Source organism: Elgaria multicarinata, chromosome 21, assembly GCF_023053635.1.
Source record: "Elgaria multicarinata webbii isolate HBS135686 ecotype San Diego chromosome 21, rElgMul1.1.pri, whole genome shotgun sequence".
NCBI lineage: Eukaryota > Metazoa > Chordata > Lepidosauria > Squamata > Anguidae > Elgaria > Elgaria multicarinata.
Window position 1 is genome coordinate 11,553,482 of NC_086191.1, and position 106,610 is coordinate 11,660,091.

At 46.4% G+C, this 106,610-nt stretch overlaps 6 protein-coding genes across 6 annotated transcripts; all 6 read right to left on the bottom strand.

Annotated features, from left to right (window-relative positions):
- Window positions 1-14,533: 14,533 nt before the first annotated feature.
- Window positions 14,534-43,115, bottom strand: LOC134412206 (zinc finger protein 721-like). Its single transcript, XM_063146047.1, has 6 exons — window positions 42,919-43,115; window positions 40,013-40,753; window positions 33,576-33,798; window position 33,468; window positions 23,886-26,152; window positions 14,534-16,154 (listed from the first exon to the last, which is right to left on the bottom strand). The coding sequence occupies exons 1-6, from the start codon at window positions 42,929-42,931 to the stop codon at window positions 14,534-14,536; spliced, it is 4,866 nt and encodes a 1,621-aa protein (XP_063002117.1). The 5' UTR covers window positions 42,932-43,115.
- A 1,349-nt stretch (window positions 43,116-44,464) lies between these two features.
- LOC134412213 (zinc finger protein 665-like) lies at window positions 44,465-50,414 on the bottom strand. Its single transcript, XM_063146059.1, has 2 exons — window positions 50,221-50,414; window positions 44,465-47,815 (listed from the first exon to the last, which is right to left on the bottom strand). Exon 2 carries the CDS (start codon window positions 47,779-47,781, stop codon window positions 46,348-46,350), a length of 1,434 nt encoding a protein of 477 aa, XP_063002129.1. The 5' UTR covers window positions 47,782-47,815; window positions 50,221-50,414; the 3' UTR covers window positions 44,465-46,347.
- Window positions 50,415-53,225: 2,811 nt separating this feature from the next.
- Window positions 53,226-57,550, bottom strand: LOC134412212 (zinc finger protein 665-like). The gene is made up of 2 exons (XM_063146057.1): window positions 57,468-57,550; window positions 53,226-55,638 (listed from the first exon to the last, which is right to left on the bottom strand). Exons 1-2 carry the CDS (start codon window positions 57,478-57,480, stop codon window positions 54,086-54,088), a joined length of 1,566 nt encoding a protein of 521 aa, XP_063002127.1. The 5' UTR covers window positions 57,481-57,550; the 3' UTR covers window positions 53,226-54,085.
- A 5,473-nt stretch (window positions 57,551-63,023) lies between these two features.
- LOC134412369 (zinc finger protein 420-like) lies at window positions 63,024-68,024 on the bottom strand. The gene is made up of 4 exons (XM_063146274.1): window positions 67,955-68,024; window positions 64,562-65,293; window positions 63,974-64,117; window positions 63,024-63,613 (listed from the first exon to the last, which is right to left on the bottom strand). The coding sequence occupies exons 1-4, from the start codon at window positions 68,022-68,024 to the stop codon at window positions 63,024-63,026; spliced, it is 1,536 nt and encodes a 511-aa protein (XP_063002344.1).
- Window positions 68,025-68,834: 810 nt separating this feature from the next.
- Window positions 68,835-89,270, bottom strand: DPP3 (dipeptidyl peptidase 3). Its single transcript, XM_063146051.1, has 18 exons — window positions 89,247-89,270; window positions 84,862-85,140; window positions 83,375-83,464; window positions 83,037-83,174; window positions 81,942-82,016; window positions 81,670-81,760; window positions 80,717-80,847; window positions 78,863-78,993; window positions 78,395-78,453; window positions 77,783-77,977; window positions 77,043-77,155; window positions 76,271-76,363; window positions 75,608-75,670; window positions 73,824-73,948; window positions 72,149-72,269; window positions 70,862-71,041; window positions 69,364-69,526; window positions 68,835-69,139 (listed from the first exon to the last, which is right to left on the bottom strand). Exons 2-18 carry the CDS (start codon window positions 85,132-85,134, stop codon window positions 68,994-68,996), a joined length of 2,187 nt encoding a protein of 728 aa, XP_063002121.1. The 5' UTR covers window positions 85,135-85,140; window positions 89,247-89,270; the 3' UTR covers window positions 68,835-68,993.
- Window positions 89,271-89,842: 572 nt separating this feature from the next.
- PELI3 (pellino E3 ubiquitin protein ligase family member 3) lies at window positions 89,843-103,483 on the bottom strand. The gene is made up of 7 exons (XM_063145698.1): window positions 103,406-103,483; window positions 96,594-96,796; window positions 96,231-96,360; window positions 93,850-93,951; window positions 92,845-93,042; window positions 91,268-91,456; window positions 89,843-90,409 (listed from the first exon to the last, which is right to left on the bottom strand). Exons 2-7 carry the CDS (start codon window positions 96,743-96,745, stop codon window positions 89,843-89,845), a joined length of 1,338 nt encoding a protein of 445 aa, XP_063001768.1. The 5' UTR covers window positions 96,746-96,796; window positions 103,406-103,483.
- Between the last annotated feature and the right edge of the window lie 3,127 nt (window positions 103,484-106,610).

The following is a 106,610-nucleotide window of genomic DNA, read 5'->3' on the forward strand; positions in this document are numbered from 1 at the left end:
GAACTTAGGGCCAGGATTTATATGTGCCAGACATGTCTTCCCTTCATGGGAATTTTAGAACTTAGTGCCAGTGGTTACACGTGCAAGGTCTGTGTTCCCTTTACGGGAATGGCAGAACTTAGGGCCAGGATTTATATGTGCCACACATGTCTTCCCTTTATGGGAATAGCAGATTTTAGAGCCAGGATTTACATGTGCAAGGCCTGTGTTCCCTTTACGGGAATGGCACACTTTAATTATAGAATTTACACGTGTTTTCCCTTCATGGGAATACAGAACTTAGTGCCAGGATTTATATGTGCCACACATGTCTTCCCTTCATGGGAATTGCAGAACTTAGTGCCAAGATTTACACAAGCCACACATGTCTTCCCTTTTTGGGAATAGCAGATTTTAGCGCCAGGATTTACATGTGCAAGGCCTTTGTTCCCTTTACAGGAATGGCACACTTTAATGATAGAATTTACATATGTCTTCCCTTCATTGGAATACAGAACGTAGTGCCAGGATTTACATTTGCCACACATGTCTTCCCTTTATCAGGAGGCTAGAGTCTAGTTCCTGCATTCAGAATGCCTGGCAAGTCTCCCATTCATGGGGAGAACGTTAAAGAACATGAACTGCAAGATGGGACCTGGACTCTACACACTGTCATGGCGTAGCCGTTCAGAGGAACTGTTCACATGATCTGTTCTAGCCAAGTGCCAAGGTTTTCAACTTATGGATGTATCTCAACTCTGACGTCTCGCAGCAAAATCTGTCTCTAACGTTTCTCTCTTGCAAGACAGCCACTTTGAGATCTCTTTCCGAATGACCTGGATGGTTGAAATGCTCCCCCACTGGTTTGTGGGTGTTATGTTTTTTAACGTGCAATTGGTGCCCATTTATTCTCCTGCGTAAATGGCTTCTGTCCATGGTAGAAAGGCTGGGTCCTAGTGTTCTTGTGTCTTTGAGGCGGTCCATTGTTGGACGTGAGCAGCTGTGTGAGATTGGCAGGTGAGGAGGAGTGGTCTCTGGAGCGTGTGCTCAGGAAGCGTGGCTCTAGGTCTGCCGTACATAGGTTGGCGAAATGTGGTGCCAGGGCGTATTGCGGTTCCTTTGAGATTACGCACGAGAATAAATGGGCACCATTTGGACAATTAAAAAACCCGTACTACCCACATACCTGTGGGGGAACATTTCAACCTTCCAGGTCTTCCGGTAAGGGACCCCAAATTGGCTGTCTTGCATGGGAGAAACATTAGAGACAGAAGTCAACGGGACACCTCAGAGTCGGCGTTCATCGTTAAGTTGAAAACCTTGGCACTTGGCTTGAGCAGATCGTGTGAAGAGATCCTCCAAATGGCTGAGTCATTACAGTGCGTGGAGTCCAGGTTCCATCTTGCTGGTCATACTCTTTAATATCGTAGGTGTCCCTATCAGTTTTGATATGACGTTTACTTCCTACCTGATTGCAACTGACTTTTAAGAGTAGCGCCAGGGTAGACAAATGCCCAGCAAGCCGGCCCTGCATGGGTTTGGCTGTGCTTACGCTGAGTTCCACACCTGCCAGGGGTCACTCAGAAGGAAGAGCCTGCTCATGGGGAGGAAGATTCTGTCCCACAGGAATCGTAATTTCTTCCCCTTTCTTTTTCCGGGGCTACGGAGCACCAAAGAAGACATGCTGCCTTGGAATGATAAAGGGGGACAAAGCTGGAAGGGTCTACTCATGAGGAGAAGGAACCAGCTGTGAGTATTCATGAGCCAGACTCAACCTGTGCCTACAGAACCACAGGCAGACTTTATATCCCTCTTACCAATACTTTCGCTGGATGGAGAGTTTCCATGGAGCTCTTTTCCTTCGCCTGAAGACACTACCCACATGGTCTGCAGGCTAAAGAAGAGATCTTTGGACACTTTTGCTTCCCCCTTCCCCCTCAAGCCAGGTTTCTTGAAGAACAACTGAGGAAACGAATTGTATTGAGACACAGCTTCAGTTTGGGGAAATTGGGGGAAAGTAAAGGGCCTGTCTGGATCTCACAGCTCTTATGGTTGACCTTGTATTCGTTCTAGTGTTTCCTTTTTCCGCCATTGTAATGATACCTTTTAACTCCTTTACTGCAGCTTCTGTGTGTCTCCAGCTATGGACTCAGGATGTTGCTTTGGCAGGAGGGCTGAAGAATTCCACGGCTGCTTCTTCCTCTCTTCATCCCCCGCTGGACAAGTTCAACGACAAGTGAAACGCAGCTTCTGTTCAAAGGACGCCTGGAAAGGTCGCTGATACCACGTTCCAGGCCAGTCCCCATTTCTGGGCATGAAGGAGATGAGAACTGAACATCACACATGCTAGGGATGTCTTCCCTTCATGGGAATGGCAGAACTTAGTGCCAGGATTTACACAAGCCACACATTTATGGGAATAGCAGCTTTTAGCGCCAGGATTTACATGTGCAAGGCCTATGTTCCCTTTACGGCAGAACTTAGTGCCAGGATTTACACGTGCAAGGCCTGTGTTCCCTTTACGGGAATGGCACACTTTAATGATAGAATTTACACGTATTTTCCCTTCATGGAAATGGCAGAACTTAGTGCCAGGATTTACACAAGCCACACATGTCTTCCCTTTATGGGAATTGCAGAACTTAGGGCCAGGATTTATATGTGCCAGATATGTCTTCACTTCGTGGGAATTGCAGAACTTAGGGCCAGGATTTATATGTGCCAGACATGTCTTCCCTTCGTGGGAATTGCAGAACTTAGGGCCAGGATTTATATGTGCCAGACATGTCTTCCCTTCATGGGAATTTTAGAACTTAGTGCCAGTGGTTACACGTGCAAGGTCTGTGTTCCCTTTACGGGAATGGCAGAACTTAGGGCCAGGATTTATATGTGCCACACATGTCTTCCCTTTATGGGAATAGCAGATTTTAGAGCCAGGATTTACATGTGCAAGGCCTGTGTTCCCTTTACGGGAATGGCACACTTTAATTATAGAATTTACACGTGTTTTCCCTTCATGGGAATACAGAACTTAGTGCCAGGATTTATATGTGCCACACATGTCTTCCCTTCATGGGAATTGCAGAACTTAGTGCCAAGATTTACACAAGCCACACATGTCTTCCCTTTTTGGGAATAGCAGATTTTAGCGCCAGGATTTACATGTGCAAGGCCTTTGTTCCCTTTACAGGAATGGCACACTTTAATGATAGAATTTACACATGTCTTCCCTTCATGGGAATACAGAACTTAGTGCCAGGATTTACATTTGCCACACACGTCTTCCCTTTATCAGGAGGCTAGAGTCTAGTTCCTGCATTCAGAAATGCCTGGCAAGTCTCCCATTCATGGGGAGAACGTTAAAGAACATGAACTGCAAGATGGGACCTGGACTCTACACACTGTCATGGCGTAGCCGTTCAGAGGAACTGTTCACATGATCTTTTCTAGCCAAGTGCCAAGGTTTTCAACTTATGGATGTATCTCAACTCTAACGTCTCGCAGCAAAATCTGTCTCTAACGTTTCTCTTTTGCAAGACAGCCACTTTGAGATCTCTTTCCGAATGACCTGGATGGTTGAAATGCTCCCCCACTGGTTTGTGGGTGTTATGTTTTTTAACGTGCAATTGGTGCCCATTTATTCTCCTGCGTAAATGGCTTCTGTCCATGGTAGAAAGGCCGGGTCCTAGTGTTCTTGTGTCTTTGAGGCGGTCCATTGTTGGACGTGAGCAGCTGTGTGAGATTGGCAGGTGAGGAGGAGTGGTCTCTGGAGCGTGTGCTCAGGAAGCGTGGCTCTAGGTCTGCCGTACATAGGTTGGCGAAATGTGGTGCCAGGGCGTATTGTGGTTCCTTTGAGATTACGCACGAGAATAAATGGGCACCATTTGGACAATTAAAAAACCCGTACTACCCACATACCTGTGGGGGAACATTTCAACCTTCCAGGTCTTCCGGTAAGGGACCCCAAATTGGCTGTCTTGCATGGGAGAAACATTAGAGACAGAAGTCAACGGGACACCTCAGAGTCGGCGTTCATCGTTAAGTTGAAAACCTTGGCACTTGGCTTGAGCAGATCGTGTGAACAGATCCTCCAAATGGCTGAGTCATTACAGTGCGTGGAGTCCAGGTTCCATCTTGCTGGTCATACTCTTTAATATCGTAGGTGTCCCTATCAGTTTTGATATGACGTTTACTTCCTACCTGATTGCAACTGACTTTTAAGAGTAGCGCCAGGGTAGACAAATGCCCAGCAAGCCGGCCCTGCATGGGTTTGGCTGTGCTTACGCTGAGTTCCACACCTGCCAGGGGTCACTCAGAAGGAAGAGCCTGCTCATGGGGAGGAAGATTCTGTCCCACAGGAATCGTAATTTCTTCCCCTTTCTTTTTCCGGGGCTACGGAGCACCAAAGAAGACATGCTGCCTTGGAATGATAAAGGGGGACAAAGCTGGAAGGGTCTACTCATGAGGAGAAGGAACCAGCTGTGAGTATTCATGAGCCAGACTCAACCTGTGCCTACAGAACCACAGGCAGACTTTATATCCCTCTTACCAATACTTTCGCTGGATGGAGAGTTTCCATGGAGCTCTTTTCCTTCGCCTGAAGACACTACCCACATGGTCTGCAGGCTAAAGAAGAGATCTTTGGGCACTTTTGCTTCCCCCTTCCCCCTCAAGCCAGGTTTCTTGAAGAACAACTGAGGAAACGAATTGTATTGAGACACAGCTTCAGTTTGGGGAAATTGGGGGAAAGTAAAGGGCCTGTCTGGATCTCACAGCTCTTATGGTTGACCTTGTATTCGTTCTAGTGTTTCCTTTTTCCGCCATTGTAATGATACCTTTTAACTCCTTTACTGCAGCTTCTGTGTGTCTCCAGCTATGGACTCAGGATGTTGCTTTGGCAGGAGGGCTGAAGAATTCCACGGCTGCTTCTTCCTCTCTTCATCCCCCGCTGGACAAGTTCAACGACAAGTGAAACGCAGCTTCTGTTCAAAGGACGCCTGGAAAGGTCGCTGATACCACGTTCCAGGCCAGTCCCCATTTCTGGGCATGAAGGAGATGAGAACTGAACATCACACATGCTAGGGATGTCTTCCCTTCATGGGAATGGCAGAACTTAGTGCCAGGATTTACACAAGCCACACATTTATGGGAATAGCAGCTTTTAGCGCCAGGATTTACATGTGCAAGGCCTATGTTCCCTTTACGGCAGAACTTAGTGCCAGGATTTACACGTGCAAGGCCTGTGTTCCCTTTACGGGAATGGCACACTTTAATGATAGAATTTACACGTATTTTCCCTTCATGGAAATGGCAGAACTTAGTGCCAGGATTTACACAAGCCACACATGTCTTCCCTTTATGGGAATTGCAGAACTTAGGGCCAGGATTTATATGTGCCAGATATGTCTTCACTTCGTGGGAATTGCAGAACTTAGGGCCAGGATTTATATGTGCCAGACATGTCTTCCCTTTGTGGGAATTGCAGAACTTAGGGCCAGGATTTATATGTGCCAGACATGTCTTCCCTTCATGGGAATTTTAGAACTTAGTGCCAGTGGTTACACGTGCAAGGTCTGTGTTCCCTTTACGGGAATGGCAGAACTTAGGGCCAGGATTTATATGTGCCACACATGTCTTCCCTTTATGGGAATAGCAGATTTTAGAGCCAGGATTTACATGTGCAAGGCCTGTGTTCCCTTTACGGGAATGGCACACTTTAATTATAGAATTTACACGTGTTTTCCCTTCATGGGAATACAGAACTTAGTGCCAGGATTTATATGTGCCACACATGTCTTCCCTTCATGGGAATTGCAGAACTTAGTGCCAAGATTTACACAAGCCACACATGTCTTCCCTTTTTGGGAATAGCAGATTTTAGCGCCAGGATTTACATGTGCAAGGCCTTTGTTCCCTTTACAGGAATGGCACACTTTAATGATAGAATTTACATATGTCTTCCCTTCATTGGAATACAGAACGTAGTGCCAGGATTTACATTTGCCACACATGTCTTCCCTTTATCAGGAGGCTAGAGTCTAGTTCCTGCATTCAGAATGCCTGGCAAGTCTCCCATTCATGGGGAGAACGTTAAAGAACATGAACTGCAAGATGGGACCTGGACTCTACACACTGTCATGGCGTAGCCGTTCAGAGGAACTGTTCACATGATCTGTTCTAGCCAAGTGCCAAGGTTTTCAACTTATGGATGTATCTCAACTCTGACGTCTCGCAGCAAAATCTGTCTCTAACGTTTCTCTCTTGCAAGACAGCCACTTTGAGATCTCTTTCCGAATGACCTGGATGGTTGAAATGCTCCCCCACTGGTTTGTGGGTGTTATGTTTTTTAACGTGCAATTGGTGCCCATTTATTCTCCTGCGTAAATGGCTTCTGTCCATGGTAGAAAGGCCGGGTCCTAGTGTTCTTGTGTCTTTGAGGCGGTCCATTGTTGGACGTGAGCAGCTGTGTGAGATTGGCAGGTGAGGAGGAGTGGTCTCTGGAGCGTGTGCTCAGGAAGCGTGGCTCTAGGTCTGCCGTACATAGGTTGGCGAAATGTGGTGCCAGGGCGTATTGCGGTTCCTTTGAGATTACGCACGAGAATAAATGGGCACCATTTGGACAATTAAAAAAAATGTACTACCCACATACCTGTGGGGGAACATTTCAACCTTCCAGGTCTTCCGGTAAGGGACCCCAAATTGGCTGTCTTGCATGGGAGAAACATTAGAGACAGAAGTCAACGGGACACCTCAGAGTCGGCGTTCATCGTTAAGTTGAAAACCTTGGCACTTGGCTTGAGCAGATCGTGTGAACAGATCCTCCAAATGGCTGAGTCATTACAGTGCGTGGAGTCCAGGTTCCATCTTGCTGGTCATACTCTTTAATATCGTAGGTGTCCCTTTCAGTTTTGATATGACGATTACTTCCTACCTGATTGCAACTGACTTTTAAGAGTAGCGCCAGGGTAGACAAACGCCCAGCAAGCCGGCCCTGCATGGGTTTGGCTGTGCTTAACGCTGAGTTCCACACCTGCCAGGGGTCACTCAGAAGGAAGAGCCTGCTCATGGGGAGGAAGATTCTGTCCCACAGGAATCGTAATTTCTTCCCCTTTCTTTTTCCGGGGCTACGGAGCACCAAAGAAGACATGCTGCCTTGGAATGATAAAGGGGGACAAAGCTGGAAGGGTCTACTCATGAGGAGAAGGAACCAGCTGTGAGTATTCATGAGCCAGACTCAACCTTTGCCTACAGAACCACAGGCAGACAAATTTCAAACTTTACAATGTATGTCACTTGTCAAGGCACACATGTGATTCAGTCTCTGATAGTTCTCTGTTATAGGACAGCCACATGGAGGCCTGTTTCCAAATGACTGGGAAGGATGAAGTGCTCCCCCACAGATTTGTCGGGGCTACCTTTATTCATGTCCAATTTTTCCATTTTATTCTCCTATGTAAGGGCTGTCCAGTTTGGCTTATGTACATGATAGAAGGGTGTTTCTGACATGTGATGGCGTGTACTATGTTTGAAGACGTGCAGTCGTATGATCTCCGGACCGTGTGTCTGCACCCGTTGGGTCCAGTGATTGTGTTATCTGGGTAGATGTGAGGACAGAGCTGGTAGCGGTGTTAGTTGCATGGCCGGCTTCTAGTGCTGTTTTGTCTTTGAGGTGATGTATTTTTGGTTATGAGCAGCTGTTTGAGATTGGCAGGTGTGGGAGCATGTGCTCAGGAAGCGTGGCAATAGGTCTGCCATACATATGTTGCCGTGTTGTGTGCCCATGATCTCACGCGGGAGAACAAAAGGGCCCAAATTGGACATGAAAAAGGGTAACACCAATGAAGCTGTGGGGGAGCATTTCAACCTTCCAGTCTGTTCCGTAACAGACCTCAAAGCGGTTGTCTTGCGACAGGGAAATGTTAGGTTAGAGAAAAGTCCTCTCGTTGGCCAGGGAAGTACCTCTCCCCTTGGACTGTTTAATGATGTTTATCTTTTTTAATGCTGCTTTCGGTGCTGCGGAGCATCAAAGAAGTGAAGCTGCTATGGAGTGTCAAAAGGATCAAGGCTGGAAGGGTCTACTCATGAGGAGTAAGAGCAAGCTGTGAGTATTCATGAGCAACAATCCACCTCTGCCACCCTTGTCCCCTCCCACCATTTGTCCTGTAAAATGAATGAGCAAACAATATTGAAATGCAGCCTGAGTTTTACGCCTCCTGAAATAAGGTTGCTCTCTAAATATCGCAGCTAGTAAGGTTTACATTGTGTCACTTCTGGCATTTTATTCCTTCTCATTTGTAATTATACATTTTCACTCCTTTTCTCCAGCTATGGACTGGGGACGCTGCCTTGGCTGGTCGGCCAAAGACTTACATGGCCTCTTCCTCTGCACGCTAGCTGCATTTGGAGGGAATCCCATTTGAATTGGGTGATGGAACTAGGAGTGGTGGGCATGACCATGTCCAAAACCTCAGACCAATTCAACAGTGATGATAAAGAGTGAGAGTTTGATCTTATTGCTCAGAGAGATCCTGGAAGAATGACAAACCTACCAAACTTGAATACCTAAGGTCTGCCAAACATGCCTGCTAGATATATGACTATATGATCTTAATGATGGCTGCTTTGTTGAAGAATTAAACTTAAATTTTATTAAGAAATTTATTAGCCACTATTTCTATTATGCTTGTGATCGTTCTAATTGCATTGCATGTAATGCGTTTTGCTCGTTTTATCATTACAAATGTTGTTATTCTTTAAAGCTGAGCAATAAATATATATGTTTTATGGTGCCACTTTGTGTTATTTGGCTTGAGGGGTGTTTCAGAGATCATACTATTAATTTTGGAAGCCCAGAACACTCAGCAGGGATTTACAGATCTGTGACTGAGTGGGGTCTGTCCATAGAGCTGCTTTTTTTCTCTTGTTCAGGTGAGTCAGAGATGCACTTGGTCAAAGAAGAGAAACAAGCTATTCTGATGCAGTGGGAATGGGGCAGACCGTGTCACACACACACACACATATCTCTGGCCTCTAACTCTCACTAGCTTCCCTCCTCATCATTCATTTGCTGGCTAATGTGGACTCCTCCCTCTGCCATATGATAGGGCCGGCCTTCACTGGCTGCTTCTATATGTGTTTTAGATGTATGGAAGGAAGTATTTTCCCCCCAAAGCCATGACAGAGGGGGTGGTGTATAGTTCTCAAACAGAAAACAAGGGCAAAGAGGAATGATTTTGATTTAGTTAGTGGAAATGTTTTCTACTTATGCCAGGAAAAGTGAGTGGCAGTGCTATCATGTACATGCCTACTTACGTATAAGTAATTTTATATTCTGTATAACAAGTGTGGTGGTGGTGCTGCAAACATAAAACCACAGCTAAATTTCTAGATGCAACACCTGGGAATTCCATTTTTGTAAGGTTACATTTCAGGCACTTTTTCTAGATACTGTTGTCTGCATCTCTTCCTCCCTAGTGCCTGAGTAGTGGAACTGGGCCCTGAGCTTTCCTCCTCACTTTGTCTACTAGATCGTAAGCCTCAGGACATGGGCTGCCATGATCTTTTTGGCAGCCATGGAATCCTTTTTGGCTAACAGGCATGGTAGTAAAATGGCTTCAAATTTAATTTTAAAATAGCAAAAGCAGATTAATGTTCCCAAAGAAAGACAACATTTTGCATGCACCTCTCAACAGGTTCCTCATGCAATTGTTGGTAACAGAAGAGATTGTTAAGAGGGATTATAGAATCATAGAATGGCAGAGTTGGAAGGGGCCTACAAGGCCATCGAGTCCAACCCCCTGCTCAGTGCAGGAATCCACCCTAAAGCACCCCTGACAGATGCTTGTCCAGCTGCCTCTTGAAGGCCTCTAGTGTGGGAGAGACCACAACCTCCCCAGGTAACTGGTTCCATTATCGTACTGCTCTAACAGCCAGGACGTTTTTCCTGATGTCCAGCCGGAATCTGGCTTCCTGTAACTTGAGCCTGTTATTCCATGTCCTGCACTCTGGGAGGATCGAGAAGAGATCCTGGCCCTCCACTGTGTGACAGCCTTTTAAGTATTTGAAGAGTGCTCTCATGTCATATACAGACCTCTAAATACCAAGACTCTAGGAATGTTAGGTGTGTGTGAAATCTAGAATCTGGGATGTCCTAAAGGGAACATTAGAAGCTGCCTTCTCCTGACCGGATTGTTGGTCCACCTAGCCCAGTATTGTCAACACTGACTGAGTGGTGGCAGCAGCAGCAGCGGCTCTCCAGGGTTTCAGGCTGGTGTTTTTCCACCCCTACCTGGAATTGCTGGGAGTTGAACCAGGGACTTCCTGCCTTCAGAGCTCTTACCACTGAGCTATGGCCCTTCCCTTCTGTCTTATACTAGCTTAGGCTCTTGGTCCATCTAGCCCAGTATTGTTGACACTGACTGGCAGCAAAGCTCCCCGGGACCTCCAGCAGAAGAAAGTCTTTCCCGTAACCTGGTACCTGAACTTTTTAAAATAGAGTTGGCAAGGATATGTTTACACAAATGTTGTTCTCCTGCTGCCATTGTACTCCGGCAAGGAGAAGTGTTGGGCTTCCTTCTGTTTTTCTGTGGGTTGGTTGCTACTGGAGTAGTCCTACTCACTCAGCTTGTTTGGCTGAACTCCCTGACCGACTCGGCAGCCGCTCAAAGAGGTCTTTCTGATCTTGACATGTGAGCGATTCTATGAACAGCTTATTCTCTCAGCTACCTGAGCAAAAAATTTAAATGTATCACATTAACATGTTTGGAATGAAATTTTGTGGCACTTTCTGGGGTTAAAAGTCCAGTAATTCAAGGAATTACACATTCTTAGTTAAGCCTACTTGTTTGAGAATTTGTAGGAAGTTGTGTTCATAACCAGTCGAAAGCACGTCCAAGCGACTCTCTGCATATGAAAACCCCCCCACAATGAACCACCAAACCTCTTCCCATATGAAGGTCCTTTTCCTTTCAGACCTATCATGACTTTGGATCATGGAAAAATAAATCCCCAACAGGGTTCTTTGTAGTGGTGGCTTACGATAGCAACAATAAACTCAGAAGAGGCCATCTATTTGCCTATGCAAATATATGTGTATAGAGGCAAATTGCGGAACAGTAGCTATAATGTAAATAGAAAATTAACACGTCTCGCCATAGCGGAGAACAATGTGACCAGGTGGCTTGTGGACTGTCAGGGGTGTGTGCTCACTGCCAAAAGAAGAATTTCAACAGTAAGGCTGCAAGAAGGAGGAGGAGGAGGTGGTGTAGGACGAGAACTAGGAGGAGCTATCGCCAATATACTGGTGGTAGTGTCTTGAAGGAGAGAGGAAGTGGAGGGTGGAGTCTGGGAGATGGGAGCCAGTGTTTGCTGGAGTCTCAGTTTTAATGTAGGGTGAGAACAAAGTAGCATTTCAGAAGCTGTCTCTGGTTTCTTAGGATGCTTGCAATGCAACAGTGCCTCGCATCCCCTCTTCCCCAAGGGCTCCTCCTCATCCCAGGGCTTGATCGGTCCCTCTGCTGAGTTCCTGTTTCAGCTCAAGCAGCCACGGGGAGAAGAAGCAACTCACAGAAGAGCCTCTGCTCACAACACCCCTGCAGAGGAGATGGGCAGGAATTTCAAATGGGGAATCAGTTTTGCATCATTCAGTATTTTTTTATTGTTGTTGTTATTATTATTACCATTATTGCAGGGCTACTACCTGGAATGACAGTGTTGAGCTACAAACTGGGGATTGGCCTGGGAATTAAAGGTAAAAAATCTACCAAAGAAGCTATATTTCAGAAGCTTCTTTTGTAGATTTCTGGCCTTTAATTCCCAGGGCAGTCCCCAGTTTGTAGATAAACACTATCGTTTGGACATAGAAGGACTCACTGTTGTATTCCTTTGTATTGGAGACTTGTGGCATGCTTGAAAAATTTAATGCTTATTAAGTGCATATTTGTTCAAGTTGTATCTTTGCAAGTTTTATTCTGATGAAGCCCCACAGGACCCACACGAGGAGAATTCAGCATATACTGAGGGCAGCGAAAAGCAACAAAAACCGATTTTTTTGCAGATTTGCAGAGATAGTCTTAAACGGTAGTTTGGTCCAAGGTTTGTTCTAACTTTCGTTGTCTATTTGGCACTGCAGATCCGTTCCCCAGACTGTCTATAAACTTTGCGCGTCACCCGTTGTGGCTTCCTAAAGTATGTTATAAATCATAGATAAAAGCCCTTTCATGTTTTCTGTGGTTTGAAGAGCAGGGGTTGGCCTAGATGGCCTTATTCTTCATTTTTTAATGTTTATTTTTGGACATAGTGGCCTGGTTTGCACATCACATGCAAATCTGCTAATATATATATGAAAAGGACTCTGGGTAACCCTGAGCATTCTGGGGTGTTAACAATCCCCCCCCCCCATCTTTTTCCTGTTGAGATGCCTGTGGAGCAGAGGCTGGTGACTCCAATTCCGGTGGGGTCAGCTCCCGACAAAAGCCAAGCTGCTGCCTTCTGCCCTGGCTCCAGTGTCTGGAGCAGCCTTAAGGGCTTCATGCCTGTGAGAATTCTTTCACGCAGCTTCCCATCAGCTCAATCCTGGGTTGACTCCAGTTAGGGGCGGGGCCAGGGCAAAAGAGCCACGCCCCTCAAAGCAAGCAGCTTGAAACGCAGTCTGGGGAAGCGCAAAATGCGTCCCCACCGGAGACAGAGGGAGAGGGTCTCTGGCTCCGTTTTTGGAAGGGGAAAGCCACGCTGGTGGAGAAGGGGAGCAGGAGGAAAGGAAGGAGGAATAAGTGCCTGGTTTTTCAGGTTGGCCGAAACAAAGCAGGCCAGGGTGTGATTTGGGCAGCGATCCCCCGATTTGCGCACAATTACCGGAGGGGGGGGGAATCAACCCCACAGGGCGCAGTGAGGGTGTGGGCTGGTGGCTCCCATTCTGGCACGGCTCCGAATCCATGCCAGGCGTCAGTCCGACAGAACACGAACAAGCTTCAAACTGCAATATAAAAGCTGAAAACTACAACCAAAATGGGCATTATCAAAGGAAAAGTCACAACATGAATCTCTATTATTCTATTTATTTGCAATATTAATCAGTAATAGATAAAAAATGGGGCAGCTCCGGAAATCAGTCGAGGGGGGGGGGAGGGGGGAGATCCCAGCTGGGAACAGGAAGAGCTTTGGGAGAAGGCAGAAAGGGACAAACCTAGGAGGAGTTAAAATGCAGTCATTGGCGCCTGGTAAAACTGGGTTCAAAAATCCCCATGCAAGACTCTCCTCATCACAAACCCAGGAAGGAATCTAGGATCCAAGAAAGAGAGACGTTCCTTCTCGCCCTTTGCTCTGTCCCAAACATCCAGAGCATCTGAAGCCCCTCCTGCCTATCGCAGCCCAAAACAGGGTCAGAAAAAAGAGGTCATTTTCACAATGCAGGTGAACTCCATGACACAGGGGAAACTGGGCATAGCATGGGGGGGGAGGGGGGAGCCAGGGGGTTCCTCCTACCCCATAGGTGCTCAGACTCAAAGCTTCCTCAGGATAACAAGGAGAGACAGGCAAAGAGGGCAGAGCTGTGCCCCACATCTTTGTTTTTTTCAAAGATCGGAGGAGGGGGTTAGGAACTTCAACTGCAAAGACTGCACAGGTCCCGGAGAAAAGACCTTTCCCCCTTGCTTGATTCTTTGAAAAGGAAGGGCTGTGCTCCATTTGACAATCCTCCCACTTTCCAGAAAATGCTTGGATTGAAAAGATTCCCCCATTTCTGTTCTTTGATGCGATTTCAGGCATTTGGAATGCTGGAAGCCCTCCCTATACTGTAAGCATTTAAAAGGCTACTTCCCAGTGTGGATCCTGTGATGGGCGTCAAGGTATGAGCTCCGACTGAAACTCTTCCCGCACTCTAGGCATGTATACGGCTTCTCTCCTGTGTGGATCCTGTGATGGGCGTCAAGGTATGAGCTCCGACTGAAACCCCACACTCTAGGCATTTATACGGCTTCTCTCCTGTGTGGGTCCTGTGATGGGCGTCAAGGTTTGAGCTGTGACTGAAACTCTTCCCGCACTCTAGGCATTTATACGGCTTCTCTTCTTTGTGGATCCTGTGATAGGTGTCAAGGGTTGAGCTGTGACTGAAACTCTTCCCTCACTCTAGGCATTTATACGGCTTCTCTCCTTTGTGGATCCTGTGATGGGTGTCAAGGTGTGAGCTCCGACTGAAACTCTTCCCGCACTCTAGGCATTTATACGGCTTCTCTCCTGTGTGGGTCCTGTGATGGGCGTCAAGGTTTGAGCTGTGACTGAAACTCTTCCCGCACTCTAGGCATTTATACGGCTTCTCTTCTTTGTGGATCCTGTGATAGGTGTCAAGGGTTGAGCTGTGACTGAAACTCTTCCCTCACTCTAGGCATTTATACGGCTTCTCTCCTTTGTGGATCCTGTGATGGGTGTCAAGGTGTGAGCTCCGACTGAAACTCTTCCCGCACTCTAGGCATTTATACGGCTTCTCTCCTGTGTGGGTCCTGTGATGTTTGTCAAGGCTTGAGCTCTGACTGAAACTCTTCCCGCACTCTAGGCATTTTTACGGCTTCTCTCCTGTGTGGGTCCTGTGATGGGTGTCAAGGCTTGAGCTCCGACTGAAACTCTTCCCGCACTCTAGGCATGTATACGGCTTCTCTCCTGTGTGGGTCCTGTGATGGTTGTCAAGGCTTGAGCTCCGACTGAAACTCTTCCCGCACTCTAGGCATTTATACGGCTTCTCTCCTGTGTGGGTCCTGTGATGGTTGTCAAGGCTTGAGCTCTGACTGAAACTCTTCCCGCACTCTAGGCATTTATAAGGCTTCTCGCCTGTGTGGATCCTGTGATGGGTGTTAACGTGTGAGCTCTGACTGAAACTCTTCCCGCACTCTAAGCATTCATAGGGCTTCTCTCCTGTGTGCATCTTATGATGGGAGACAAGGTGTGAGCTCCGACTGAAACTCTTCCCGCACTCTAGGCATTTATACGGCTTCTCTCCTGTGTGCATCTTATGATGGGAGACAAGGTGTGAGCTCCGACTGAAACTCTTCCCGCACTCTAGGCATTTATACGGCTTCTCTCCTGTGTGGGTCCTGTGATGGTTGTCAAGGCCTGAGCTCTGACTGAAATTCTTCCCGCACTCTAGGCATTTATACGGCTTCTCTCCTGTGTGGGTCCTGTGATGGGCGTGAAGGCTTGAACTCTCACTGAAACTCTTCCCGCACTCTAGGCATTTATACGGCTTCTCTCCTGTGTGCATCTTATGATGGGAGACAAGGTGTGAGCTCCGACTGAAACTCTTCCCGCACTCTAGGCATTTATACGGCTTCTCTCCTGTGTGGGTCCTGTGATGGGTGTCAAGGCTTGAGCTGTGACTGAAACTCTTCCCGCACTCTAGGCATTTATACGGCTTCTCACCAGTGTGGATCCTGCGATGGGTGTCAAGGTTTGAACTCTGACTGAAACTCTTCCCGCACTCTAGGCATGTATACGGCTTCTCTCCTGTGTGTATCCTGTGATGGGCGTCAAGGGTTGAGCTCTCACTGAAACTCTTCCCGCACTCTAGGCATTTATACGGCTTCTCTCCTGTGTGGGTCCTGTGATGGGTGTGAAGCTGTGAGTTCTGACTGAAACTCTTCCCGCACTCTAGGCATGTATACGGCTTCTCTCCTGTGTGGGTCCTGTGATGGGCGACAAGGTGTGATCTGTGACTGAAACTCTTCCCGCACTCTAGGCATGTATACGGCTTCTCTCCTGTGTGGATCCTGTGATGGGCGTCAAGGGTTGAGCTCCGACTGAAACTCTTCCCGCACTCTAGGCATTTATACGGCTTCTCTCCTGTGTGGGTCCTGTGATGTTTGTCAAGGCTTGAGCTCTGACTGAAACTCTTCCCGCACTCTAGGCATTTATACGGCTTCTCTCCTGTGTGGGTCCTGTGATGGGCGTGAAGGCTTGAACTCTCACTGAAACTCTTCCCGCACTCTAGGCATTTATACGGCTTCTCTCCTGTGTGGATCCTGTGATGGGTGTCAAGGTGTGAGCTCTGACTGAAACTCTTCCCGCACTCTAGGCATGTATACGGCTTCTCTCCTGTGTGGATCCTGTGATGGGTGTCAAGGTTTGAGCTCTGACTGAAACTCTTCCCGCACTCTAAGCATTCATAGGGCTTCATGCCTGTGAGAATTCTTTCATGCAGCCTCCCATCAGCTGAAAGAAAAAAACCCAAAGAGATGGTTATTTCAGTCACCAGAGGAGCCACTGATAATCAAGGGAACTGGCAACTAGAGTAGTCCACAGATTCTTTTTTATTATTAATTTTATTGGTGGCCTTTTTGGACATAGTGGCATAATTCACACGTTCCGGTGTGTTCTAGCTTCCTTGCTCTTTCTTGGCTCCCTTCAACAGTGGAAGAGGCAAGAACAAAACCGGGGAGGTGAGTGTGGGTAGTGGGAGGAGAGCGGGAGATCCCAGTTGGGAACAGGCTGGCAGAAAAAGAGGCGTTCGTTCTGACCCTTCGCTCTGTCAGAAACGTCCAGAGCATCTGAAGCCCCTCTTCTCTATAGCAGCCCAAAACAGGGTCAAAAGAACTATTGGAAAAAACTCTCTCTCTCTCTATATATATATAACCCAGTTAGAGGTGTGGAGTTATATGTAACATATAGAAAGATAGCAGCAAAGGAATGTGCTTGACCAGAGGATATATATATATAATAAAACGTTTCTTTATATTGAATTTGAAGAACGTAGTAACAACAAATAACGAGGGACAACAGAAACACAGTCTGTTCATTCCTTAATACAGACAACCCACAACAACCAGACATACAGAAGAGTGGTTAACTGCCTATGTACAACTGCTATAGAAATAAGCAGAAAACCCCTCCCACTCTATACAGTTAGAATGTTTAGAATTGTTGAGCAGGGGATTGGACTCGATGGCCTTTTAGGCCCCTTCAAACTCCACTATTTTATGATTCTATGACTATGCTTAACGTAATATTTCTAGCAAGAACGAGCCATCCTCACAATGCTGGTGAACGAAACCACACAGGGGGAAACTGGGGATAGTGGGGTGAGCCCGGGGGTTCCTTCTCTCATTTTTTGATCGGGTAACCTCCCTTGTGGACTGTGGGAATGCTGTGGACATCATATATCTTGACTTCAGCAAAGCTTTTGACAAAGTACCACATGACATTCTGATTAACAAACTAGCTAAAAGTGGGCTAGATGGAACAACTATTAGGTGGATTCACAGTTGGCTACAGAATCGGACTCAAGGAGGACTTATCAACGGAACCTTCTCAAACTGGGGGGAGGCAACGAGTGGGGTACCGCAGGGCTCAGTCCTGGGCCCAGTGCTCTTCAACATTTTTATTAATGATTTGGACGAGGAGGTGCAGGGAACGCTTATCAAATTTGCAGATGACACAAAATTGGGTGGGATAGTTAATACCCTTGCAGTGGGGAGAGAAGACCTTGGGGCTGCAGGAGCCTGGGCTCTGCAGTCTCTCCCCCAGCTGCTGAACATCTGCTGACTAGTGCCCCGCCTTGCTTACAGGTAAAGCTCCAGCCGGCCAGAGGCAGCGCCTCGGCGCCGCGCCGCACTTTGCGTCGCACAGAGGAGCCACCCTGTTTTGAAGAACACCAGCCGACCAGCAACCAACAGCAATTCCTCAAAAAAATTTTAATCAATTTTTAAATAAATTTTTAATATGTGCCTGGGGAGCTCTGGGGGATATGGGGGTGCCTGCATAACTGTGGTCACGGGTAGGGGGAGGTATGGTGCCGGGGGAGGAACAGGCCAGATGAGGAGAAGAGGGGACAGATTCCTTACAGCTATCCCCTCTTCTAGTCCTTCCCCCAACCAGATGGTTCCTGGCGGCCTTATCAGCTTGCTCTCGGGTCTGGTGGTGCTGCTGCTGAATGCTAGGTCAGTCCAAAACAAAATCTCTCTCATCCATGATCTGATTGTGGATGAGGGGGCTGACCTGGTATGCATCACTGAGACCTGCGTGGGGGAACTGGGAGGGGTTGCTCTCACCCAGCTCTGCCCTCCTGGGTACTCGGTGCAGCACCAGCACAGACTCGAGGGCCGGGGAGGGGGGGTTGCCGTGGTCTATAGGAATACAATCTCCCTCTCTAGGCTTCCTGTTCAGTCGAGTGCTGGTCTTGAGTGTCTGTACTGTGTGTTGGGTACTCGAGACAGATTAGGGATTCTGCTGGTGTACCGTCCACCCCGCTGCCCCACAGTCTCCCTGCCTGAGCTGACGGAGGTTGTCTCGGACCTGGTGTTGAGAACCCCCAGGATGGTGGTTCTGGGGGATCTCAACTTCCATGCCGAGGCTGCTGTATCCGGAGCGGCTCAGGACTTCATGGCTGCCATGACAACCATGGGGCTGTCTCAACATGTCATTGGCCCAACACATGCAAAGGGACACACGCTTGATCTGGTTTTCTCGACTGGGCAGGAGGATGGTGATCTGGAAGTGGGGGAACTAACATCTACCCCCTTGTCATGGTCGGATCACTTCCTACTGAGGTTTAGACTCTCGGCGGCCTTTTCCCTCTGCAAGGGTGGGGGGCCTATTAAAATGGTCCACCCCCGGAGGCTAATGGACTCCGATGGATTCCAGAGGGCTCTGGGGGATTTTCCTGCTGATATGGCCGGTGCTCCTGTCGAAGCCCAGGTCGCTCTGTGGAATGCAGAGATGACTCGGGCGGTTGACACGATCGTGCCCAAGCGTCCTCTCCCTCTGAGCAGAGCCCGGTCAGCTCCTTGGTATACACCTGAGCTGAGGGCGATGAAGCAAGAGGGGAGACGGCTAGAATGCAGGTGGAGGAAGACTCGTGCTGGGTCTGATCGAACACGGGTTAGAGCTCACTATCGAGCCTACTCTGTGGCGGTGAGGGTGGCAAAGAGGCAGTTCTTTTCCACCAGCATTGTGTTTTCTCAGTGTCGTCCGGCGGAGCTTTTCCGGGTGGTTCGCGGCCTGTTACACTCTGGGCCGGGGCGAGAGATGGTGGAACCCTCGGTAGCACGCTGTGACGAGTTTGCACGGCACTTTGAAGATAAAGTCGCTCAGATTCGTCATGAATTGGACACCACACTTAATGCATCTCCACTAGTAGAAGCGTTCAGAGCGCCGTCCGGTTCAGCTTTATTGGATGAGTTTCAGTTATTGAGGCCCGAGGATGTGGACAAGGTGCTTGGCCAAGTCCGGTCGACCACCTGTGTGCTTGACCCTTGCCCCTCGTGGCTCATTACATCAAATAAGGAGGGGATCGCCGGCTGGGTCCAGGAGGTTGTAAATGCCTCCTTGAGAGAGGGAGTGGTGCCGGCCTCTTTAAAAGAGGCGGCAATTAGACCACTCCTGAAGAAGCCTAATCTGGACCCGGAAGATGTTAACAACTACAAGCCAGTGGCTAATATCCCTTTCCTGGGCAAGGTGCTTGAGCGGGTGGTTGCAGGACAACTCCAGGCACTCTTGAATGAAACGGATTATCTAGATCCATTTCAATCGGGTTTCAGGCCTGGTTTTGGAACGGAAACTGCCTTGGTCGCCCTGTGGGATGACTTCTGTCGGGAGAGAGACGGGGAGTGCGACCCTGTTGGTTCTCCTAGACCTCTCAGCGGCCTTCGATACCATCGACCATGGTATCCTTCTGGATAGGTTGTCTGAGCTGGGAGTTGGAGGTACTGCGTTGCAGTGGTTCCGCTCCTACTTGGATGGCCGATTCCAGAAGGTGGTGCTGGGGGATTATTGCTCTGTGCCGTGGCACCTAAGCCACGGGGTTCCACAGGGCTCTATCTTATCCCCTATGTTGTTTAACATATACAAGAAGCCGCTGGGGGAGGTTATCCGGAGATGTGGACTGAGGTGTCATCAATATGCAGATGATACCCAGCTCTACATTTCCTTTTCATCAAACCCAGGTGAGGCAGTGGCTGTTCTGAACCAGTGCCTGGGCACGGTAATGGACTGGATGAGGGCTAATAAACTGAAACTCAATCCAGACAAGACGGAGGTACTGTTAGCGGGTGGTTCTTCTGTCCAGCGAGGTGATGTTTGCCCTGTCCTGGACGGGGTTGCACTCCCCCTAAAGGATCGTGTCCGTAGTTTGGGGGTGCTCTTGGATCCAGAACTGTCACTTGAGGCACAGGTGAACTCAGTGGCAAAGAGCACCTTTTATCAGCTTAGGTTGATATACCAACTACGCCCTTATCTGGACAGAGATAGCTTAGCTACAGTTATCCATGCTCTGATAACCTCTCGTTTGGATTACTGCAATGCGTTATACGTGGGGCCGCCTTTGAAAACGGTCCGGAAACTTCAACTGGTGCAAAACAGGGCAGCAAGGTTATTAACAGGGACTGGCCGTCGAGATCACATTACGCCAGTCCTTTTACAACTTCATTGGCTGCCAGTCCAGGTCCGGGCCCAATTCAAAGTGCTGGTATTGACGTTTAAAGCCCTAAACGGTTTGGGGCCAGGTTATCTGAAGGAACGCCTCCTCCCATATGTACCTACCCTGACCTTAAGATCATCTACAGGGGTCCTTCTCCGTGAGCCCCTGCCAAAGGAAGTGAGGCAGGTGGCTACTAGGAGGAGGGCTTTCTCCGCTGTGGCACCCCGGTTGTGGAATGAGCTCCCCAGAGAGGTCCGCCTGGTGCCTACACTGTACTCCTTTCGTCGCCAGCTGAAGACCTTTTTATTCACTCAGTATTTTAACACTTAATTTTAACTTAAATTTAAATTTTACTGTTTTAACTCTGTATTTTAATCTTTTATCAACTTTGCTGTGTGGTTTTATCCTGATTGCGCTTTTTATATTGTATTTCGTAATTGTGTTTTAACCTGTTGGGTGTTTTACTGTGGTTTTAATTTTTGTGAACCGCCCAGAGAGCTTCGGCTATTGGGCGGTATAAAAATGTAATAAATAAATAAATAAATAATAAATAAATAAATAAAAATAAATACCCTGGAAGACAGAAACAAACTTCAAAGTGATCTTGATAGTCTGGAGTCCCGGGCTGAAAACAACAGAATGAAATTTAATAGGGATAAATGCCAAGTTCTATATCTAGGAAATGCACAGTTACAAGCTGGGCGATACTTGGCTCATCAATACTACAAACGAGAAGGATCTTAGAATTGTTGTAGATCACAAGTATTCTAGGAACTGTTTCCAAATTCCCTCAAAATCATTCGTTTTTATTATCCCTCTTCTTACTTTTATATTCCATGTTGATTTATCATTAATAGCGATATCCCATATCTCTTTGTACAAATCTTCAACAAGATAATCTTGAACCTTCCAGTTCCTAGTTATGATTAACCTTGCTGCTGTCAGCAAATTCGTTATCAATTCTTTTGTTTCTTTATTACAATTTAATTTTCCATATAATGATAGCAATGCCACTGTAGGTGTCTCTTCAATCTCCATTAGGAATCGGTTCCACTAAAGGAATTCTGTTTTGCCTGGCTTTCTGCACAGCGAAGGTGGTCCTTTGAATATCTGGAATTCCTGGGATGCAGTTGAGGGAGGCCAAGGTGTTGTGAATCTTGAAATATTTCAGCCAGCAGAAAGGTCTGAAACTGGGCTGTCAAGCACAGATTATCGCTGACTCCCATTGGCCGGATCTACACCTTGAGTCAAATCATTACAAATGGAGAATAAAAAGCAGGAAATAACCTTAAGAATCAAATGGGACGGACACAAACCTGGGCGGTTTTCACAGCCTGCACGCAGCGTTACAAGGAACTCATTCAGCAACCCAGGGAGTGGAAGCACCCCGAAGCAAACAGAAGCACTTTGTAGCACAGCAATCCTAGTTCTAAATACTCACATCCAGGCATCATGTAGGGTGGGAGTCTGGAGCAGTCCAAGCCCGTGGGCCGGTGGGGGACAACACAGAAGGTCCCCCTTGCTGGCAGATGTGACGCCTCTCCGCCGCTCTTGTGAACTGGACCAGTTTTATCCTGGGAGTCCTCTGGGTCCCACTCTTGGCGCTTCCAGATTTGAGCGCTACCCCCGCGGAGGAGGCTGCCTGGCCTTGTGCTTCCCCCGCTTGCTCCTGCCTGGGGTCCTGTGGAATTGTGGTAGGTGAATTGCATGCTGGGAGTTGTAGTAGAGGTATGGAGGGGGGCTGGGAAGGAGAGAGGAAGTGGAGGGTGGAGTCTGGGAGATGGGAGCCAGTGTTTGCTGGAGTCTCAGTTTTAGTGTAGGCTGAGAACAAAGTAGCATTTCAGAAGCTGTCTCTGGTTTCTTAGGATGCTTGCAATGCAACAGTTCCTCGCATCCCCCCTTCCCCCAGGGCTCCTCCTCATCCCAGGGCTTGGTCGGTCTCTCGGCTGAGTTTCCCCCAGGTCGTCTCAGTCTCCCGTTTCAGCTCAAGCAGCCGCAGGGGGGAGAAGCAACTCACAGAAGAGCCTCTGCTCACAACACCCCTGCAGAGGAGATGGGCAGGAATTTCAAATGGGGAATCAGTTTTGCATCATTCAGTATTTTTTTATTGTTGTTGTTATTATTATTACCATTATTGCAGGGCTACTACCTGGAATGACAGTGTTGAGCTACAAACTGGGGATTGGCCTGGGAATTAAAGGTAAAAAATCTACCAAAGAAGCTATATTTCAGAAGCTTCTTTTGTAGATTTCTGGCCTTTAATTCCCAGGGCAGTCCCCAGTTTGTAGATCAACACTATCGTTTGGACATAGAAGGACTCACTGTTGTATTCCTTTGTATTGGAGATTTGTGGCATGCTTGAAAAATTTAATGCTTATTAAGTGCATATTTGTTCAAGTTCTATCTTTGCAAGTTTTATTCTGATGAAGCCCCACAGGACCCACAGGACGAGAATTAAGTATATACTAAGGGCAGCGAAAGGCAACAAAACCCTGCTTTTTTCAAATTTGCAGAGATAGTCTTAAATGGAAGTTTGATCCAAGGCTTGTTCTAACTTTTGTTGTCTATTTGGCACTGCAGATCCGTTCCCCAGACTGTCTATAAACTTTGCGCGTCACCCGTTGTTGCTTCCCAAAGTATGTTATAAATGATAGACAACAGCCCTTTCATGTTTTCTGTGGTTTGAAGAGCAGGGGTTGGCCTAGATGGCCTTATTCTTCATTTTTTAATGTTTATTTTTGGACATAGTGTCCTGGTTTGCACATCACATGGCAATCTGCTAATATATATATGAAAAGGACTCTGGGTAACCCTGAGCATTCTGGGGTGTTAACAATCCCCCCCATCTTTTTCCTGTTGAGATGCCTGGGGAAAAGATTCCCCCATTTCTGTTCTTTGATGCGATTTCAGGCATTTGGAATGCTGGAAGCCCTCCCTATACTGTAAGCATTTAAAAGGCTACTTCCCAATGTGGATCCTGTGATGGTTGTCAAGGTGTGAGCTCCGACTGAAACTCTTCCCGCACTCTAGGCATGTATACAGTTTCTCTCCTTTTTTTTATTTTTTTTTAATTTTAAAACACAGAATAAACATCTTACAAAAAAGAAACAGCAACACAACATACTACATACATTTTGAATAAATGTTGAATACATATATATTGAGTAAATATTAACTATAACCTATCCTATCATTACAAATATAATCTTTCTTAACATATAAGTGCACCCTCCACCTTGGGATCTATTCCTGCTTCCAAAATCTCATACTTTTTCCGCTGGCGGTTTCCCACTTCCCTTAGAAAACACAAATATTAGGAACTGTTTCCAAATTCCTTCAAACTCATTTATTTTCATTATACCTTTCCTCCACTTAATATCACAAGTCAATTTATCATTAATAGCTATACCCCAAACTTCTTTATACCATTCTTCAATAGAATATTCCCCCTGGATCTTCCAGTTCCTAGCTACCATCAATCGTGCTGCACTCTAGGCATGTATACGACTTCTCTCCTGTGTGGGTCCTGTGATGGGTGTCAAGGCTTGAGCTCCGACTGAAACTCTTCCCGCACTCTAGGCATTTATACGGCTTCTCTCCTGTGTGGGTCCTGTGATGGTTGTCAAGGCTTGAGCTCTGACTGAAACTCTTCCCGCACTCTAGGCATTTATACGGCTTCTCTCCTGTGTGGGTCCTGTGATGGGTGTCAAGGCTTGAGCTCCGACTGAAACTCTTCCCGCACTCTAGGCATTTATACGGCTTCTCTCCTGTGTGGGTCCTGTGATGGTTGTCAAGGCTTGAGCTCTGACTGAAACTCTTCCCGCACTCTAGGCATTTATAAGGCTTCTCGCCTGTGTGGATCCTGTGATGGGTGTTAACGTGTGAGCTCTGACTGAAACTCTTCCCGCACTCTAAGCATTCATAGGGCTTCTCTCCTGTGTGGGTCCTGTGATGGGCGTCAAGGGTTGAGCTCCGACTGAAACTCTTCCCGCACTCTAGGCATTTATACGGCTTCTCTCCTGTGTGCATCTTATGATGGGAGACAAGGTGTGAGCTCCGACTGAAACTCTTCCCGCACTCTAGGCATTTATACGGCTTCTCTCCTGTGTGCATCCTGTGATGTGAGACAAGGTGTGAGCTCCGACTGAAACTCTTCCCGCACTCTAGGCATTTATACGGCTTCTCTCCTGTGTGGGTCCTGTAATGGTTGTCAAGGCTTGAGCTCTGACTGAAACTCTTCCCGCACTCTAGGCATTTATAAGGCTTCTCGCCTGTGTGGATCCTGTGATGGGTGTTAACGTGTGAGCTCTGACTGAAACTCTTCCCACACTCTAAGCATTCATAGGACTTCTCTCCTGTGTGGATCCTGTGATGGTTGTCAAGGTTTGAGCTCCGACTGAAACTCTTCCCGCACTCTAGGCATGTATACGGCTTCTCTCCTGTGTGCATCTTGTGATGGGCGTCAAGGTGTGAGCTCCGACTGAAACTCTTCCCGCACTCTAGGCATTTATACGGCTTCTCTCCTGTGTGCATCTTGTGATGGGTGTCAAGGTGTGAGCTCTGACTGAAACTCTTCCCGCACTCTAGGCATTTATACGGCTTCTCTCCTGTGTGCATCCTGTGATGGGAGACAAGGTGTGAGCTCCGACTGAAACTCTTCCCGCACTCTAGGCATTTATACAGCTTCTCTCCTGTGTGGGTCCTGTGATGGGTGTCAAGGCTTGAGCTCTGACTGAAACTCTTCCCGCACTCTAGGCATTTATACGGCTTCTCTCCTGTGTGGGTCCTGTAATGGTTGTCAAGGCTTGAGCTCTGACTGAAACTCTTCCCGCACTCTAGGCATTTATAAGGCTTCTCGCCTGTGTGGATCCTGTGATGGGTGTTAACGTGTGAGCTCTGACTGAAACTCTTCCCACACTCTAAGCATTCATAGGACTTCCCTCCTGTGTGGATCCTGTGATGGTTGTCAAGGTTTGAGCTCCGACTGAAACTCTTCCCGCACTCTAGGCATGTATACGGCTTCTCTCCTGTGTGCATCTTGTGATGGGCGTCAAGGTGTGAGCTCCGACTGAAACTCTTCCCGCACTCTAGGCATTTATACGGCTTCTCTCCTGTGTGCATCTTGTGATGGGCGTCAAGGGTTGAGCTCTGACTGAAACTCTTCCCGCACTCTAGGCATGTATACGGCTTCTCTCCTGTGTGGGTCCTGTGATGGGCGTCAAGGGTTGAGCTCCGACTGAAACTCTTCCCGCACTCTAGGCATTTATACGGCTTCTCTCCTGTGTGCATCTTGTGATGGTTGTCAAGGCTTGAGCTCTGACTGAAACTCTTCCCGCACTCTAGGCATTTATACGGCTTCTCTCCTGTGTGGGTCCTGTGATGGGTGTCAAGGTTTGAACTCCGACTGAAACTCTTCCCGCACTCTAGGCATTTATACGGCTTCTCTCCTGTGTGGGTCCTGTGATGGGTGTGAAGCTGTGAGCTCTGACTGAAACTCTTCCCGCACTCTAGGCATTTATATGGCTTCTCTCCTGTGTGGATCTTGTGATGGGCGTCAAGGCTTGAGCTCTGACTGAAACTCTTCCCGCACTCTAGGCATTTATACGGCTTCTCTCCTGTGTGGATCCTGTGATGGGTGTCAAGGTGTGAGCTCTGACTGAAACTCTTCCCGCACTCTAGGCATGTATACGGCTTCTCTCCTGTGTGGATCCTGTGATGGGTGTCAAGGTGTGAGCTCTTATGGAAACTCTTCCCGCACTCTAAGCATTCATAGGGCTTCATGCCTGTGAGAATTCTTTCATGCAGCCTCCCATCAGCTGAAAGACAAAAACCAAAGAGATGGTTATTTCAGTCACCAGAGGAGCCACTGATAATCAAGGGAACTGGCAACTAGAGTAGTCCACAGATTCTTTTTTATTATTAATTTTATTGGTGGCCTTTTTGGACATAGTGGCATAATTCACACGTTCCGGTGTGTTCTAGCTTCCTTGCTCTTTCTTGGCTCCCTTCAACAGTGGAAGAGGCAAGAACTAAACCGGGGAGGTGATTGTGGGTAGTGGGAGGAGAGCGGGAGATCCCAGCTGGGAACAGGCTGGCAGAAAAAGAGGCGTTCATTCTGACCCTTCGCTCTGTCACAAACGTCCAGAGCATCTGAAGCCCCTCTTCTCTATAGCAGCCCAAAACAGGGTCAAAAGAACTATTGGAAAAAACTCTCTCTCTATATATAACCCTGTTAGAGGTTATACATAACTCTGTTTGGAGTTATATGTAACATATAGAAAGATAGCAGCAAAGGAATGTGCTTGACCAGAGGATATATATATATAATAAAACGTTTCTTTATATTGAATTTGAAGAACGTAGTAACAACAAATAACGAGGGACAACAGAAACACAGTCTGTTCATTCCTTAATACAGACAACCCACAACAACCAGACATACAGAAGAGTGGTTAACTGCCTATGTACAACTGCTATAGAAATGAGCAGAAAACCCCTCCCACTCTATACAGTTAGAATGTTTAGAATTGTTGAGCAGGGGGTTGGACTCGATGGCCTTTTAGGCCCCTTCAAACTCCACTATTTTATGATTCTATGACTATGCTTAACGTAATATTTCTAGCAAGAACGAGCCATCCTCACAATGCTGGTGAACGAAACCACACAGGGGGAAACTGGGGATAGTGGGGTGAGCCCGGGGGTTCCTTCTCTCATTTTTTGATCGGGTAACCTCCCTTGTGGACTGTGGGAATGCTGTGGACATCATATATCTTGACTTCAGCAAAGCTTTTGACAAAGTACCACATGACATTCTGATTAACAAACTAGCTAAAAGTGGGCTAGATGGAACAACTATTAGGTGGATTCACAGTTGGCTACAGAATCGGACTCAAGGAGGACTTATCAACGGAACCTTCTCAAACTGGGGGGAGGCAACGAGTGGGGTACCGCAGGGCTCAGTCCTGGGCCCAGGGCTCTTCAACATTTTTATTAATGATTTGGATGAGGAGGTGCAGGGAACGCTTATCAAATTTGCAGATGACACAAAATTGGGTGGGTTAGCTAATACCCTGGAAGACTGAAACAAACTTCAAAGTGATCTTAATAGGCTGGAGTGCTGGGCTGAAAACAACAGAATGAAATTTAATAGGGATAAATGCCAAGTTCTATATCTAGGAAATGCACAGTTACAAGATGGGGGATCCTTGGCTCATCAATACTACAAACGAGAAGGATCTTGGAATTGTTGTAGATCACAAGTTGAATATGAGCCAACAGTGTGATATGGCTGCAAGAAAGGCCAATTCTATTTTGGGCTGCATTAATAGAAGTATAGCTTCCAAATCACGTGAGGTACTGGTTCCTCTCTATTTGGCCTCATAGATCATAGAATCATAGAATAGCAGAGTTGGAAGGGGCCTACAAGGCCATCGAGTCCAACCCCCTGCTCAATGCAGGAATCCACCCTAAAGCATCCCTGACAGATGGTTGTCTGTCTAAAGTATTGTGTCCAGTTCTGGACTCCACAGTTCAAGAAGGATGCAGACAAGCTGGAGCGTGTTCAGAGGAGGGCAACCAGGATGATCCGGGGTCTGGAAACAAGGCCCTGTGAAGAGAGACTTAAAGAACTGGATATGTTTAGCCTGGAGAAGAGAAGACTGAGGGGAGACATGGTAGCACTCTTCAAATACTTAAAAGGTGGTCACACAGAGGAGGGCCAGGATCTCTTCTCGATCCTCCCAGAGTGCAGGACACGGACTAATGGGCTCAAAGGAAGCCAGATTCCAGCTGGACATCAGGAAAAACTTCCTGACTGTTAGAGCAGTACGACAATGGAACCGGTTACTTAGGGAGGTTGCGGGCTCTCCCACACTAGAGGCCTTCAAGAGGCAGCTGGACAACCATCTGTCAGGGATGCTTTAGGGTGGATTCCTGCATTGAGCAAGGGGTTGGACTTGATGGAAGTTGTAGGTCCCTTCCAACTCCGCTATTCTGTGATTCTATGATTCTACTCCTAAGATGCTCAGATGCAAAGCTTCCTCTGGATCACAACCAGAGATAGGTGAAGAGAGCAAAGCTGTGTTTGGTGGTTTTTTAAAATAGATTTATTAGAGAAGGGGTCCTTGCATATTTTAGAATCAATTTCTGGTGCTTCAGGGCTTTGCATATTTAAAAAATGATTTTTAAAATTCAGTTTCTGCTGTTGGAGAGCTTGCGTAGTTTTAAAAATCAATTGATTGAGGGGTTGCTCCTTGCATAATTAAAAAAAAATCCTTTCCTGGTACGATGGGTCCTTACATGTTTTTATAAATCAATTTTTGTTGCTGTGGGTCCTTGCATATATTTTAAAATCCATTTGTGGTGCGGTGAAGAGTTCCTCTTTCTCACAATTGAATAATCCCTCATGCTATGCAAGCATTGGAGACCTCCAGGTCTCTTCATCAGGCAAGTTGTTAAAAGGCAGGTTTGGAAAGGGGTGGGGTGGGGTGAAGATGATACCCAATTGTGCAGTCAGCGATTCGGCTTTCTGCACAGAGAAGGTGGTTCTTTGCTTCTCTGGAATTCCCTCGCCTCAGTTGCCAGTTAAATTATTTATTTATTTATTTATTTATTTAGCACCAACAGTGTACTTGGAGCTGTACAGAATATTCAAATTAAACAGTTACCAGGACACTGCAATAATGCTACAAGACGGAAGCGAAGATTTAACCCAGCTCCTAAAGAACCAAATGGGACAGACGCAGCCTTGGGCGGTTTTCACAGCCTGCATGCTGCGTTACAAGGAACTCCTTCAGCAACCCAGGGAATGGAAGCAACCCCAAGCAACGGGAAGCATATTTTAGGAAAGCAATGCTAGTTGTTCATACTCACCTCCAGGCACCATGTGGGGTGGGGGGTGAGCAGCCCAAGCCCCTGGGCCGTTGGGGGGCTACGGAGAGGGTCCCCTTTGATGGCAGATGTGACGCCTCTCCGCCGCTCTTGTGAATTGGACCAGTTCTGACCCTGGGAGTCCCACCCTGGTGGCTGCAGAGGTCAGCGCTTCCCCTGCTGAGGATGCTGCCTGGCCATTTGCTTCTCCAAGTTTGCTACTGTGGAATTGTGGTAGATGAGTTGCATGCTGGGAGTTGTAGTAGAGGCATGGAGGGGAGCTGGGAGGGAGAGAGGAAGTGGAGGGTGGAGTCTGGAAGATGGGAGCCAGTGTTTGCTGGAGTCTCAGTTTTAGTGTAAGCTGAGAAAAAAGTAGCATTTCAGAAGCTGTTTCTGTCATCTGAAGATGCTTGCAATGCAACAGTTCTTCGCATCCCCCCTTCCCCCAGGGCTCCTCCTCATCCCAGGGCTTGGTCGGTCCCTCGGCTGAGTTTCCCCCAGGTCGTCTCAGTCTCCCGTTTCAGCTCAAGCAGCCGCAGGGGGGAGAAGCAACTCACAGAAGAGCCTCTGCTCACAACACCCCTGCAGAGGAGATGGGCAGGAATTTCAAATGGGGAATCAGTTTTGCATCTTTCAGTATTTTTTAATTGTTGTTGTTATTATTATTATTATTATTACCATTATTGCAGGGCTACTACCTGGAATGACAGTGTTGGGCTACAAACTGGGGATTGGCCTGGGAATTAAAGGTAAAAAATCTACCAAAGAAGCTATATTTCAGAAGCTTCTTTTGTAGATTTCTGGCCTTTAATTCCCAGGGCAGTCCCCAGTTTGTAGATCAACACTATTGATCTTATTAGATTGTAAGCCTATGCGGTACCCAACAGAGCTGACCCCACCAGAGCTGACCCCACCGGAATTGGAGTCACCAGCCTCTGCTCCCCAGGAATCTCAACAGGAAAAAGATGGGGGGGGGGGGTTGTTAACACCCCAGAATGCTCAGGGTTACCCAGAGTCCTTTTCATATATATATTAGCAGATTGCCATGTGATGTGCAAACCAGGCCACTATGTCCAAAAATAAACATTAAAAAACTAAGAAAAAGGCCATCTAGTCCAACCCCTGCTCTTCAAACCACAGAAAACATGAAAGGGCTTTTATCTATCATTTATAACATACTTTGGGAAGCCACAACGGGTGACGCGCAAAGTTTAAAGACAGTCTGGGGAACGGATCTGCAGTGCCAAATAGACAACGAAAGTTAGAACAAACCTTGGACCAAACTACCATTTAAGACTATCTCTGCAAATCTGAAAAAAACAAATTTTTGTTGCCCTGGCTCCCCCCCCCAAGCTACCTCCAGCTTCCCCCTGTGTGTTGTAGTGTTCACCTGCATTGTCAGGATGGCCTCCGTCTTCTGACCCTGTTTTGGGTCAGAAGAAGGATGCTCTCCCACACTAGAGGCATTCAAGAGGCAGCTGAACAACCATCTGTCAGGGATGCTTTAGGGTGGATTCCTGCATTGAGCAGGGGGTTGGACTTTTTTTTAGTCCTTGTAGGCCCCTTCCAACTCTGCTATTCTATGATTCTATGATCCTCCTACTCCTAAGGTGCTCAGACCCATAGGTCCTCTGGATCATAACCAGAGACGGGCGAAGAGGGCGGAGCTGTGTCCCACAGCCTTGAGGTGTTTATTTTAAAAAAAATTTAATGGAGGAGGGGGTCCTTGCATGTTTTGGAATCAATTTATTGTACTTCAGGGAATTAAAGGTAAAAAAATCTACAAAATAAGCTATATTTCAGTATCTTCTTTTGTAGATTTCTTACCTTTAATTCCCAGGGCAATCCCCAATTTGAAGATCAACACTATCATTTGGACTTCGAAGGACTCATTGTTGTTTTCCTTTGTATTGGAGATTTGTGACTTGTTTGTATAATTTAATGCTTACTAAATGCATACTTGTTCAAGCTCTATCTTTGCGAGTTTTATTCTGATGACGCCCCACAGGACCCACAGGAGGAGAATTTAACATAATCTGAGGGCAGTGAATGGCAACAAAACCCAGCCTTTTCAAATTTGTCACTGCAGATCGCTTTCCCTAATTGATAGATATCAGCCCTTTCATGTTTTCTGTAGTTGGAAGAATCAAAGTTTGTTAATGTCTTGGTTAATGCCATGTTTCAGGCCACCTTGTGAGCAAATACTTTAACGTGTAGTTTCAACATCCACCCAGCTGGTGTTCCAACTAATAGATCATTCAGTTTTGCAGGTGAAATAGGTTGTCAACAAGATCCCCTGCTCTGTAAAGTCCTCTAGCTTCACATTCCCTGTATTGTCCACATTTGTACCATTCACAAAATGCCAGGTGGTCCACAAATGGGAGGAGGGGGAAATGGGGCAAGCTTTGTCACCCATTGCTTCCGAACAGAAAAGGGAGCCTGGGTAAATGGGTTGGTTATGTGTGCCAGGTTTGCTGGCCTCATAGGAAGGAAAATCGTTCCCCTTAACGATGGAACTGTTTGTTCCATTTTTGGTTTTCCTGTAAAGAGCTAGCTTTTGAAGCCTAGCTTTTTTCTTCCTGTGGGCAAAAGTAGTCTTTGCCATTTCTTAAGCAATTCTTCTGAAACCTGGACAGGGATAGTCCGAACGACGAACCGGGGTCGAATCATCGTCAGTGTGGCAATTCTGCCCAGCCAGGATAGATTTAATTTGCTCCAGGCATGGAAGTCCTGTCTGCTTTCCCATATCCAGGCGGGACCCTTCCCTGTTGTCCCTTTGCTGGAGGGGATGTGGGAATGTTGGGACACAGATCCATAAGTGGTGGGACTGTCCCCAGATTCAACACTTCTGGTTTTGAGTATTTGGGGTGGTTTCAGATATTGTGAGTTGCGTCATTGTGCCAGAACCCCTCTTAGTCCTGTTATGTCAAATGGATAATGTCAGAGGCAATTTGTCGCACAGTGAAGTGATCCTGTTGATGTTGCTAGCAGCGTGCCTAGAAATAGTACGACATTGGAAAACGGGTGGTTCACCAATATCTAGGAAATTGCACTTTCAGAGAGGCTCCAAGAGTTCTGAGAGGTGTGGCCAGACACAAGCACTCCATGGAAATCTGGTTTCCCTTCCTTGCATTTATCAACAAAGGGATGGAGGCCTATAAGCCTCGGACATCCCAAACATCATTCTGGAGGGATCTAATTAAATGAGCCATGCTGTAAGGACATTCCACTGTTTATGAAATTCAAATAAGATCGTTGACTGTTATTGTATTTGTTGACTATATTTGTTGACTATAAGCTTGTTGTACAATGCACTATAACTAAATAAAATAAAGTTTTTAAAACCCAGATTGTTCGTGCTGAGATTCCTGGGGAGCAGAGGCTGGTGGGTCAAACTCTGGTGGGGCTCTGATTCCATTTCCGGCTTCTGTCTGAAATTTATTCATTTTATTTATTTTTTACATTTATATACTGCCCCATAGCCGAAGCTCTGTGGGTGGTTTACAAAAATTAAAAAAGTATACAAAATGTAAAAATCATCAGAAGCATAAAAACAACATAAAACGCACAAGCTTAAAACCGCAATATAAAAAGCTGAAGACTACAACCAAAATAAAAAATACCTAGCTGGAATAGACACATTTAAAATGCAATACATGGTTTAAGACAACAGAGCCGATGTGCATTATCAAAGAGCTCACGTGCATTATTTATCTATTAATTTGCAACATTGGAAGCCCCATACTGAGCACATTGCAGTCATCCAGTCTTGAGGTTGCTAGCGCCTCACCTCTTTGGCCAAGATATTCCTGTCCAGAAGTTGCTTTTGTCAGCTGTCCATCTATCGTTCGATGTGGGTAGAGTGGAAAAAACTGCGTCCATTTCTGCTCAAACCTGGAAACAAATTGATCACAGGCACGACATTTTCCAAATCAGGCAGAAGCACCGGAGAAGGCCTCCTGGCTGAGTACGTTCACATATTTCTTGCAATAATCAGCAGGGTGGTGAGTTTGCTAATCATGCAGGCGTATTTCGGCCAACATTCTCAGGAACTTGCGAGATCATGCTAAGAGATGAGGCCTTTAGGTGCTGCTGATTCCACCGCTTGTAACCTGGAAGGGGCTCTTCACGGGCACAGACCACACAAGCCTGTCCCGGAGAAACGATCTTTCACTCTCTGCTTGATTCTTTGAAAAGGAAGGGCTGTGCTCCATTTGAAAACCCTCCCACATTCCAAAAAATGCTTGGATTGAAAAGATTCCCGTGATTTCGGGATTATGGATACTTGCAATGTTGGAAGCCCTTCCCACACTCTAGGCATTAAAAAGACTTCTCCCCTGTGTGGATCCTGTGATGGGCGTTAAGGCTTGAGCTCTGAGTGAAACCCTTCCCACACTCTAAGCATTTATAAGGCTTCTCACCTGTATGAATCATGTGATGGGCACTAAGGCTTGAGCCCTGACTGAAAGTCTTCCCACACTCTAAGCATTTATAGGGCTTCCCTACTGTGTGGATCCTGTGATGGGCATTAAGGTTTGAGCTCTGACTGAAAGCTCTGGCGAGGGCTGGTCCATGAAGTCACGAAGAGTCGGAAGAGACTGTACAAATAAAGAACAACTTGGAATGATAGTGTTCAGCTTCAAACTGGGGATTGCCCTGGGAATTAAAGGTAAGAAATCTACAAAATAAGCTATATTTCAGTAGCTTCTTTTGTAGATTTCTTACCTATAATTCCCAAAGGAATCCCCAGTTTGTAGCTCAACACTATCTTTTGAACTTAGAAGGACTCATTGTTGTATTCATTTGTATTTGAGATTTGTGACGTGTTTGTATAATTTAATGCTTACTAAATGCATATTTGTTCAAGCTCTGTCTTTGCAAGTTTTATTCTGATGAAGCCTCAAACAAGGACAATGAGGGCAGCGAATGGCAACAAAACCCAGCTTTTTCAAATTAGCAGAGATAGTCTTAAAAGCAGTGGTGGCTCCAAGGGGGGGTGTGCGGAGGGGGGCAAACGCCCCCCAAACAAGGAGCTTGCCACCCCAGTTTCAGGACTCCTGTTATAATTGCCTGCATTCTGGGATGGCCGAGAAGCCAGCGGCAGTGGAGACGAGGATTTGATCCTGTTCCAGGGCTGGCTTTGAGGCCTCATTGTTGTCATGGTGATGATTAATTATCTGGAAGAAGGGGCTGGTTGTTTTAGGAAGAGGTGGGGCAGGGTGGGACGCTTAGGAAGGAGCGACTGGGCAAGTGTAAAGCGGAGAGCAGCACGTGGCAGGCAGGCCAGGCAAAGCAGCCTCAGTGAGCAGATACTGGCGAGGCCTGCTTCACTTGCTCCTTTTCCGGTGGGAGCAAAATGCAACTGAAGAGGAGGAAGGAACAAGGAAGAGATATGGAGCAACCGGCCCAGGCTGCTGCCTCTGCTTCCCCCGCGGCTGCCGACTGCACCCTGTTTAAGTATGTTTTAAAAGATTCTCCTTTTCTTTGAGTTACTGATGTCGTTTCATTCCCTTAAGACAGTCTGCTGACTATCTAGCCTTCCGTTTATATGATTGCTCTCCCTTATAAAAACACTTCCTAATATTGTTTGTCAGGAAAATGCTCAATAGACTATTCAAATCTTCTGCACAGAGGAACATTTTATTTACCCCACTTTTGCCTTTTTGTGAATTGAATCTGGTTCGTAGAATATTTCTGTGCTGGTTGCAAAAAACATTTTGGGGTTTTAATATTCAGCACACTGTCGTTATGTATATTGGGTTTTGTTTGCATGTTGCTTTTTGCTGTTTTGCCCCGTGTGTAATAGTTTTGCTAAAGTTTTACCGTTTGCTGTTTAACCTTTGCCTATCTGGCCAGCTCTGTCTGAGCAGGGCGGGGTGGGGGCAGGCAGCTTCAGGAACATCACTATCATCTTCATCCTGGCATGATCTTATTGCTGTTTTTTGTAATGTTTCTTGCTCCTGCTGGTTGCTATCTCTTTTGTTCATTTCTGGGTGGGTAGGGGATTATTTCCCTCAGCAAAAATACTTTTGTTTTAACAAAAACCATTCCCATCAGATCCCGATATTTTCCTGAAAAAAATATTTTCATGGGGCTGTGACAATAGGGAATGCATGTAACTCTGTGGTGTCATGTCATGTAAAATTCTATTTGGGCTTGGTGTATGTGTGATTTTCAAATTGAGAAATTCTTGTGTGTGTGTGTGTGTGTGTGTGTGTGTGTTTGGGCCTAGAATCCATTTTGTTTTGCTGCATAATTCATCTCAATTATATTGTGAACACATGGTTTTAAAAAATAATTTCTTTGCTTTTTGTGGTGCAAGTTAATATATGTTCATGGCTCAATTCCTCCTGTTTGATTGAACACATTTTCTTCCTTTAAACATGTGATTATGTAAGCCAAACTCTCTCACTTGCAGCCATTGGCTCCTATTTAGCTTCTGCCTCAGTTTATCTATGTGTGAAATGGATTTCTTGGTTTCCCATCTGCATTTAATTTAAATGTTGGAGAAGTGGGCTTGTCTATAAATGCCTTTCTCTGTGCTGTGACATACCCTGGATAAATTGTGTGCATGTGTGTTTAAGACACTTTTTTTTTTAAGCCTGCTCTCTGTTGGCTCTGGGAACTTAAGTGTGCTGCAATTATGCAACCCAAACTCACTCTCTTGCAGTAATTGACTCTTATTTGCCATCTGCCTCAGTTTGCCTGTGTGAGAAATGGGCTTCTTCCTTCCCTACCTCCCCTTGCCTCAATAAGTGGGCTCTGCCACAAACTGCTTTCTCTGTGTTATTCTAGAGAGGTTTCTAGGAGGGTGGTGACCCCCTTGGCTCTGTCTCCAATGAACCCACTTTCTGCCCCACCAATTAGGGTTAGGTAACTTTGGTTTGGGATGGGGGCCCTCATAACTGCATCACACTTAAAACCCCTGATGCATAAACTTATTCTTGGCAGTTCTCCAAACTATAGTCCAGCACCAGCCAGCTAGAACACTGGTTATTCCATGGATCTCTTCCTTTTTTTCTCATTACAGTCGGCCAGGAAAAATGAGGGGCGGGGGGGGGGGGGAGAATTAATCTGTACCTTTTCCACGTCTTCCTTTTTTCTCCTCAGAGAATTAAGACAGGAATGGGGGGCGGGTGGGGAGAATTCACTCACAGTGCAATAGTAAATTGTGAGAATTTGCTCACAACATTTACTCATCAATTAATCTCACCATATTCAATGCCTCTTATTTATTTAATTACATGTTACAAAGGCAATGGATTGTAATAAAAAAAAACTCAGCTTCATCAGGAGCATCATCTTCAAAAACATTGTCTTTTGGATCTTTAGACTACTACTTCACAAGCCAAGCAAAACTCAGGAAAGAGTCTGATGTCACAGAAACACAGAGTTCCTTGGAAAGACTTAACTGAACCAGAACTTGACTAAGAGGAGGAATTATCTGGCAGCAGTAGTGAGTTTGATATTTCTGAAATAGATAATTCTGAAGACGTAAGTGTTTCAGAGTTGCCAAATGCTTGTTTAGGGGTTGAGTTAATGCCTCCCTTTGTAAAAAAGTAAAAAGAGAAAAAAAAGTTACCTGGTCCAAGTGACATTGCACAGTCTCAAGAAGAAAGTCCAATTCAGACAGTGCTAAAAAGTTATCCATCAATAAAAGATGGCCAATCGTCATGGAGACATTTCAACCCAGCATGGTACAAATGCTATTCTTGGTTAGAATACAATGTAATACAAAATGCTGTGTTTTGCTTTATTTGTCACCATTTCTCTGGAAAAGATCCCTGTATTGCTGAAAATTCATTTACTCACAAAGGGTACAACAACTGGAAAAAAGCTACTGGATTGAAGCTGCATGACAGAAGTGCAGTCGACAAAGCCCCATGATATTCTGATTAACAAACTTAGGGTGACCCTATGAAAAGGAGGACAGGGCTCCTGTATCTTTAACAGTTGCATAGAAAAGGGAATTTCAGCAGGTGTCATTTGTATGCATGTCGCACCTAGTGAAATTTTCTCTTCATCACAACAGTAAAAGCTGCAGGAGCTATACTATTACTGCAGCTATACTGTGACCAGATTTAAAAGAAGGCAGGGCACCTGCAGCTTTAACTGTTGTGATGAAGAGGAAATTTCACCAGGTTCTCCATATATACAAATGACACCTGCTGAAATTCCCTTTTCAATACAACTGTTAAAAATACAGGAGCCCTGTCCTCCTTTTCATATGGTCACCCTAACAAATTAGCTAAAAGTGGGCTAGATGGAACAACTATTAGGTGGATTCACAGTTGGCTGCAGAATCGGACTCAAAGAGTACTTATCAACGGAACCTTCTCAAACTGGGGGGAGGTAACAAGTGGGGTACCGCAGGGCTCAGGCCTGGGCCCAGTGCTCTTCAACATTTTAATGATTTGGACGAGGTGGTACAGGGAATGCTTATCAATCTGAAGATGACACAAAATTGGGTGGGATAGCTAACACCCTGGAAGACAGAAACAAACTTCAAAGTGATTGTGCTGGGCTGAAAACAACAGAACGAAATTTAATAGGGATAAATGCCAAGTTCTACACCTAGGAAATAGAAACCAAATGCACAGTTACAAGATGGGGAATACTTGGCTCAGCAATACTACAAACGAGAAGGATCTTGGAATTGTTGTAGATCGCAAGGTGAATATGAGCCAACAGCGTGACATGGCTGCAAAAAAGGCAAATGCTATTTTGGTCTGCATTAATAGAAGTATAGTTTCCAAATCGCGTGAGGTACTGGTTCCTCTCTATTCGGCCCTGGTCAGGCCTCATCTAGAGTATTGTATCCAGTTCTGGGCTCCACAATTCAAGAAGGATGCAGACAAGCTGGAGCGTGTTCAGAGGCGGGCAACCAGGATGATCAGGGGTCTGGAAACAAAGCCCTATGAAGAGAGAATGAAACAACTGGGCATGTTCAGGATCTCTTCTCGATCCTCTCAGAGTGCAGGATGCGGAATAATGGGCTGAAGTTACACGGAATAGCGGGCTCAAGTGACAGGAAGCCAGATTCTGGCTGGACATCAGGAAAAACTTCCTGACTGTTAGAGCATTACGACAATGGAATCAGTTACCTAGGGAGGTTGTGGGCTCTCCCACACTAGAGGCATTCAAAAGGCAGCTGGACAACCATCTGTCAGGGATGCTTAAGGGCGGATTCCTGCATTGAGCAGGGTTTGGACTCGATGGCCTTATAGGCTCCTTCCAACTCTACTATTCTAGGATTCCAAGCCTGTAAGGTGGCATGGGAGAGTTACCAAAAAACCACGGAAATCCAAAGGAGGCTCAGTTTTAGTGCAATTAAGTAATCTTCATAAAGAACATATCAAAGAAAATAGGCATTATATAACCACACAACAACATACACTGGGTTTGCCTAGGTGTACAGGGCCTGCAGTTTGCTCTTACTTTTCTTACACTGAGAGTCTACCTTTCTGTTTCTACCTGCACTGGTTGAAAAGTAACTGTTTTCTAAAGAAAGCGTTCTTTCTGTTTAAGCTGTATGTCAAGGAAATGCTTATATATTTGACTACCTTGTTTAAAAGCCTTTTCCCTTACTGCAATTTGAATTTAGCTAAAACATGCTATTTAAAACACACACAACTAAATCAATATATGCTTTATTTCAGAATATATGTTTAGGATGGCAGTTATAGTGTGAGATATACCGTTATTTTTCTTTGGAGACCTTAATATGTGGGGCACAGCCTGCCCACCTAGAAATGTACTTTGCCCCGGCTGTGCCCCCCCGAATTTTTTTTCTAGTGCCGCCACTGGAGTGTTGTCTGAGCTAAGCCATTGTTGCCTTCATTGGCATTGGAGATTTGTTTCGTGTTTGTATAATTCAGTGCTTACTAAAGACATACTTGTTCAAGTTCTCTCTTTGCAAGTTTTATTCTGATGAAGCCCCACAGAACCCACATGAGAATGCAGCATATACTGAGGGCAGCGAAAGGCAAGAAAAAACAGCTTTTTCCTGTTGCGTTTCCTTGGGAGCAGAGGCTGGTGTCCCTGATTCCTGGGGGGTTCTGAATCCTTTCCAGGCTTCAGTCCGAAATAAAATGCACAAGCTTAAAACTGCAATAGAAAAAGCTGAAAATTACAATTAAAATAAAAAGAAACCCAAGCAGCAATAGAGAGATTAAAAATTCAATGAGACAACAGAGCTCATGTGCATTATCACAGGAATATTCACCCTATGAATCTTAATTTATCTATTTATTTGCAATATTCATCCAAAATACATAAAAATAAGCAGCTCCTGACAACAGCCAGTGTCCGGAGCAGCCTTAAGGGCAGACCCAGATGCAGTCATCCAGCCTTGAGGTTCCTAGCACCTGCACCTCTGTGGCCAAATGATCCCTGTCCAGGAGAGGGTGCGTTTGTCAGCTCTTTATCGTTTGATGTGGGCGGTGTGGAAGAAACCAAGTCCACTTCTGCTCAAACCTGGAAACAAATTGATCACAGGCACATTTTCTAAATCAGGCAGGAGCACCAGAGAAGACTTCCCAGCTCAGCATGTTCACATATTTCTTACAGTAATCCTCAGGGTGAATTTGGTACTCTTAGAGTACCAAATGGAGCATCCATGGAAATGGAGCGTCATGGAAATGGAGCGTCACTGGCACAGAATGCACGTGCCTGTCCCAGAGTAAAGATCTTATGCCAAGCATTTAAAAGGCTACTTCCCTGTGTGGGTCTTGTGATGGCGATACAGATGTGAGCTCAGTCTGAAACTTTTCCCACACTCTGTGCATTTATAGGGCTTCTCTCCTGTGTGGATTTTTTGATGGGTGTTAAGGTTTGAGTTCCGACTGAAGCTCTTCCCGCACTGTAAGCATTTATAAGGCTTCTCGCCAGTGTGGATCCTGTGATGGGTGTCAAGGCTTGAACTCTTACTGAAACTCTTCCCGCACTCTAAGCATTTATAAGGCTTCTTGCCTGTGTGGATCCTGTGATGGATGTTAAAGTTTGAACTCTTACTGAAACTCTTCCCGCACTCCAAGCATTTATAAGGCTTCTCTCCGGTGTGGATCCTGTGGTGTGTGTTAAGCTGTGAACTCTGACTGAAACTCTTTCCACACACTAAGCATTTATAAGGCTTCTCTCCTGTGTGGATCCTGTGATGCATGTTAAGGCTTGAGCTCCGACTGAAACCCTTCCCACACACTAAGCATTTATAAGGCTTTTCTCCTGTGTGGGTCCTGTGATGCATGTTAAGGTTTGAACTCTTATTGAAACTCTTCCCGCACTCTAAACATTTATAGGGCTTCTCGCCTGTGTGGATCCTGTGATGGGTGTCAAGGCTCTTTCTAAGACTGAAGCTCTTTCCGCACTGTGAACAGTTATAAGGCTTCTCGCCTGCGTGGATCCTGTGATGGGTGTCAAGGTGTGAGCTCTTACTGAAACTCTTCCCGCACTCTACACATTCATAGGGCTTCATGCTTGTGTGAATTCTTTCATGCAGCTTCCCATCAGCTGAAAGAAGAAACCCAAGATACGGTTATTTCAATTATCAGAGGAGCCACTGATAGTCAAGGGAACTGGCAACTAGAGTGGACCACTGATTCCTTTTTTTATTGTTATTGGTGGCCTTTTTTGACATAGGGGCCTGGTTTGCACATCATGTGGCAATCTATCTATCTATCTATATATGAAAACAGCTTTGGGTAACTCTGAGCATTTGGGTGTGTTCTAGCTTCATTGCTCTTTCTAGGCTCCCCCAAACAATGGAAGGAGCAAGAACAAACATTGGGTGATGAGTGTGGCTAGTGGGGGGAGTGGGGAGATCCCAGCTGGGAACAGGGAGGCCTTTGGGAGGAGGCAGAAAGAGAGATGTTCATTCTGACCCATTGCTCTGTCCCAAAAGTCCTGAGCATCTGAAGTCCCTCCTGCCTATAGCAGCCAAGAACAGGGTCAGAAGAGGCCATCCACACAATGCAGGTGAACACCAGGACACAGGCAGAAACTGGAGAAAGTAGGGGGAGGGGGGAGCCAGGGGGTTCCTCCTACTCCTAAGGTGTCCAGACCCAAAGGACCTCCGGATCACAACCAGAGGCGGACAAAGAGGGCAGAGCTGAGCCCCACAGCTTTGAGTTTTTTGTTTTTTTTAAATAGATTTATTGGAGGAGGGGGGCCTTGCATATTTTTAAAAAATCAGTTTTAAAATTCAATTTCTGCTGTTGGAGAGTTTGCATAGTTTTAAAAATCGATTGATTGAGGGGTTGTTCCTTGCACAATTTAAAAAAAATCCTTTCCTAGAATGATTGGGTCCTTGGATGTTTTTAAAATCAATTTCTGGTGCGTTGAAGAGTTCCTCTTTGTCACAATTCAATAATTCATCATGGTATAATAACACCTTGCTTAGGACAAGGGAAAGGCCAGGGATGGCAGAGATAGCCAAACTCACGTCAATAATCAGAGAAACATCAATATCTAGGTTTATAACTGAATGGAAACCTTTTATAGACTTTTTGCAGGGTCTAGAAAACAACAAATTGTTTATCTGTGGATTCAATGAGTGGGAAGAAAATGTTAGAATGAGAGAAATTCTTTTTAATTTTAAAATGAGAGAAAATATTGTCACATATTTCCCCCCCCCCCTGTAAGGGGAATCGGAAGTCCTTAATTGTGTATGTTTTTTTTATGTTGATGTTTGATTTTATGTTTTCTAAAGTGTATGTGTTTGTTTGTGTCTTAGAAAATAATAAAACATTTAAATAAAAAAAGACCTCCAGGTCTCTTCTTCAGGCAAGTTGTTAAAAGGCAGGTTTGAGAAGGTCCTTGCATGTTTTTAAAAAACCATTTCTGGCTTGTTGAGCCTAGCGTATTTTTAAACACCAATTGATTGTGGGGGTCCTTGTATGTTTTAAAATAAAACAATTTCTGGTGCTGTGGGTCCTTGCATATATTTTAAAATCAATTTGCAGTGCAGAGGTTTTATCTTTTTCACAATTGAATAATCCGTCATGCTATAATAACGCCTTGCTTAGTGAAAGCTCAGGGAACATGTGCAAGAATTGGAGACCACCAGGGCTCTTCATCAGGCAAGGTTGGAGAAGGGGTCGGGTGGGTTAAAGATGTTACCAAATCCTGCAGTCAGGAATCGGTTCCACTAAAGGAACTCTGTTTTGCCTGGCTTTCTGCACAGAGACGGTGGTTCTTTACATCTCTGGAATTCCCTCCTCTCAGTTGCCAGCTAAAAGCATTCCCTGAAGGACGGGACGCGGCTGAGGGAGGCCCAGGTGTTGTAAGATCATGGAATATTTCAGCAGGCCGAAAGGTCTGATCCTGGGCTGTCAGACATGGATGATCGCTGACTCACAATGGCCAGATCTACACCTTGAGTCAAATCACTACGAATGGGGGATAAAAAGCAGGAAATACCACTCTGAAAGCTGTATGAGAAACGGGGATTGCAGCCCAACAGTTACCAGGACACTTCAATACTGCTACAAAACAGGAGCACAGTTTTTTTATTCTTAATTTCCTTAAGAATCAAACGGGACGGACGCAGCCCTGGGCGGTTTCCACACCCTGCATGCAGCGTTATGAGGAACTCCTTCAGCAACCCCGGGAAGGGAAGCAACCCGAAGCAAAGGGAATCATATTTTAGGAAAGTATTCCTAGTTATTCATACTTACATTCAGGCACCATGTGGGGTGGGGGGTGAGCAGTCCAAGCCCCTGGGCCGGAGAGGGCCCCTTTGCTGGCAGATGTGACGTGTCTCCTCCGCTCTTGTCAGCTGGACCAGTTCTGACCCTGGGAGTTCTCTGGGTCCCACCTAAGGTGCCTCCAGAGCTGAGCGCTACCCCTGCTGAGGATCCTGCCTGGCCTTGCGCTTCCCCAGCCTTGCAACTGCCTGGGGTCCTGTGGAATTGTGGTCCTTGAATTGCATGCTGGGAGTTGTAGTAGAGGCATGAAGGAGGACTGGGAGGGAGAGGAAGTGGAAGGTGGAGTCAGGAAGCTGGGAGCCAGTGTTTGCTGGAGTCTCAGTTTTAGTGTAGGCTGAGAACAAAGTAGCATTTCAGAAGCTGCCTCTGGTGTCTTAAGATGCTTACAATGCAACTGTTCCTCGCATCCCCCTTTCCCCAAGGGCTCGTCCTCATCCCACGGCTTGGTGAGTTGCTCTGCTGAGTTTCCCTCACATCCCCTCCGTCTCCTGTTTCATTTCAAGCAGCCGCAGGGAGAGGAAGCAAGGCACAGAAGAGCCTCTGCTCACAACACCCCTGCAGAGGAGATGGTAGAGTCCCTGGGGCAGAGTCCTCACCCGGGGAAGAAAGAACAGACACCCCCTCCACAATAAAGACGAAGCTTGTTTTGCCAGGAAGCTGAATGTCAGAGGACAGATGTGGCATTACCGGCTCTTCACCCTTTGCAGAAGATAAACAGAACTGCTATTTGTGCACAGGAGAATTTCAAATGGGGAATCAGTTTTGCATCTTTCAGTATTTGTTATTCTATTGTTGTTGTTGTTATTATTGGGCTACTACCTGGAACGATAGTGTTTTTTAAAGAATATTTTTATTATTGTTTCAAAACATAACAAGCACAAAATACAGAAAGTAAGACAGATAAAACAAAAAACCCATGCAAAATTAAGATGGGCTTCTGATTTTCTCTACAGCAAAAATATGCAACAATATTTTCTCTTGCTCTGTAATTACAAAAGTCAAAATTCCCCCTTTTCTGTTAGCTTAAAGTTTTCTTCTTATTCATTGAATCCACAGATAAACAAGTCATTATTTTCTTGTTCCTGCATAAAGTCTATAAAAGGTTTCCATTCAGTTCTGAATCATTACCTTTTCAATTTGTAAAAACAATGTTCAAAACCCATACACCAAGACTATTTTTACAGTTTGGAAAAAGTGGCCGCCTAAGCTGTCTCCATTGTGGTCTTCTCCTCACCTCAATACAATCATATCTGGGCAAGTTAAATGCCACTATGGTTGCTAAAGTTTCTGAATTGGAAAAGACGAATATTTTCGACTGAAAGATTTCTATGCCCAGGATAAACCCAAAACAATAGAACAACTTAGAGTTGGCTGACTGTGGCGTGGATTGTAAATTTCGTTTTTTTAAACCTCAGAACCTGCACCAAATGGGTCTGGAAAACCCCAGTGGGTAACCAGTGCTGATGTAAACAGACGAACATTTAATCCCAGCTGACAAGCATCACCACAGACATGATTGTAAATAAGGATCTATTTATTGTAAAAATTGCAAAATTAACAAGTGGCATGGTAGTTGCATAAGAATACAATCTCTCTCCGTGTGGTTACAAGAAAAAAGAATGAAATGCAAATACAAGATTAAGTAAACAATTGCAGTTGCTAAAGTAGGGCATTACAAACTTTGCTAATAAGATAACAGCTCGAGCTTCTAGCATCGTTAGGACTCCTCCTTATCCACTTCTGTTTACTATTTGCGGTTTAAAGCTAAACTAAAACACTTTTGACTATACTAAAACATAGCAGTTAAGGCTCCCTATTCTTCCTCCTGCACACTATTTGAATCTAAAAGCTATGCTGAAGCATTACTAAGTTCCTCTGAGCATGTGAAGAGTAAAAGCAGAAGTTAGAGAACATGTAAGTCTTGGAAATAATTTCAAGTTCCAGCTTCAGAAAATAACTGAAGTCTAGAAATACTCTATTTCCTAAAGTCTAGAAATGCTCTAAAGTCCCAACTTTCAGGGAAATACTCTTTATGCTTTTAGACTTCAGGACTGAAAGAGATTCATAGTTACCCAACTCCTTGGGTCTGTCAATCCACAAGTCTGAGGTGAAGTTGAAGAGAAAAATAAAAATAAAATCTAAAATAATAATAATAATAAATCTGCGTTGCAGCTTTTATACAGTTGTTCTGTCCAAAGGTGGGGGTCCACGAGTGATGAGACCACCATCCCCCAATCACAATTGGCATGAATAAGTGATTAGACCACCCATCCACCAATTAGAAGTTAAGTGTCTCCCCCTCCCCAATATCTCACGTGTTATAGTCATGGGGTCCAGGGAACATGGCTGCCATATGGGCGTCTTATCTTGATAGGAGTATTGGACATCTTTGAACTCACGTTCTTCTTCGGACAAATTAGGTCATATCCCAGGTGTTACGTTTGCTCAGAATTATGACTTCCCACACCCAACTTTGAGTGAGGACATTCTCTTATCAGCAGGTGCACACTGCGAGATGTCAAAACAGGTTGTTTTTCCTCCTCGTGGACATCTGAGCATGCTCAGTTCTCTCATCCAGCTTGCTCACACACACACACTCCCGTCCCGGCCCACTGTGGCCTTGAACGTGCTCTGAGAAGCTGCTTGAGAAGTCCACTGTGATTCCCCCCCCTTTTCTTCAAAGACAACCCTGCAAGTCTTAGCTAGAGTCTTAAGCCTAATCTACACCCCCAGGATATTGCACTATGAAAGTGGTATGAAAGCGGTATATAAAAGGAAGGAGCCACACTACTGTTTTATAGCGGTATTAAAGTGCACTGACAACTGTTGGGGCCCATTGACACACACCGTATACCACTTTCATATGGCTATATCCTGCTTGGTGTGGCTCCTGCCTTTTATATGCTGCTTTCATAGTGCAATATCCTGCCTGGTGTAGATTAAGCCATAGTTAATGGTATAACATCAATGAGAATAGAATCAAACTTCAAAGGTCTTCAGGTCCATGGCTCAAGGGTCTGGAATATACCTCTGGGGGTCTTTCAGATATGAGTCTGGGGTCTTTTAGAGGGTCTTCTTGTAAATCTCTCCAAAACCCTCACTCAAGCCATTCCACCATTCCAGATCAAATCATCCATATTTCACTTGAAGCAGCCTTCCTCATGCTGCATAATTTAACTTTTTTAGCACCAGAATACCCTGGACGTTTGTTTTTAATTGAGGATCTTTCCTCCTGGGCTTGATTCTTTTAAAAGGAAGGGCTGTGCTCCATTTGAGGATCTTCCTATGCTCTGGGGATTACTAGGTTTGAAAAGAATCCTGCATTATGTCTGTACTTTCATGTGATTTCTGGCTGTTGCAATCTTGGAAGCTCTTCCAGCACACTAAGCATTTATAATGCTATTCTCTGGTGTGGATCCTGTGATGGGTGTTCAGGTGTGATCTGTGCCTGAAACTCTTCCCACACTTTAGGCATTTGTAGGGCTTCTCCCCAGTGTGGATCCTGTGATGGGTGTTAAGGGTTGTGCTCCGACTGAAGGTCTTCCCACACTTTACGCATTTATAGGGCTTCTCCCCAGTGTGGATCCTGTGATGGACATTAAGGCTTGAGCGATTAATGAAACACTTCCCACACTGTAAGCATTTATAGGGCTTCTCCCCAGTGTGGATCATGTGATGGGTGTTAAGGGTTGAGCGCTTACTGAAACTCTTCCCGCACTTTAAACATTTATAGGGCTTCTCACCAGTGTGGGTTCTGTGATGGGTGTCAAGGCTTGTGCTCTGACTGAAACTCTTCCCGCACTCTAAGCATTTATAGGGCTTCTCCCCAGTGTGGATCCTTTGATGGACGTTAAGGGTTGAGAGCTTACTGAAACTCTTCCCGCACTCTAAACATTTATAGGGCTTCTCACCAGTGTGGGTTCTGTGATGGGCGTCAAGGCTTGTGCTCTGACTGAAACTCTTCCCGCACTCTAAGCATTTATAGGGCTTCTCCCCAGTGTGGATCCTGTGATGGGTATTAAGGGTTGAGAGCTTACTGAAACTCTTCCCGCACTCTAAACATTTATGTGGCTTTTTGCCAGTGTGGGTTCTGTAGTGGGCATGAAGGCTTGAGCTGTGATTAAAGCTCTTTCCGCACTCTAGGCATTTATAGGGCTTCTCCCCAGTGTGGATCCTGTGATGGTCATTAAGGCTTGAGCGCTTACTGAAACTCTTCCCACACTGTAAGCATTTATAGGGCTTCTCCCCAGTGTGGGTTCTGTAGTGTTCATTACGATGTGAGCTGAAAGTGAAACTCTTCCCACATTCTAAGCATTTATAGGGCTTCTCCCCAGTGTGGATTCTGTGATGGACATTAAGGCCTGAGCTCCGATTAAAGCTCTTTCCACATTCTAAGCATTTATAGGGCTTCTCACCTTTGTGGATCCTGTGATGGACATTAAGGCCTGAGCTGTGATTAAAACTCTTTCCGCACTCTAGGCATCTATAGGGCTTCTCACCTGTGTGGATCCTGCGATGGGCGTGAAGGCCTGCGTTGTATCTAAAGCTCTTCCCGCATTCTAAGCATTTATATGGCTTTTCCCCTGTGTGGATTCTTTGATGCTGTTGAAAGGTTGTACAGTTATTGAAGCTCTTTTGGCACAATAAGCATTTATAAGGCCTTTTGCCTTTGTCGATCCTCTGATGATTTTTAAGGTCCTTGCTATCAGTGAAGCTCTTCAAGAAGTCTGAGCCTTTATAAGGCTTCTCGCCTGTGTGGATCCTTTGATGGGTGTAAAGGACTGACCTCCGACTGAAACTCTTCCCGCACTCTAAGCATTCATAGGGCTTCATGCCTGTGTGAATTCTTTCATGCAGCCTCCAACAGCTGAAAGAAGAAAACCAGGAGATGGTTATTTCAATTATCAGAGTAGCCGGTGATAATCAAGAGAACTGACGAAATTACCTAACAGAGATATTCTTTTATTGATTACAATGTTAATAGGGGCCCTTTTTGAATGTCGTGGCATGGTTTGCCAGAGACTTCCAAAACGCAGTTTGTCAACAGAATGCTTAAAAGAAAGAAAAGTTCAAGGTTTTTCAACATATAAGAACAGTTTGTTTTTTTAGCAGCCTGTATCTAGCATGAGCTCCTAAGGAAGAATTTTGTTGAATCCGAAATTGTGGGAACACAGTTTACTGTTGTTCCGTCTCTGGCACGCATTCAGTATTGGCAGGCCATGCTGAGATGCGCTGGAACAAGGACAACAATAAACTGTGTTCCCACAATTTATTGGGGTTTATTTAATGGTCCCACAAACCATTAAAGATTTTAACTGTTTTCAGCAGCACCAGAGCTTGCCTCCCGTTCTCCTTCCAACTAGTGGTGTTTTTCTTCCCTGTAACTACACGTTTGCACATCACACAGCAACGTGGTTTTATATAGGTAAGAAAACTAGGGCCTACGTCATTGTGCCCGAGCAATCCTTGTCCAGGAGAGGGTGTGTTTGTCAGCCCTTTCTTTATCGTTCCATGTGGACGGTGTGGCAGAAACTGAGCCCACTTCTGCATTGGGGTTTCAGAACATGCTCCCAGAGGTTTTACTGGCAAAGCAACACAGCTGGGCTGGACAGTCTGCCCCAAAGCACTGAATCTCACCAATGAGGCCCAAAGAGTTCTCTTAGAGCAGTGGTACCCAATTGGTGGTCTGCGGACCCCAGGGGGTCCACGTAACCCACCCAGGGGTCCGTGAAACCATTCACATATTCACCATTCATTTCTGGAGTCCAATGACGACGAATTCCTACCAGAAGTAAAATATAACATCACCTGCGTGATTTAATCACCTGCGTGATTTAGCGACTAGCTTCAGAAGTTACTTCCCTGCACCTAATCCTGAAAACTCATGGATAAGGAATCCTTTTGATTGTGGTGATGTACAACTAACAATTCTGTCTGCGGAAGAGCAAGATGCACTTGTTGACGTGACTTGTGATGGTTCATTGAAATCATTTTTCAGAGAATATTGACTGGAGCAATTCCGGGTGAAGGTTTTTCCTGATTATAAGAAGTTGGGTGAAAAAGTTTTGAATGATCTAGTTCCCTTTTGTTCCACATATTTTTATGAACAAACATTTTTGACATTTTGTTATATGGAACAAATTTCTACGCTTGTTATAACAAGCATAGAAATCGGCTCGATGTTGATCCAGATTTGAGATTAAAAGTAGGAAATATTGAACCGGATATGGAAGGGACTGTTCAGGACAAAAAGAGGCACGATTTCTCCCATCACATTTAGGTTTAGTAGCTGCTAGACAAGTCACAATTTGTTCAATTGTAAACTAGATGTTAGTAAAATTAAATTCGTCTTTATATTCCTAACTAAATCATTGTCATTTTTGCGTGGTAATATCACAGATTTCATGTTTTGTTTTTTAGTATACCTAAAACCCTTTGCTTATGAGGGGCTACCCCTTATTTTCTCCAAAAAATTGCTTCGCACAGGTAACTACCATAGAGATAATAATTTTTTCAAAAGTAGGGGGTCCATGGCTTGGCATTTGAAAAACAAGGGGTCTGCAATACTTAACTAATTGGGGACCCCACTGTCTTAGAGAAGTTAGCTCAAACCTGGAAACAGATTGATCACAGGGACAACATTTTCTAAATCAGGCAGGAGCACCAAAGAAGGCCTCCTGGCTCAGCATGTCCACAGATTCCTTGCAGGAATCAGCAGTTTGAGTTTGCTACCCTTCCAGGCGTATTTTGCCTACTATTCACAGCAGGGCGGGGACTTCTCAATTTCCTATAGCCCTTTCATAGTGCAATATCTTGTTTGGTGTAGACTAGGCCATTAGTTTAAAAGATCTGTTTCTGGTATGGTGGGTCCTTGCACGTTTTTAAAAACCCTTTTCTGGCTTGTTGAGCCTAGCGTATTTTTAAACACCAATTGATTGTGGGGGTCCTTGTATGTTTTAAATAAAACAATTTCTGGTGCTGTCAAATCACTACGAATGGGGGATGAAAAGTAGGAAATAACACTCTGAAAGCTGTATAAGGTAAGTGGATTGCAGCCCAACAGTTACCAGGGTACTTCAATACCGTTATAAAACAGGAGCGCAGATTTACCCCTGCTCCTTAAGAATCAAGTGAGTCTGAAACAGCCCTGGGCGGTTTCCACACCCTGCATGCAGTGTCACAAGGAACTCCTTCAGCAATCCAGGGAATAGAAGCAACCCGAAGCAAGGGGAAGCACATTTTAGCACAGCAATGCTAGTTGTTCATACTCACCTCCAGGCACCATGTGGGTTGGGGTGAGCAGCCCAAGCCCCTAGGCCGGTGGGGGACTGCGGAGAGGGTCCCCTTTGCTGGCAGATGTGACGCCTCTCCGCCGCTCTTGTCAACTGGACCAGTTCTGACCCTGGGAGTCCTCTGGATCCCAGCCTTGGTGTCTCCAGAGGTGAGCGCTTCCCCTGGCTTGTTCCTGCCTGGGGTCCTGTGGAATTGTGGTAGGTGAATTGCATGCTGGGAGTTGTAGTAGAGGCATGGAGGAGGTCTGGGAGGGAGAGGAAGTGGAGGGTGGAGTCAGGGAGATGGGATCCAGTGTTTGCTGGAGCCTCAGTTTTAGTGTAGACTGAGAATAAAGTAGCATTTCAGAAGCTGTCTCTGGTTTCTTAGGATGCTTGCAATGCAACAGTTCCTTGCATCCCCCCTTCTCCAAGGTCTGCTGCTCATCCCAGGGCTTGGTCGGTTGCTCTGCTGAGTTTCCCCCACGTCTCCCTCTCCTGTTTCAGCTCACATCACTCCTGTAGATGGTTGAGCCCATGGGGCAGCGTCTTCTCCCCAGGGAGAAAGCACAGACCCCCCTCCTCCTCCAAAATAAACACCCCAGCTTGTTGTACCAGAAAGCTGAATGTCAGAGGACAGATGTGGCATTACGGGCTCTTCCTCCTTTGCACAAGATCTGAAAGCTGTATTTGGAATGTGGATTGCAGCCCAACAGTTACCAGGACACTTCAATACTGCTACAAAACAGGAGCACAGATTTAGCCCAGCTCCTTAAGAAGCAAATGTGATGGGCACAGCCCTGGGCAGTTTTCACAGCTTGCACACAGCGTTAGGAGGACCTCGTTCTGTAATCAAGGGAATGGAAGCAACCAGAAGCAAAGGAAATCCTATGTTAGCACAGCAATTCTAGTTGTTCATACTCACATCCAGGCACATTATGGGCTGGGGGGTGGGCAGCCCAAGCCCCTGGGCCGGTGGGGGACTATGGAGAGGGTCCCCTTTACTGGCAGATGTGATTCCTCTCTGCCGCTCTTGTGACCTGGACCAGCTCTGAACCTGGGAGTCGTCTGGCTCCCACACTTGGCGGCTCCTGCCTGGGTTTTTCACATGAGACTTAACTGAACCAGAACTTGACTAGGAGGAGGAATTATCTGGCAGTAGTAATGAGTCTGATATTTCTGAAATAGGTAATTCTGAAAACGAAAGTGTTTCAGAGTTGCCAGGTGCTTGTTTAGGAGTTGAGTTAATGCCTCCCTTTGTAAAAAAGAAAAAAGAGAAAAAAAGTTACCTGGTCCAAGTGACATTGCACAGTCTCAAGAAGAAAGTCCAATTCAGACAGTGCTAAAAAGTTATCCATCAATAAAAGATGGCCAATCGTCATGGAGACATTTCAACCCAGCATGGTACAAATGCTATTCTTGGTTAGAATACAGTGTAATACAAAATGCTGTGTTTTGCTTTGTCACCATTTCTCTGGAAAAGACCCCTTTATTGCTGAAAATCCATTTACTCACAAAGAGTACAACAACTGGAAAAAAGCTACTGGATTGAAACTGCACAACAGAAGTGCAGTCGACAAAGCCCCATGATATTCTGGACTGATGTGTCATCAATATGCGGATGATACTCAGCTCTACCTTTCCTTTTCATCAAACCCAGGTGAGGCAGTGGCTGTTCTGAACCAGTGCCTGGGCACGGTAATGGACTGGATGAGGGCTAATAAACTGAAACTCAATCCACACAAGACGGAGGTACCGTTAGCGGGTGGTTCATCTGTCCGGCGAGGTGATGTTTGCCCTGTCCTGGATTGGGTTGCACTCCCCCTAAAGATCAGGTCCGTAGTTTGGGGGTGCTCTTGGATCCAGAACTGTCACTCGAGGCACAGGTGAACTCAGTGGCAAAGAGCACCTTTTATCAGCTTAGGCTGATATACCAACTGCGCCCTTATCTGGACAGAGATAGCCTAGCTACAGTTATTCATGGTCTGATAACCTCTCGTTTGGATTACTGCAATGCGTTATTCGTGGGGCTGCCTTTGAAAATGGTCCGGAAACTTCAACTGGTACAAAAGAGGGCAGCACGGTTACGAGACCACATCACGCCAGTCCTTTTCCAGCTTCATTGGCTGCCAGTCCAGGTCTGGGCCCGATTCAAAGTGCTGGTATTAACATTTAAGGCCCTAAGCGGCTTGGAGCCAGGCTATCAGAAGGAACGCCTCCTCCCATATGTACCTGCCTGGACCCTAAGGTCATCCTCAGGGGTCCTTCTCCATGAGCCCCTGCCAAAGGAAGTGAGGCTAGGAAGAGGGCCTTCTCTGCTGTGGCACCCTGGCTGTGGAATGAGCTCCCGAAGGTGGTTCACTTGGCACCTACATTATATACTTTTAGACGCCAGGTGAAGACCTTTTTATTCTCCTAGCATTTTAACAGTCTATAAATAAATTTTAACTTGGTGTTTTAAATTTTTAATTTTGCATTGCTGCTGTTTTTATTTGGTTGAGCTTTTATATTGTATTTTATATTATGGTTTTATACTGTTGTTTTATACTTTGAATGTTTTTAATTTTTGTGAACCACCCAGAGAGCTCCGGCTATTGGGCGGTATAGAAATGTAATAAATAAATAATTAACAACTAGCTAAAAGTGGGCTAGATGGAATAACTATTAAGTGGATTCACAGTTGGCTACAGAATCGGACTCAAACAGTGCTTATCAACGGAACCTTCTCAAACTGGGGGAGGTAATGAGTGAGGTACTGCAGGGCTCAGTCCCGGGCCCAGTGCTCTTCAACATTTTTATTAATGATTTGGACGAAGAGGTACAGAGAATACTTATCAATTTGCAGATGACACAAAATTGGGTGGGATAGCTAACACCCTGGTTATAGTGTAAGATATACCGTTATTTTTCTTTGGAGACCTTAATATGTGGGGCACAGCCCGCCCACCTAGAAATGTACTTTGCCCCTGTTATGCCCCCCCCCCCCCGAATTTTTTTTCTAGTGCCGCCACTGCGTAAAAGGTAGTTTGGTCCAACTTTTGTTGTCTATTTGGAACTGCAGATCAGTTCCCCAGACTGTCTTTAAACTTTGCGTGTCACCCATTGTTGCTTCCAAAAGTATGTTATAAATGATAGAAAACAGCCCTTTCATGTTTTCTGTGGTTTGAAGACACAAAAATTCAAAGTTTGTTAATGCCGTGTTTCAGGCCACCTTTTGAGCAAATACTTTAATGTGGAGTTTCTGCATCCACCCAGCTCGTGTTCCGACTAATAGATCATTCGGTTTTGCAGGGGAAATGGGTAGTCCTTTGTCAACAAGATCCCCTACTCTGTAATGTCCTCTGGCTTCCCATTCCCTGTATTGTCCACATTTGTCCCGTTCACAAAATGCCGGGTGGTCCAGGAATGGGAGGAGGGGGAAATGGGGCAAGCTTTGTCACCCATTGCTTCCAAACTGAAAAGGTAGCCTGGGTAAATGGGTTGGTTATGTATGCCAGGTTTGATGGCCTCATAGGAAGGAAAATCGTTCCCCTTAATGATGGAACTGTTTGTTCCATTTTTGGTATTCCTGTAAAGAGCTAGCTTTTGAAGCCTAGCTTTTTTCTCCCTGTGGGCAAAAGTAGTCTTTGCCCCTTCTTAAGGAATTCTTCTGAAACCTGGACAGGGAGAGTCCGAAAGACGGACTGGGGTCGAATCATCGTCAGTGTGGCACTTCTGCCCAGCCAGGATAGATTTAATTTGCTCCAGGCATGGAAGTCCTGTCTGCTTTCCCGTATCCAGGTGGGACCCTTCCCTGTTGTCCCTTTGCTGTGCTCCATTTGAAGATCTTATGTTTTGGAAAGATTGAAAAGATTTAAGCATTTAAAAGGCTACTTCCCAGTGTGGGTCCTGTGATGGGCCTTAAGGTTTGAGCTCTGACTGAAACTCTTCCCACACTCAAAGCATTTATAGGCCTTCTCACCAGTGTGAATACTTTGATGTCTTTTAAGGCTATTTCTAGCAGTGAAGCTTTTTCCGCACTCTAAGCATTCATAGGGCTTCTCGCCTGTGTGGATCCTTCGATGGACGTTAAGGCCTGATCTCTGACTGAAACTCTTTCCGCACTCTAAGCATTTATAAGGCTTCTCGCCAGTGTGGATGCTGTGATGGGCGTCAAGTCTTGAACTCTGACTGAAACTCTTCCCGCACTCAAAGCATTTATAGGGCTTCTCGCCTGTGTGGGTCGTTTGATGGGTGTAAAGCTGTGATCTGTTACAGAAACTCTTCCCGCACTCTAAACATTCATAGGGCTTCTCACCTGTGTGGATCCTGTGATGGCCGTCAAGGCCTGATTTTGTAGTGAACCTCTTCCCGCACACTAAGCATTTAAAGGGCTTCTCGCCTGTGTGGGTCCTGTGGTGTATTTTAAGGCACCTTCCATCAGTGAAGCTCTTCCCGCACTCTAAACATTCATACGGCTTCTCTCCTGTGTGGATCTTGTGATGGGTGTTAAGGTGTGGCCTCTGATTGAAACTCTTCCCGCACTCTAAGCATTTATAAGGCTTCTCACCTGTGTGGATCCTGTGATGGGTGTCAAGGCTTGAGCGCCGACTGAAGGTCTTCCCACACTTTAAGCATTTATAGGGCTTCTCGCCTGTGTGGATCCTGTGATGGGATTTAAGGTGTGAGCTCCTACTGAAAGTCTTCCCGCACTCTAAACATTCATAGGGCTTCTCTCCTGTGTGGATCTTGTGATGGGTGTTAAGGTGTGCGCTCTTACTGAAACTCTTCCCGCACTCTAAGCATTTAAAAGGCTTCTCGCCTGTGTGGATCCTTTGATGGGTGTAAAGGTGTCCGTTCTGACTGAAACTCTTCCCGCATTCTAAGCATTTATAAGGCTTCTCGCCTGTGTGGATTCGTTGATGCTGTTTCAAAACTGTGCTGTAGCTGAAGCACCTCCCACATTGTAAGCATTTATACGGCTTCTCTCCAGTGTGGATCCTGCAATGGATGTTAAGGTATGACCTTGAAATGAAATGCTTCCCACACTCTAAACATTCACAGGGCTTCTCTCCTGTGTGGGTTGTTTGATGTGTATAAAGCTGTGATCTGTTACAGAAACTCTTCCCGCACTCTAAGCATTTATAAGGCTTCTCTCCTGTGTGGATCCTGTGATGGGCGTCAAGGCTTGATTTTGTAGTGAACCTCTTCCCACACTCTAAGCATTCATAGGGCTTCTCGCCTGTGTGGATCCTGTGATGGGCGTTAAGCCCTGACTTGAAACTAAAGCTCTTTCCACATTCTAAGCATTTATAGGGCTTCTCTGATGTGTGAGTTCTTTGATGCTCTTTAAAAGCTGTTCCGTCAGTGAACCTCTTCCCGCACTCTAAGCATTCATAGGGCTTCATGCCTATCTGAATTCTTTCATGCAGCCTCCCATCAGCTGAAAGAAGAAACCCAAGAAATGGTTATTTCAATTATCAGAGGAGTGGCTGATAATCAAGACAACTGAAAACTAGAGTGGCCCACAGATTCATTTTTTATGCTTACTGGTGGCCTCTTTCGACGTAGTGGCATGATTAAGCAACTGTTGTTGTTTAAATGGATACTGTTATTTTGGCTATAGGGTGGTATATAATTAATTATATCAGAAAACGATTCTGAGTAACCCCGAGCATTCCAGTCTGTTCTAGCTTCATTGCTCTTTCTTGGCTCCCTGGAGCAGCAGAAGGAGCAAGAAAAAAGCTGGGGTGGTGAGTGTGGCTATTGGGAGGAGGGGGGAGATCCCAGGTGGGAGCAGGGTGGCCTTTAGAGAAGGCTGAGAGGCTTTCCTTCTGTCATGAATTTCCAAAATATCTGAAGCTTCTGCTCTCTATAGTAACCCATGTTAGCAGAACTCGGGCCACAGGTCCCTGAACCTGAAGCTAAAGGGTTAATGTTCACCCAGAAGATGTGAGGGGAATGCTGCAATGCTTGCTTTGCCACTTCCTGCCTCCTCCCTTCTACTCCCTTCTTCTTCATGGTTTGCTGACTACATGGGTGAACTGAGCCATCCCATTGTAGGATAAGAGTGAATTGTTCCAAAGTAAAGTTTTCTTTCAAATCACCAGTGGAGTGCTTCTATTGTCTATATGCGTGGTGACTCACAGGGAGCAGGTTCAGACGACAATAGCCCAAAACAGGATCAAAAGAAGGAGGCCATCCTCACAATGCAGGTGAACACCAGATAGAGGGGGAAACTGGAGAGAGCAGGCAGAGGGGGGAGCCAGGGGGTTCCCCCTACTCTTAAAATGCTCAGACCCGAAGCTTCCTCTGGATCACAACCAGAGACGAGCGAAGAGAGCAGAGCTGTGCCCCACAGCCTTGAGATGTTGTTTTTTTAAAAATAGATTTATTGGTGGAGGGGGTCCTTGCATATTTTAGAATCAATTTCTGGTGCTTCTGGGCCTTGCATATTTAAAAAAATCATTTTTAAAATTCAGTTTCTGCTGTTAGAGGGCTTGCGTAGTTTTAAAAATTGATTGATTGAGGTGGAGTTCCTTGAATAATTTAAAAAATCCTTTCCTTGTACGGTGGGACCTTGCATGTTTTTATAATTCAATTTCTGGTGCTGTGGGTTCCTGCATTTATTTTAAAATCTATTTGTGATGTGGTAAAGAGTTTCTCTTTCTCACAGTTCAGTAATTGGAGACCTCCAGGTCTCTTCATCAGGCAAGTTGTTAAAGGGCAGGTATGAGAAGGGTTCAGGTGGGGTGAAGATGGTATGAAATTCTGCAGTCAGGAATCAGTTCCACGAAAGGAATTCTGTTCTGCTTGGCTTTATGCACAGAAAAGGTGGTACTTTGCATCTCTGGAATTCCCTCATCTCAGTTGCCAGCTAAAACGGGGACGTGGCTGAGGGAGCCCCAGGTGCTGTAAGAACATGAAACTTTTAAGCTGACCAAAAGGTCTTATCATGGACACTCAGACATGGATGATCGCTGACTCCCAATGGCCAGATCTACACCTTGAGTCAAATCACTACGAATGGGGAATGAAAAGCAGGAAATAACACTCTGAAAGCTGTATAAGGAAAGTGGATTGCAGCCCAACAGTTGCCAGGACACTTCAATACCGCTACAAAACAGGAGCGCAGATCGTTAACAGCCCTGGGCAGTTTCACAGCCTGCATGCTGCGTTACAAGGAACTCCTTCAGCAACCCAGGGAATGGAAGCAACCCCAAGCAACGGGAAGCATATTTTAGGAAAGCAATGCTAGTTGTTCATACTCACCTCCAGGCACCATGTGGGGTGGTGGGTGAGCAGCCCAAGCCCCTGGGCCGGTGGGGGACTATGGCTCTTGTGAACTGGCCCAGTTCTGATCCTGGAAGTCCTCTGGGTCCCAGCCTTGGTGCCTCCAGAGGTGAGCGCTTCCCCTGGCTTGCCCCTGCCTGAGTTCCTGTGGAATTGTGGTAGGTGAATTGCATCCTGGGAGTTGTAGTAGAGGCATGGAGGAGGGCAGGGAGGGAGAGGAAGTGGAGGGTGGAGTCTGGAAGATAGGAGTCAGTGTTAGCTGGAGTCTCAGGTTTAGTGTAGGCTGAGAATAAAGTAGCATTTCAGAAGCTGTCTCTGGCGTCTTCAGATGCAACAGTTCCTCACATCCCCACTTCCCCAAGGGCTGCTCCTCATCCCAAGTCTTGGTCAGTTGCTCTTCTGACTTTCCCCCACGTCATCTCCGTCTCCTGTTTCAGCTCAAGCAGCCACAGGGAGAGGAAGCAACTTACAGAAGAGCCTCTGCTCACATCACCCCTGCAGAGGAGAAGGTTGAGTCCCTGGGGTAGAGTCCTCACCCGGGGAAGAAAGCAGAGACACCCCCCCTCCTCCAAAATAAAGACCTGGCTTGTTCTGCAAGGAAGCTGAATGTCAGATGTGGCATTACAGGCTCTTCTCTCTTAGCAGAAGATCAACCGAACTGATATTTGTGCTCAGGAGAATTTCAAATGGGGAATCAGTTTTGCATCTTTCAGTATTTGTTATCATTCTATTATTAATGTTTATTATTATTATTATTATTATTATTATTATTATTATTATTATTGGGCTACTACCTGGAATGACAGTATTGATCTATGAATTGGGGATTGCCCTGGGAATTAAACTTAAGAATTCTACAAAAGAAGCTACTGAAATATTCAGGATCTGGAGAATAGAAAGGCACTTTGGGATTGGCCCACTGAGAAGTGGCAAGCAAGAATTCCATGTTTTTGTTTGGACTTCGAAGGACTTGTGGTTGTATTCTGTAAAAATTTTTACAGAAGATCTTGGCAAAAATAAACAGATTTTCCAAATCTGAGAAAATTATCGTAGGGGATCTAAATTGGAATCTACAGGGGGGAAGTCCAAAGATGGATAAGGGGAAGGAAATAATAATTTCAAAGCAGGACAAAAAAGTACGCAGATACGTGGAAAATGTTTAAAAAAACCATAATTTATATGACACATGGATAGAAATGAATCCCAATGATTATAGCCATACCTATTATTCAGAGATACATAAAAGTTTTAGTAGATTAGATACAATTTTAATGACAAAACATTTATTACGAAGAACAAAAAAAATGACAGGACAGATAAAGATTATGAATCATGCACCAATTTGAGCAGTGATAGAATTATGTAGATCAGAAAACTAAAAGTGGTTCTATATGGAGACTGAACCCCATATTATTAAATAATGAAATGGTAAGGGATTTTTTTTTAAAAGTATAGAAAGGTATTTTGAGGAAAATGAGAGAGGTCAAACAAACAATATATATGCTGGGAAGCAGGAAAAGCGACAATTAGGGGAGAATGTATGAAACAAATGAGTATTATAAAGAAGAAAGATAGGGAAAAGAAAGAAAAATTAGATCAAGAAATCTATAGTCTAATGGAACAGTATAAAAATACAGGAAACATTGCAATAAGAAAAGAAACGGGAAGGAAAAGGAAGGAAAGAGAACTAGTAGAAATAAACAAAACAATGATAAATATGCTATATGTGAAACAAAGGTATGAATTTACTGGAAAATGTTCAAAACTGCTGGCAAATAGAGTTAAATCAAAGAGAAATAGGATTAAGATCTTAGCTTTGAATAAAAAGGATGGAACTAAGACGTATGGTCAAAAAGAGATGGGAGAAATTCTACAAAAATGTTTTAAAAAGATGTATGAAGGAGAGATAGAAAGAAAAAAGATTCAGAGATACCAAGGGAAAGCAAAAATTCACCATTAAAGGAAGAACAAAAACAGTATTTAGAAGCAAGGATTGAAGAAAATGAGATAAAAGAGGCAATCAAAGATTTAAAAAACAATAAATCACCAGGTCAAGATCTGAATTTTATAAGACATTTGCTGACATATTGGTACCGCAACTGAAAGTATCATTTGATGAAATACAAGTATGGACACATACTATAATAATGCTGATACCTAAACCCAACAAAGATAAATACAATCCGAAGTCACATAGACCAATATCCCTACTGAATGTGGATTATAAGATCTTTACAAAAATATGGGCAAAGCGGTTGAACGAGGTCATTAATGAATCCATAGGCTCAGATGAATATGTTTTTTAAAAAATAGATTCATTGCAGACCCAATTTGGAAAACATTTGCTTTAACTAACATTTGCAAAAAAAAAAAAGAAAAATTCCAACAATCATTATGTCAATGGATTTGTATAAGGCTTCTGATACGGTTAACCCAAAATTTATAATTAATTTGCCGGCAATATACAATTTGGGAGATAAATTTAAACATATAATAGAGGCAATATATATACAAACAGCAGCAAAAATACGATATAATGGAACAGAAACGGAGGAAATAAAACTTAATTTGGGAATAAGACAGGGATGTCCTTTAATCGCCTCTTTTCACAGAATCACAGAATAGCAGAGTTGGAAGGGGCCTACAAGGCCATTGAGACCAACTCTCTTCTCAATGCAGGAATCCACCCTAAAGCATCCCTGATGGTTGTCCGTCTGCCTCTTGGTGTGGGAGAGCCCACAACCTCCCTAGGTGACTGATTCCATTGTCGTACTGCTCTTTGGCCATAGCTAGACCTAAGGTTTATCCCTGTGGTCAAACCTGTTCATCTAGGTGACACACAGGGGATCCAGTGCTCAGGCAGGGGCGAACCCTAGATGATCCCAGGATAAACCTTAGGTCTAGCTGTGGCCTAACAGTAAGGAAGTTTTTTCTGATGTCCAGCTGGAATCTGACTTCCTGTAACTTGAGCCCGTTATTCCGTGTCCTGCACTCTGGGAGGATTGAGAAGAGATCCTGGCCCTCCTCTGTGTGACAACCTTTTAAGTCTTTGAAGAGTGCTCTCATGTCTCCCCTCAATCTTCTCTTCTCCAGGCTAAACATGCCCAGTTCTTTCAGTCTCTCTTCATAATGGTAATAGAGTTTCTTGCAGATAGAATAAGGTCAAATAAGGATATTAAAGGAATACAGGTAGGGAGGAGGGAGTTTAAATAAAACCTTTATGCAGATGATATTATATTCTCTCTGCAGGACTCAGAAAAGGGAATAAAAGAATTGATAGAAGAATTATTACAATTCCAACAGGTGGCAAGGATGAAAGTAAACATGAAGAAATCAGATCTGATGTGTATAAATATATCACCCAAAAAACAAATAGAAATTTCAAAACAGACAAATATACCTTTAGTAACAAAAGTGTTTAGATATTTGGGAATTCAGATACCTAACCCACAGAAGAACCTGTGGAAATTAAATTATGGAAAATTGTAGAACGTTATAAAGGAAGATATAGTTAGATGGGAGACGTTGCAGCTGTCACTCTCAGACTGTATCATGACAATAAAAATGATGGTACTACCAAAATTGACATTTATTTAACACATTACTGCAGGAAATTCCAATAAAAAGATTTAAAATATGGCAAAATAGAATAGAAAAAATTATATTTAAGAGCAAAAGTCCACGAATAGCAAAAACGTTTAGGTATAGACCAGGGCAGGAAGGAGGCTGGGGTATACCGCATTTAAAAACATACTATGACACATACCAATTAAGACACCTCTTAACAATAATAAAGGAAGGAAGTAATTATTATTATTATTATTATTTATTTATATAGCACCATCAATGTACATGGTGCTGTACAGATAACACAGTAAATAGCAAGACCCTGCCGCATAGGCTTACAATCTAATAAGTTGTAGTAAACAATAAAGAGGGAAGGAGAATGCAAACTGGCACAGGGAAGTGTAAACAGGCACCGGGTAGGGAGAAGCTAACAGTATAGAGTCAGAACAAACTCAATATTTGAAGGCTATAGGGAAAAGAAAAGTTTTTAGCTGAGTTTTAAAAGCAGTGATTGAGTTTGTAGTTCTCAAGTGTTCTGGAAGAGCGTTCCAGGCGTAAGGGGCAGCAGAAGAAAAAGGACGAAGCCGAGTAAGGGAAGTGGAGGTCCTAGGGCAGGCGAGAAGCATGGCATCAGAGGAGCGGAGAGCACGAGCGGGGCGATAGTGTGAGATGAGAGAGGAGAGATAGGCAGGAGCTAGACCGTGAAGAGCTTTGAAGGTCAGCAGGAGAAGTTTATATTGGATTCTGGAGTGAATTGGAAGCCAATGAAGAGATTTCAGAAGTGGAGTGGCATGGTCAGAGCGGCGGGCCAAGAAGATGATCTTAGCGGCAGAGTGGTGGACAATGGGTGGAAATAGAAAGGGAACTGATGGAGTTAAAGGAGGAAGAAATACAGAATATGTTCCATAATAGAAAATACATAAAACAACGAATAGAAAGAAAAAGCTGCACAATTATAGGACTACTAAAAAAGGTATTTAAAAAAAGAGAAATTGATGCCGGGGATTTCACTACTAACTCCAATTTGGGTACATCCAGATTTCGATATAAAAAAATAAAGCAGTAGAAAAAAACAAATTGAAGGAAACAGGATTGATCCAGATGAAAAAAATTATGAAAAACCAAAACCTATAACAAATGAAGTATGGAAGAATCGAACACAAAATTTGAAAATGCTTTGGATAGTATGGGCACAAATCAGTAGATTTATATGTATGGGAAAGATAAAAAGGCAAAGTATAAGGGACTTAACAGAATGGGGAAAAATGATAGGGAACTATAAGGTAGGAGATAAAGGGTTAGTAACACAAATATACCAAATATTAATAAAGCAAGAGATTAGGGGAAATGTGACAATAAAACAGACATGGCAAAGGGATATAGAACAGCAGATAAACAATGAAGAATGGGAGAAAATATTGAGGGATTCCCCCTTGAAACAACATCAACAAGAATAAAAGGAGGTGCTTTAAAATTAGTCCACAAGTGGTATTGGACACCTGTGAGGCTGGCAAAAATCAATAAGACTTTGTCATCCTCATGTTAGAGAGGATGTGAAGGTAACGGATCTCAAATTCGTATGTGGTGGGAGTGTGTAAAGGTAGAGACGTTCTGGGACAGGGTCTTTAGAGAAACAGAAAAAATTACTGAGCAAAAAGTACATAAAACGCCAGAGTTGGCTTTATTGATTTTTTTTGTCAAAGAAAATAAAACGATAAGAGAAAAAATGCTAATAGGATATACGCTGACAGCTGCAAGTCAACTAATAGCAAAAAATTGGAAGATGGCAAGGAGGCTGACAGTAGGCATATGGAAAAGGAAAATTTGTGAAATAGGAATCTCTGTCCAGTGTGGATCCTGAGATGGGCATTAAGTCTTGAGCTCCGACTGAAGCTCTTCCCGCAATCTAAGCATTTATGGGGCTTCTCTCCAGTGTGGATCCTGTGATGTCTTTTAAAGGTTGTGTGGTCATTGAAGCTCTTCCCGCTTCTCGCCTGTGTGGGTTCTGTAGTGGTCATTAAGTTGTGAGCTGAGACTGAAACTCTTCCCACAATCTAAGCATTTAAAGGACTTCTCGCCAGTGTGGATTCCATTATGTCTGTTGAGGTGTGAAATACGACTGAAATTCTTCCCACACTGTAAGCATTTATAGGGCTTCTCGCCAGTGTGGATCCTGCGATGGACGTTAAGGCCTGAGCTCTGACTGAAACTCTTTCCGCACTCTAAGCATTTATAAGGCTTCTCGCCAGTGTGGGTTCTGTGATGGCTGTCAAGGTTTGTCCTCTTACTGAAATTCTTCCCACACTTTAAGCATTTATAAGGTTTCTCACCTGTGTGGATCCTGTTATGTATTTTAAGGCTCCTTCCGATGGTGAAGCTCTTCCCGCACTCTAAGCATTTATAAGGCTTTTCACCTGTGTGGATCCTGTGATGTATTTCAAGGATGCTTCCATCAGTGAAGCTCTTCCCACACTCTAAGCATTTAAAGGGCTTTTCGCCTGTGTGGATTCTATGATGTCTGTTGAGGTGTGAAATACGATTGAAACTTCTCCCACACTCTAAGCATTTATAAGGCTTCTCACCTGTGTGGATCCTGTGATGGATGTTAAGGCCTGAGCTCCGAGTGAAACTCTTTCCGCACTCTAAGCATTTATAGGGCTTCTCACTTGTATGAATTCTTTGATGCTCTTTAGAAGCTGTACTGTCAGTGAAGGCCTTCCCGCTCTCTAAGCATTTATAGGTCTTCTCACTTGTGTGGATTCTGTGATGGATGTTAAGGCCTGAGCTCTGACTGAAACTCTTTCCACACTCTAAGCATTTATAGGGCTTATTGCCTGTATGAATTCTTTGATGCTCTTTCGAAGCTGTACTGTCAGTGAAGGCTTTCCCATTTTCTAAGCATTTATAGGGCTCCTCACCTGTGTGGATCCTGTGATGGGAGTTAAGGCCTGACCTCCAAGTGAAAGTCTTTCCACACTCTAAGCATTTATAAGGCTTTTCACCTGAGTGGATCCTGTGATGTATTTTAAGAATCCTTCCATCAGTGAAGCTCTTTCCGCACTCTAAGCATTTATAAGGTTTTTCACCTGTGTGGATCCTGTTATGTATTTTAAGGCTCCTTCCAACAGTGAAGCTCTTCCCGCACTCTAAGCATTTATAAGGCTTTTTACCTGTGTGGATCCTGTTATGTATTTCAAGGCTCCTTCCATCAGTGAAGCTCTTTCCGCACTCTAAGCATTTAAAAGGCTTCTCACCAGTGTGGATTCTGCGATGTCTGTTGAGGTGTGAAAGACGATTAAAACTCTTTCCACACTCTAAGCATTTATAGGGCTTCTCGCCAGTGTGGGTTCTGTAGTGGTCACTAAGGTGTGAGCTGCGGCTAAAACTCTTCCCGCACTCTAAGCATTTATAAGGCTTCTCACCAGTGTGGGTTCTGCGATGGCTGTCAAGGTTTATGCTCTTACTAAAACTCTTTCCGCACTCTAAGCATTCATAGGGCTTCACACCTGTATGAATTCTTTGATGCTCTTTAGAAGCTGTACTGTCAGTGAAGGCCTTCCCGCTCTTTAAGCATTTATAGGGCTTCTCACCTGTGTGGATCCTGTGATGGGAGTTAAGGCCTGACCTCCAAGTGAAAGTCTTTCCACACGCTAAGCATTTATAAGGCTTTTCACCTGTGTGAATCCTGTTATGTGTTTTAAGGCTCCTTCCAACAGTGAAGCTCTTCCCGCACTCTAAGCATTTATGAGGCTTCTTGCCTGTGTGGATCCTGTGATGGGCGTCAAGGTTTGAGCTTTGACTGAAACTCTTCCCGCACTCTAAGCATTCATAGGGCTTCTCGCCTGTGTGGATCCTGCGATGGGCATCAAGCTTTGAGCTACGACTGAAACTCTTCGTGCACTCTAAGCATTTATATGGCTTCTCGCCTGTGTGGATCCTGTGATGGACATCAAGGTTTGAACACTGACTGAAACTCTTCCCGCACTCTAAGCATTTATAAGGCTTCTCGCCTGTGTGGATCCTGTGATGGACATCAAGGTGTGAGCTCCGACTGAAACTCTTCCCACACTCTAAGCATTTATAGGGCTTCCCAGCAGTGTAGATTGTTTGATGCCGTTTCAAAGCTGTACTGTAATTGAAGCTCTTCCCGCATACTAAGCATTTATAGGGCTTCTCACCGGTGTGGATCCTGTGATGTATTTGAAGGCTCTTTCTAGCAGTGAACCTCTTCCCGCACTCTAAGCATTCATAGGGCTTCATGCCTATCTGAATTCTTTCATGCAGCATCCCATCAGCTGAAAGAAGAAACCCAAGAGACGGTTATTTCAATTATCAGACGAGCCGCTGATAATCAAGAGAACTGAAACCTAGAGTGGCCCACAGATTCATTTTTTAATGTTTATTGGTGGCCTTTCTCGACATAGTGAGCTGGTTTGCACATCACATGGCAATATATAAGAAAACAACTCAGGGCAACCCAGAGCATTCTGGCATGTTCTACATTCATTGCTCTTTCTTGGCTCCCCCAAGCAGCGGAAGGAGCAAGAACAAAGATGGGGTGATGAGTGTGGGTAGTGGGGGGAGGGGAGAGATCCCAGCTGGGAACAGGGAGGCCTTTCGGAGAAGGCAGAAAGAGAGAGACGTTCCTTCTGACCCTTCGCTCTCTCACAAATTTCCAGAGTCTCTTAAGCCCCTCCTCTCTATAGCAGCCCAAAACAGGGTCAGAAGAAGGAGGCCATCCTCACAATGCAGGTGAACACCATGACACGGGAGGGGGGGGGAGGGGAGGAGATAGCAGGGGGAGGGGGGGAGCCAGGGGGTTCCTCCTACTCCTAAGATGCTCAGACCCAAAGCTTCCTCTGGATCACAACCAGAGACGAGTGAAGAGGGCAGAACTGAGCCCCACAGCCTTGAGGTGTTTTTTTTTAAAAAAATAGACATATTGGAGAACGGGATCCTTGCATACTTTAGAATCAATTTCTGGTGCTTCAGGGCTTTGCATATTTAAAAAATCATTTTAAAAATTCAATTTCTGCTGTTGGAGAGCGTGCATTTTTTTAAAAAAATAATTGATTGATGGGTTGTTCCTTGCATAATTTAAAAAACCTTTTCCTGGTATGGTTGTGTCCTTGCATGTTTTATAAATCAGTTTTTGATGCTGTGGATCTCTGCATATATTTTAAAATCAATTTGTGGTGTGGTGAAGAGTTCCTCCTTTTCACCATTGAATAAACCATCATGCTCTAATAACGCCTTGCTTAGGACAAGGGAAAGGTCAGGGAACACATGCAAGCATTGGAGACCTCCAGGTCTCTTCATCAGGCAAGTTGTTAAAAGGCAGGTTTGAGAAGGGGTTGGGTGGAGTGAAGATGATACCCAATTCTGCAGTCAGGAATCGGTTCCAATAAAGGAATTCTGTTTTGCCTGGCTTTCTGGAAAGAGAAGGTGGTTCTTTGCATCTCTGGAATTCCCTCCTCTCAGTTGCCAGCTAAAAGCATTCCCTTAAGGATAGGACGTGGCTGAGGGAGGCCCAGGTGTTGTAAGATCATGGAACATTCCAGCCAGCTGAAAGGTCTGATCCTGGACTGTCAGACATTTATTATCGCTGACTCCCAATGGCCAGATCTACACCTTGAGTCAAATCACTACGAATGGGGAATGAAAAGCAGGAAATAACACTCTGAAAGCTGTATAAGGAAAGTGGATTGCAGCCCAACAGTAACCAGGACACTTCAATATCGCTACAAAACAGGAGCGCAGATTTAGCCCAGCTCAAGAAGCAAATGCAACTGACACAGCCCTGGGCAGTTTCCACGCCCTGAATGCAGCATTACAAGGAACTCATTGTAACCGAGGAAATGGAAGAAACCCGAAGCAAAGGGAATCATATTTTAGGAAAGCAATCCTAGTTGTTCATACTCACATCCAGGCACCATATGAGGTGGGAGGTGAGCAGCCCAAGCCCCGGGGCCGGTGGGGGACTACGGAGAAGGTCCCCTTTGCTGGCAGATGTGACGCCTCTCCGCTACTCTTGTGGACTGGACCAGTGCTGACCCTGGGAGTCCTCTGGGTCTCACCCTTGGCAGCTCCAGAGCTGAGCGCTTCCCCTGCGGAGGATGCTGCCTGGTCCTGCAGTTTCCCCGGTTTGCTCCTGCCTGGGGTCCTGTGGAATTGTGGTAGGTCAATTGCATCCTGGGAGTTGTAGTAGAGGCAGGGAGGGGAGCTGGGAGGGAGAGGAAGTGGAGGGTGGAGTCAGGAAGATGTGAGCCAGTGTTTGTTGGAGTCTCCGTTTTAGTGTAGGCTGAGAATAAAGTAGCATTTCAGAAGCTGTCTCTGGGGTCTCAAGATGCTTGCAATGCAACAGTTCCTCGCTTCCCCCCTTCCCCAATGCCTCCTCTCATCCCAGGGTTTGGTCAGTCCCTCGGCTGAGTTTCCCCCACTTTGTCTCTGTCTCCCGTTACAGCTCAAGCAGCCGCAGGGAGAGGAAGCAACTCACAGAAGAGCCTCTGCTCACACATCATCCCTGCAGGGTCCTTACCTGGGCAAGAAAGCACAGACACCCCCCCTCCTCCAAAATAAAGAGCCAGCTTGTTCTGCCAGGAAGCTGAATTTCAAGAGGATATATGTGTCTTTAGGGGCTCTTCTCCCTTTGCACATCAACCAAAGTAATATTTGTGCACAGGAGAATGTCAAATGGATTATCAGTTTTGCATCTTTCAGTTGTTGTTTTCGTTGTTGTTGTTGTTGTTGTTGTTATTATTATTATTATTATTATTATTGGGCTACTACCTGGAACGCCAGTGTTGAGCTACAAATTAGGGATTGCCCTGGGAATTAAAGGTAAGAAATCTACAAAAGAAGCTACTGAAATATTCAGCATCTGTAGAAAAGAAAGGCACTTTGGGACTGGCCCACTGAGAAGTTGTAAGCAAGAAACCCTGGCTTTTCTTTGGACTTGGAAGGACTCATTGGTGCGTTCATTTGTACTGGAAAGTGGATGCATTTTGGAAAATTTAATTCTTACTAAAGCTGTGTTTGGTAGTTACATCTTTGCACATTTTATTCTGATTAAGCCCCGTAGAACCCACATGAATAGAGGGTACACTTGCAGCCAAAATTCAGCGTAGACTTATAGTATCTGAAGGCAACACAACCAGCTGTGGAGTCAGTCAACGGGAAAAGTACAAACAAGCTGATCAGCACATCTGCCATTTTGCAGTTACATTTCTCCGAACGTTCTCAGTGGCTGGGGAAATGCTACTCATTATTAATAATAAGAGCAAAATATATTTTTCGTGGATTGTATATACTGGGAGACTTTGTGAATGGTCTTGACTATTTCTCCCTAAAAGGGTAGGAAACAATGCTTGATAGTTCACACTTGTTTTTAATAAGATTGTTAAGGAGAATTGCTGGATTTAAAAACCATGTAAGAAATGGTTATTCTATATGCTTTTGTGTTCTATATAGCGTGTTCTGAGGAAGCGTGTTCTGAGCTCGTGCCACAGCCGGGGTGCCACAGCAGAGAAGGCCCTGCTCTTAGTAGCCACCCGCCTCACTTCCTTTGGCAGGGGCTCATGAGAAGGACCCCTGTGGATGATCTTAAGGTCCGGGCAGGTACATATGGGAGGAGGCGTTCCTTCAAATAACCTGGGCCCCAAACGGTTTAGGGCTTTGAACGTTAGTACCAGCACAGTTGATTCTGACCACCATCCCCCAAAGCAAGGAGAAGCGCGCAAGAAGAAATGGAAGCCAGAACACTTTATAAAAGCTAGTTTTATTGGATTCCTAGTGCGATGGGAGGGCAGCGCCCACCCCGCCCCTCCCAGGGCAGAGGGACCGCTGACTGTATCCCGCTGGGCCTGTGGCCGTGCCGTTATTTCCGTTATTTGAGGGGTGCAAGAGGGATCCGATGTGGCGGCAGGCAGAACCACGGCCTCAGCTTTTCCAGAAGTGAGCGTCAGCGCGTGCCAACTCCAGCAGATGTTGCTCCAGCACTTCAGCATCTTCAGGGAAGCGGTCGCGGAAGGATCTGACCAGCCCCGCTGCACTGCTGTCGTATTGCACTAGGACCACGTCCTCTCCTAGGGATGGGGCGGAAGAGACCGTGTGAGCAGGCCCTCCCCAAGCTGGAGGTATCTTCCGCACTGACGTTTTACGATTTACACACCCTGTGGCCCGGCCAGCTTCCCACATGGCCCCGTATGAAAAGCCGGGCTGGATCAGACCAAAGATCCATCCAGTCCAGCAGCCGCCAGTTGCCCCACTGGGAAACGCACAAGCAGGACAGAAGTCCAAGCACCCTTACCTTCCAGGCGGGTGTTCGCTTGCACAAACAGCTTACGGGCCTCTTTGCGCAACAGCACCGTGTGACGCAAGGCGAGGAAGTGCTCCGGTTCTTCATCCGTCACCGCTGAGTAGGCGTTGTAGAGCGCTCGCCCTCCGGCCACGTCCGCTGTGGACTTCAGCACCTTTGAGAGGGAAGCGCTCCGGCTGAGATGGAAACAGAAGAATCCCCCCTCCCTGTGCTAAACCTCCTTCCCATGATCTGCCTCTGCCAACCTACTTTTAGGCTGGGTTCACACAACGCATTAAACCACTATGGGTTACCGTGTCGTCTGAACGCAGCACTTTTTTTCCACAGGGTGGGTTGTTGCTATTATTATTATTATTATTATTATTATTATTATATTTATTTATTTGTATCCCGCCTTTTGCCCAATACTGGACCTCAAGGCAGCCTTACAAAATTTAAAACATATACATTGTAAACCTAGGAAAAGAAATGTACAAAAATTAATTAAAAAAAATACAATATTAAAACATTTAAAGTCTTTGGAGGACCAGATTACTCTCCAAAGGCCTGCTGGAACAAACAAGTTTTTGCCTGCCTCTAAAAGCCCATCAAGGAGGGAGCCAGCCTAGCTTCCCCGGGAAGAGAGTTCCAGAGCACCGGAGCAGCCACCGAGAAGGCCCTCTCCCGTGTTCCCACCAAGCACGCCTGTGAAGATGGTGGGACTGAGAGAAGGGCTTCTCCAGAAGATTTTAAAGCACGGGCAGGCTCATAAGGGAGAATACGGTCTTTCAGATAACCTAGACCCAAGCCATGATGCTGTCTGAATGCAGCGTGTTTGCTGCAAGGGGGCTTGTGAACCATGCAGTGCGGTTTATTTTCCTTGAACAAGCCACCTTGAGAACCCATGGCTTGTTCAAGGTGGTTAACACGGTTAACAAACAACCCTGCGAAAATTGTGCTGCCTTCAGACAACACTGTCCACCCTGTGCTGTGGCTCAAACAACACAATCACCCACAGTTCAACATCCACCCACACTGGGTGAGTTAACATGTTGTGTGAACCCTGCCTTTCTCTGCTCTCCAAACAATAAATCACCCCTCCTGCCACGGTAAGGCGCCGCTGACAAACATCCTTTCTCACGTCTCCAATTTTAAACTTCGTCTCCATCTTCTTGCAAACTCTCCCATTTCTAACTTTACGTTCCTATTTTTTCTGGACTGGACTGAAGAGTGCTGGACAAGTTTCAGGCTGCCAGATCTAATCAGTAGATCAATCAACTAAAGAGGAGTTGATTAATTGACGGAGCTCTGAGTTCATGGCGCTGATTACGTTTTCAGGCTGTTTGGCTTCTGGAAGCACAAGAAGGAATTATAACGTTCGCTTTAGCCCAATGAATGGCCTTCCTTTTCTAACGATGGGTGGGAGCGTTTGCTGAGAGAAGGACAGAAGGACAGACAGAGACTCCTCCCGGTGGGGGGGACACTCTCTTTTCCTCTCACCGCTGCTTACCTGTAGCTTGCGGAGGAAGCGTTCCAGAGCAGGCTTCCCCACGGTGGCGATCTTGCTGCGGTCCAGCGACACGACCGCATCGGGTTTGCCGTCCGCCCCTGTGGTATGGCGTAGCGACACAAGCCCCCCGCCTGCCTCCAGGAGAACCCTCAGGATAACAAAGCGGGCCTGCATGTGAGCCTGACCCGGGGAGAAGGAACAGAACGCAAGGTCAGGAGAGGAGGGCGGCTGCCCTGGGACCTTTGCTCTCCATCCCGCCCACGAAAATGTACCTGCCCAGACATTAAGATCACCTACAAGGGCCCTTTTCCGTGAGCCCCTGCCAAAGGAAGTGAGGCAGGCGGCTACTAGGAGCAGGGCTTTCTCCGCTGTGGCACCCCGCCTGGCAACTACACTATACTCCTTTCGTCGCCAGCTGAAGACCTTTTTATTCTCTCAGTATTTTAACACTTCATTTTAACTTAAATTTAAATTTTACTGTTTTAACTCTGTATTTTAATTTTATATCAATTTTGCTGCGTGGTTTTTATCCTGCTTGTGCTTTTTATACTGTATTTTGTATTTGTGCTTTTAAGCTGTTGGTTGTTTTATTATGGTTTTAATTTTTGTGAACCGCCCAGAGAGCTTCGGCTATTGGGCGGTATAAAAATGTAATAAATAAATAAATAAAATAGACGAGTTCTTGCACTACTGGATCCGATTAAGGGCTTGTTTGGTCTCCGTTTCCAACCGACGGGGGGGGGGGGCACAAGGACGTATCCCCCCGCTCACCCAGTGAATTAACGGGCAGTTTTGAAAGATACTCTGATTTTTCCCCTTCCTGCTTTTATTTATTCCTTTTTATCCATGAATCTCCCACCACTCAGTTTCATGTAGCCCACCCCGTCCTCTGTTGTGGTTGGCCGCCAGAATTTGGTAGCTAACTGCTGGGAGGTGGGCAGCACAGCAGTGGCTATGGGGCCAGAGGAGTGGGGTGGACAGGAGCTGACGGATCCCCCCCAAATTGCCCAACCTTTGTTTTAATTGCTGACGCTGGGGACTGAAACAGGGACCTGGTGGGTGTAAAGCAGGTACAGTGCCAATTAAGCTGCAGTATGACCCCAAACAGCAACATTTTGGGCCAAGACATGCATAGAAGAGAAAGGGCTCACAGACCGACAATTTGCATCCTAAAACGCTTGCAAAACAGGGCTGTATAATAAGAACAGCAGGAGCCATCAGTCCTTCGGGGAGAGGCTCTTCTACCTTTGACGTGCCAGAACTCTGTTCCGCCTGTTGGTCCCTCACCTGCCGCCATGTTCCGGACTCTGGCGTGTAGAACTCCAGGGCCAGCAGCCCAGCGCGCACCATGTTCAGCCAGTTAATGTAGATCACATCCTCAGCGTCTTCGCCTTTTAATTCAAAGATCCTGTCGAAAAAGGAAGGAAAAATGGAGGAGAGGGGAATGAAGCGCACACAAAGGGAAACGTAGATTTGCAAATTATTTGATTTGCTCAAATAATTCCATTCCCTTTTCAAGTGTTTGCATCTGTACAAGAAAAGCCGAGATTATTCTGGAGCCAAAGGCCTTTCCTAAAATTTAGATTCTCTGAAATAGGCCCTCAGCTCGTCTTTTATGCTTTTTTTAATTACATTTATATCCCGCCTTTTTTCCTCCTTAAGGAACCCAAGGAGGGAGACATAATCTTCCTCCTCTGCATTTTTATCCTCACAACAACACCCCTCAAACTTCAACGTGATCCTGATAGGCTGGAGCGCTGGGCTGAAAACAACAGAATGACATTTAATAGGGATAAATGCCAAGTTCTACATCTAGGAAATAGAAACCAAATGCACAGTTACAAGATGGGGAATACTTGGGTCAGCAAGACTACAAACAAGAAGGATCTTGGAATGGTTGTAGATCACCAGCTGAATATGAGCCAACAGTGCGATATGGCTGCAAGAAAGGCAAATGCTATTTTGGGCTGCATTAATAGAAGAATAGCTTCCAAATTGCGTGAGGTAATGGTTCCTCTCTATTCGGCCCTGGTCAGGCCTCATCTAGAGTATTGCGTCCAGTTCTGGGCTCCACAATTCAAGAAGGATGCAGACAAGCTGGAGCGTGTTCAGAGGAGGGCAACCAGGATGATCAGGGGTCTGGAAACAAAGCCCTATGAAGAGAGACTGAAAGAACTGGGCATGTTTAGCCTGGAGAAGAGAAGTTTTAGGGGAGACATGAGAGCACTCTTCAAATACTTAAAAGGTTGTTACACTGAGGAGGGCCAAGGTCTCTTCTTGATCCACCCAGAGTGCAGGACACGGAATAATGGGCTCAAGTTACAGGAAGCCAGATTCCGGCTGGACACCAGGAAAAGCCTCCTGACGGTTAGAGCAGTACGACAATGGAACCAGTGACCTAGGGAGGTTGTGGGCTCTCCCACACTACAGGCATTGAAGAAGCAGCTGGACAACCATCTGTCAAGTATGCTTTAGGGTGGATTCCTGCATTGAGCTGGGGGTTAGACTTGATGGCCTTATAGGCCCTTTCCAACTCTACTATTCTATGATTCTATAGGCTGGGCTGAGAGTCAGTGACTGGCCCAAAGTTACGCCGTAAGCTTCCTTGGCCGAGTGGGGACTTGAACCCAGATCTCCTGACGCCCAGTCTGACACTCCAATTGCTCCCTCCATCCCCACCACTGAGGATGTTGAATTCAAATAAGCTTGATGAATTGCACCCACAGATGATGCTGCCGACAGGCTTTTTACGAGTCTCACAGAACTTGTGGGCTTGGCGCTTACATTTCAGGGGAAATTGGCACAAATGCGCACGTGAAACAAAAGTTCCAGACATCCCTAGAAGAATAGAACTCTGTCAATGAGCGGACGACGGAAGGAAAGATGGCTGACGACCTGCAAAACGCAGGCGGAATGGATTTCACTAAAGGCGTCCGCCTCTCCTCCGAACTCTGGCGCTCACCCCAAAACCTCCTTGTTCAGGCAGAGGTATAGCCCCACGCACTCCGCCCGGCATTCCTCGTAACTCGAAGCCACGTTCGAAAACTTGCTGTCCCAGGTCTCGCCACCTCGGTACCAGCTCCGGATCTGCAGGGACAGAAAAATACCACATACGGAATGCAAAACGATAGATTAGCAGCCTGTAGCTTTTCCTACGTACATAGTTTCAAAACTGGGCAGGACCTACACTAGTTTTATAACGGCTTATAACAGTACTGACAACTGTTCGGGCCCAGGACACCTTCCATATACCATTTTTAAATGTTATATCCTGCTTGGTGTAAATCTGGCCCTGGTTTCTACGAAGAACTATGAGTTCCATCTTAGATTTTAAAACCCATTTGAAAACTCACCTGTTTTCCATAGCTTTTGGTATTTTAGCCTGATTTAATGTTCTCATTGCTATGATTATTATGATTATTATTAATTTATTTATATAGCACCAACAATGTACTTGGTGCTGTACAAAATATACAATATATGATTATTCCTTTATTTCTGTTTTGTGTAACCCCTTTCCCCGTCACGTTTTATTTATTTATTTATTACATTTATATACCGCTCTCTGGGCGGTTTACAACTGTTAAAAATGGTAAACATTAAAAAGTATACAAAATTTAAAAACCATCAAAAACATAAAAACAGTATAAAATGTGATTTTAGACTGTAAGCCTCTAGGCAGGCAGCGTATTGCTGTTTTATTAGTATATTCTGTACAGCAGCAAATACATTGTTGGTGCTAAATAAATAAATAAATAATAATAATAATAATAAATATGGAACTCACTGCCACAAGATGTAGTGATGGCCACCAATTTGGATGGCTTTAAAAGGGGGTTGGATAAACTCCTGTAGGAGAAGGCCATCAATGGCTACTAGCCGTGATGGTTGTGTGCTATCTCCAGTATTCGAGGCAGTAAGCCTGTGTGCCCCAGTTGCTGGGGAATATGGGTGGGAGGGTGCTGTTGCACCATGTCCTGCTTGTTGGTCCCTGGCTGATGGCTGGTTGGCCACTGTGCGAACAGAGTGCTGGACTAGATGGACCCTTGGTCTGATCCAGCATCAGGGCGCTTCTGATGTTCTTAAATTGCTCTATTATATGCTCTATGTATTATATTGTGTTTGGTGTTGTTCCCCACCTCAATCCAGAGGGGGAGGCGGATAATAATAATAATAATAATAATAATAATAATAATAATACACAATGGCCCTATCCCTAAACATGTATTTATTTATTTATTTATTACACTTATATACCGCTCCCATAGCCAGGGCTCTCTGAGCAGTTTACAGAAATTCTAAAATTGAGATAAAAATGAGTATACAAAACTTAAAATTCTAAAACACGGAACATACACACATAAAGCATTAAAAACCATTAAAAAACTACGTGGGTGATTAAGATGTCCAGATCTGGGTGGTCTTCCCCAGTGAGGAAAATACGTAAACAGGCCTTATTTCAACTAATATCTCACAGTATTAAATGTCCTACATAGAACCAGCAAACATTTTAAACTATGTATTTATAGAGCCCTTTATAGAATCCAGCTATGATCTATCCATGCAGGAGAAACTACAGGACTCCTAATCTATTGTTTTACATTTTGTACGTAATATTGTATTAAAATGTATGTATTTGGAAACGTTTTGCATATATCGCTTTGCTAAAACCTATTCTGTTGCGAGGTTTATGAATGGTTTATGAATCTTTGAGAATCCATTCAGGTTTCTAACGCAAGCCCTCACCTGCTCTCCTGTCTCCGGGTTAATCACTGCCTTCTGGTCAAAGTTGAAGCCCCCTGAGTCATCCTGCCAGAGAAAAGAAACAAAAATGGATCTTAAAAACTGGAGGGCAACTTCAGGAAGGCGATCTTGTGATCCCTGGAGCAGCCAATTCATTTGAAGGATTTCTCCGCGGCCTTTCATAGCTTGTTGTCCTTGCAAGACAGTTTACAAAAGGTTTATACATACACCCACAGACACACACGTAATCCAGGAGCTGTCCAACATGGCAGCCATGTTTGCTGTGGCTCCTGGGGGCATCTCCGATGGCCCCCACACAGCTCTTCACTACCCGCCCCCTTCAAAAAGGTATTTTTGAAATAAAAAATGGAAAACCGGGAGAGAAACAGCGAGGCCTGAGGCTGGGAGTGGAAGAAGAGAGAGACAGACAGACACAGACACACAGAGACAGACAGACACACACACACACACATACAGAGACAGAGAAAAGGGTAAAGGTCTGTGTGGACAGAAGATTGTCCCCATTCCAGATGAGGCTCAAAGGTGGGCAAAAACACACCCAGCTGTGCAAAGTATGCGTTGGTACAAACCTGGCACACTCCTCGCTTGAGCAACCCCCCTGCCACCAACCACAAGCACACACGCACACCCGTACAAAAGCCCCACCTGCACAAAGAGTTTGCCGCTGCCGTGACCCAGGAGTTCGTGGAGGCCCACTTGCACTTCAAAGGACGGCCCTTTCCATTTGATGTACAGATCCTGCAAGAGACATTCGCACGTAGAATTCAGCAGCGGAAGCGCCTGCTCCCAGGTGCCCTGGGGTTTTAAGGGCCTTGCTGGTGCTAACGCTAACAAGACACACCACACAGCACATAGTTAAACTATGGAACTCACTACCACAAGATGGAGTGAGGGCCACCAACTTGGATAGCTTTAAAAGGGGGTTGGATAAATTCCTGGAGGAGAAGACGATCCAGGGCTACTAGCCCTGACGGCTATGTGCTGCCTCCGCTACCAGAGGCAAGATGCCTATATACATTAGTTGCTGGGGAACATGGGTGGGAGATGCTGTTGCACTCATGTCCTGCTTGTGGGTCTCCTGTGGGCAGCATCAGATGCTCTCCTGATGTTCTTATGACCGCAGCTCAGCAATAGAGCATGCAAGCAGGCTCCGGTTCGATTCCCGGTGTCTAGAAGCAGGGCAGGAAAAACTCCTCCCTAAAATGCTGGAGAGCAGCCGCCAATACTGGGCTACTGGTCTCACAGTATACAGCAGCTTTCCACATTCTTATGAAACCCAGGTGTGTTGCGTTCGCCCCATCCCTATGAGTGTGTGTGGGGGGAATGTCAATGATACCAGCAGAGATCCAGCAGGGCCTCCTTCCCACAGGCCCCATCTTTCTCCCTTCCCCCGACCCTCCACGGCAAACGCCCCCACCTTGTCCTCCTCGGCCAGGAATGTCAGCTTCTCCTTCTGCGTGGAATACGCCACCGCTAGCACGTTACCCAGCGAGACGTTCTTGAAGCCGTCCGTCTGGCGGATGTCGTCATCTGGGAAGGGGGAGAAGGGGGCAGGGGGAGCTCACCGGGTTCTGAGGGCCACGTGAGCAGCCCTGAGAAGGCAGGAATTCACCCAGATGCCCCTTTCCAACCTCTAAAGCTGAGCAGGCCTCAGCTTGGTCCAAAGATGGTCCGTTATGAAGTGTGAAAAATTGCAATTAAAACACCTGAGGACTTGATCCCAGATATGAGGGGAACTCTACAGCGGAAAGGTACTCTGCACATGTTCATGGGCACTCTTTGTAACTGCCCCCCACGCTCTAAGGCTCAGCCTTGCCACTCCCACCAATTGCCCATTGGCCATGTTAACTGAGAATGATGGGAGTTAGAGTCCAAGATATCCAGAGGGCTCTAGGCTGAGGAAGGTTGGCTTGAAACAAGTAAGAGGATTTAATCACTGCTCACAGTCCAGGACATTGGGCCATCTCTAACTCTGCTTCTTCCCCACCCCATCCACCCCCCAAAAACCTTACAGTAGGGGCCAGCAACTGAAAGGCCCTGCTCCAAAGGTGGTATTGTACAGAAACCAGAGCTGGGCCATGGAACTTGGCTGCAGACCCATGTAGGAAGAGGAAGGATGGCCGAGCTGGTAGCCAACTGTGGGGGAGGGAGGCTTACAATTTGGGATGTTGATGCCGGCGGGAATCCCGCTCCCGGAGAAGGTCAGCACATCGAGCGAGGTGAAGTCGGGCTTGAGGAACGTGTCTTTCTCGAAGGACCGGGGCCAAGGCAGCTCCTCCAGGAGGCGCTCTGCTGCTGCCACCAGCCGAGCAAACTTCGCACTCATGGCCTTGTTCACAACAGCCACAAATCCTGAAAAAGGGAGACACAGAAACTGCCAGGTGACCAAACCCTAGAAAGGAGGACCTGGTAACTGTCGGGGGACCAAACCGGACCTGGTAACTGCTGGGTGACCAAGGGAACCACGAGTGGTGACAGATCACCAGTCCCCTTCATCTCACCAATATCTCCTAGCCGTCTTACTTTCTTGCATCTTGTGCCTATGAAATGTTACTTGAAATTAACGCCTGTCAAATTCATTGGGGCTTGTTGCATCAATGGGTACAAAACTTTTTCCTTGGCAGGACAGACCCTGTACCTCTTGTTTGGGGAAAGCCCAGAACTTTGCTTGGCTCAGAGATCTATCCCTCCCCAAGTCTCCCTCCCCCCATCAAGCTCAGTGGGGAAAGCCCAGATCCAAAATTCCCCATAGCAAAGGCAGAAGGATACCTTCAAATTCCCCCCGGGAACCGTAGGGATCTCGATAGCTTTCAATGAAACCAATATAGCTGCGAACATGAAGAAGAAGAAGAAGAAGAAGAAGAAGAAGAAGAAGAAGAAGAAGAAGAAGAAGAAGGCATCTTTAGCATGGCTAAACGTCAGGTAACCCCCTCCACCCCACAAACACGTACCAGGCAGAAAAAAAGCAAAGTTTCTATAATTCTCTGGAAGGGGCAATCTCCCCCCACACCCCAATTTCTCATTTACGAACTTAAGAAAACAAGAAGAGTCATGTTGTCTGATCCCTGGAATGCTGGACTAGATGGCCCCTTGAATTGACCGAGCTCTTCTTATGTTCTCAGTATCTCCCCAGTTCTCTGCCTCCAGCCTGGAAGCAGCATTCAGGCAAAATAGCCTCCGTCTGGATAACGAAACGGCGGGTGTATACAGCAGATGTCGACGCAGGCCGAAGCCCACCTCTCTACGATGGGTCCCTTGTCGCGAATCCAGCAGCGGGAGCCTTCCTTGTGGGCCGTGATGGAGCCCTGCGTGAAGCTGGTGACGTAGTGGGCCAGCATCTCGGCCTGGGTGGGGTTGGCAGCGTGTTTCTGGCAGGGGAAGACACGAGGGTCCAAAGTCAGGCCAAATCCATTTCTACTGGCTAGCCGCAGCCTCAAACCCTGCCCCCTGCGTTCCCCTTGCACCCACCCCTACAGCATAATGCAGCTTCCAGAGAAGACTTTAAAAAAGAAAAAAAGTCAAGCGGCTAGCCCTCATGGGTAAGAATATACAGTATGCTAGGAAGAGAACAGGCTGCTGAAGTCTCAGGGACAAATTAGCGGTGTAGGAAGCTCTGTCAGCCCCAGTGGCCAGATTCAGAGGCGTTCCTGGGGACAGGCACATTCCAGCAGTGGGCGGAGCTAAAGGCAAAAGTGGGCAGGGCCAAAGATACCAGCATGTTGTAGCTTCAAGCTCTTATTTCCAGGAGAGGCATTTCAACTTTTTAAATAAGCAGAAAAAATCACCCCCGAACTGTAAGTTGGGGGGAAAGAGGGCGTGGCCAAGAGAAGTGGGCGTGGCTGCCTGGGGATCTCCAAACGGCTGGATTTGGCTCAAGGGCCAGAAGTCCCACACCACTAGATGCACGGCTTCCACCAAAAATGGCAGCCGTGTGTTTTATAGCTCCCACTCCCTCTCCATCTGTAACGTCTAGAACTTTACTTGTGCCGTGATCTTAATTCCTCGCCTGCGCTCTCTGTCGCTGGCGGGAAGCGGGGAAGGAGGGAACGGCAGAACACCGCAACAACTCAGCCCGAGGAAAACTCCACGAGATGCTGCAGAGCACGGAGAGGGGGTCATAAACACAGGGATGCCATTTTCAGCAGCAGCAGCTGCCGGCTTGGTGTGAAGTAGCCCTTGCGAGCCAGGGAGAGCGAGGTTTCCATTGGTTTAGGGCAGTGGTTCCCAATTGGTGGTCCGTGGACCCCAGGGGGTCCACGTAATCCACCCAGGGGGTCCGTGGCACCATTCACATATTCAACATTCATTTTTGGAGTCCACTGATGACGAATTCCTACCAGAAGTAAAATATAACATCACTGAGCACCTGCATGATTTAGCGACTAGCTTCAGAGATGACTTCCCTGCACCTAATCCTGAAAACTCACGGATAAGGAATCCTTTTGAATGTGGTGATGTACAACTAACAATTCTATCTGCAAAAGAGCGAGATGCACTTGTTGACGTGACTTGTGATGGTTCATTGAAATCATTTTTCAAAGAATATAGACTGGACCAATTCTGGGTGACGGTTTTTCCTGATTATAAGAAGTTAGGTGAAAAAGCTTTGAAACATCTAGTTCCCTTTTGTTCCACATGTCTTTGTGAACAAACATTTTTGACATTTTGTTATACGAAGAACAAGCACAGAAATCGACTCAATGTTGATCCAGATTTGAGATTAAAAGTAGGAAATATTGAACCGGATGTGGAAGGGATTGTTCGGGGCAAAAAGAGGCACGATTTCTCCCATCATGTCAGCAGGGCTCTTTCCCCTTTCCCCAGAACCAACACAAAAGCAGAATGAAGCAAAACTAACTCTGCCTGTTGGCTCTGCTCTATCTTCATGCTTGTTTAAAACGGTTGCAACCATCGGCGTTCCATGGCAGAAGCCACGGCGGGGTCACCTCTTGTTTTGTCAAACCTTAGGGAGTCCCAGATCTTGAACCAAGCTCTTCTTTCGGGTATCTCCGATAAGTGGTGTTTTGGGGAAAGGAGGGGGCAACTGAAGACAAGCAAGGAGAGCGTCCTCATCACCCCGCCGTTTCTCACCTGGGCCTTCCGCAAATTCTCCACGACTTTCTCCAGTAGCGGGGAGTAATCGCCTAGCGTCACGGTGAACACGCAGCCGCCAAACTGGAAGCATTTTGCCTTGTCGGTCATCTCGGTATCAAGCTGGGAATCTGGGCGGAAGAGGAGGCGGACGTTAAGGCACAAGGCGTGTGTGAAGGCAGTTTTATTTCAGGGCTTGGTAAAAAAAATCTTGGCATTGCGGGGCGGCATACCAAGAATGGGCCAAGGCAGGCTGAAGGACTCTGGGTGCGAGTTTATCTTCTCACAGAGAGTGTCTCAGTCATCCATTCATTCATATCTCTCTCACCTTTCTTCCATTATGTAACTCAAGGGGAAGTGGGGCCAGTCCACCAGCCCTGCTGAAAGCCATTTTTTCCTCTTGCCTCTCCATTCCTTTTTCCTTGTGTGTCGTGCCTTATTTATTTATTTACAATATTTATATACTGCTCCCCATTCAAAATTTCAGAGCAGTGGAGTCTTTTTAAATTGTAAGCCTTCAGGCAGGGATTATCTTGTAGGACCAGCATAAAAATACTTCAAATAAATAAATTAAAGAAGGCGGTGTACATGGGTGTGTGTGCGTCCTTCACAGATGGTCTCCCACCCAAATACTGAGCATATGCAGACCTGCTTAACCTTAGCAAGGAGGCTGCACCATTTACCCTCAGATCATTCTTCCAACCTGGTCACCTGGAGAAGTTTGTGAGTCACCACAGGCGACTAGTCAAACAGTTGTGTATGTTTCTGTGCCAAGCGGCAAGGACCTTTCTTTTTCATTTTTGTATAAAGAGGCACCATCAAATAGATATTTTAAGCAGTGTGTCTCCAAAGGCACGAAGTGTTTCAACACGCTTTATCCTGGCAATTACGGTATCTCTGAAACATTATTCCGCCACGTGTCGTCGCCAAGCCAGAGAGCCGGGAACTCTTACCGTCTAGAAGCACCGAAGCCAGGCGAACCTCGTAGTTCGTTTTGCCATCTGCCTCCGTCTTAAAAAGCCTCGTGTTGTAAGCACTGATGTTCTGGAGAAAGATTTAAGCAAAGGGGTTGGGCGCTGAGAACCAAAGGGAGAAGCCAGGCCTACCCCGAAATGGTCCCGCAGTCCCTATTAACTCCAGATTCAGCAATTACTCTGGCGCTCCCACCCACCCACCCCCACGTGGTACGGTCCAACCCAGAGAGGCAGGAGAGTTCTGGCCGCACCTGGGAGTCGAGAAAATCCTGAGCCAGCTTGGCATCTTCCGTGCGGCAGTTGGCGGAAAAATAAGTAGAGATGCCCTAGAGAGAGAAGACAGGAGTCAGAGGGTAGCCACGAAAGACCAGGCCTTGAGCCACCGAATCATAGCCCCCTGCCCCACCCATAGAATCATCAACACCTCCTTTTGCTCCCTTTAGAACTGAGTTCCAGATGAACACGGGGAGGGGTGGCTAGGGGGACGGAAGCCCTGTGGGTGAGTGGTTCCCGAGTCTGGGAGACAGGCTCATTGCCTGTTCTGGATGGGGTTGCACTGCCTCTGAAAGAACAGGTTCGTAGTTTGGGGGTACTCTTAGACCCATTTCTGTCGTTGGAGGCTCAAGTAGCCGCCACGGCTCGGAGTGCCTTTGACCATCTTCGGTTGGTTCGCCAACTACGGCCTCTCCTGGACAGGGATAGCTTGACCATGGTGGTACAGGCATTGGTAACCTCAAGATTGGATTACTGCAACGCGCTCTATGTGGGGCTGCCCTTGAAGCTGCTCCGGAAGCTGGAGCTAGTGCAGAATGCTGCAGCTCGGCTGTTGTCTGGAGCTGCCCCTTTCCAGCATGTAACTCCTCTGCTGAGGGAACTGCACTGGCTGCCTATTCGCTACCGGGCCAGATTTAAGGTTCTTGTACTTGTGTACAAAGCCCTAAACAACTTGGGACCAGGATACCTGAGAGAGCGCCTTCTCCCCTACCAACCTGCCCGGTCACTGAGGTCATCTGAGGGTCTGCTCCTGGTGGTCCCACATAGACGCATCCTCCGATTGGAGTCCACCAGGGGAAGAGCCTTTAGCGTGGTGGCCCCCCTCGTGTGGAACTCCCTGCCTCTGGAGGTCAGGCAGGTGCCAACTTTGTCCTCCTTTCGGCGCCTCCTGAAAACATCACTGTTCCAGGAAGCCTTTCCTGAATGTCCAGCCAGGAGTCACTGTATTTGCTTCTTTTAAGATCTGTTTTAAGTGTTTTATTCTGTTTTTATTTTCATTTTACTTTGTACACCGCTCCAAAATTTTTCAATGGGGAATGGTAGATAAATATAGTAAATCAATAAATCAATACCTCGCCACTGAGCCCCAAATGCCTTTGCAAGGGCTGCAGGGAGAACATGAGCTCCCCACAGCGGCCCCACAACGCCTCCATCTTCTCTGGGTCTTCTGCGAAGGCTTGGCTGCCCCACACCAGCTGTTTCAGCTTCTCCTAGGGGCAGAAAGGTGGTAAGGAGAACCAGCATCAGTGATAAGACTCAGGCCGTCCACAACAGAGACTCCGCCTCCCTCCGCCAGCACCTCAGCCAATGAGGTGCAAGGAGAGCTCCGATTGGCTGAAGGGCCCAAGATATACAGCTCCTGACGTCCTGTTCCGTGGCAGGTCCTTGGCGTCTATCCCCTCCAACTCACCTTGGGGAGGTTGGGGATGAATTTGGTGTCACCGAAGGACTTGTAGTTGCCCATGTTGGCATAGAAGGCGGCAGCGTAAACCAGGAACGCCTGGGAGCGAGAACGACGTTGAGAAATACGTGCACAGATAACCGCTCCAGCCTGACCCCCTGCTCGCTGCCCTGTGAACTCAGACATGAACCCTGCACCTTCATGCAGACATTTTAAAGACTGGAACACAGACCTTACGACCGATTTATTAATGCTACAGTTATTAATACATTTCCGGTTTAATACATTTATTAATAAAACTGGTACTATTATAGATTTATTCATTTATTAAACCTGGTGTCATTATAAATTGAGGGCATCAAGTGGAGAGAGGCTTCGTGCCTGCTGAAAACTGGAGTAGATTTCCCTGATATCAGAGCCACCAGCCTGCACTAACTACAACTCCCATTACCCCCTGACCGTTGGCCATGCTGGCTGGGGGACGCAGTCCAAAACACCTGGGGGGTGTCAGGTTGAGGAACGCTGCGTTGAGCTAGCATGGCTAATAGTATCCCAAACACAGCAAGAGGAGAAAGAACACAGTGGAGAACACGGGGTGGAGGCATACCCCAGTGCCTTCTCCAGGTTTTGGGAGGCGTTAGGCAAGACCCCCTCCCTCTCTGAGTCTACCTTCTCATTGCTATCGTCACCAGCTACTCTTTCTTCAGTCTGGACATCAGGAAAAACTTCCTGACTGTTAGAGCGGTACAAGAATGGAACCCATGACCTAGGGAGGTGGTGGGCTCTCCCACACTAGAGGCCTTCAAGAGGCAGCCGGACAAACATCTATCAGAGATGCTTTAATTTCTCCCTGACGAGGCTCGCCTGACACCAACGCTGCTATCTTTCCAGCGCCAGGTTAAGACTTTCCTCTTTGCCCAGGTATATGGCAGCACATCTTAATCACCCACATGTTTAGTTTTTTAAACAGTTTTTAATGCTTTATGTGTGCATGTCCTGTGTTTTAGAATTTAAAATTTTGTACACTCATTTTTATCTCAATTCTAGAATTTCTGTAAACCGCCCAGAGAGCCCTGGCTATGGGGACGGTATATAAGTGTAATAAATAAATAAATAAATAAAGTTAAGGTGGATTCCTGCATTGAGCAGAGGATTGGACTAGATGGCCTTGTGGTACCCTTCCAACTCTACTATTCTAGGATTCTATGATCCTCTTCCTCCTCATGGCTGCCACTTGCTTGCTTGACAGGCAGAGAGCCAGGGAGCAAGGAGGCCGTGGCATCTCCTCCTCCTTTTCACCACCACCGTTGTCTTGGCCAGAGCGAGAGGCCGGTGAACAAGCAGGTTGCAATGGCAAAGAGGAGGGGCAACTCCAGGGGGCTGCTGGGAGTGGGCCCTCAGCCAATGCCCAACGATACCGACCCTGGATGCCAATCATGGACATCCCTCAAACCAAACAAAAACACACACACACACACACAGAGGCTTTGCAGTACCTGGTATTCTTCATCAGAGAGACCGATCGAGCGGGCCACCTCCCCTAACTGTGCCGGGTCCTGGGCTCGGAAGATCCGGGAGATGAGGGCGTAGACGGCGGGCGCTTCTGGCGAGGTCTGCAAGAGTACCACCAGCCCCCCGTACCAGCAGGCCCGCGAGAGGTAGTGGGCGTACAGCTTCTCCTCCGGCGACAACAGCTGGAAGGCTTCAGCGCAGTCCAGCGTCGAAATGCCAATATCATTGGGCAGGATATACTGAAAATCCACCATCATGCCAGACTGGGGGGAGAGAGACAGGTGGGTGGGGATGTCACACTCAACTAACCCTTGTGGGCAAAGCGGGGCGACCCCAACCTAAGCTTCTGCCCTCCAGATATGCAACAAGAGGACACGTCAAAAGGATGAGGGGAAAACACTACGTGGAACCAAAAAAAGGAAGAGATAGTCTCTAGTGTTAAGAAGTAGAAAAGTTTTAATCCCTTTGTACTGATGTCACAAACGTTTAAAAACGTGTTGTTATTACAAGACTTTTTGAATAAACGCTCGACGTTTCGGATCTGCCGATCCGTCTTCAGGAGCTACGAACAAAGAAATATTTTTTTGAACAACACATGTCATATTTATATTGAATATCATTATACATTATACATGAGAAAGCGTAAAAGTCTGAGAAGAAAACAGGAGCAGAACAAAAGGAAGAAAAAGAAAACAGAACAACACTTTTTCTTCACCAGGTTGCAGAGAGGATGCATTAGAGATTTCATTACATTTATCGTATTTCATTTATCAATGCCCCCACAGCCGGAGAACTCTGGGCAGCTCAGGTAGAATAGAATCATAGAATAGCAGAGCTGGAAGGGGCCTACAAGGCCATGGAGTCCAACCCCCTGCTCAATGCAAGAATCCACCCTAAAGCATCCCTGGCAGATGGTTGTCCAGCTGCCTCTTGAAGGCCTCTACTGTGGGAGAGCCCACAACCTCCCTAGGTAACTGGTTCCATTGTCGTACTGCTCTAACAGCCAGGAAGTTTTTCCTGATGTCCAGCTGGAATCTGGCTTCCTTTAAAAACCATTCAAAAGACCTCCTACAAAGTGCAAAACCATTAACAGAAAAACATATAGACAGGCACACATCTAGCCAATGTATATCTAATTTTTTTTTTAAAAAAATGATCAATACAAATCAGGACTTGATTAAAAACTCGCCACCAAACACCTGAGAGAAGAGGGTGATTTTAATCAGGCAGTGAAAAGATAATAGTGGTGCTAGGCAGGACTTGTCAGGGAGATCGTGCCAGAATTCCTGGAATTGGGGCCTGCCCTTAGCCTCTTGCCAAGGGGGTTCTCTTGGCTAGAAATCCCTGAAAGTGCCTAGTTTGGGTGGTGAAAAAAAGAAAAAGAAAAGAGCCATTTCCTTGTTGCTGTCGCTAAAGAATTAGGAGTCAGAAACCTTTGTTGATCGTCTGCAATTGAGCCAGGGATTTACTCCCAGGCATTTCAGACAAGGCATTTACGCCACTTCTTTTAACGGGTCTAGCCTTTTGTTGAAATTCTTTCTAAATTGTTTTTTTTTACATTCCACGTATTTATTTATGCCGTATTTTGATCTCTTGAATTGTTGGGCAACGCCCAGAGTGCTTTGGCGTTGGGGCGATATAGAAATGGAATCAATAATAATAATAATAATAATAATAATAATAACTGTAACAAATCTCGCCCTGCCTCCTGCCCACTGCTGGGCTAAATGACTTTACAGGTCTAATGGTGTGTGAAGCTGGTGGCCTCTGTTACGGTGCTGATGGACATGATCCAATCCTCAGTTTTGCCTAGGGGGTCTTCGCGTGTTCACAGACACCTTGCAGCATGCAGACCTTCTCACTAGTCCTTCGGATCTTGGCCTGTGTGGTCATCTCGTGAAATACACGCAACACACACGGACAAATCCCCTACCTAACCATCATTTTTGGACCCCTCCAAGCCTCAAACCTAGGACCGCACATGTGCATGTGCAATGTGCATGCTCCATCACTGACCAGCCGTGGCCTGCCCTGCAACCATTTGTTGTTACACCCATGTTAGCGCCTTTACCTCCTCACCTGCTAGTCTTTCTTGCTCCAGACAGCTTCCTGCCACGCCCCCTTCCTCCCCCCCCCCCCCATTCATAGCTTCAACAGGGCAGACACGCCTCCTGTGACTGAGCCAGCCAGTCACAGGGTCTCCTAGGTGAGACTGATGCCTTGCGTTGCTGGGAGATGGAAGCCCGCCTCTCCATCCTTTAACTCTTCCTTTTGAAGCAGCCTGACCCTCCTCTTCTCAGCCTGCAATAGCATTCTCTTAAGGGCGCAATCTTATGCAGGTTTAGAAAGAAAGCAAAGTCCTACAACACCCGGCATGCCACAGCCATCCAGAAAAAGAATTGTAGGGCTTTCCCCCTGTCTAAATAGGATCGTGCTCTAAACTACTTGGCTACATGTGTTTTTAGGACTTTTTTTTTTTAAAAAAAATTAAGCTGTTTTTCTAGTGCTCCCACTGACTTTGAGACAGATGAAATGTGGAAGGAAGTGCAGAGTGGAAGGAAGTCCCGTTGACTTCGATGGGGATTACCTCCAAGTAATCCCCTGACAAGGGCGGGCTAGAAGTAACTTGGGAGTTATGATCCTAAAAAGAAATGAATCCATAAATAGAAGCAGGGGGTGAGCTACTCCAACCCCCATCAGCAGGCTCAATGGGCAGAGATGGTAGGAATGGTAGTCCAGCAACAGCTAGCTACTTTTGCTTTCTCTCTTGCCCTGAAAGTGGAAGTTCAACTTGAAAGCAGGGGATTTCCTACCAATTAAATATGACTGGGGATCACTGCTGTCCAAGACACCCCTCCAAGCTATCCAAAAGCATGCTGGGAATGAGGACACCACAGGAGAGCCAGTGTGGCACAGTGGCTAAAGTGCTGGACTGGGAGTCGGGAGATCCGAGTTCAAGTCCGCACTCGGCCATGGAAACCCACTGGGTGACTTTGGGCCAGGCACAGACTCTCAGCCCAACCTACCTCACAGGGTTGTTGTTGTGAGGATAAAATAGAGAGGATTATGTACGCTGCGCCTTGGGTCCCTTGGAGGAAAAAGGTGCGATATAAATGCAATAAACAACAACAACAATAATAATTAATTTAATTCATTAAAATATTTCTTGGCTGCCTTTCAGGGCAAGACCCCTCCCAAAGTGGCGTATAACAACGAAACACATATTCAAAATTGCCGCGGTAGTAAAAATGTAATAAGAACCTAAGAAGAGCCCTGATGCTGGATCAGGCCAGGATCCATCTAGTCTAGTTCACCCAGCGGCCGACCAGCTGCCCTAATGGGAAACCCACAAGCCGTGCAGGTGTGCAAAAGCAAGAAAAAACAGTGCAATGAAAATAGATTACTCACAGAACGGAAGCTTGCACTTGCCTGCACAAGACTGATCAGTTTCTGTTTTTACTTGGGGTGGGGGGTGGGGGGGGCAGCAGCTGTTTACCTTTCCTGCCAACATTTCATTAGAAGGTAGGCGCTTGTGTGTGTGTGTGAGTGAGTGAGTGAGAAAAAGAGATTTGGCTAAAATTGGAGTTATGGATTTCATTAAGCCTCCATCCCAGGCAAATTTTCCTCCCAAATTCAAGCGCTGCCTGCCAGATGTAAAACCTTTTGCTCCACATCTGGGGCAGAGAGCGAAGGGGGGGAGAGGGAGACAAGGGAGGAAGGAGCAACCACTTTTATCACCCCTGGATTGGAGATAGCGGGAGGGAGCTAGGACCCTGCGTTAGACCAAGAGTGACCAGAGCAGTGGAGGCTGGTGGCTCTGGCGTCAGTGGGGCAGTGAATCTGCTCCGGGTTTTAGGCAGAACTCTAAAAGAGCGATCCAAGGTGCCGAGTCTACTTTGCGGATTGGGTTCAGCACCTTGGACAGGTCCTTTAAAGTTGTGGCTGGAACCCGGAGCGGAATCACCACCCCACTGGCATCGGAGCCACCAGCCTTCACTGGACCAATGCTTGCAGCCTCTACCAGGCCAACACTCTCAACGGTGAGGGATCATGGGAATTGTAGGCTAAAACATCTGGAGGGCCCCCCCAGTTGCCCAAACCGAGCCAGACCTCTGGTCTATTTGGCTCAATTTTGTCCACACCAACCGGCAGCCTTTCTCCAGGGTTTCATGCAGAGATCGCCAATTGCAGATGCTGGCAGGAATTGAACCCAGGGCTTCCCGCATGCAAGCCACGTGCTGTACTACCTGGACTACTACCCCCCTTCCCCACCTTCTAGGAAGGGATCCCCCCTGAAATGGACCCCCACCCAAATTATGTCCTACCTTACCCCTCCCACATTGCTGCCAGCCTCAGACCCCCTCCTCACCTGCCTCTTTCTCTCTTGCTCCTTCCAACTTCCTGCCACGCCCCCTTCTCCCCCCTCAAACAGCCAGCCGCGCCCACCATGACTCATCCAGCCAATCCAGGGCTCTGTTTACAGAGACTGACAACTGTGTTGCTCGGAGACCAAAGGCCCGCCCTCTTCTCTCCCCCCTCCCATTCATAGCTTCAAACAGCCAGCCGCGCCCACCATGACTCATCCAGCCAATCCAGGGCTTTGCTTGCAGAGATTGACACCTGCGGTGCTGGGAGACCAAATGCCCGCCCCCTTCTCTCCCCCTCCATAGCTTCAACCAGCCAGCCACGCCCTCCATGACTCACCCAGCCAATCCAGGGCTTTTCTTGCAGAGACTGACAACTGGGAAGCCAAAGACCCGCCCCCTGATCTTGTCCCTTGCCTTTGTTGCATGCTCTATCATGCCCTTCCCGTCGGAGTGAAAGGTGTTTTCAGTAAACCACGCAGACACACGGCCTCCTCAAGCGGGCCAAATCATTCTCTGGTGTTACTGTTTATTTTCCATCACACCTCCCAGCCTTGCCACCCCCTCCCCCCACCCCGTCCTCCCCACCCCCCCCCCCAGTTCAGTCGAGTGGCCCCTGGAAGATGAGGCGCACGAAACCCTGTCGGCCGGTCAGCCACGTGCCACAGAACGGGCAGGCGGCGTGGAAGGCGTGGGTGCCGTGGGGCAGCGGAATCTGTGCCCAGTACTGCGCAGTCTTGGCCGAGCAGACGTGGCCGCAGGGGCAGAAGGCGTGGGTGGGGCGTCCGGCGTCCAGGTAGAGCCCCGCCTCGCAGCCCAGCCACAGGGGCACGTAGGGCCCCGAGCGCCGGCACATGGGGCACTCGCGCTCCAGGCCCCCCTTCTCCTTGCGGAAGCCCCAGGTGTGGAAGCCGTGGACGTGGCCGCAGTGGAGGTAGACCCAGGGCTGCTTCTTCTCCACCACGCCCCGCTGCGCCAGGCTGGGGAAAGCCAGGGTGCTGAAGCCCACCGGGCACTGCGGACGGGCGGCGTTGATCTCCTGGCGGAGGGCCTCTAGCTGCTGAAGCGTGGGGGTGCGCAGGAGCCCCTCCGAGGTCCGCCACAGCAGGGTGGCACCGCACAGGTCGATAAGCGAGCCGTCCTGGAGCACGTTGGACTCCGACTCCACCTGGGGCGGGGGAAAGACCAAGGGTGTGTGTGTGTGTCAGGAGAGCAAAAGTCCCAGACTTACCTGGAGATGCCGGGAATCAAACCTGGGACCTTTGCCATGCAAAGTTCTGAACAAAGGGCTGAGCTTGGGCATTTCTACATGACGCTTTTATCCCATACCTTTCCAGAGGCTTCTCCTTCCAGATACTTTGCGGTATTAAGATCGTGCTTCCCCACCCCACCCCTAGGTGTTTTCTTTCTCCGCCTTCCTATGTGTTTCAATAGCCAGCCACTAGATGGCACTGTGGCATAGCGGAATCGCGCAATTACGCAAGCGTCTCATTCCACCATTTCTGAATAATACCAGACTTTCCTTGTTAGGGGGAAAAATATGCACGGATGGTTGCAAAGCACGGGAGAGGTCCTGAAGGATGACAACGTCGTGTAAAACACCTAAAAATTACTGTGAGTGAGCCATCACAAGTGCACAATAAACGCCTTGTGTAGAAATGTCCTCGAATAGGAATATAGGAAGATGCCTTGAACAGAGTCAGACTAGCCCTGTATTGTGGACATTGACTGGGCTTCTGAGAGGAATCCTTCATCCAGCTGCAGTTCATTTCCCCTCCTGCAGAAGTGGAAGCATTCCTGCATTGAGCAGGGGGTTGGACTTGATGGCCTTATAGGCCCCTTTCTATAGGCCCCTTCTATGATTCTAAGCTTTTCTTGGAGATACCGGGGATTGAACCGGAGACTTTTGGCTTGGAAAGCCAGAGCTCTGCCTCTGAGCTATGGCCCTCCAATAGGGTGCTAAGCTCTTTTCGACCTGCAATGGACCACCTTCCTGTCCCACCCACTGACCCAGCCTCCAACGTACCAGCTTCCCCCGCTGCTGAGCGGAGCGACTGTCACGCAGGGCGTACACGTTCCCGCACACCGAGATCTCGCGCCACACGCCCGGCGTGGAGTCCTCGCTAAAGCCGCCGTTGGGGTGCATCACCAGCACTCCGTTTGTCGTCAGCCCGTCCATCAACCCGTCCGGAGTCCTCCACTTAGCCGCCCTCTCCTGCCAATGAAACCAGACACTGGCATCACAGCAACGCTTGGGCAGGGGGGTATACCAGGACAAAGCTATCCGGAGTTTATTCTGAGCACAGCTCTTGCGTCTTATTCAGAAAAAAAACCCAATGTTTTGCATCTTTTGGACATCACAACATCTCTTCAATAAGGGATTGTCTAATTCAGCTAATTGCTGGCAATACAATACAGTAACGCTTCTTTTAAATGTATGTCCAGTAGCTGCTTCTATTTGTGGGGAAGTTATTACAAAGATAAACTTTGTACTGGAACAGTCTTTAATATCCGCTGCTGTCCACACCCTTTATAAATGATTTACCTGCTTCGTGGAGATTAACAAATGGTCAGTGTAAATGGATTCTCTGCGCCCTTTCGACAGCTAAAAGACTTATATGACAACACAGGAAGGATAAATGCTCCTGTCCTGTAATGCAATGGGTTGAACACCTTACAACGCTTTCAATATTTGAATAGATGTAAGTTTCAAATGGATACTTATTTGGATATCTGGTCCACATCTGTTGAAGCCTATGTATAATTGCTAGAAAGCTGTGTGCATTTCACGTGTGTTCATTGCTATGGAGAAGTGCAAATCCATGTAGGTATATTAAAAAACCTTCACAGAACTAACATTCCTAGGGAAACCAGATTGAGGAAGAGGAGAAAGACCTTTGGATGGAGAGGTGCAGGACTTCAGGGCTGGCAGCTGAACATTGCCTTCCAGGGGTCTTTATCTGGCCTTCTGAATTCCCCCAGACCACACCCCCTGACCCTGACCCCACCCCCTTTCTTCCACCCACCCCAATCATTTGGCAATTTCCTGACTTTTGTGCAGTTCCCCCCACCCTTCTAAAAGGTTGAAATGCGTCTCCTAAGTTACTGGAAGTAACAGCTTGAAGCTACAATATCCTGGCATTTTTTGTAATGTTTGCCCCGCCCCTTTTGCCTTGGCTCCACCCCTGTTGCTTTCGGGCCCCACCCACTGCTGGAATACAGCCCCTGAGAGCTTCTCCAAAACGGAATTTGAAAAAGGTTCAATACCCCTGTAATAATATATCTCCTTGCCAAAAGTGGGGCCGATCCACTTACCTCCCCCCACCTGTCTCAAGAGATCAAAATAGTCCAAACCACAAACAAGTGCACTGCAAGGAGGAGCTTACAGAGCTAATTGCCCCCAGATGACTCGAGTAAGAGAGCCAAGTTGCACGAGAGGCAGAAATAGAGAAAATCGAGATTTCCCCATCGTCTCATGCCTGTGCTATGGAGGGAAAAGTACCCAGGATTCCTGCTTGGTGTAGAGCTGTCCTGACCTGGTCCATTGCATATCACACAATCACACAATCACACACACACACGTCGCTCTGGTGACTCACTCACTCCAAGGAAAATGTTGCGGGAGGCGTCAAAGCCAGCAGCGTAAATGCGCGCCGTGTACGGGGGATTCCTCTCGCAGATGACCCGGCAGGCAAAGCGAGAGATGGTGCTCTGTGCCGACTGACCGTCGATGGCTGAGTTTGCCCCGGGGGTCGTGTCCGTCACTACGAAATCTATCATACTTTCTGTGGAGCGGCCGATCTGGGAATAAAAGGAAGGAGGCCGGGAGAAAGACCAAAATAAAATTAAAATTAAAAAGTGCACTGACATTTGACTGCTTCCCAAATATTCATTTCATTTCATTTATAATTATTTGTAGGCCACCGATAAGGGTAGATCCCTCTCGAGGTGGAGTACTAAATAAAAACGATATGCCATCATAGGAAACAAAGACCACAGAAAATCAATACTTCTGAACTTTTGACTTGCTTTTTAGTAGTTACAGGATGACATTTTGTCCTAGCAAAGAAACTTGAAACTTGCTGCTGAAAGGAAACCTGAGTAGCTTTCTATCTACAGAAGATGTTCATCCATTTACTGCAGGGGTGAGTCCCAAACCGGCCCTCTGGGATTCCCTATATGGCCCCGCCTCCTTTCCCCAAGCCACGCCCCTTCCCCCACGCTCGATTGTCTGGTGGCTTTCCAGCTTCCATGTAGATTTCCCCCCTATTCTAAAATGCTTCTCCTTAGGTAGCAGAAGAAAGAGTTTCAAGCTAACATAGGCAGGTGTTCGGGGGTATTTTTTTTATCCCTGCTCATTTAACCTTTGCTCCCACCCTCTTTGCTTTCTGCCCTGCCCACCGGTCTAGGGCAGCTGTCTCCATCCCGGATGTCCTGTACTACAACTCCCATCATCCCCTAGCCACCACCTGCAGGGCAGCCGATTGGAGAAGGCTGCTCTATGGCCGGAAAAACCTGCCCCCACTGAATTTCTGCCCATCAGGCAAGCTGATCAAGGCGCAGGAGCCCAGACCCAAAAGGTAACGTGGCAACCCCGTTTCTGCCTACCTGGAACATGTCGGTCTCGCTGTCATGTGTGTACTCGACGATCACCGAATGGCTTCGGGAAAGGGTGTACGAGATGCTGTGTTGGCCTTTGTTACTCAGTGCCTGTTGGGCAAAAGAAACGGGGGCGGGGGGGGGGGAGTGGTCAAGTTCCTCTCCAGAGCTGGACACATCAACCCCTGCTCTACCCACCAAGCCCTGAGAATAACCCACACCCCTTCCAACCGTACAGGGGTCGGATTCAGCGCCTTGTATCTCATTCGTAAAGGCCATGGGGGACATGGAAAGCTGCCTTCTACTGAGCTGGTTTAAAACAAAATAGGCAGACTTCTAGTCCTCATAGTTTCAGAGAAAAATTATTAACCTGCCCGGTCACTGGGGTCATCCGAGAGCATGCTCCTGGTGGTTCCACCCTATCGTGCGATTGTAGTCCACCAGGGGAAGAGCCTTCAGTGTGGTGGCCCCCCTCCTATGGAATTCCCTGCCTCTGGAGGTCAGGCCATTTCGTATTCTTTCCGTCACCTCCTGAAAACGCCTTTGCTCCAGGAAGCCTCTCCTTAATGATCAGCCACGGTTCACTGTACATTTTGCTTCTTTTAAAATCTATTTTAAAGTGTTTTATTCTGCTCTTATTTTGTCCACTGCTCCGAAATTCTGCATGGGGAGCGGTATATACATATTGTAAATAAACATAAATATTGTAAATTAAAACAGTTTTGTTAAATATGAAGCCGTCTTTAATGTGTCAAAACACTGCTCTATCCAGCTTAATATGGCTCACCCCTGGATTCCAGATAGTGGTTTTTCCTACCTGTGTTTTTTTAAAAATAATATTTTTTATTTCCCCCAACAACAACATCTAAATGAACATCACGCATAATACATACAAACAAAGATAATATGACATCTACAATTACATTAAAAAACATTTAAGGGTGAGGTTAGGATATATTTTTCTTTTGCCCTCTTCATGCCAGAAATGCCCATTAATTTCTTAATTACCTTTTACATGTAGTAAAGGGTAATTTACTACATGTAATTTACTACAACCTCCCAGAGTGCAGGACATGGAATAATGGGCTCAAGTTACAAGAAGCCAGATTCTGGCTGGACATCAGGAAAAACGTCCCGACTGTTAGAGCAGTATGACAATGGAACCAGTGACCTAGGGAGGTGGTGGGCTCTCCCACACTAGAGGCCTTCAAGAGGCAGCTGGACAACCCTCTGTCAGGGATGCTTTAGGGTGGATTCCTGCATTGAGCAGGGGGTTGGACTCAATGGCCTTGTAGGACCCCTTCCAACTCTGCTATTCTATGATTCTATGTCCACTCCATTTACATACATCGGGTTCACAGAATTATGCTTCTTTCCTCCCTTTCCCTATCTTAATCTAAAACCCACAAACGAATACATCATTTTTCTCTGTCTTTTTCAAATATTCTATCAAAGGATGGTTTTTCCTACGTGTTGATGCCAGTGACTGAACCTAGGACCAGCTGCATGCAAACCTGCACCCTACCATTGAACTATAGTCCTTGCTGTAAAATGAAAGCAAGACTCCAGTCCACATGGTTCTGAATAAAGGATTGATTTAAATAGGCACATAGGAAGCTTCTAGGTCTATCAGGTGTGGTCTACCTTGTCTGGGTTACAGGCAGGAGTCTGGAAACACTCTGAATGAACCAGGTACTCTGAGCTACCCCCTTCCTCTGGGCAGAATTACATCCTCTTATCTCCCAGGCTAAACTGACCCAAGGTAACGTCCACATTTAGTTTCGGTGATCCATTTCTAAAAAGAGAACTGCTGACTGGTTTCAGATTTAAAATGATCCTTTAAGCTGATGAACTTTTGTTGTTTATCTCGAAATCCCAGTCATTTGTTCCAGCTTTGATGCCACTGATGGATACTTTGGGTGATTTGTTGGGCTATTCAAATAACTGGTCAGAGTCTGAAATGATGCCAATTGGAGATAAAGAGTATATCCTCATGCAATGGCAACTTCGATGGCGCCCAGATTTTATCACCTATTTGGGAGCACTTATTCCCAGGGACATATCTCATATGATCAAATTAAATTTAAATAAGTTGATGAATGAGGATATAGATAGAGGGGCAACCTTAAAGCTAAGTTTGTGGGGCAAGGGTAATACAAACAAGATTAATATTATACCTCGGATCCATGGAATTCCTTGACTTATACCTGGCAAATATTTCCAAAACCTCAAAGTTTTGTTTCATAATTTTCAGTTGGTGGGGGGTGGGGTTTCCTTCCCACCACGAATACGGCATCACAGTATCCCGGGCTTGATACTGGCATAAAATATAGTTCCGCATTTAAGCCAACCGGCCTTTTGGTAGCTAGGAACGGTGGCTTTGGACTCACCTTGGACACAAGTGGCGTGGAGATGTGGTGGATGACATCAGGTTTAACCCCATTGGCTTTGGGCCTCTTGAAAAGGGCCAATCGGCTGCGGCGGCGGCCCTTGTCACCGTTGGGCAAGGAGCCATTGTACCTGCGTTGGGAGAAACCAAAGACGGACATGTCTTACGTTTGTGCTTAGCGCAGAGCTACAAAGAATTCCCGGTGGCCACGTAAATTGCTAGAACCAGTTTGTTGATACGGATAGTTTTGCACTCTCCCTGGGGCTATGGGAAACAGCCATGATAAGTGACTGCACTTCAAGTCAGACTCACACACACACATTACATTAGTCCCTGTCCTCTGGAGTGGGGGCCCTTCACTCACCCCAGAATGATCAGCTCCCCGTACTTCACTGGCTCCTTCGTCAATAGGATGCTGTCCCCCAGAGAAGGGTAGATGCGTCCGCTTTTGGGGCACGCTCGCCGGAGATCTAGCGACTGGGAACTCACTGCTTCAGGACTTCCTTCTAACACCATCCTGCGAGGACAGGTCAGAGACCACAGGGGGTCACTCTTGGGATTCGGTTCCTGAGGGGAGACATGATAGCACTCTTCAAAGGCTTAAAAGGTTGTCACACAGAGGAGGGCCAGGATCACTTCTCGGTCCTCCCAGAGTGCAGGACACGGAATAACGGACTCAAGTTACAGGAAGCCAGATTCCGGCTGGACATCAGGAAAAACTTCCTGACTGTTAGAGCAGTACGACAATGGAATCAGTTACCTAGGGAGGTCGTGGGCTCTCCCACACTAGAGGCCTTCAAGAGGCAGCTGGACAACCATCTGTCAGGGAGGTTTTAGGGTGGATTCCTGCACTGATCAGGGGGTTGGACTCGATGGCCTTGTAGGTCTCGTCCAACTCTACTATTCTATGATTCTATGAAATAAACGGTACTGGGTCAGACCCTGGTACCTTGATGTCCTTTTCTTAGCACTAGGTATATGGTATAACAGCAACAACATAGCACTCTCGGTGTGCATGGCATTTTAACAGAATACAAAAGGAGAGGTCTCTGCCCCGATGACCTTTATAATTGGACAAGTAGAAAAGAATAGAGGAAAAGCAGAGGGAAGTGAAGGCAATGGTATGATAATGTATAATTAAGGCTTGGTTACTGGCTTACAGAGCAAGCCTATGTGTGTCTACTCAGAAGTAAGTCCCGTTGCCTAGCCTTGCCTTAGAGGAAAAGGGAGGATATTAACGTAACAAATATATAAAGGGAAATAAAATCCCACACCATTGGCTATCCTGGGTACAGCTGATGAGTTTGTAGTCCAACAACATCTGGATCTAAGGGTTCCTGAACCTTTAACAGTTGCATAGAAAAGGGAATTTCAGCAAGTGTCATTTGTATGCATGCAGCAACTGGTGAAATTCCGTCTTCATCACAACAGTTAAAGCTGCAGGAGCCCTGCCCTCTTTTGCATCTGGTCATGCTAGGCTAGGCAGGGCTCCTGCAGCTTTAACCGTTGTGATGAAGAGGGGATTTCACCAGGTGCTGCATGCATCCAAAGGACACCTGCTGAAATTTGGCTGGAGTTAAAATTGCAGGAAGAAACATTAACAACCTCAGATATGCAGATGACACCACTTTGATGGCTGAAAGCGAGGAGGAGCTGAGGAGCCTTATGACAAAGGTGAAAGAAGAAAGTGCAAAAGCCGGGTTGCAGTTAAACCTCAAAAAAACCAAGATTATGGCAACCAGCTTGATTGATAACTGGCAAATAGAGGGAGAAAACGTGGAGGCAGTGACAGACTTTGTATTTCTGGGCGCAAAGATTACTGCAGATGCTGACTGCAGCCAGGAAATCAGAAGACGTTTACTTCTTGGGAGGAGAGCAATGACAAATCTTGATAAAATAGTTAAGAGCAGAGACACCACACTGACAACAAAGGTCCGCATAGTTAAAGCAATGGTATTCCCCGTAGTAACCTATGGCTGCGAGAGCTGGACCATAAGGAAGGCTGAGCGAAGGAAGATAGATGCTTTTGAACTGTGGTGTTGGAGGAAAATTCTGAGAGTGCCTTGGACTGCAAGAAGATCAAACCAGTCCATACTCCAGGAAATCAAGCCAGACTGCTCACTTGAGGGAATGGTATTAAAGGCAAAACTGAGGGAATGGTATTAAAGGCAAAAAAGTACTTTGGCCACATAATGAGAAGACAGGATACCCTGGAGAAGAGGCTGATGCTAGGGAAAGTGGAAGACAAAAGGAAGAAGGGCTGACCAAGGGCAAGATGGATGGATGATATTCTGGAGGTGACAGACTTGACCTTGGGGGAGCTGGGGGTGGCGACAGCCGACAGAAAGCTCTGCCGTGGGCTGGTCCATGAAGTCACGAAGAGTCGGAAACGACTGAACGAATAAACAACAAAAAACATGCAACTGTAAACGATACAGGAGCCTGGTCCTCCTTTCCACAGGGTCACCCTAGCTAGGAATGACCATTCTTTGGCGTCCCGCACTTGCACTGTCATAACAAGGCCCGCTGGATGGCATCCCAGCATCCAGCTGTTGCCACGGCAACAATGTCTGACCTCTACGTGGGTTGTTTGTCTTTTTGCCCCCACGTTGATGCTTTTCCCTCTGATGACCCTACAGTAAACACCTCTAGCATCCCCTGGTTTCTAAGGTGATGGTCCTGACCTTTCGCAGCCCCCAAAGTCGCCATGGCGACGGCCCTAAACTACCTCCGCGCTGTTGCTACGGCAGCAGTTCAGACATTTAATGCCTCCCTGTTGCCATGGCAACACTCTCTTCTCCATCCCGTCTGCTAGCGGAGGAAGAGGAGGATGCAGTGGTCCATTTAAAACCTGAAACTGCCCTCCTATTCCGGATCCTGCCGACCCGCAGATCTGGGGACCAGTTCACCGAACGCCCCACACATAACATGCAGAGGAAGGGAATTGCAGGAGGCCAAAAATGGATCCTTTTGAACAACGGCGACAAACCGAACTGTGTTTAACTGGAGCTGGGCCTAGCAAAGGCCTCGCAGCCTGTCGGCATTGTTACCCTTTTAATGCCAGGGTGCAGCCCTTTAGCATACGAAGCAGTAAGAGCAGGCAAGCCTCTGAGCATAAGCACGGTGCATTTGTCTTCAGCACTGAACGATCACAATCATCCCTACATGGCTCACGGAAAAGGCTTGTTGGTCGGAGGATATCGTTGGAGTCCCAGTCAGTGCTGGTTTTGGGGGGTGCTTGGGCAAGACACCCCCAATGCCCCCCCTCTCAGCAAGTCTACCTTCTCACCACTATTTTCTCCTCCTCCTCCTCCTCCTCCTTGTCTTTCCCTTCATGGCTCCCACTTGCTTGCAGGGGGAAGAGGAGCAGCAGGTTCAAGGGCTTCGGACAGTGGGCCCCAGCAGGTGATCAACCATGCCTACCTTTAACCCCAGTCACGGTCATCTCTTTTTTAAAACAAGACAAAATTACATAAATGCAGTACAACAGGAAAATGCATTTATATGTCACTGCATGTGGGTTGTGGCACACATACTTAAAGGCTTCTCAGTCCTGTCCTTCCTGATGCCCCAGGATCAAAACCAGGATCAAGGCCCCCTCTCTATATAGTGTGTGCGCACATCGGCTTTGTTGCACCACATCACACACACACCCCGCCAACAACTGCATCACCAGTCACGCATCCACACCGTCCAGATAAACAACAACAGCTGCCCGAGCCTTTCTCAGAGCAAACAACGTTACGACAGCCGCGTGGCTCCCTTCTGTTCTTGGAACCAAACCACCATAGTCCATTCAGGTGTGCGTTCCACCACAATCACACCTCCAGCCTTTGGGCCAGCGACGACACAATGACACAGGAGCCCAAACGACATTGCAACAGGACAGCTAACAACTCGCAGGCCCGAAAGTTGGCATTAGACAAAACAGCACAACCCCAAGGCTTCTCACCCACCCACCCCACCAAGTTATCTCCAAAATGATATTCAGCTCTCAGGCCATTCCTTCGTGGACAATTCTTTCCTTTTCATTCAAAGGAAATGTTCTAGATGAAAGGTTTAGAATTCCCTGGCCTGATCCGTCCAAAACCGCCCTGTTGAGAATGAACTCCACCCCAAACTCCTCCAAGTATTTCTGAAATGGGTCCATACAAGCTGGAAGCTTTAACGCCGGAGCTCAGGGAAGGTTGAAATAAACGATCTTTTGTGCCAAAAATCAGTCACGTTTTCGAAACGTTGGATTCGGGAAGGCTTCAGTTTCTCGTAGCAACGTGGGATTCTACATGGGCAGAGTTCAAGCTTGTGGGATCTACTTTCTTTATTTCTTTTGCTAGAATCACCTGGAGTAAGGTGCGAAATAATGGCAGGCTGGGAAGCCAGATGCAAAATGGTGTCTCCGAGGGCAGCATCAATTCAATTTCTTACTGTCCTGCATAAGCATGCACTGGGATAACCTCTCTTTACTAGTATAAGTTACTCCAGTTCAGGAATTCTAACACTAAACTCTGAAACTGACTTAGCACAAAACCCTGGTCAATGTCGACCAATTAAAATCTATATTTTACAAGCGGATTACACTGAGGCTGAGACATAGGCAGAAGATTTCTTTCCTTATTTTTTAACGGGCAGTTCTGTAAACTATTGTTCAACTGTCGGCCTTTACTAACCCTCTGCAAATCACCCAGAGATCTAAAGTAGATCTTGATCTACCCTCTTCTTGTCCCTCGCTCTGCATATTTTATTTAGGAAATAGAAAACCTTATATCCAGCAGCATTTCACCGCTGAGGTTACACAAGCCTTTTAAATAGCAAGGACATATACTGCTTTTTGGGGGGCCACTCCGCGCATTTCAAGCAAGGAGAATCTCTCTTTGCTCCTTGTATACTCAGGGGGCAACATTTTGTAGAGGCTAGTAGGGATATCAGCTGTCTGGGGCAATGGAAAGTTGCATCTTGTTGTAAGGGATCTGCGCTGGAAAGCCAGAGACACACAAGATGCCTAAGGGGGCAGGATTTCTAGAGAAGTCTCACCAATGAAATTTAAGATGCAGCTTGTATGCTCAGAAATGATATAGGAAGGGCAAATCAGTCAATAAAAGAAGCATTAATAAAGTGGATAATGTTTCAGGGGAGCTATACTTTGAAGTGGGTGGGTGGGAAGGAGATACTTGTATCTTGAGGTCTAGGAGCATGGGGTGGACTATGAAGGAAAACTGTGGAAGAGAGTGTCCCTGAGCACATGTAAAGTGCCTTTCCGCTGAGGTTCCACACACATCTTGGAATAAGGGGCAAGGATTCTGGTCAGAGACAGGGGTGATTTCTGAGCAGTTTTGTGTTCCTGCTCTTCTTTATGTTTTGGAGATGGGGGTGTAATTTTGCTATATTGGGGTATTCTAGAGCAGGGGATATATTGGAACTGAGATAAAAGGCCAAGATCCTACAAAAGCGATGTTTCCGAAAAGCGTGTATGCAACCTGTGGGATTCAAATGGAGGAGTGGCTGGATTTCAAGAGGACCATGTGTCAAAGTTGCAGTGTGTGTTTGTCCAGGTATGGGTTGAATCCGGGTTGTCTTGAACCATGGGTTGTTGTGTTGTGTGAACCCAGTTGCGCCAACCATGAACAACCCACAGTTCACAATCCAGCAATGAACCCTTGGTTCTCTTCATGGGCTGTTCGTGGTTACCATGGTTTGTTAGTGCAGCTGGGTTGACAATAACCCATGATTCAACAACAACCCATCTTCCAGTGACAACCCAGACTCAACTCTGGCTTGTCATGTTGTGTGGACGAGGTTTTGACACTCAGGGTTTCTAAGATGCTTGGGTGGGGCTGAATGAGGAAGGAAAGGTCTGCCTCCTGCTATGCTGGAGTGCTAGGAAGGTGGCATTTGGGGACAGATGTAGAGACCTTTCTTGCCAGGGGGTGTTGGAAAGGATATCTATGGTGTTTGGATAGGAGAAATGGAGAGGAACTGCTAGAGAGATTGTTATGGGGTTTTGAGGTTGCTCTGTGTCTCTCACCCAGGGAAACTGTAGATTGAACTTGCATTGGTGGGGGGTATGGCGTGAGGGGGTCAAAGGCTTTCAGATTCTGGAAAGGGGGGTCATCTGCATATTTGGGGATACTATTTTGACAGTGGCCCTTTGCCATATATAGACAAACATGCAGATACATAGATCCCCTTGCATCTCCCCCCCCCCAATGCAACAGATCTAGCAAAAGGTAAACACAGGCAGGTAAGTGTATAGGAAACTGACTTGGGGGTGGAGATGAGATTTAGGGGACAACCAGGCAGTTTTTGGCCTGATGGGTAAGAAATTAAGGAACTCCCAGGATAAATGAGGAGTGGTGGTGGTGGTGTGTGTGTGTGTGTGTGTGTGTGTGTGTGTGTGTGTGTAATTAGGGGACATCAGGGGAATCAGAGGACAACCAGGCATTTTTGAATGGCTGCTTAAGAGGCAATGGGTTAGGGGAAGAAATGAAAAGGAAGCCCACTAGATTTTTTTGGTGTGTGTGTGTTGATGTTAGGGTTAGGAATGATTGGGAACCCAGACAGATTGTGTGTGTGTGTGTGTGTGTGTGTGAGTTTAGGGAGAAGAGGGTGCCGGAACAAATCACAGGGCACCCCGACAAATCCAAAAGATTCAGTATGTTATCCAAACCTAAGAAATTGGGAAGGTGCAGTTTTAAGAGACCCCTAGCCAGATTTTGGGGTGGGTGGGGATGGAGGGAGGGAGGAAGGAAGGGGGCTTAAGGATTTGGGGAGGACATAAGAATTAAAGATCAGTACATTTGGGGTGGGTGGATGGGTGGGTTAGGAATTAGGGGGCATAGAATGGGTGGGTTAGGAATTAGGGGGCATAGAATGGGTGGGTTAGGAATTAGGGGGCATAGAATGGGTGGGTTAGGAATTAGGGGGCATAGAATGGGTGGGTGGGATAAAGAGACAGAGATTTGGGGAGATGGGAGAGAGAGAAAGCAACGAATTGCGGAAAGTGCAGGTTAAAAGTATGTGTGTGGTTTTATTGGGGGGTGGGGGAGATCTCTGCGAGCCATCTCTCCTCCCGCTGCCCTCCGAGCGCTCTTTCCCCATGCAACACCCCCCCTTCCCTGCAGCCTCCTCCCTCCCTCTCTCCCTCCCCCCCACCCCATCAGGGTTGGGGGTCTGGCTCACCCGTCTGCGCGTCCTCCCCGCTCCCCTGCGGCGGGTCCTTGCTCAGCAACCGCCTGCGCAGGATGGATAGCCCTGCATTGCCGAAGGAAGAACAAGAAGGAGGAGGAGGAGGAACGTCTGTGGCAGCTCCAGCGCCGGGCGGGATCACAGGCTCAGCTCCCCCCCCCCCGCTCCAAGGCTGCAAGTCACACACACAATTCCCCCCCCCCGAACCAGAGAGAAGGGGGATCCTGGCCAAGCCCTCCTCTTCCTCCTCACATCCAGGGCAGCCCCTGCCTCGCCTCCCCTCACTTTTGCAGCCTCCCCATCAGCTGCATCACAAAGCCAAGAGGGTGGTGTGTGTGTGTTTCGCAGGTGTGCAAACGCCTGGGAAAGGCTAGAACGGATCAGGGAGAGGATGGGTGATGGATAGACGAGAGAGACTGTGTGTGTGTGTGTGGCGAGGGAGGGGGGGCAACACTACTGGATCGGGGGCGCAATGCATGGGGGAGAAGGGGGCCTTCCGCGCGGCCTTCGCTTGGGAAGGAGCAGAGGGAGCAACAGATAGGAGCAGCCAAGGACAGAGGAAAGGAAAGAACAGAGGAGTCCCCAAAATAAATAAATACAGAAAGAAAAGAGCGGAATATGAGAGAAAGAGAGAGAGAGAGAGAGAGAGAGAGAGAGAGAGAGAGAGAGACTTTTCTTGATTTTCTGATATATCTGCACACAAACATGCAGAAATGAAAGAAAACAAGGACAAGAACAGAATAGCAAATATGTGTGATTGTGCGTCTATGCTCTTTCCTTGATTTTCTGGTATATCTGTGCACACACACATGCAGAATTAAAAGAAAATCAAGAGCAGACGAGGAAAAAAATAAGACAGACAGAAAGAAAAGAGCAGAATAACGAATGGGGGTGGAGGTGTTTTCTTGATTTTCTGATATATCTGCACACACACATGCAGAAATGAAAGAGAATCAGAAGAGGGCAAATAATAAAACAGAGAGCGGGAAAATAATAGAGAGAGAAGAGGAAAAATAATAAAAATAGCCGAATAAAATGAACCAAACACAAATATATTTTATTTTATTTATTTATTTATTTATTTATTTATTACACTTATATACCGCTCCCATAGCCAGGGCTCCCTGGGCGGTTTACAGAAATTCTAACACTGAGATAAAAACGAGTATACAAAATTTTAAATTCTAAAACACAGAACATACAGACGTAAAGCATTAAAAACCATTAAAAAACTAAACATGTGGGTAATTAAGATGTGCCGCCATATGCCTGGGCAAAGAGGAAAGTCTTAACCTGGCGCCGGAAAGATAGCAGCGTTGGTGCCAGGCGAGCCTCGTCAGGGAGATCGTTCCAGAGTCTGGGGGCCACCACTGAAAAGGCCCTGTCCCTCGTTGTCACACTCTGAGCCTCTCTCGGAGTAGGCACCCGGAGGAGGACCTTAGATGTTGAACGTAGTGACGGGGTATAAATAAAAGAAATATATGTTCTTTTCCTTAAATGCACACACACGCGGAGACATTTTTTTTAAAAAAATCAAGAAAAGTGTTGATGGACAACGATAACAAGAATTAATAATACTACAAAAATAGAAGAAGACGAAGAAAAGAGCAGAAAACCCCTAATAAAATGCCTGATTGGGTTGTATCCAGTGGTCTGGATGGAATGTTAGTCTAACTTAGTACTTTATTTATTTATTAAATTTATATACCATCCCATAGCCGAAGCTTTCTGGGCGGTTTACAAAAGTTAAAAACAGTGAACGTTAAAAAAAAGTATACAAAATTTTAAACCATAAAAAATATAAAAACCACAGTATCCATTTAACAACAACAGTTCTGGGGTCCATTAGAAAACAAAGTTAGCGTTGTTAAATGCTGTTAAATGCCTGGGAGAAGAGAAAAGGCTTGACCTGGTGCTGAAAAGACAGCAATATTGGTGCCAGGCGAGCCTCATCGGGGAGATCATTCCACAGTCGGGGGGGGGCACCACCGAAAAGGCCCTCTCCCTTGTTGCCATCCTCTGAGCTTCCCTGGGAGTAGGCACTCGGAGGAGGACCTTAGATGTTGAGCGCAGTGTACGGGTAGGTTCATGTCGGGAGAGGCGTTCCATCAGGTATTGTGGTCCCAAGTGGTGTAAGGCTTTATAGGTTAAAAACCAGCACCTTGAATTGGGTTCAGAAACGTATAGGCAGCCAATGCAAGCAGGCCAGAATCGGTGTTATATCTTCAAACCTTAATTCTTTTCAATGCATCTACTGACTTTTCGTCCACCCTCCAAACCGCGTGGGCCTTTCCTGACCATTGGCCATGCTGGCAGGGATTTATGGGAGTCCATCCCAAACATCTGGAGATCTACCTTCTCAATGCCCCGAAGGAATAAGACTGACAGTTGAACCACATTTCTTGCTGCAACATCATCATCAGTTTGTTTGGAAAAATTGTGTTGCAGATATAGCAGGAGCCCGGTCCCCAGAGTGAGGCTCAGGATCAAAGGTGCAGAACCTTGGGGCCCCCGCATCCCCATCATGGGCGGGGCCAAAGGCAAAAGTGGGCGGAGCCAAAACACCAGCATATTATAGTTTCAAGGTCTTCTTTGAAATACCAGCATATTGTAGTTTCAAGGAAGCATTAGGAGAGGCATTTCAAACAATTAGAACGGGATTTTTTAAAAATGGCAGGAAACCAACAAAAAATTGGGGAGGGGGCGTGGCTCTCTGGGGGAACTCCAGAGAGCCAAATTCCACCCCACCCCTGCAAAGTTTTACCCCTGATCTAGATGCCATTATCACACAGTACATAATACACCATGAATGTCACAGAGGGGAAATTGCCTGAAGCGTCTAATTTTCTTCCACACCTTAGAAGGCAAAGAGCAGAAGGAAAGGGAAGCAAAGCTGAAGATTAATTTTAGGCGGGGCGCTTAAGGCAAAGAGTCAATAGAAGCTGATTTGTTTGGGATTAGTCACATCTTTGCAAAAGTGGGGGGGGGGGAAGAATCTGATATAAAGCGTCCCATTCTTTGCAGTGGTTTTATGCATATATATGTTCACTGTGATGTGTTAGAATGAGAAGTAGTCTATATACGAATAGCCAACTCATTCTTCGAGTGTAGCCTACCCAGATGAACTTTAAACCTAAGCATTTTAAGATGCTGTGGTAGTCATTTTAATATTGTAATGGTTTTATATGCTCTTTTAACT

Coding starts and splice junctions, on each gene's coding strand:
- LOC134412213 (XM_063146059.1), bottom strand. CDS start 47,781: ATGAAGCCCTATGAATGCTTAGAGTGCGGGAAGAGTTTCAGTCGGAGG.
- DPP3 (XM_063146051.1), bottom strand. CDS start 85,134: ATGATGGTGGATTTTCAGTATATCCTGCCCAATGATATTGGCATTTCG. Junction 77,978..78,394: donor TTCCCGGGGGGAATTTGAAG/GTATCCTTCTGC, acceptor TCCCTTTTTCAG/GATTTGTGGCTGTTGTGAAC. Junction 76,364..77,042: donor TCCTGGCCGAGGAGGACAAG/GTGGGGGCGTTT, acceptor TGTCTCTTGCAG/GATCTGTACATCAAATGGAA.
- PELI3 (XM_063145698.1), bottom strand. CDS start 96,745: ATGGTGTTAGAAGGAAGTCCTGAAGCAGTGAGTTCCCAGTCGCTAGAT. Junction 91,457..92,844: donor CCCGCAACATTTTCCTTGGA/GTGAGTGAGTCA, acceptor TTTCATTGGCAG/GAGAGGGCGGCTAAGTGGAG. Junction 90,410..91,267: donor CTCAGCAGCGGGGGAAGCTG/GTACGTTGGAGG, acceptor CCCCCGCCCCAG/GTGGAGTCGGAGTCCAACGT.
- LOC134412206 (XM_063146047.1), bottom strand. Junction 33,799..40,012: donor ATGCACAGAGTGTGGGAAAA/GTTTCAGACTGA, acceptor CCCTCGCCAGAG/CTTTCAGTCAGAGCTCAAAC. Junction 16,155..23,885: donor AGGACCCACACAGGAGAGAA/GTCGTATACATG, acceptor GCTGCATGAAAG/AATTCTCACAGGCATGAAGC.
- LOC134412369 (XM_063146274.1), bottom strand. CDS start 68,024: ATGAGTCCTTCCAAGTCCAAAGAAAAGCCAGGGTTTCTTGCTTACAAC. Junction 65,294..67,954: donor CTCAGTGGGCCAGTCCCAAA/GTGCCTTTCTTT, acceptor ATGAATGCTTAG/AGTGCGGGAAGAGGTTCACT. Junction 64,118..64,561: donor GCATCAAAGAATTCATACAG/GTGTGAAGCCCT, acceptor ATAAATGCTTAG/AGTGCGGAAAGAGCTTCACT.